General features: G+C 46.4%; 1 non-coding gene across 1 annotated transcript; it reads right to left on the reverse strand.

Moving 5' to 3' along the window:
- Positions 1–55,113: 55,113 nt before the first annotated feature.
- LOC134938754 (U5 spliceosomal RNA) lies at positions 55,114–55,231 on the reverse strand. The gene has a single exon (XR_010181242.1). It is a non-coding gene; the product is annotated as a U5 spliceosomal RNA (small nuclear RNA).
- Between the last annotated feature and the right edge of the window lie 88,948 nt (positions 55,232–144,179).

Here is a 144,179-nt window from a genome sequence, read left to right on the forward strand (position 1 = left end):
ACTAAGTTCGTCAGCAAGATGATGAAGCTGGAATTCAATGCAGGAACAAGGCAAAACCCACTGGACAGATGAACTGAGACCAGAGAGGAACCAGAGAGCAGAACACCGTATGGAGCAGCTATAACTGGCAAGGCCTCTTGGGATTGAGAGGCTTAAAAGAACAGGCTGGACCAATCAGCTGTGAGCACCAGACAGGCCCCCAGTAATTGATATATCATGCAGCTGCAGTGCAGTCTGAGCAGGCTGACAAGCTGAATAGTAGGTTTCAGGTAACCAGCTGTAATTACAGAATCCAGACACCTGTGGAGTCAGTTGCTGAATGCAGGAGCTGAGGCACTGGGAGACAACTATGCAGGAGTTAGCTGTGACCTGTAGTTCCACAAACTGAGGCAAAGGTAAATCATAACAATAACTAACAAAACATGAGTAACATGCTCAGGATTATAACACCGAGTACTATTGAATGATAGTAGTTCTGGAAAATGTGGTTATAGGTTCTGCAGGCTCAGAATCATAGTAGGCACTCATAACACTATTGACCAGAGGAAATATTATTAATTCTGTTTTGGAAAGTTTAAGGTAGCGAGCTGACAGACAAGATGAAATGGCACAAAGACAGATGGTGACTGATACTGACCTACTGATTTCTGACCTAAAGCCAACTATTGTCTTCTCTGTATAAAAAAAAATGTGTACACATAGCCATATATATTTGTGTTGTAAGACTTTCATTGTGGATCTTTGTAGGAACAAGCTGTTTGTTCTTTATAGTATGTTAATCAGAAATTGTTCTCCTTTTGGGTTACATAACAGGTCAGACTGATAATGGATCTATTTGTGGTCAACAAATAGATGTTTACCTTTGATCAAGTTAGACATCTGTGGACATCCAAAGTACGCAGAAGTAAAAGGTTGTTTGTCCTAAATTAGAATTCTATACAATAGATTTCACAATATTGCACCAGTGACTCCAATAACGTGTATAGAGATATGATCCCTTGACCACCGCCCAGAATTCTGGGTTAAATAGAAGGTCACGTAGGACTGATGTCCGCCTCCACTGAGACCTGAAATTGGCAATAAGGTTCCTTTGACTGATAAGACCTAGGCGCTACTCAGCGACAAGAGGCTCCCTAGTACCACACCTTATGCTAGGATTCTGATTATCCTGTATAACTGCCTTAAGGAACATGGATAAGTATATTTTAATTCTTGTCAATGATATTGTAAATAAATGATTGTTAAACTGTGTTAGTGTCCCCGACTCTCACTATACTTCCGATATAATAGTCCCACTGGGAACAGTGACTAATCCGGTGGTGTTGGGTAGATTTGCGTATCATCCGCATACAGATGACACTGAAAACTAAAAAAGCTGATATTTTTCCAAAAGGTGTGGTACAGATTGAGGAAAGGGACCTAAGATTGAGCCTCACGGTACTTCTACTGATAGCGAAGAGGATGTGGTTACAGAGAAACCAACACTGAAAGAGCGATTAGGTAGGATGATGAATAGGATAGGGCGGTGTCCTGGAGACTTGTAGTGTTCTATGAGAAGAGAGTGGTCAACAGTGTCAAATGCAGCAGAGAGATCTAGAAGAATAAGAAGTGAGCAATAGGCTTTAGACTTAGCAGTGACCAAATCATTCACTACTGATAGGGTATATTAACCTATTCAGGTCTGATTATGAACTCTCTTCAGTCATCAGTCAGAATGCTGTTCCCCTTTAGCAACCGGTTGGAGGTCAATGAATGATAAGATGACACAAATTTATGCGTAACCGAAGCAAATCATAAGTGACCCGCTCGGGGGCCGTCATGGCTTTATTATTTATAGCTTGAACACAAAGGGTTTATGCTTGCCAATACATTTTAGCCAATCAGAATACACCATGTATGTCTTGAATACATCGATTGTCATACAATGTTAGAAGTGGCAACTAGGACAGCCTTGAAAATGGTTATTATTTCGTTTATCAGTCTTTCGGACATAAACTCAAAAGATTTCTTTCTTTATTCTTCTCAATTAGCCTTGGATATATCTGGTGTTGCTTTGTCCGTCCTGGATACATTTCCAATACATTTAATGTTGCATTTGTCTTGAACAAGTCATGCCTTAAAACAAGATTATTCAGCAAATATAGTATTCTGACCAGCTCTGCACATTTTTCTTAAGGACATATCAACTCATTTTGTGAACACAGTAAATATCTTAATAAATGCGAAAAACGTGAATCAATATATATATATACTATACTGCGGAAGCTCCTACACTATCATTTCCCCTCTTTTTGATTCCACTTTTTCTCCCTAATATCTACCTACACTATCTAGGCCTGATCTATTCTCTTTCAGTAAACCAGTCCCCTGGACTTATAGTCCAAACCTTGGGGATTACCCCTAACAACAACCAAAGGATAAGCAACTTCATTCTTCTGGCTGGAGAGTCACTGTCAACTTCTTCAAGTGGGATGCATGTAATCAAGTATCACGACCTTTCACCTTAATCTAAGGTAGACATGGTTAGTAGCACTTGATATGGACCATCATATCTTGGTTCAAAGGTCTTTCTCACATGTCTCTTTAAATAGACCCAATCTCCTGGATTTAGCTTATGCGTAGCTGATCCTTTTGGGTCTGGAATGGAAGAAAACACTCGGCAATGGAGGTTAGTCAATTTTTTACAGACCTCCTGTACATAACCTGTAAAAATCATCATGATTATGTTGTAATTGTTGTGGATAATAACAACCTGTTCTTAGAGCTGACCCAAACAATATTTCATATGGAGTCAGTTTACTAGGTTTCATGGGTGTGGTCCTAATATTAAACAATACTATAGGTAGGCATTCTGGACAAGTTCTTTTGGTTTCTGTCATTTTCTGTAGTTTTAGCTTAAGGTCAAAGTTCAGATGTCCCCCCTCCCACTCGCCTGGGGCTGGTAAGGCACATGGAAGGCCTGCTGTACCCCCAAATCTTTCATTATATGCTGCATGACTTCTCCCGTGAAATGTGTACCTCTATCTGATTCTATAACCTCAGGTATCCCAAATCTACATACTACTTCTGCTATCAGTTTCTTTGCAGTGGTTTTTGCTGTGGCTTTGCTTACTGGCCAGGCTTCGGCCCAGTGACTAAACATGTCCGTTGCTACTAGTACATATTCATATGGACTGCTTTGTCGCCACTGTATATAGTCAATTTGTAGTCTTTCAAATGGGTAAGAGGCTTTGGGTATAGTTCCTAGAGGTGTCTTGGTTCTTTGTCCTGGATTGCTGATTCCACAGATCCAGCATCCTGCTACAAAGTTTGTTGCAGCTTTATTGAAGCCTGGAGCTATCCAATGCTCTTGTACTCTATTCACCGTGGCTTCCTTTGAATGGTGTACTTGTCCATGAGCTACTTGTAACATAGGTGGAAATAGAGCTGCTGGTAGACAGTACTTCAATTCTCTTGACTTCCAAAGTCCATGTTCATCTTCTTCTGCCTCCCAATCGTCTCCATTTCTCCTTTTCTCCTTGTGATGCTTGTTGTTGAATTTTGATCAGCTCCTGTTCACTAGGCATTTGCTTCACGTCTTGAGCTACTAAGACTTGCTCAAGTTCTTTTGATTGTAAGGCAATTCTCTTGGCTTCTGCATCTGCAAATGCATTTCCTTTAGCTTCCATGGTTTGGCTCTTAGTATGTGCTTGTACCTTGATTATTCCAATTCTTTTAGGTAGTTCCAATGCTCTGAAGAGTTCCATAATCAAACTGGCATGTTTGATGGGTTTTCCGTTTGCACTTTTGAAGTCCCTACTTTTCCATATAACAGCGTAATCTTGGGACTAGATGTTAGCTGTCATGTTTTCAGCATGTATGCAGGCTTTGGTCATTGCTATGAGTTCTGCTTCTTGTGCTGACATACTTGGTAGCAATGCTCCAGAGTCTATGACTTCAGTTTCAGTTGTTACTGCATATCCTGTCTTTGGGGATCCATTATCATAATATCTTGATCCATCGACGAACAGGTTCATGTCTGGATTGTCCAGTGGTGTATCTTGGACATTTAGGAAGAGGTAAAGTCTCTAATTCCATGAAGGCTAGGCAACTACTTCATATTTGGTAAGTCTGGCTGCAGAAAGATGCTTGCTATTTTCTTGACTTAATATTTCTGTTACAGCGTGAGGTACTTGTATACACAGTGTAATCAGGCAATCCCAATGCTGGGGCTGTTATTATGGTTTGCTTTAGTTGTCTTACTGCTTCTTCAATGGTGTCCCTGTTTTCTGCTGACGCCTCCTTTTTAATGTTCTTGGGGTTTTTGCTTGAGTTATTGCCTTTGTTCTTTTATCAGTAAGATGCCTTGTTCCTTGAGATATGCAGTGTCCTAAGAAGACAACTTTTTTCTGTACTAGCTGAAGCTTGTCTTTTGACACTCTGCAATCTTCTTCTGCCAAAAAGATGAGTAGTGATACTGTTTCCTTTTTGCACTTCTCTTCTGTCTGTGCAGCAATAAGCAGATCATCGACATATTGAACTAACTGGGTGTCTGTAAAGTGTGGTCTCCATTTCTGCAGGATTAATGCCATTGCCTCTGAGAAATCTGATGGACTAGTGGCTCCCCCTTGGGGTAATTGTGTCCCACCATATTGTTTACCTTCGTGAGTGAATATTAGAAACTTCTGGCTTTCCCATTCATCAGTAGATAATCTGATTTTCCCTCCTTTTGAATCTTGAGATTCAACACCTTTATTGATTAATGTTGGAAAAGGGTTGCTGCGTTGAGGGTAATACATCTTCTGATGGTTACTTGTCACATTTTGGCAGTGCTACTTCATACATGGTCAGCCTTGCCACTGACAGGTGTTTGGTTCTTGCTTGTTGAAGCTTCTCTGTACCTGCATGTGGACCCTGGATGATAAGTTCATGATTCAGCACTATGCCTGTGCTCTTGTCCTCTTCTAGGACTTCTGATTCATCACTGTGTCTGTGCTCTTATACTCTTCTAGGGCTGTTGCTGCTATCACTGCTCTGATGCCGGTAGGTGCTTTTTGATTACCGCTGTCAAGCTTGCTTAAGTTGTAGGCCACTGGTCTTCACCTCAGTCCATGATTTTGCATAAGGACTTCTATGTATGGCCTCCTTCTTTAATAGTCAGGTAGTTCTAGGGCTTGAGATGAGGCAACTGCTGTTTCCAACTGTTCAATAGCCTAATTCATCTGTTGCTGTATGTAGGATGCGGACCCTCCTCCCTTTCAGTGTTGTCATACAATGCTTGCATGTAGACTGGTGCTAGAGGTATCCGTGTTCTGTAGTGTCCTACTAGGCCCAGGAATGATCATCTGACTTGCTTGACACTAGTTGGCATCTTAGCTTGCAGTCTTAATCTTTTCCTTTTCACTTTTGTTAGATGTCTGGTACCTTGAGTGTCCTAGGAAGATTAACTCTTGCTTGACTAGCTGCAATTTCTCCTTCTGAGGCTCTGCAGTCTTGGTCTTTCAGAAACTTCACTAAGGACACTGCCCCTTCTTGGTGCTTCTTTTAGTAGTGGTGGCAATCAGCAGTTCATTCACATCCTGTATTTAGCTGTGTGTTTTGTGGATATATCACTTGGTGATATAGCCCCTCCACAGGGCTATTCCGGTCCAGTAGTATTGCTTCCTTTCTTCTACAACTGGTACTGCTGGAATGAGTCAATACTGAACTTCTGTTTTAACTTGCTTCTAAATGGCTTTTTGTTCTTTCCTTTGATAAGTTGCTGGAAAGTTAAACTTCTGCTGATGTGTACTGTATTCTCCTTGGATAAGCTTTAGTACATTGTGCTTCAGCAAAGTCACTGGACATGTACTCCAAGGTCAAGAATTGGGCTGGTATTGGTGACTGCATTTCTCTCATCTCCTGTCCCTTTAAGAATTTCTGATATCATCAGTTCTTGTGGTATCTCCCTCTGCTGTCTTCTGCGTGTGCCGGCTCCAGCATTCATTAGGCACAAACGTATTTCTCCAGTGGGCAAGGTGACTGTAATCATACCTTCTGCTGTTTCTTCTGGAGACATTATGTTCACTGGGGAGTACCTGAAGAAGCTTGTACTTCATATTGGCAGAAGAAGCATCATTCATTTGTTTTCTGGAACTTTTTCTGTCTTGTTCCTTATTATTTGCTTTAAACCCCGGAGCTTCTGTTGCTTTAAATCATGGCATTATCTCTGTAATCTTGCCAGGTAGTACTGACCACTTGTCAGATGTCTTTCTTTGTCCTTCTTAAAGCAGACTTCCTTTAGTCTCCAAACTTTCATGCAACCTTCATATTGTTTCTCAACTTTTCTTTTTCCAATCACCTCTCTTTATGATTCATTCATTATTCTTCATACTTTGTCCTTTCTTCACTTGCATATTCTTTCTCACTGCTGCTGGCATGTCATTTTCTTAGTCCAAGTCCACCCAGGCTGGTGTTTAACATAATGATGTTTATGCTGGGAGTTGTTGTTCCTCTTTGTCTTACTTTTCCTGTGAGAGATAGTCTTGTATAGCAGTTTGTATTTCAGGTTACTTCTTTGCTTTCTTGCAAGGGTAGGGCTTAACCTCCCAATCCAGTCGTTGCAATGGCTTGATCTGTAAGTAAACGTAGAGGAATCTGGTTGTGCATAAAAACAGCTCTTGAAACCCTTGGGTCTCCTGTGGGTTAAGTCACTTTTATCGAACTGCCAGTGGTGACTGAGTACACTGTTGCCGACACAGGAGTTGCACACTTTCATATTCTATCATCTTGTGTGTCGTATAGTGACTTTATCATAGTAAGTTCTGATGGACTCAGTCTTCTCCTGTTTCAAGTCTGGGGCTGCTGGTGCCCTGAGTGTCTGTGCATGACACCATCTCTTAAGTCTTGTCATGTACATCTTTCCACTTTCAAACGTTGTTCTATTTTCCTGTTCTTCTCTTTTCAATTTCACTGTTAGTGAGCTTGCAGATGATTCAATTCTGGTCATACTAGGGGTACCTGGGTGTGCATGCATGTCTGGGTATAGGGGTGGGGTATAGTGTGGAGGTGCTGTTGCTGGACTAGGTCTCAGTGGTCATTATTTCACTTGGTACCTCTTGCTGCTTTAAAATTGTTCGGCTTGCTCCCGAATCTATAATGCATTGATATTGGTGACCTGTTGGCAGTACAAGGGTCACTTGATCATTTTCTTGTTCAGATGGTGTTTTGGCAGGGAGGTACCTCGGGAAGCCACTTCTTCATGCTGTAGGTTTTTCTTGCTGGTTTTCACACCATTCTTTGTATTTCTTGCAATTCTTTTTAAAATGTCCTTCTCGCTTGCAGAAATAACATTTTCTGTTATCTTGCTTGGTTCCTTCTTTTGAATTTCTTTCGGTGGCCCCTTGTGTTGGGCTTCTGTTTTTCCACTTGCTTTGTTCCTGGACAACGTGAACTGTTACCTTCGGTATGGCATTCTTTTCTTTGGCTTTTCTTATTTTTTTATTTTCTCTTTCTTGTGCTACAGTGATCCAGATGGATGCTTGATCTCTACAATTATGCTTAATTATCCAACTCTTGTTACAGGAGGCAAATTTTTCCCATTTCTCTAAGTCTGGTGTCCCTTCTGACGGAAAACCTGCTCTTTTAAAAATTTTACTTATTCCTTTCAAAGCTTTCCTCCCCTCCGTGTTACTAACAATATCCACGGGTTTGTCGGGCCCTGACATCTTTACAGACCGCGCTCCCATGCCTGGGTGAACGTGCGCGGAACCCCTCCTGATGTGGTATTTTAGTAACTCCTTATGAGGGACTTAAAATCTCCTTTTAAAGCTTTGCTTCCCTCCTTGTTATTAACAATATCCACGGGTTTGAACCCCTCCTGATGTGGTATTTTAATAACTCCTTATGAGGGAATTAAAATCTCCTGTTAAAGAATCTCTAAAAGAGCTTCTTCAATCCGTCTGTGGACAAATGACTGGGGTTGTAGTGTTGCCCCTTCCTCCCTGTGTTGGTGGAGAATTTGTTAGCACTGCTCCCCAAGTGAGACCTGCATAATAGATTATTTCTTCTGGATCACTGAGATGCGTCCCTAATATTATTGTTAAGTTACTCCAAGGGTCTATCCCCCTGCCTATATGGACTCCTGCTTGTATCAGTATCCCTGTTGTAGTTTAATGCTTGTTTCTCTTCAGAAAGTAACAGCTAACACCGGGAATGCTTGGATGTGAGAAATACCTATCAGTGTGTGTAGGAGAATCTAGTTTCATTATTCAGCAGACAACCCGACTCCCCCCCACCTTTTCAAAAGCATATTGACAGAGTACATATAACAGTGCAAGGATACAAAAACAAAGATGACAGTAAATCCTATATCTGTTATCTGCGTGCACGGCAGCTGTTTGAGACTGCACGGCACATGGGTCTTAGACCTGGAATTATGTGGTTCCTAGGCCAATAGGTTATGATGTTAAATCAATCATTCTTAATGTAATGTTCCAACAATTCTCTTTTTAAAATGACACCCTTTTGTACAATAAAATTCATCATCATTTTCCACATAACCAAATGAGACTGCAGTGCTTGTAATTGCCAGCAATCTTGGTGCTACAGACCCTTTGTATTTTCTTAACACAACAACACAGGTACAAGATTTGCATATACCTCTTTGGTTATTTATCAATTCAAACTGGTTATCAGCATTAGAACATATCTTGGCCATGCGCCACCTTTATAAAACGGCTCTATTTTCTTAATAAACATGCATTAGTACTTGCACAATTTAAAAGTTTTCTGCATACTTGATTAATTCCCCCTGTGCACTTGTGACAAATTATCTGAAATTATTTACCCACAATTCAACAATATAACATAATTCAACAATATAACACAATTCAACAATATAACATACATGTATGGTACCTTAAAAAAAAATTTCTTCTGACTGACGCTGGGCTCTTTAAGATATCCTCTGACCTTCCCGACTGGACTCTCCCCTTGATTTACACAGGAAGCGCTGAGTTCAAGTGAGCAGGTAGAAATCTACACAATAAATCTCACTTACCGTTTTTTTTTGTTATCAGCGGTTCCTGAAAGATCAGAGGATTTATTGCCAGTGGAGGAGATGCTGGAATACCCCGGACGATGCTCCCAAATGATAGGGTATATTAACCTATTCAGGTCTGATTATGAACTCTCTTCAGTCATCAGTCAGAATGCTGTTCCCCTTTAGCAACCGGTTGGAGGTCAATGAATGATAAGATGACACAAATTTATGCGTAACCGAAGCAAATCATAAGTGACCCGCTCGGGGGCCGTCATGGCTTTATTATTTATAGCTTGAACACAAAGGGTTTATGCTTGCCAATACATTTTAGCCAATCAGAATACACCATGTATGTCTTGAATACATCGATTGTCATACAATGTTAGAAGTGGCAACTAGGACAGCCTTGAAAATGGTTATTATTTCGTTTATCAGTCTTTCGGACATAAACTCAAAAGATTTCTTTCTTTATTCTTCTCAATTAGCCTTGGATATATCTGGTGTTGCTTTGTCCGTCCTGGATACATTTCCAATACATTTAATGTTGCATTTGTCTTGTACAAGTCATGCCTTAAAACAAGATTATTCAGCAAATATAGTATTCTGACCAGCTCTGCACATTTTTCTTAAGGACATATCAACTCATTTTGTGAACACAGTAAATATCTTAATAAATGCGAAAAACGTGAATCAATATATATATATATATACTATACTGCGGAAGCTCCTACACTATCACTACCTAATACCCCTTTTCCACTAGCTCAAAAAACATGCACGGGGTGCGCATTTACCCATGTTTTTTGCTAGCAGAAATGACTCCCTCAGGAAAAACCCGGATCAAGTGACCCGGGAATCCTACCGGGTAAGGATACGGGAATGATCCGGGTAAGGTGTAGCGTAGTGTAAGGTGTAGTGTAAATGGAAGCCGGGTCGATGTGACACGGCTCCCGTTTAAACTGTATGGAAGGGCGGCGCTGGGAGATCATGTGATCTCCCAGCGCCGCCCCTGCCGTATCACCAGCAGCGTCACCAACCCGGCAATATGCCGGGATGGTGACTGCTGATGGGAAAGGGGCCGATGCGGGTTGCAGCCGGGTAGCACCCGTGTCAGGCTCCCGGCTGTGACCCGCATCGTAGATGGAAAAGGGGTATTAGTCTGTGGAGTGTTGGGAATGAAAGCCTGACTTATGTGGGCCCAATGAGGTGTGTGAGATGGGTGTGAGCAAATCTCTCAAGTAGCTTGGAGGGGCATGGGAGCTGAGAGACGGGACGGCAATTTGAGAAAGCATTAGGATCAGAATTGTGTTGATGTTTTTTTTAGAATAGTAGTAATCAGTGCATACTAATGGAAAGACAGAGAGAGAGAGATTACAGATTGGGTTGGGTTGAGCACAGGAGAGAACGCTATTGATATAAGTATATGTTATATGTTCTGTTCTATGATCTGTACATTCATATTTTAAGGGGATCCGGTCTCTAGGTCGACAGTAACTAGGTCGACACTATCTAGGTTGACCACTATTGGTCGACAGTAACTAGGTTGACAGGGTTTCTAGGTCGACAGGGTATCTAGGTCGACATGTTCTAGGTCGACAGGTCAAAAGGTTGACATGAGTTTTTCACTATTTTTATTTTTTTGAACCTTTTCATACTTAATGATCCACCTGGACAACAATCGGGAACAGTAACCTGTGCCGAGCGGAGCGAGGCACCTTGCCCGAAGCATGGCAAGTGAAGCGAGCCATGCAAGGGTACACGGTGCACTAATTGGGGTTCCCGGTCACTCTACGAAGAAAATGACACAAACCCCCCCATAAAAACCGCATGTCGACCTTTTGACCTGTCGACCTAGAGACCCTGTTGACATAGCATCCCTGTTGACCTAGTTACTGTCGACCAATAGTGGTCGACCTAGACACTGTCGACCTAGTTACTATCTACCTTCCATACCACACCCATTTTAAGTTGTGTAAACTATCCTACATTTATTCTATTGTTTTCCCTGATGTTTATTTGTAATGGGATGCTGTCAGCATTCTGGTGGTGTAGATACCGGCGGTCAGATCACCGACGCCGGAATCCTGACACCACTTGGAATCCCGGAGCCGGAACCCCCTGACCCCCGGCATCCCAAAGGTAAGTATTGGGCGAGGGGAGTGGAGCACTCGAAGAATAACACACTTACTACCTAGCACTGCCCGCTATCATGTAGACAGCGGCCAGCACTGTAGCTGTCAGATCTTGCATAGACGGCCGTCGGGGTGAGTGCAGACGGTGTGCCCACAGGCCAAATGCAGAGATCTATCCTATATAGATAGGCTCAGTAGGTAACTGTCTACAGGCAACATAAAATGGTAATTTTATTTATTCTAATAATTTCTCCTGATTTTTGGGGTGGTGTTTATTTTTTATCACCCAAAATTAACTAGCCACGTATAAATGGAAAAGAGGTTATTAGTCAGAGGTAATATAGGGGCAATTTAATTCAGTGGGATATTGAATAGCACCAGGAATGAGTGCCTGGAGCTATTCAATTGTCCGCATCGCATCCTAACTTAAGTCAGGAGATGCAGTCTATCGCTACTAAAGCCAGGGGTTTAGTTGTGGTAAACGCCATTCTCTGACTTAAGTACACATTGCAATTCTGTTAGGACGTAGCAAGCCCGCAGCTATCATCGCAGCACTAGTTTAGTTACTTTCTGCCCAGAAGAGTGCAAGCAGCAATCCTATAGTCACGGCTTTACAGTGCGGCTAATTGAATAGCTCTGGGCAATCATCCTGGCATTATTTAACATTGCAATCAATTGAATTCCCCCATAGTGAGGTGTACAAACACACATTTATTAGTTATTTATGTGGAACCTCACAATGCCTGGGGTAATGTTAAATCATAATTATTTTACTAACACGATATCTTGCAAAGAGGATTTTTGGGTAAACTGACAGCTTGTGAGCTGCGGAAGCAGCTGTTCCTGTAGGTTATTCCTGACGGAATCCTGACAGCAAGGAAGGAATCTTCTGTGGACTATGAATATATAGTGTATCATTTTACTCTCTATACATGTTCACCTCCATGTGTGTGTCTAAAGCAAATCTATATTTAATTCTGTTGAGTATAAAGTTTGGGATGTAATGTACTCCAATGGGAACTGCTGTGCACAGAGACCTTCATACCCCACAAACACAGACATATGGCCACCTATATGTTCCTACAACCTCTCACACGTGCTGACTCTCGTGGAAAATGTATTCACATTACATATATTCCTTAGTAAAAAAAAAATTAAAGATGTGTGGGATAAATTAGACCAAAAAAAATTGAGTGCAGATAAAATTTGTCATCACTCTACAGTGCGTTTCGCAGCAATTTTCTGGCTATCTGGTCCGAGCAACAAATGGATAAAGGCGGTTCTTCTGTATGACTTTGGTTTGTAATCCCCATATTCTTTGCTTTATGTCTCTGTCTGTGATGTATCGTACCAAATTCTGCATTCCAACTATTCTCCAGACTGCCACGCTAGGAACCAACTCATGGTCCTACCCCAGCCTCCCTAGGGTAGGACCTTGTGAACACCAATGGTACCTTAGACTTCACTCCTCTTATTGTTGGTAGTACTAATCTTAGCTGCTAGAATGAATCTTCATATTTGTTCTAGAATTGTGAGAAGATCATGAGATGTCTTGGCGACTTTGATAGAAATCAACTCAACCCAGTATCAAAAAGGCACCATCTGGATTCTGGTCTAAACAATTGACTCCAGCCCAGAGAAAATTAATGGTGGCATGTACTGCTTTTATAATAGAGCCCAAGGGGCAAAGGGGGTAATTCCAAGTTGATCGCAGCAGGATTTTTGTTAGCAATTGGGCAAAACCATGTGCACAGCAGGGGAGGCAGATATAACATGTGCAGATAGAGTTAGATTTGGGTGTGGTGTGTTCAGTCTGCAATCTAATTTGTAGTGTAAAAATAAAGCAGCCAGTATTTCCCCTGCACAGAAATAAAATAACCCACCCAAATCTAACTCTCTCTGCAAATGTTATATCTGCCTCCCCTGCAGTGCACATGGTTTTGCCCAATTGCTATCAAAAATCCTGCTGCGATCAACTTGGAATTACCCCCAAAATAATCTGTGTTTTTATAGTAAAGTTAGGGGTCTATTTACTAAGCCTTGAAGAGAGATAAAGTAGATGGAGATAAAGTGCCAGTCAATCAGCTCCTAACTGACGTGTTACAGGCTGGGTTGAACTATAATAGGAGCTGGTTGGTTAGTGCTTTATCTCTGTCCACTTTATCTCTCCAAAGCTTAGTAAATAGACCACTTAGATCTCATGAACAGAGCATTTTAGTTTTAGTCACACTTTTTCTGTTAATAGTAACGGTGCATGTGTACAATCCTATGTATAAACAGTTATCAATATAATAATTCTCTAAACAGTGGCGGACCCAGGTGCATAAATATAATTTTAGCCCCCCTCCTCCACCTCAACCCAAGTTCACATATGCCACACAGCAGTGGGTGACAGAGTAAAGCAGGGGGAGGCAGAGGTTGACATAGAGAGGCATAGGGTTACAGTGGAAGGTAGGGGGAGGCAGAGGGTGACAGCAGAAAATAGGGGTAGGCAGAGGGTGACAGGGGGAGGCAGTGGGTGACAGGGGCAGGTCCCTAAGGTAGAGGGTCCCATCCTGCTCTCTGCGCTGAGCCATTTATCTGACATAAAGAGGCATAGGGTGACAGTGGAAGGTAGGGGGAGGCAGAGGGTGACAGGGGGAGGCAGTGTGTGAGCACTGAGCCATTCATCTGACATTGCTCAAAATGGTCTTCAGGGGGAGTCAGGTGATAACTCATTGCTGGTCTCGGCAGCCGTGGGCCCCTTAGTAAACAAGGGCCCCGGTGCAAAGCACCTGCTGCACTAATGGTAGTTCCGCCTTTGTCTCCAAGGTCTGTCCCGTCTTCAGCATACACGTGCATGAGGGCCAGTCCAACAGCTACCACTGCTAAGAAGATGGGACAGACCTAGCAGGAGAAGAGGAGGATCTGCCCGGCTGCTCAGAGAAAGGTAAGTATGGGGGTGGGACGGAGTGTGTGCGTGTGTGGGGTTGATGGTCATGTGACAGAGTTGGGGATGGAGCTGAAAAGAGCAGCAGTCAAGTGGAGGTGGAGCAGCAGATTTAGATGGACAGGATGGGACAGAGCAGCGGGCGGAGCAGGAACCAGACAAAGGTGACCTGAGATATTGTGGGTTCCTTTACTACTGTTGTCAATCTAATTCTAAGACAGACAGTTTTCTTATTAATTGTATAAGCTGCTAAATAGAATTGCACTAAGAGCAGCAGTAATAGAACTTTTTCTGTTCCTGATTTTGACTCCGTTGAAATGTGGTGAATGGAGAGATCTTGGGTTATAAAGGTCTGATCTTCAGAGCTCAAGATTGTATTCATCAGGGTTGTGATAACATTAGTGAGTTTCTATTTGTTTCACACTTTTTGAATAGCTTTGTTGTACTATGCTGGAAAAGCTCTTACGCCTTTTGTTCTATTTAATTTCCAAAGGGTTCCAAAGTTGTGGGGGTTAGTTGAGATAGTGGTTTGGTGGTCTTATTGCTATGCGTCTGGTGCACACATTATTCTGTCTAGGTTATCTTTTTTATCTATTATGCTGGGTACACACTTGTAGATATATCTGCAGATCAATTGATCTACAGACGGACTGGGCAGTGTATTGTGCATACACACTGCCCGAACCGTCTGGACTGATGTCACAAACTGGGCGGGCATTTACATGCGCCCGCCCAGTTGTGCTGTCAACCACCGCCAGCGTCTGCAACAAGAGTGCGGGCGATTGGCTGACCCCCCCCCCCCCTCCGTATACACAGCACAATGCGCCACTATATCGTTAGATATATTGGCCGTCGGCAGTGCTGCAGGGCTGACGCAATATAACTGCGAACGACGGCGTTCCCAGACATATCGTTCGTACACACTGGCCGACGGACCCGCTATATATATATATATATATATCGGCCGTTCAGTAGGACGGCAATATATCGGCCGGTGTGTACACAACATTTGTGTGGTTTTGTTTAAAATGCTTGGTTTGATTGTCCCATTTTGTCTCCGGGTGTGGGTGTTGTTTCTTTTGTTTAGTTTGGTTCCAGATTCTGTAGTCTATTTCATAATCTCATATCTCTAAGAAACTTTCTCTGTTTTGTATTTAGGATAACCTCTTCTAATTATTTATAGTTTAATGTGAATAGCTTTGTTTTGTTTGTTTTTTTGTTTTTTTCGTTCTATTTAATTTAGAATCTCCTGGATAGAATGGATCTCTTTCTCTGTCTTTGATTATAACTCCTGGGGGTAAATTTACTAAAGCTTCTAAAAACGAAAAGTGTTGATGTTGCTCATAGCAGCCAATCAAATTCTATCATTTGTCTATTGTACCCTAGAAAATGATAGACTGGTTGCTATGGCCAACATCACCACTTTTAAATTTTCGAAGCTTAAGTAAATATACTCCTTTGTGTGTCAATGTCTATTTACCTATAGCATACCTCCCAACTTTTGGCTGTAAGGAAGTGGGACTCTCGCGCGGCGAAGCCGCTTGTCGATCCGAAAAGGGTGTGTGGCCTCACTCGAGTGGGCGTGGCCTCGTTCGAGTGGGTGTGACCTCGTCAAACGGCCCGTTTTTTTTTTTTTTTTTGGGGGGGGGCGTGCCCAGCGCTCCCCGAGCAGCTGGGCAGCCCCTGCTCCCCTCCTAGCTCTGAATACATGCCGTGCGCGTGCGCACAGCATGTATTCAGTGATCACCGGCTGCTTTGCAGAGCAGAGATGTGGGTGATCAAAGCCTCCCCCCAGCTGCCCCCCCACCCGCGGGACACCGCTGCCCGCGGGTGGGACAGCGGGACAGTTGGGAGGTATGCTATAGATTGTAAGCTTGCAAGCAGGGCCTTCCCACCTTTAGGTCTGTTTGTTATTACTCAGTTTTGTTCTGTTACTGTTGTTCCAATTGTAAAGCGCAACGGAATATGCTGCGCTATAGAAGAAACTGTTAATAAATAAATAAATCACTCTCATTAATTGAGGAGAGCAGCCGTCAAGCGCTTTGTTCTATTTCTCTAAGAAACGTATCTTCCGAAACACATGTAGTTTTTGTTCTTATTATTGTTCTTAAACCCCTGGGGAAGAAGTTCATTATGTGTATAAGGTAAGTGTCGCAGATTCCCACTGGTGTTTTGTTTCTAATTTTAGCGCTTTTTTATTTCTTAGAAAATTCTTTTTCAGTTTCATTCAACTCTTTTGGAGGGAGATTAATCAAACCTGCTGTAGAGGACATTGGAGCAGATGTATTAACCTGGAGAAGGCATAAGGAAGTGATAAACCAGTGATAAATGCAAGGTGATAAATGCACCAGCCAATCAGCTCCAATATGTAAATTAACAGTTATGAGCTGATTGGCTAGTGCGTTTATCACCTTGCATTTATCACTGGTTTATCACTTCCTTATGCCTTCTCCAGGTTAATACATCTGCCCCTGTGTGCCTAGGCACCCTGGGGTGCCTCAGGACACTAGCAGGGGCACTTTGGATTGATTGTCCAGGACCAGTTCAAACTATTTTTGGTCAAAGTAATAGACAAAACCAGTGCTTGTTGCTGCCAATTATAAAATATGAGGACAAACAGAAGCAAATATTGTCCCGCAACACACTAAAGAAACTGGATGACACATAAACATAATTTACTTATTGTTTTCTTAATTCTCAAAGAAACTTTTGGCCTAGGGGTGCCGTGAAAAAATTCTGATACCCTAGGTCGCCATGATTACAAAAAGTTTGGGAATCACTGATCTAGTACATTCTATAAAATGATAGCCTTAATTTGATTGGTTGCTGTGGGCAACACTTCCACTTGTGCTCTTTTAAAGCATTGATACATCTTCCTCTTAGGAAGAGATTTTTCAAAACTTGGAGAGGGACAAAGTGGAGAGAGATAAAGTACCAACCAATCAGCTCCTGCCATGTTATAGGTTGTGTTTGAGAAATGACAGGAGCTGATTGGTTGGTACCCATACCTTCCCACTGTCCCAATTTTCACCCGACGGTTCAGTTTTTTCGACAATGTCCCGTGGGGGAGTGGGGAGGGCAGTTGGGAGGCAGTTGGGAGGCCCCCTGTCACTCACTGCCCTGCTTAGCAGAGCAGCATGAATGTCCCTTCAGTGGCGGAAAAGGGGCATGGCTGGGCGATCTTGGCAATCCCCCAAAGACACGCCCCTTTTGATGAGGCTCCAAGCTTTGATAAGTCTCCCCCTTAGTAATATGGTTGCTGTTGAAACATAGCAAGATATTTTTTTGTCAGTGCCAAACTTGCGCTCTCTCACCCAGGGCGCTAAAATGTGTAGCCCTGGTGGCGTGGGAGGGATTCCGACCTCTCTAAATTAAGATACTAAAAGAAAGGTACAGTACACAATAATAATACTTGTTCTTGTGAAGAGAGTATTTCAGTTTCAGGTTTACTCTCTCTCTTGTTAAAAAGAACAGGTGCATTGTAAAAAAAGAAAACTTGTGTTCTTAAAAGAATTATACAAAGACAATGGGGGTGATTCCGAGTTGTGCGCTCGTTATTTTTTTTCTCGCTACGGAGCGATTAGTCGCAAACTGCGCATGCGCAGTGTTCACAGTGCGCCTGCGCCAAGTAAATCTGCACAAAAGTTTGGTATTTTACTCACGGCGTAACAAAGTTTTTTCTTCGTTCTGGTGATCGTAGTGTGATTGACAGGAAGTGGGTGTTTCTGGGCGGAAACTGCCCGTTTTATGGGAGTGTGCGGAAAAACGCTGGCGTTTCTGGGGAAAATGTGGGAGTGTCTGAAGAAACGGGGGAGTTGCTGGGCGAACGCTGGGTGTGTTTGTGACGTCAAACCAGGAACGAAACTGACTGAACTGATCGCTAATCGTGAGTAGGTCTGGAGCTACTCAGAAACTGCTAAGAAATTTCTATTCGCAATTCTGCTAATCTTTTGTTCGCAATTCTGCTAAGCTAAGATTCACTCCCAGAGGGCGGCGGCTTAGCGTGTGCAATGCTGCTAAAAGCAGCTAGCGAGCGAACAACTCAGAATGAGGGCCAATGTGTAACTCATGAGTGTCCCGGATTAAAGGGATAGTGTGGTAGACCTAAATGATGTTAGGATTATAATTCCTAGACAAACAATATTTATGATATTAGGTAATCACTAATATCAACATTATTAAAGGGTGAAATTAATTACTGGTTGTGTCCGGCTGCGTATATTACAGTACTGCCGACACTGCACCCCCTCTGGGGTGCGTGCCAAAACTTGTGTTGCGGATGGACGCCACTCCGTAATGGCAAATCGCCTCCATCTATCTCAGTTCAATTACCCCCATAGAATAAAGTCCTTGTCTATATATTGTCAGAGAAAAGTCATTATTGAATTGTAGGGTTATAGAGGCATATTCTGCCTTGATGGAAACTGATGCCATAATACATGTTGCTCTCTTGGATGGTCCTTGTGGTTGCGGCCAGGCAGATATGGAGTCACCAGCCTTGTTTCAGCTAAGGGACTGGACATATGGGGTTTTCTGGTGTGTATGGTCCTTTAAACATGCCGCTGTATGGGGAATGTTTGTTATAATGCATGTATGGCTAAAATGCTGCAGGTAGATAGCATTTTAACCATGTTGGAATCCCGACACTGGCTTTCTGATGTCTATAGAGTCCATGTCAACTGTAGACATCAAGACTGCATCCCATCCACTCATTATTTACATGGAGGACATTTCTCCTCATACACAATAGACCACTCATTTACATTTCAATAGAGTTACGCCTCAAACCATAGGCGTGCGCACGGGGGGTGCCTGGTGCGCACAGGCACCCCCTAATGTGCGGCACCCGCACACGCCACGCCAGCTGCAGCACAGTGAAGTGGCTGTGTGACTATCCCCCTCTGCTGCGGCGGCAGCAGGCAGGGCAGGAGGATATACAGCATGCTGAGCCATTGGCCAGCATAGGGCCAGCTCAGCTTATCTCAGCTGTGAGTTTCTGCGCTGAGGTTCCGTGCTCCTCCTCTCCCAGCCGGGCAGTTCCTGCTGATTTGGATGGAGTTTTCTAAAAGTGGGCGTGGCCACGGGGGTCCGCGATTAGGCCACACCCCCAACTTTCCCTGGGCCCGAAGATCTACAGTATGTGCACTAGCAGCCCTGCCTTCTCTTGCTGGTGCAGGTGGATCTCTGTCAGCAGCCATCCCATGGAGCCCGGTAAGAGGTGTGTGTGTAGGTGTGTGTGGGGCAAAAAGTACACCCGTGCCCGGCCCCGGGGTTCTGACCCCACCCCCTGTTTTATCTCTGCTATAGCGTACATGGGGGGTCATTCCGACCTGAATGCAACAGGCTACTTTTTGCACTGCTGCGATCAGGTAGTCGCCGCCTATGGGGGGGGGGGGGGTTGGAATCACTGTGCAGGGCTGCAAACGCTTGTGCAGTGAGCTGCACAAACAAAAGTTTTTGCCGTCTCTTCACAGCTCTGGACTTACTCACCCGCTGCGATCATCCAGGACGGAGCTGACGTCAGGATCCCTCCCTGGAAACGGTAGGGCACGCCTGCGTTCGGACGGACACTCCCTGAAAACGGTCAGTGGACGCCTCCAGCCGGTCTCTTCCTGTCAATCTTCTTGCGTTCGCCGCTGTGAACGCTTTCTTTGTTTTTCTCATCGCTGCCCGGCGACGGCCGTCGCCAGGCTGCGACACGTGCAGTTCTGACCCGTTAGCACGGCTGCGAAAAAGTGCAGCGTGCGAACGGGTCAGAATGACCCCCATGATCCATGAGGAGTAGTAGGAACACTATTCCTGGCTGGAACAGGTGTGACTAGAACCGCAGCATGACAGAAGAAGCACAAAGCAGCCGCAGGCACCCTCCCTACCCATGCGGAAACTGACACAGTGTGGTAAGTATCAGTGTATTTTTACTATATTTCCATTCTCATGAAATCTCTCTCTCTCTCTCTCTCTCTCTCTCTCTCTCCCTATCTTTCCCTCCCCCTCTCTCGTCTCCCTCTCGCCCTATCTTTTCCTCCTTCTCCCTCTCTACCTTTCCCTCTCTCTCCCTCCACCCCCACCCCCCCCTCTATATGTCTCTCTCCTCTCTCTCCCACTTACTCTCTCTCTCTATGAGGCCCATTTGTCATGGATTACATATTGAATGTGATCTGGGTGGGATTTTACCACCCAGGATCCTATTGCAATATGCGATGCACTGAGGCATTTCTGGCGGAAGGTTCTCGGGGAACCCAGCCGGATCTACTTTCCCCTGATCTGTAGCCCATAGGATACAATGGGCTATTGCAGTCAAATATTGCAGTAGCTGCGGGGAACAATATCGGGATACATTGTGCAGCATTGCATCCCCCATAGAAACCTATGGTTGATGCGGCTGCGGGCGGAAATGGAGGGATCGCAGCAGGTATCTCCGATACCTGCTGCAATCCCTTCTTTATACATACCAGGGAAACCTTATATTTGCGGCTAATTTCTGAAAGCGCGTGTTTTTCGGGGACATAGCCACAAATATTTTTTGATAAATGGGCCCCTCTGTCTCTCTCCTTCTCCGCATCTTACCCCCTCTCTTTCTGCCTCCTTTTCTCTGCCTATCTCCCCCCCCCCCCTCTTCTGGGGGGAATCTCTCTATCTCCCCCTTTCTCTCTCGGTGGTCGAGGTGCCACCTGACCTGCAGTCATTTACTTCTACCACTGTCTACTCCAGCGGGGTAAGGCTTCATGGTCGTGCTGGATGATGGGTGCTATGCTGGGTCAGAGGCGGAACTACAGATGTTGCCATGCTCATCCATCATTGCGGCATGGATGGTGTGACTAGTGTGCCTTAGTCTATGATGCACGCGTGTATATTCACGCACATGCCATAGGCTTCTATGGAGCAAATGCTGGCTGCAACTATTTGCAACACAGCGTTCAGTGCAGCTTGCTGCAATGCGTATACCCGTGGTTACGCACTGCGGCAAAGATGGGGCTGGCTACATCTGTAGTGGCGGTGCTAGAGGTACCAGCCAAAATCTGCCTAGGGCATCAAATTGATTAGGGCTGGCTCTGGGCATAATGTGAATTTGGCTTATACCGTGTGGCATAATATGAATTTCAACTCATATCGTGTGGCATAATGTGAATTTTGGCTCATACCATGTGTCATAATATGAATTTCGTCTCATACTCTGTGGCATAATGTGAATTTGGATCATACTCTGTGGCATAATGTGAATTTGGATCATACTCTGTGGCATAATGTGTATTTGGATCATACTGTGTGGTATAATGTGAATTTGGATCATACTCTGTGGCATAATGTGTATTTGGGTCATACTGTGTGGTATAATGTGAATTTGGATCATACTCTGTGGCATAATGTGTATTTGGATCATACTGTGTGGTATAATGTGAATTTGGATCATACTCTGTGGCATAATGTGTATTTGGGTCATACTGTGTGGTATAATGTGAATTTGGATCATACTCTGTGGCATAATGTGTATTTGGATCATACTGTGTGGCGTAATGGGAGTAAGGGGCACTACTGTCAGTAGCTTGTGAGCATGGAGACATGTATGACAAATGCTGGTGTCCTGCGGAGGAAGAGTGTGATGGCATAGAAAGAGGCAGATGTGGCTCTGATGGCATGTGTATATTTTAAACTGTACTTGTGTTACATTAAAACTCAAATGTTCAGCTATCTACATCTCCCATACTTTTCAGAATGTCTCACTCAAAATTAGGGTGTAGGTGCTTGGGGGTGCAAGGGGTGGGGAGGGAATGCATATGCACCTAGGCCCACCACTCTCTAGTTCCGTCACTGGGTCAGGGATAGGTTGGGGAAGTGTAAGCAGCGATAGGGTGCAGCTAGGACTCAGGGTTATGCCGTAGCAGACAGTCAGTACCGGCCGCTGTATTATATCTACGTTATTATTAGGAACTAACTAGGGAAAAATTAGATTAAGCCATGTGATTTTACTGAGAGAATGTAAAATAGTGCTAAACATGTCTCTGGGCAGTGATAGACATGCCCATAAGGCGGTGTTAGACACACCCCTCCTGCGGTGCACCCCCTAATAAAATAAGCTGCGCACGCCTATGCCTCAAACAATACAATATACATAGCTCTTGGCTATACTCAAGATGCAGAGTCTGGATGTTAATGACTTATATCCTGAAACTGGCTCCCAGATAACAATAGCCCTCGCTGCCTGTGATATGTGAGTTGGGTGTCGGGTGCTAAACACACAGAACTGTTTTTTCCACAATCGTGATTTGATCAAAGCAGAAGAACATTCCAGAGACATCAGCGTTTAGGGTCGGCTGAGCCTGCAGAAAATTCTGAAAACTCAGTTGTGCAAGTCCTGCCCAATAATGATATATCAGGGGCAAACGCAGGATTTCTAGAAGGGGGGTTTCAAATGCAATCCACAATCTCTCCCGCTCTGCGGAACATTGGAGCAAGTGCTGGTGTCTGGTGGGGCGGTAGTTGAACCTAGTACAGACCCAGAACATATATATATACACATTGGTCTTTTTATACACTGGATAGTGTATGGAATACAGTATTAAGAATTAACAGTATAGATGGTCCATAGTATAGGCTTTATAAAACATATTTAATATAAATAACATGTGTGATCAGGAACATGTTAAAAATCCATAACAAATTAATAAATACACAAATATAATAGAACCAGTAGTAGAGAGAACTGAATTTTCTAAGCACACATTCTCCCACCTCATGGTAAGGCGCCTGTCTCTTCTTCTTGGCAGATACTCTCTGGTCCAGTGCACTGATTGAGGACTCAAATCCACACACACAGCAAACTTTATAGAAGAAGCTGCTACCACTGGGCATGTGCAGCCAGAGCCGTAACTAGCCCTTTTGGTGCCCTGTGCCAGAGAGAAAAATGCACTCAAAAGCATGCACTCACCAGACTTGTCCATAATGAAAAAAGTGATCTTTAGTCTCTGGATTATGCACCCCAGTGGATGTGGTGGAGTAATTTGTGAGTGCAACTTCATGTACAAATATTATATATATATATATATATATATATATATATATATATATATATATATATATATATATATAAAAAGCAGGTAGGTCCGGCTCTCCCATTAAAATTACAAAAGCACTGGGTGCCCTCACATGGAATGAATACATACAGCGGGTTGGTGCGGCACTCCTAGCGGCTGTCACAAATAGGCAAAAGGGTCCTCCGTGTGGACAACGTTTCAAAGCAATTTAATATAGCTTTTTCGTCAGGTCATATACAGCAAACACAAGTGTACTCACCTAAATACCCAGCATGTGCGTCTCTCACCACGCGCTACCGGAACTCAGGCACCCGCCAGGCTCGTCGGCGCTCTGTGGTGACGTAATCAACCAGTGCCCATCACCATGGAAACCACTAAACAACAAGAATGCAACAAGAAACATAGTGCTACTTGCATACAGATGAGAATCGACACATATCCAGGCGGCCAGTGTTTGATACATATTTAACATTGTAAAATATCCATCTAGACAGATTGACATCCTGGAATAAAAAATAAACAGTAGTCATGCAGTACATGGCCACGTAAACGCTATATTGCACCAAAGAACTACATACAGGTTCCTATCATCCCTTACAAGATTAGTAGTTTACATGTCTATGTGGTTATTAGCTGTATAGGGACGCTATCATATGCGAGATAACTAAGTTTCATTAAGCCAAACAATATTAAAGACATACTTCACAATAATGCGTGCAGGCCTAACTGTTCGTTAAGACCCCTGGGGTGGAGGGTACCTAACCGGTGTATCCACCTGACTTCACATTCCAGTAGTTTTTGTCCCCGATCGCCTCCACGTATGAGGGGGGGTACATAATCTATCATACGATAGCGTAATGAAGTAAGTGAGTGCCGTGCTATCGCAAAATGCCGAGCGACCGGCTGGTCGCTAGAGCCCTTTGCGATAGCTGATTTTATTGCCGACCTGTGGGCTGCCATACGTTCTTTGAACATTCGTTCGGTCTTACCAATGTATGACAGCCCACACACATCTATAGACCACTGCAAGAAAGTGGATTTGGACACACATCCTCTTAATACCACATTCATGCACTTAACTTGAGAACTCGTTGTTATTCAGTTACAATGCCCTTTCAATGCAGTATTTCATTATACAGGTTGAGTATCCCATATCCAAATATTCCGAAATACGGACTTTTTTGAGTGAGAGTGAGATAGTGAAACCTTTGTTTTTTGAAGGCTCAATTTACACAAACTTTGTTTAATACACAAACTTATTAAAAATATTGTATTAAATGACCTTCAGGCTGTGTGTATAAGGTGTATATGAAACGTAAATGAATTGTGTGAATGTACACACACTTTGTTTAATGCACAAAGATATAAAAAATATTGGCTAAAACTACCTCCAGGCTGTGTGCATAAGGTGTATATGTAACATAAATGCATTCTGTGCTTAGATTTAGGTCCCATCACCACGATATCTCATTATGGTATGCAATTATTCCAAATACGGAAAAATCCCATATCCAAAATACCTCTGGTACCAAGCATTTGGATAAGGGATACTCAACCTGTACTGCCATACTAGGATTCAATCCTATAACCTGTTGAATTCTTATCAAACACCCTACTCATTGAGCTATTTGATCCTGCATAAAAACTATGAACACTATATGAAGCTACTAGTACTTTGTAAAAAAAAATGAATCAGCATTGCAATTAAGCAGATCTATGTAGTGTGCAGCCACACATCCAATCTCTTGCGGCCACACACTACATAGATCTGCTCAGCTGCAATGCTGATCATTTTTTCACAAAGTACAAGGTAAGCTTCAAATAGTTACAATTCTCTAGCTTAAACGTATCTACCTTTCTATGTAAGGGCAGATAGCTCACTGAATAGATTGTCTGACTGCAATGCCACAGGCAATGGGTTCGATTCCCAAGGTATGTCAGCATCTTGAAATGTAATAAAGGACAGTGTGACTGAATAACAAAGAAATCTCAAGTTAAGTTCATGAATGTTGTATAGGTATGAGCGACAGAAGGGGTCAGGGTAGTAAACAGGGGTGGTCAGGAGATGCTGGGCTTCAAAAAGGAGGGAAGCTGTACGTAAAAGCAATGAAAACAGATAAATGACACAGCAGCGCCCTCTACCCTGCAGCACTATGTGCGGTGCCCCCTCCGCACACACCTAGTTACAGCCCTGTGTGCAGCAGCTCTGCTCTGTCCCATAAACTGCATGTTATGGCAACATGTCTAATAATTGTATAATATATGCTACTGCTATTGTGGTCATAACTTGAGCCGCTAGCCAAGAGGAGGGGTGTTTCTGGGCAACCGGAACACCCCCTCCTCCTGCTTTTGCCTATGTATATATTTGTGATTGTGTATTTATATTGGTGACCAGTGGGTGACTTCAGACAGTTGTGGGATATCATTATGTTGGCAGAGTTTGTTAATTCAACTGCTTTATGGTAGGTCCCACCAATATGTCATTGTAATGTGTCTGTATAGTTCCCACACAGAGTCGTGTTTATTCGAGAACTATCTGTCAGATTTTAGATATTTGTTTGTTTTTACTTATTAGGAAATGCAAGATTATTTTTATTTTCTGTAAATAAATAAATAAAAACTTATACATACTTTTGACACTGTGGGTGACTTCCTTCTCATACAAACGCTACAATCCCCAGGTCCTTAGGAGACAGTCCTGTCCTGGTTGTCACCCCACTTATTAATCGCTCTTTCATGGTTCATGTATCTCCTTTTCCCTTATCAGTTACATTACCGCAATGTCCTAGATCCTGTGCTCTTCTCTATCTGTACCACATCTCTTGGAAAACTAATCAGCTCTTTCAGATTACAGTACATACTTACCTACTCTCCCAGAAGTTGCGGGAGACACCCGATATTTGGGGTAGCCCCCCAACCCCGGAAGAGCAGGCAGATCTCCCACATCCTGCCCTTACCCTAGTGAAGTGGGTAGGATGGGAGAGATACTTTCCATAGATTCCGGTATTGGCGGGTCTGTGGGGTGGGGGAGGGGCTAAAATGCCGCAAATCGCATTGATGATGTCACAGCCCAGCCCTGCCCCCCGAAATTCACTGCAGCATCTCCACTCCAGGCTTTTCCCAGAGAGAAGATATTAAAAGTAGGTAAGTATGTTACATTATCATGTGTACATGGATGATACCCAGATTTGCCCATCCTCTTCAGATCTCTCACCCTCTCTGTTGGTCTGTGTTACTGATTGTCTTTCTGCCATTTCATCTTGGATCTTGTTTTGCCACCTCACAATCAGTCTTTCAAAAACAAAGTTAATAACATTCCCACCTGTCAACAGTATTTACCATCCTAACGTCTCCATCTCTGTGGGCAACACAACAGTAATCCGTACTTCCCAAGCTCACTGTCTAGGTGTCATCATTGACTCTGAGCTGTCTTCTGCTCCCTACATTCAATCTGTATTCAAATCATGTTCTTCTAAGAAACATTTCCAGGTTACGCCTGTATCCCACACAGGACACTGCAAAAACTCTTGCACTCATCATCTTCTACATTGACTATTGTAATAAAGTCCTTACTGGTCTTCCTTTAAGCTGGTACACGCTGCATGATGTGTGTACCCAGCGAGATCGATGGCGATGTGTATAAGCTGCTAAATAGGTAATCACTAATGTCAACAGTAATAGAGGGTGAATTCACTTACTGGTAATGCCCGGCTGCGTACATATATACAGTACTGCAGACACTGCACCCCCTATGCGGTGAGTGCAAAAACTTGTGTTGTGGATGGACGCTGTCCATAATGGCATATCACCTCCATCTATCTCAATTCAATTACCCCCATAGATTAAAGTCCTTGTCTATGTATTGTCAGAGAAAAGTCATAATTGAATTGTAGGGTTATAGAGGCATATTCTGCTTTGATGGAAACTGGTGCCATAATACATGTTGTTCTCTTGGATGGTCCTTGTGGTTGCGGCCAGGTAGATATGAAGTCACCAGCCTTGTTTCAGCAAACGGGCCGGATATATGGGGTTTTCTGATGTGTATGGTCCTTTAAACATGCCACTGTATGGGGAATGTTTGTAATAATGTATGTATGGCTAAAATGCTGTAGGTAGGTAACATATTAACCATGCTGGAATCCCGACACTGGATTTCTGATGTCTATAGAGTCCATGTCAACTGTAGACATTGAGACTGCATCCCATCCACTCATTATTTACATGGAGGACATTTCTCCTCATACACAATAGACCACTCATTTACATTTCAATAGAGTTACGCCTCAAACAATACAATATACATAGCTCTTGGCTACACTCAAGATGCAGAGTCTGGATGTTAATGACTTATATCCTGAAACTGGCTCGCAGATAACAATAGCCCTCGCTGCCTTTGATATCTGAGTTGGGTGTCAGGTGCTAACACACAGAACTGGTTTTTCCACAATCGTGATTTGATCAAAGCAGAAGAACATTCCAGAGACATCGGCGTTTAGGGTCGGCTGAGCCTGCAGAAGTTTTTGAAAACTCAGTTGCGCAAGTCCTGCCCAATAATGATATATCAGGGGCAAACGCAGGATTTCTAGAAGGGGGGTTTCAAATACAATCCACAATCTCTCCTGCTCTGCGGAACATTGGAGCAAGTGCTGGTGTCTGGTGGGGCGGAAGAAGAACCTAGTACAGACCCAGAACATATATATATATACACATTGGTCTTTTTATACACTGGATAGTGTATGGAATACAGTATTAAGAATTAACAGTATAGATGGTCCATAGTATAGGCTTTATAAAACGTATTTAATATAAATAACATATGCGATCAGCAAAATGTTAAACATTCCATAATAAATAAATACACAAATATAATAGAAACAAGTAGTAGACAGAACTGTATTTTCTTAGCACACTTTCTCCCACCTTATGGTAAGTCTCCTGTCTCTTCTTCCTTGCAGCTACTCTCTGGTCCAGTGCACTGATTGAGGACTCAAATCCACACCCACTGCAAATTTGATAGAAGAAGCTGCTACCACCAGGCATGTGCAGCAGCTCCGCTCTGTCCCATAAACGGCATGTTATGGCAGCATGTCTAATAATTGTATAATATATGCTACTGCTATTGTGGTCATAACTTGAGCCGCTGGGCAAAAGGAGGGGTGTTTCTGGGCAACTGGAAACCCCCCTTGCCTATGTATATATTTGTGATTGTGTATTTATATTGGTGACCAGTATGTGACTTCAAACAGTTGTGGGATACCATTATGTTGGCAGAGTTTGTTAATTCAACTGCTTTATGGTAGGTCCCACCAATATGTCATTGTAATGTGTCTGTATATTTCCCACACAGATTCGTGTTTATTCAAGAACTTTCTATCAGATTTTAGATGTTTGTTTGTTTTTACTTATTAGGAAATGCAAGATTATTCTTTTTTCTGTAAATAAATAAATAAAAACTTATACATACATTTGACACTGTGGGTGACTTCCTTCTCATACAAACGCTACAATCCCCAGGTCCTTAGGAGACAGTCCTGTCCTGGTTGTCACCCCACTTATTAATCGCACTTTCATGGTTCATGTATCTCCTCTTTCCTTATCAGTTACATTAGCGCAATGTCCTAGATCCTGTGCTCTTCTCTATCTGTACCACGTCTCTTGGAAAACTAATCAGCTCTTTCGGATTACAGTGTCATCTGTACATGGATGATACCCAGATTTGCCCATCCTCTTCAGATCTCTCACCCTCTGAGCTGGACCGTGTCACTGATTGTCTTTCTGCCATTTCATCTTGGATCTCGTTTTACCACCTCATACTCAGACTTTCAAAGTTAATAACATTCCCACCTGTCTACAGTATTTACCAACCTAACGTCTCCATCTCTGTAGGCGACACAACAGTAATCCCTACTTCCCAAGCTAACTGCCTTGGTGTCATCACTGACTCTGAGCTGTCTTCTGCTCCCTACATTCAATCTGTATTCAAATCATGTTCTTCTAAGAAACATTTCCAGGTTACGTCTGTATCCCACACAGGACTCAATTATCTCCTGCATTGACTATTTTTTTCCCCAAAAAATGTTTTCCTTTTATTGAAGCATATCATCATACACTAAATGTACACTTCCATGTGAATATGAATTTTACACACATCATGAACAATTGTCCATTGTACATTGAACACAATTTCAGCACATATTTCACAATGGTGCTATCTTTGATAACACACACATCTAAGTGAGTTTAGTCAACAAGGTGTAGAATAAAATAAAGTGAACCCCGAACCCATGCCCGCACAACCCTCCCTCTCATCGAGCAATGTTCCCGCTCCTCTGTCAAGATTAGCCCCAAACCCAGACTATTCATTATCGAAAAATATAAAGAGGTCCTGCTCATAAACACGTGTTTCGTACCACATTGTGGGGCAGATGTATTAACCTGGAGAAGGCATAAGGAAGTGATAAACCAGTGATATGTGCAAGGTGATAAACGCACCAGCCAATCAGTTCCAATATGTAGATTAACAGCTAGGAGCTGATTGGCTGGTGTGTTTATCACCTTGCACATATCACTGGTTTATCACTTCCTTATGCCTTCTCCAGGTTAATACATCTGCCCCTGTGTTCCTAAAGCATTTCCACACTCGTTCTGTTAATGGCCGGGGCAGGGTGTCTATATAACTCTCCCATGTTTCACATCTGAAGAATACACTTCTTTGCTGCTGCAGATATTATCAACAACTTTCTCACTCCTTGTGCTATTCGTGTTCCCTCAGGTGTAATACCAAATATAGCCCACTCAGGGGTAAATAGTTAACCAGATGACAAATAACGTAATTCCACACCTGAATCCAGAACCTCCTCACTATTGGACATCCCCACAAACAGTACAGCAATTCCGCCCTCTGAGAACCACACCTTGAACACAAATGGTCCACTATCATTCCCATTAAATATCTATGATGAGGTGACAGGTATGTTCTATGTAATATATTCAAGAATAGCTCAATGTAAGCCGCCGCAGGAACCAATTTGACAGAACGTTCAAATGTTTTCGGTAGTTTCTCGGTACTCAAAGATATGAACTGGTCTCTCCACTGCGCCACCCCTGACTTGTGAGAGAACGGTACATGGAGGAACTTAATGCACCGAGATTGCTTTGGAAGGAGGACTCTCTGTCCTCAATAAATCATCTAATGGGTTGTCATAGTCCCTCAGTGTTAGCACCCTGGAAAGACCAGCCGCATAGTGTTGAGCTTGGAAATATACTAGGGAAAAGAGCCTCCACATTGACTATTTTAATAGAGTCCTTACTGGTCTTCTTTTTAGCTGGGTACACACTGCATGATGTGTGTACCCAGCGATATCGAGGACGATGGGACCCAGCAGGGGGCCGGCATCGACAAGTGCGTTCGGCAGCATGGCCCTCGCTAGCGATGTTTTCCGTTGGCCCTGTATGCACGCATCGTCAGTGACAGAGGGGGTCATTCCGAGTTGATCGTAGCTGTGCTAAATTCAGCACAGCTACGATCATTCACACTGACATGCGGGGGGACGCCCAGCACAGGGCTAGCCCACCCCGCATGTCAGTGCCCCCCCCCCCCCCGCAGAAGTACAAAGGCATTGCACAGTGACAATGCCTTTGCTCTTCAAGAGTAGCTCCTGACCAGCGCAGCTTTAGCGTGCTGGCCGGGAGCTACTCATTGCTCCCCGGCCTGCAGCGGCTGCGTGTGACGTCACACAGCCACCGCCGCTGCCCGCCCCCCCCCCCCCCCCCAACCGTCCGGCCACGCCTGCGTTGGCCGGACCACTCCCCCTTAACGGCGGCTTAACGCCGCTGTCCAGCCCCCTTCCATCCAGCGACCGCCTCTGCCACAGAGGCGATGGCTAGGCAACGACGGCTGCAATGCACCGGCGCATGCGCAGTTCCGACCCGATCGCTGCAACAAACTGCAGTGAGCGATCGGGTCGGAATGAACCCCAGAGTGCGCTGTGTACACACTTGATGATTTCAACGATGTGTCGTTCCAATCTGTCGCAATCGGGCACATCATTCACCCCTAGAACATATTCTGAATGCAGTAGCTAGGATGGGGATCCGGTCTGAAGATCGACAGTGTCTAGGTCGACAATGTTTAGGTCGACCACTATAGGTCGACAGTCACTAGGTCGACATGGATGGAAGGTCGACAGGGTTTCTAGGTCGACAGGTCTAAAGATTGACATGAGTTTTTCACATTTTTTTTCTTTTTTTGAATTTTTTCATACTTAACGATCCACGTGGACTACGATTGGAACGGTAAAGTGTGCCGAGCGAAGCGGTAGCGGAGCGAAGGCACCATGCCCAAAGCATGGCGAGCGAAGCGAGCCATGCGAGGGGACGCGGTGCACTAATTTGGGATCCCAGTCACTCTACGAAGAAAACGACACCAAAAAAAAATCCTCATGTCGACCTTTAGACCTGTCGACCTAGCACATGTCGACCTAGAAACCCTGTCGACCTTCCATCCATGTCGACCTAGTGACTGTCGACCTATAGTGGTCGACCTAAACATTGTCGACCTAGACACTGTCGATTTGATGAACCACACCCGCTAGGATGATCTGCCTTGTAAAAAGCTCTTCTGCTGCTCAGTTCTGACAATCCTTACATTTGTTACCTGTATTTTACCAAATCTACAATAAACTGTAAGGGTTGTGTCTGTACATAGCTATTATTATTATTATTATTATTATTATTATTATTATAAATATACTTCTAGGTACTGTTTATGAACTTTGGAGACAAAATATTTTTATTTTTCAGAATTTTTGCCTGTCTGTTTGTCTTTCTGTTCCGTCATCACACAAAATCTTCTGGATGAATTTGGATCGTGTTTTCAACTTTTCACTATTGTATAGCTTTAGTGACCTAGAAAGAAACTGATGTATATATGATATCGATGTGACAGCAGGGAGAGGAGCAATAAAGGAAAAACCAGATGCTTGACACTCGGCGCACTGAAAGATGGTGTTCCGATCATGCATCTGCGGAACTTGACTCCGCCCAACTTATAGTTACTGCTCTGCACAGGAACCTAATTAAGGCAGAGAATCTAACAGAATGTGGCGCAGGTGAGACTGTTTATACCATGTATACCCCTTATCCCCAACAATTGTACTTTTCAATTTAAGCGCATGCAGTTTCCTGTTTTTAATTCTGCTATGGCGCTTGTGGCCGGAGAGACCCCCAGCCACGAGGGAAATGGCCGTCGCAGCACTGAAGGGGTTAATCCCTAGTGCCCGGCGCCATTTTAACCAGACAATGGGCGCCTGGCGCCATATTTAAAAAATGTATTGGGCGCTAGGCGCCGTGTTTTATTAAAATGTTGAAGATGTACTTTTTATTGTGTGCCGTGGTCCCGGACCCCTCCGGAGACCACGGCAGGGAGGACAGCCCCCCGGCGCGCTCAGCAGTGTGTGCGCGCCGGGGGAGAGAAGGCAGCCGCTGACCGCCGGAGTCCGGGAGCTCCGCTCCCGGCAGCGGTCGGTGAAGCCCCGGGCGCACTGGAGTGTGCGCGCCGGGGAGAAGGGTGAGCGCTGCGGCTGGGAGCTCGGCTCCCGCTGCAGTGTTCTCTGTGAGAGCCGCCGCTGGGGGCCGGGAGCTCTGCTCCCGGCGCCTCAGCCCAGCACGGGTGGCCAGCCGCAGCAGCCGGGACGGACGTCCCGGGCTGCTAGCCGGCGAGGGGGGTGCGCCGCAGCCCGGCTCCCCGCCGGACGCTGCAGCGAGGCCACAAATCAGCGCCGCTCATGGGGGACCGGGCTAGCCAGCTCCCTAGCGGTGTGGGGGAAATTAGGTTGGCGAGCAGGCTGATGAGCGCTGGGGTCCGGGAGCTACGCTCCCGGCACCTCAGCGCTGCAACAGAGCCAGAGTCACGGCGGCCGGGACAAGTGTCCCGGGCCGCCGGGCTTCAGTACAGGGGGGTGCGCCGCTGCGTGCGGCGGGGCCACAAAAGTAGTGCCACACTGGGGGGACAGGGAGAGCCAGCTCCCTGGACCCCAGTGGCAGGCAGACAGGCTGGAGGGTGGGGGAAGCCAGCCCCATACCTCCAGCACGCAGAGAGCCCTAGCAGCCAGGCTGCAGGGCTAGTACACAGTATTCCACAAACCAGACAGTGTATATTTAAATGTAGAAAGTACAGTGTGTTGTAAGGCACTGCAGTGCCTAGGTATGTGGAGCCTGTGCAGGCTCAGAGTGTATTTAAATGTCTAACATGTACAGTGTGATTTAAATGGGATGTATTTAAAGGTAAATTGCACTTACTTGATTGTGTGTCCCAGGAGGGAGGAATCCATGGCTGTGCAGGCTGATGGATTCTCCCAGACCTTTTCCCCAAAAACGGAATGCTTTCCCATCCAGCCTCACATTTCCAAGGGGCACAGGGAGAAAGAGAAGCAGCTCAGCTATGAAACAAGCTGAGTGGTTTCTTGGAGCTCCATGGAGATCAGCCGTAGTGGACTAGAGACCTGGACCGGGGAGCCAGGCTGCCCAGCTCTGGAGCCCGAATCCAGGCTGCAGGCAGTGAGCTGGGTCCCGGGCAGGTTTCTGGAGGTCAGATTTAGGAGGGAAAACTTCCCCCAGCCAGACTGAACGGCACCGGGGAGTATCCTGACTCTCCAAGATGGGAGCATCTTCCAACCCGGGTGCTCTTGGCCAGCAACCGCACCGCAGCGTCCCTGCAACTGATCAGAGATCATCGGTGCCACGACTGGAGAAGAAGTGCTACGGCTGTGGGAAAATCGGACATCTGAGGATGAACTGTCCTGCATCCCAAGCACCCCAGACTCGTGCCCCAAATCCGAGTGCTGGAGCCCGGATCGCTTGTTTGACGAGAGGAGATGAGCCTACAGAGACTGTTCCCCCTCCAGTCAGACCGATGGAGTGTGGCGAGAGACAGGTGCACTCTGCGGAGAGAGTCACCTGCATGGCCAAACAGCCCCTACACAACATGTGGAGGCACCTGCAGCCAGTCCACGTGGGACCCCTGCAGGGAGAAGGCCTAAGAGACTCTGGGGCCTCAATCACTGTGGTGAGCCCCCACCTTATAGATCCTGCTGCAGTATTGCAGGGTCGCACTGCCACGGTCACCCTGGCAGAAGGAACAGAAAAAGCGGTTCCCATGGCAAGAGTCTACCTGGACTGGGGAGCTGGACCAGAGTTGCGAGAAGTTGCCGTCATGGATGGTCTCCCAACTGATGTGGTCCTAGGAAATGATCTGGGTGGTGGGATCGTCACTATGTTTGTTGGCGCCATTCCCCGGAGTCAAGTTCCAAAACCACCGTTGACATCAGCTACTCCAGCACAGCCCAGCCCAGAGGAAAAGACTACAGCTGCTAGACAACTGCCAGCACAGCCAACCACAGCATCAACCAGCCCAGAGGAAAAGATTACAGCGGCTAGATCAGTACATCGACCCCGCATGCCTTTTGCCTCTGGTATGCCTACGTCCCCTAGCAACGCAGAGGATGTCGGTTCCAGCTCGTGTGATCCTGTGGGGGTGCCCAATGATGCTCCTGACCCAAGTAGTTTGCCAACTCCGGCGGTGAGTATGAGAAACCACACTGATTTTTCCATGACTGACCCCTACCAGACTGACCCTAGTAGTCCCCACCTAGATCCCCCTGTAGAGTGTCCCAATTTAGGAGGGATTGAGGGCCACAGGCAGGAGTTTAGGGAGGCTCAACTCTCTGACCCATCCCCGAAAGGCATGAGGCGCCACTCTGGCAGCGGCCTTGACAGGGTTGGGGCGGGGAGTTTGACCTGGCGGGAAGGGTTAAGGTACAGGGTAGCCAGGAAAGTGGGAGGGGATAGACCAGATAGGGAATGTGTCCAACTGGTCCCCTCAGGGAACGTTCCTGCGCAACGGGTGTCGGTTGCCAGCAAAACCCCTTTGGACAGTAACCCGGAGACAGACCGTACCCTGAAGTGCCTGACACAGAGCTTACCCTGGTCTGGAATGTCGGATGACGCCCAGACCACATGTAAGGCTGGTGCCATGCATTGGCAGCCGGGGCACTCCAGCGGTTGTGTTGTCTCTGGGCCTCTGCCCATAGGAGAACCCTTGCAGCAAGTTGCTGTGGACATAGCAGGTCCCTTGCCTGTGCACAGTAGATCGGGGAAGACACGCAGCCTCCCTGTAGTGGATGCCACACAGGATCCAGTGGTGGTCTGGCCGCCATCACTGTGGCACAGGTAGCGGACGAGGAGGGAAGAGTAGGCCTAGGTGACAGGGTAGGTTTCCCGAGTCATAGGTCGACAGAAGAGGATTGGAGGGCAGGTCTGACAGTTAGGGCAGACCGTTGCCAGATAGGTATGACGGAGGTGCAGTGCCTGGGGCACCATGTGAGAGGAGACAGGGGTAGGCCCAACCCAGAGGGGGTGGAGGCAACCAGAGGCTGTCCCCGACCCACATCACCCAGACCGGTACTGACCTTAGAACCTGTAAGGCCCTACGGACATGTTGTCATTGACTTTAGTCCTGTAGTGAACCCCTTGACAGAGATGGCTAGGAAGGGCATTCCCAAGTCAGTGTACTTTGCACCCGCTTGCGAGTTGGCATTCCAGTCATTGAAGGAGGCTCGGGTACCTGCTCCAGTGCTGATGGCGCACATTCTTGACCAGGACTGTGTGTTACGAACCATTGCGCCACTGCACGGACTGGGAGCAGTACCGAGCCAGAAAGAGCCATATGGGCAGGAGCACCCTGTGGCCTGGTTGAGCAGTATACTGCTATTGTGGGAGGTGGGGTATGCCACAGTTGGGACACCGTGGGTGGCACTTGTTTGTAACCGGCCCCCCACCGTGGTGACTTACCACCTACCTGTTAGGTGGCTGCAACCTACCTTGGGGGAATTGGACAGACTTTTGTGGTGGAGCCTTGAACTTGGACTTCAGGTGGACTATTTGAACATTGTGCACCCACGAAGAGAGGCCCACTACACTATGGATGAACTGTCTAGGCCAGAGCCTACACCCCCCAGGTAGCGTCCCCTTCACCCCAACGGACTGCGGGACCAGGACCCAAATCGTTGGGACATGGGTCCCTGGTTGACCCGCTTGAATGGGGGGGGGGGAGTGTGGCCGGAGAGACCCCCAGCCACGAGGGAAATGGCCGTCGCAGCACTGAAGGGGTTAATCCCTAGTGCCCGGGGCCATTTTAACCAGACAATGGGCGCCTGGCGCCATATTTAAAAAATGTGTTGAGCGCTAGGCGCCGTGTTTTATTAAAATGTTGAAGATGTACTTTTTATTGTGTGCCGTGGTCCCGGACCCCTCCGGAGACCACGGCAGGGAGGACAGCCCCCGGCGCGCTCAGCAGTGTGTGCGCGCCGGGGGAAAGAAGGCAGCCGTTGACTGCCGGAGTCCGGGAGCTCCGCTCCCGGCAGCGGTCGGTGAAGCCCCGGGCGCACTGGAGTGTGCGCGCCGGGGAGAAGGGTGAGCGCTGCGGCTGGGAGCTCGGCTCCCGCTGCAGTGTTCTCTGTGAGAGCCGCCGCTGGGGGCCGGGAGCTCTGCTCCCGGCGCCTCAGCCCAGCACGGGTGGCCAGCCGCAGCAGCCGGGACGGACGTCCCGGGCTGCTAGCCGGCGAGGGGGGTGCGCCGCAGCCCGGCTCCCCGCCGGACGCTGCAGCGAGGCCACAAGTCAGCGCCGCTCATGGGGGACCGGGCTAGCCAGCTCCCTAGCGGTGTGGGGGAAATTAGGTTGGCGAGCAGGCTGATGAGCGCTGGGGTCCGGGAGCTACGCTCCCGGCACCTCAGCGCTGCAACAGAGCCAGAGTCACGGCGGCCGGGACAAGTGTCCCGGGCCGCCGGGCTTCAGTACAGGGGGGTGCGCCGCTGCGTGCGGCGGGGCCACAAAAGTAGTGCCACACTGGGGGACAGGGAGAGCCAGCTCCCTGGACCCCAGTGGCAGGCAGACAGGCTGGAGGGTGGGGGAAGCCAGCCCCATACCTCCAGCACGCAGAGAGCCCTAGCAGCCAGGCTGCAGGGCTAGTACACAGTATTCCACAAACCAGACAGTGTATGTTTAAATGTAGAAAGTACAGTGTGTTGTAAGGCACTGCAGTGCCTAGGTATGTGGAGCCTGTGCAGGCTCAGAGTGTATTTAAATGTCTAACATGTACAGTGTGATTTAAATGGGATGTATTTAAAGGTAAATTGCACTTACTTGATTGTGTGTCCCAGGAGGGAGGAATCCATGGCTGTGCAGGCTGATGGATTCTCCCAGACCTTTTCCCCAAAAACGGAATGCTTTCCCATCCAGCCTCACATTTCCAAGGGGCACAGGGAGAAAGAGAAGCAGCTCAGCTATGAAACAAGCTGAGTGGTTTCTTGGAGCTCCATGGAGATCAGCCGTAGTGGACTAGAGACCTGGACCGGGGAGCCAGGCTGCCCAGCTCTGGAGCCCGAATCCAGGCTGCAGGCAGTGAGCTGGGTCCCGGGCAGGTTTCTGGAGGTCAGATTTAGGAGGGAAAACTTCCCCCAGCCAGACTGAACGGCACCGGGGAGTATCCTGACTCTCCAAGATGGGAGAGTCAAAGGAGACCAACCACTCCCCACTGTCCATAGGGAACAATGTTAGCTGTGCATGAGACCAGAGCATGCACAGCTCATGGGTAAACATTGATTGGTTGTGCACCACAGGGCGGGCTTACCCCCTGTGGTAAGGGGTCTTGGAGAGGGATAAAAGAAGGGCAGCTGGCCCATAGGAGTGTGGATTGTAACATCTTCTTCTGCTGAAAACATCTGATTGTATGCTGTTGCCCCAAGCAATAGGGAGGAGCCTTTTTAAAGGTTATTTGAGCAATAAACATCTTTGCCTCAAGAAGACTGCTTCATCTTGTGACCTACAGGGTTAGGCCAAACCTAGCCCCGTTCTCCGGCTGTCCAGGGAAGCACCTGACGTCTCCAAGCTCCGCCTTCCGCCAGCTACCGGTAGAGGCCTAGCAAGTGGCTAGTGGGGATTCGTCAGCACCACACAGCTGTGGTAAGGCAGTGCGTCGGCACAAACAGAGCAGAACCGTGGTTCCAAACGCCACGGCAGGTTAGGAGTTTGGTGGTGGCAGCGAGAACCCGCCCACAGCGCAGTGGGGGGAGTCAGTAACAGGCAGTTACTGACGGTAAGCGGGAATCCCCTATGTGGTCAGGCCTCGTGCGGCTTGACCTTCCAATCTGTGCGCAGTCAACGGGACGCGAAAGCGGCGAGTGCTTTCGTACGGTACCGTCCTGTCACAGCGCTCAACAAGTCACAGGGGCAAACACTCAGGACTGCAGGCGTAGATCTCAGGAACAGATCTGCTTCTACCGTGGGCAGCTTTACATGGCTTGCTCATGAGTTAGTAACACCAAGTATTTTTGTGTTACTCCTTGAAGGAAAAACTGCAAATATTGGAGGTTATTCAGGTTTGTTAAAAACACCCAAAAGTTAGCAATTGAGTTGATCGCAGCAGCAAATTTGTTAGCAGTTGGGCAAAACCATGTGCACTGCAGGGGGACAGATGTAACATGTGCAGAGAGAGTTAGATTTGGGTGGGTTATATTGTTACTGTGCAGGGCAAATACTGGCTGCTTTATTTTTACACTGCAATTTAGATTTCAGTTTGAACACACCCCACCCAAATCTAACTCTCTCTGCACATGTTATATCTGCCACCCCTGCAGTGCATATGCTTTTGCCCATTGCTAACTTTTTTGGTTTGCTAAAAAACCTGAATAAATGTTGTGATCAATGTGTACAATATAAAATATACATCAAAATATTAGACGCACCACTGTCTTTGTAAAGTTCGCATTTGCATTGCGCACGCGCTAGCAAAAATAGCAACTAAAAATGCCTACACTTTGTAATTGCAATGCAACCACTGTTTGACTGACAGGAAGCCGACGTTAAGCAATAACAGACATCAGCGCGAGCGAAGGTACAATATAAAACTCTTCTACTTACATAAAAGGCTATCAGCTAAAATACACCAACATAAATTTCTTCTCTTATCTCAAAATATTTCTCAGCACGACCTATCCGCTCTGCACAAGATCTGCGTCTCTCATACACACTCATTACTGGCTCCCATTCACGATTACTGGATTTATTTTGCGCTGCACCCACCCTGTGGAATGCTCTCCCTCGCACAGTAAGACTCTCCTCTAGACTCCAAACCTTTAAGTATTCCCTAAAAACTCATCACATCTGGAAGCTTATCAAATTCAAAAACCAACCACATAACCTCCATAAGATATTTTACCCAATTACATACCCTAGTCTATATGGTTCACACATACCTTGGCTTCTCTGCTGTGCCAAGGTGCACCATGTCTTATTAGCATAAGCCTTTCATCTATTGTTCTCATCTGCAATACAATACAGAGAGAACAATACAGCAGGGGATTAAGTCATTACAGCAGGGGATTAAGGGGGTCATTCTGAGTCGATAGCTTGCTAGCAACTTTTTGCAGCGCTGCGATCAGATAGTCGCTGCCTATAGGGGAGTGTATTTTAGCTTTGCAAGTGTGCGACCGCATCTGCAGCCGAGCGGTACAAAAACAGTTTGTGCAGTTTCTGAGTAGCTATGAACTTACTCAGCCTCTGCGATCACTTCAGTCTGTCCGGACCCAGAATTGACGTCAGACACCCGCCCTGCAAACGCTTGGACACACCTGCATTTTTCCAACCACTCCCAGAAAACGGTCAGTTGACACCCACAAACGCCTTCATCCTGTCAATCTCCTTGCGATCAGCTGTGCGAATGTATTCTTTGTTAAATCCATCGCCCAGCAATGATCCACTTTGTACCCGTATGATGCGCCTGCGCATTGCGGTGCGTACGCATGCACAGTTTTGCCGAGTTTTGACTTGATCGCAGCGCTGCAAAAAGTTGCTAGCGAGCGATCGGGTCGGAATGACCCCCAAAGTCCGACTGCCCTCTCTCAGTTAATCCTATTACAGACAAAGATAAAGAGGGCTCCATCTGTAATTTTACAGATTTTCTCTTTCTAACACATCCCACTGTCCCCAGGCCAACTGTGTGACTGGATTATGTAGCCCACCAGGAACCAGTGGAATATGGCTGGATCAATGCACTTATCCATGCATATCAATGCCTTTTTCCTTGTGTATCAGTGCCTATTTCCCTATATATTCCAAGTTAGCGAGCAGGGCCCTCTTATCTCTACTGTTTTGTGCACAATTGTTTGTACACAAACGTGTTTGCCCCTAACCAAGTATCTGCTCGGCAAAGTTGTAACACCGAGACCCCCCGGGCAGCCGCCCAGGATGAGCCCACCTTTCTAGTAGAATGGGCATTCAGAGCCTCTGTTTTCCGTATCCGAGCTGTTCTTGCAATATAAATTTTCAAAGCTCTGACCACATCCAGAGACTTTGACGCAGTGAAGGTGTCAGTAGCCACTGGCACCACAATAGGTTGGTTTATATGGAAAGAAGAAACCACCTTCGGAAGAAATTGCTGACGAGTTCTTAACTCAGCCCTATCTTCATGGAAGATCAAGTAAGGACTCTTGTGAGACAAGGCCCCTAACTCAGACACCCTCCTTGCGGATGCCAAGGCCAACAGCATGACCACTTTCCAAGTGAGAAACTTCAACTCTATGTCCTGTAGAGGTTCAAACCAATCCGATTGAAGGAACTGCAACATCACATTAAGATCCCATGGTGCCACTGGAGGCACAAATGGAGGTTGGATGTGCAGAACCCCTTTCACGAACGTCTGAACTTCTGGAAGGGAGGCCAATTGTTTCTGAAAGAAAACAGACAAGGCCGAACTCTGGACCTTGATTGAACCCAATCTTAGGCCGCATCCACACCTGCCTGCAGAAAATGGAGAAAACGTCCTGACTGAAACTCTTCCGTAGGAGCCTTCTTGGATTCACACCAAGACACATATTTTCTCAAAATACGGTGGTAATGTTTAGACGTTACACCATTACTGGCTTGAATCAGAGTGGGAATGACTTCTTTGGGAATACCCTTTCGGGCTAGGATCCGGCGCTCAACAGCCATGCCATCAAACGTAGCCGCGGTAAGTCTTGATACACGCACGGCCCCTGCTGCAGCAGGTCCTCGCGAAGAGTAAGAGGCCGAGGATCTTCTATGAGCAACTCCTGAAGATCTGGATACCAAGCTCTCCTTGGCCAGTCTGGGACTTGAGCACTTTTGGAATTCGTGGAAGTGGAGGAAAGACATACACCGACCGAAACACCGACTGGGTCACCAGTGTATCCACTGCTATTGCTTGAGGGTCTCTCAACCTAGAACAACATCTCTGAAGCTTCTTGTTGAGACGAGATGCCATCATGTCTACTTGAGGAACTCCCAAAAGACCTGACACCTCTGCGAAGACTTCTTGGTGGAGGCCCCATTCTCCTGGATGGAGATCGTGTCTGCTGAGGAAGTCTGCTTCCCAGTTGTCCACTCCCAGAATGAAAATTGCCGGCAGAGCTCTTGCAAGTCTTTCTGCCCAGAGGAGGATCTTTGTCAGCTCTGCCATCGCCGTTTTGCTTTTCGTTCCGCCCTGATGGTTTATGTACGCGACTGCTGTTACATTGTCTGACTGGATCTGTACGGGTTGATCTTGAAGAAGATGCCCCGCTTGTAGAAGGCCGTTGTAAATGGCTCTCAACTCCAAAACATTTATGTGAAGACAGGTTTCCTGACTTGACCATCTTCCTTGGAAGCTTTCTCCCTGTGTGACTGCACCCCAGCCTCGGAGACTTGCATCCGTGGTTACTAGGACCCAGTCCTGAATCCCGAACCTGCGTCCCTCTAGTAGGTGAGAACTGTGTAGCCACCACAGGAGCGAAATTCTGTCTTTGGATGACAGGATTATCTTCCGGTGCACGTGTAGGTGGGATCCGGACCACTTGTCCAACAGGTCCCACTGGAATACTCTGGCATGGAATCGGCCAAACTGAATGGCCTCGTAGGCCGCTACCATCTTCTCCAGCAACCGAATGCATTGATGAATCGACACTCTTGTTGGTTTCAGAATTTGTTTGACCATTCTCTGGATTTCCAGAGCCTTTTCTACTGGAAGAAATACCCTCTGTACTTCTGTGTCCAGTATCATCCCCAGAAAGGACAATCTTGTCGTCGGTTCCAATTGTAACTTTGGAAAACTTATGATCCAACCGTGATGTTGAAGTACTGTCATGGAGAGTGCCATGTTCTGCACCAACTTTTCCCTGGATCTCGCTTTTATCGGGAGATCTTCCAGGTCAGGAATTATATTGACTCCTTGTTGTCGAAGGAGAACCATCATCTCCTGCCATCACCTTGGTGAAAACCCTCGGTGCCGTGGAAGGCCTGAACGGCAACATCTGAAATTGGTAATGACGATTCTGTATTGCAAATCTCAGATAAGCTTGATGTGGAGGATAAATGTGAACATGTAAGTAGGCATTTTTTTATGTCTACTGACACCATGAAGTTCCCCTCCTCCAGACTGGAAACCACTGCCCTCAGGGATTCTATCTTTAACTAGAACCTTTGCAGGTAGAGATTCAGAGTATACAGGTTTAGAATCGGTATGACCGAGCCGTCCGGCTTCGGAACCACGAATAGGGTTGCAATAAACCCTTCTCCTTGTTGTAACAAGGGAACCAGGACAAAAACTTGATCCTGACACAATTTTTGCATTGCTGCTGCCACCACTTCCCTGTCTGGGATAGAAGCTGGTAAGGTCGATTTGAAAATACGGCCTGGGGAAATGTCTTGAAACTCCAGTTTGTACCCGTGGGACTCTATTTGTATGACCCATGGGTCTAGGCCAGATTGAACCCAGAACTGACTGAAGAGTTTCAGACGTGCCCCCACCTGAGCGGACTCCCGCAAGGGAGCCCCAGCGTCATGCTGAAGATTTGGCAGGAGCAGAGGTTGATTTCTGCTCTTGTGATCCTGCAGACTCTTTGGACTTTATTTTCTTTTCCCCTTTCTTTACCCACAAAGAAAGGGGAACCTTTACACTTTTTTGTAATTTTTGGGCCGAAATGACTGCATCTGAGAGTGATGTGTCTTTTTCGCCGGCACAGGAGCAATAGGCAAGAATGTCGACTTACCTGCGGTAGCCGCAGACACTAAAGCATCCAGCCCATCTCCAAATAAGGACTCACCTTAATACGGGAGAGCCTCCATACTCCTTTTGGAATCTGCGTCAGCCTTTCATTGGCGAATCCACAACGCCCTCCGTGCTGATATTGCCATGGTAGCGGCTCTTGATCCCAAGAAATCAATATATTTCATGGTTTCTAGCATGTACGCAGTAGCGTCTATGATATGACTTAACGTTAGGAGTATCTCGTCTCTATCTATTGTGTCAATGTCTAATGACAAGTTTTCTGACCACTTTTCAATAGCACTACTCACCCACTCACAGGTGTTATGAGCCACGGCTGTGGCTCATTCCTGTTTTGCATTTTGGTTATGTATTTTATGTTATACTTCTGTTTATGTTCCCCGTGGGTGTCATGGGGTGCTCGGAGCTCACCCTTAAGGAGAGGATACTGTCATGAACCACAGGTAGTGGTTCATTCCTATTTTATGTTTTTAGTTCTCTTGCAGGCCAGGATTTCCCTTTGCTCTGGTTTAGAAGATTATTGTTTTTCTGTCAGTGGTGAGTCTGTGTAATTGCAGCCTGTTTCCATGTGGTTGGCCTCACCTGTCTGCTAAGTGCATCTTGTCAGTTTGGAGTCATGCAACAGGGCAGCTGCACGACATAATTAATTAGGCCTCTCTGTTATATGCTGGCTCAGTGCAATTCACAGACGCTGGTGATATTTCCTGGGTTCCAGAGTTCTTGAGTTCTGAGCTAGTCCCTGCCAATGCCTGAGCTCCTGTCTAGCAGTGTCTGTCTAGCTGCTTCCGGTGTCGGTTCCTGTGTCGATTCCTGTGTCAGTTCCTGTGTCTGATTCCGTGTCCTGCCGTGAAGCATTGCTGTCCAGAAGTCCTGTGGCTTTGCCTGTGCCTGGTCGAGTTTCTGGCTTCTTGGTGTCCACCGGTCTGTCGTTTGGGATTCTGCCTGTCCTCCAGTTCTGAGAGTCTGTGTCGGCAGCATTGGGGGTTCCTGTCCGTTTGCCAGTATTTGTACCGGTTCCGTGAGTAGCGGCTTTGCCGCGTCCGTCGGCCTAGGCCGCTGTATTCCTTTGTTATATTTAGTTACTGGTGTTTTGCAGAGGGTTCTGCTTATGCTGTCACCGCCGGTACACAAATGTATTGTGTCGGCGTGTGGACAGCATTTCCTTTGGTTGTTCTTTTCCTTTGGCGGCAAGCCGCACATACATTTAGTTTTAGGGTAGTCAGTAGCCCCTGGCTTTTGGTTGTTTCAGTTAGAGGTCCCCTTGTTATTACCCTGTCTCAGTTCACGCTTTGTCTCCCTTTAAGACCTGCGGGGGCATCGGAGTTGGGCAGACCTAATCCGCCCTTCAAACGCGGCTTCCATGGGCCCAAGAAACCATAGTCTTGCAGGCGTGAACTGACCACACGGGTAAAACAACGGAGGTAGGGTGCTAGGGGCTATTTCCACACCACAACTTGTTTCAGCGTCACGTTCTGGTGCTCAGGACTCACTACGCAACATCTCCCTTGTTCTGAGCTCCAGGAACCTAACATTATCACCTGCCATACAACAAAAAAGAAACAAAGCTAAATAGTAGTTTTTTCTTTTTTGGTCCAGTGTCTAGTCCAGAATCCAGTCCGGTGTTTAGAATCCAGTCCGGTGTTTAGAATCCAGTCTGGTGTTTAGAATCCAGTCCGGTGTTTAAAAATCGTGTCTAGTCTTGTCTTGTCTAGTTTAAAAATCGTGTCTAGTCTTGTCTTGTATAGTTTTGAAATCCTCCTATGCCTACTATGCAAGCCCTGCAAGCATCTCTCTCAGCCCTGAACTCTGCTTTCAGTGCTTTGAAACCTGAGCGACTGGAAGTTTTGCAGCAATCCTTAAAGCAACTGCAAAACCTTCTGACTAAAATTTTGCTTATCTTGCCAGAAGTTATTGAGAGTTCATCTACCTCTAAAGAGACTCTTGCTCACAATATGGTGACAAGAGAATCCTCAGGTTTAATTAGAGAGAAAAAGTTTGAAAGTTTTCTGCGGCCCAGGCTCTCAGAAGAGGAGCGTCTGCGTCACAGAAACACAATATGCCTATATTGTGGGGGTTTAGGCCACTATTTGCAGACCTGTAAGTTGCGCAAGCCAAAGTGTGGCGACAAGTCCTGCCCTCTGGCCAAGTTTAGTCAGGACACAAGACCTACTCCTGTCTCTACTGTGGCAGAGGTACTTGTCACACAACCCACACTTAAAAGCACTCTGTCCTATAATTGGGGTCCTTGGGCTAGGGAGCCCCATTATAGATTCAGGAACCAAAGGAGAATGTTTCTCTCCTCTCTTGAGGTTCCTGTTGAAGCAGAGTTGCAAGCCCCTGGAGTGGTGCCCGATGCCCAGGGTCCTGGAGTGGTGCCCGATGCCCAGGTTCCTGGAGTGGTGCCCGATGCCCAGGTTCCTGGAGTGGTGCCCGATGCCCAGGTTCCTGGAATGGTGCCTGATGCCCTGGTTCCTGGAGTGGTGCCCGATGCCCAGGTTCCTGGAGTGGTGCCCGATGCCCAGGTTCCTGGAGCGGTGCCCGGCCCAGAGTCCTGGAGTGGTACCCGAAGCCCAGAGTCCTGCAGCGGTACCCGATGCTCTAGGTTAAAGAGGGACATCGAATATTATAGCTCAGGTGTCAAAACCAGAAGGGGTCTCAGAAGCTGTTACCCCAGGTAGAGACTTGAAAAGCGCAACTCCAGAGAAGGTGTCTAAAACCATAGTTCTAGAAGGGAACTCAAGAAGCAAAACCCCAGAAGGGATCTTTGAAGTAATATCCCCAAGTGGGGTCTCGAGAGACAAAGCCCCAAAGAAGGGTCTAGAAGTTGCTTCCCCAGGAAAGGACTCAAGAGGCATAGCGTTAGTGGAGGTTCTGAAGATTATAGCTTCAGCAAAAGTCCCGGAAGTCTTAGTCCCGGGAGAAGTTTCGATAATTATCGACTCAGAGAGGGAGGCCGACGGCTCGGTCCCAGTGAGGGAGGCCGACGGCTCGGTCCCAGTGAGGGAGGCAGACGGCTCGGTCCCAGTGAGGGAGGCCGACGGCTCGGTCCCAGTGAGGGAGGCCGACGGCTCGGTCCCAGTGAGGGAGGCCGGCGGCTCGGTCCCAGTGAGGGAGGCCAACGGCCCGGTCCCAATAAAAGAATCCGAGGTGCTGACCCCAGCGGGGTTCCCGAAGGCCACTGCCCCAGCGGGGTTCCTGAAGGCCACTGCCCCGGGTGGGGTTCAGAAAGTCACTGCCCTGGGTGGGGTTCAGAAAGTCACTGCCCCGGGTGGGGTTCAGAAAGTCACTACCTCAGGTGGGGTTCCGAGGGCCACTGCCCCAGCGGGGTTCCCGAAGGCCACTGCCCCGGGTGGGGTTCAGAAAGTCACTGCCCCGGGTGGGGTTCAGAAAGTCAGTGCCCCGGGTGGGGTTCAGAAAGTCACTGCCCCGGGTGGGGTTCAGAAAATCACTGCCCCGGGTGGGGTTCAGAAAGTCTCAGCCTCGAGTAAGGTCAATAGTGACCAGGTCCTAGCAAAGCACTCTAGTCAGTCAGATGGGAAGGAAGCAGATCCTGACTCTGTTGATATCTCAACATCTATAATCTTTGATGGGGACTTAGTCCAGTTTCTGGCGCTTTACAAACACTATTACACCATTTTGTTGTCTAGACCATTTCTGGGCATCATTTCAGAGAACCTTGTGCTCTATCTGATATATTCTTTTAGAGGAGAGCCTTTTGAATGGGCGACCAGCCTAATGAAAGCTGAAGATCCCATTCTTCAGGATCCCCCAGCATTCAGTGATGCAGTTATTAAAAGATATGGTTCCAAAGAAATTGGTTCAGGTTCCTCTAAGTCACCCGTCTTGTCTGCTGAGAGTCCACCAAATACTGTAAACTCGGCACAAGAGTCTCAGCCCGTTGTTTTGACTGCAGGATGTGCTTTTCTGTCTTCTTCTTATAGTAGTACTTTGCCTGAAAGTTTTGCTCCCAAGGTTAAGAAACCAATCTCTGATTTGAACCCAGCCTTGCTGGGAGGTACCATCAGTTCAGACAATGTTTGGGGAATTACCTTGGTCAGACCTCAAGAGCTTTGTAAAAAGAAGAAGAAGAAAAAGAAATAATTATTGACTCTTGCCTTGATATAAAAAATAAAAAAAAAAAGATTTATTTTTCCTTGTCTTGTGTCCAGTGGCCACCGTCAAGGGGGGGGGGGGGGCACCATTACAAGCTGTTGCCACAGCTTGTTTCTGTTAGACCAGTGTGTCAGGTTTTTTTTTGTATCCTTTGTTTTGGAAAGTCTGAATTTTGGGGTCCTTTGACCCCTCCTCAAGGGGGGGTAATGTTATGGGCCACGGCTGTGGCTCATTCCTGTTTTGCATTTTCGTTATGTATTTTATGTTATACTTCTGTTTATGTTCCCCGTAGGTGTCATGGGGTGCTCGGAGCTCACCCTTAAGGAGAGGATACTGTCATGAACCACAGGTAGTGGTTCATTCCTATTTTATGTTTTTAGTTCTCTTGCAGGCCAGGATTTCCCTTTGCTCTGGTTTAGAAGATTATTGTTTTTCTGTCAGTGGTGAGTCTGTGTAATTGCAGCCTGTTTCCATGTGGTTGGCCTCACCTGTCTGCTAATTGCATCTTGTCAGTTTGGAGTCATGCAACAGGGCAGCTGCATGACATAATTAATTAGGCCTCTCTTAATTAGCATTGGGGGTTCCTGTCCGTTTGCCAGTATTTGTACCGGTTCCGTGAGTAGCGGCTTTGCCGCGTCCGTCGGCCTAGGCCGCTGTATTCCTTTGTTATATTTAGTTGCTGGTGTTTTGCAGAGGGTTCTGCTTATGCTGTCACCGCTGGTACATAAAAGTATTGTGTCGGCGTGTGGACAGCATTTCCTTTGGTTGTTCTTTTCCTTTAGCGGCAAGCCGCACATACATTTAGTTTTAGGGTAGTCAGTAGCCCCTGGCTTTGGTTGTTTCAGTTAGAGGTCCCCTTGTTATTACCCTGTCTCAGTTCACGCTTTGTCTCCCTTTAAGACCTGCGGGGGCATCGGAGTTGGGCAGACCTAATCCGCCCTTCAAACGCGGCTGCCATGGGCCCAAGAAACCATAGTCTTGCAGGCGTGTACTGACCACACGGGTAAAACAACGGAGGTAGGGTGCTAGGGGCTATTTCCACACCACACCTTGTTTCAGCGTCACGTTCTGGTGCTCAGGACTCACTACGCAACATCTCCCTTGTTCTGAGCACCAGGAACCTAACAACAGGCAATGGTAGGCCTAAGTAGTGTCCCATTGGCCACATCAATAGATTACAACGTAGACTCCAATTTGCGGTCTGCTGGCTCCTTAAGTGAAGCCGTCCCAGGCGCATGGAGATAACACCTTTTTCCTTTAACCGTGACTGGGCACTGTCTAAAATGGGGGGTGACTCCTACCTTTTCCTGTCCTCTGCATGGAAAAAGCTAATCTGCCTGACTTCTTTTGGGAATCTGAAATTTATTTTCGGGTTAAACCAGACTCCCTCCAAGAGACTGCAGCTCATGAGGTGGAGGGAAAGTTACATTACTTATTTACTAAAGTAAGCCTGCTCCTGTGGTAAAGGAGGGGGCCCCGTAACTTCTAATACCTCCTTTATAGCTAAAACATGTTTTGAATGTTTTTCACTAACTTAAGGACCTATTCCCCTGGAATCACTAGTGTCGACACAGGAATCATCATCCGTGTCGGTATCAGTTCATACTACTTGTGCAAAAGTTTATGTGACCCAGAGGGGTCCCCTGTGGATGAAAGGCAGAACTATTAAAAATCACATCTTCAACAGATTATTTTCAGTTTTCTGCATGAGACTCAGACTTATCCAATCTCTTACTGATATGATTGACACTATCACGTAAATCTTTCACCCAGTCAGGCTCTTGGTGTCACATTACAACTCTGTGTCCCTAACATAGCTCCCACAGAGGGAGAGCTCCCTGCCTCAGACATGTCACACATGTGCACAATCACAGCACAGACACTCCAGGGCTTATAGGGGACAGACCCACAGCATCCTCTAGGATGTATGAGAAATACAGTTTTAAAATCAACATTGCATTTATTTAAGGAAATAAAGTTATCCAACACCTATGTCACCCATGTGAGAAATGAACTGCTCCCCTAAACTTAATAACTGGTTACACCACATTTAGCAGCTAAAACTGCAACCAAACCTTTTGATAAATGGAGATCAGTCTTTCACGTCGCTGGAGGAATTAAGGGGGTAATTCAGAGTTGATAACAGCAGCAAATTTGTTAGCAGTTGGGCAAAACCATGTGCACTGCAGGGGGGGGCAGATATAACATGTGCAGAGAGTTAGATTTCGGTGGGGTGTGTTCAGTGTAAAAATAAAGCAACCAGTATTTACCCTGCACAGAAACAATATAACCCACCCAAATCTAACTCTCTCTGCACATGTTACAACTGACCCCCCTTACTGCAGTGCAAGTGGTTTTGCCCAACTGCCAACAAATTTGCTGCTGCGATCAACTCTGAATGACCCCCATAGTTGGCTGTTCGGAACAATATCATTCTGAGGTATGGTCAGCTTTATATATACCAAATCCCTAAATATATCTGATGCGTATGCAAGCAATATTTATTAATTTTAATTACAATTCATGAGTTACACAAACCCCCAATGATACGATCGCATGCTGGGGACCGCACATCGCAGGGCAAGGCTGCCCAGCATGCTAACCGCCACCCCACCCCCTCCCTCTTGATCATGCTGAAATTGCGGTCGCATCGCAATTAAAATTTCAGCATGATCGCTAAAAATGGCGTAGCCCCATGTCGGCGCAGCCTTGATGTGCTCGAAGGAGGCCCGCCGCCATTTTAGTGATCGCAGCAGCTGCATGTGACGTCACATAGCTGATCCATCTCCCGTGTATATGGCGCGCCCCTGCAACGCTCCATCTTGGAAACGGATCATTGCCGCCTTCCGCCCCACATAGGCGATCGCATTTTCACCACAGGGCACCGCAGAAAATGCATGCGTAGGACAGTATCATGCGTAGGACATGCATGTGCCCGCATCCTCATCGTTGTTTCTGCGGTTGGATCGCACATTGCAATCCAACCTGAATCAGACCCTAAGGCACAATATTATTTCCAGGCTGAGGTTAGTGTCATCTCTCGTCGGGATCCGGTCTGAAGGTCGACACTGTCTAGGCCGACAATGTTTAGGTCGACCACTATAGGTCGACAGTCACTAGGTCGGTAGTGATGGAAGGTCGACAGGGTTTCTAGGTCGCATGTGCTAGGTCGACAGGTCAAAAGGTCGACATGACATACTTAACGATACACGTGGACTACGATTGGAACGGTAATCTGCCCGAAGCATGGCGAGCAAACACAGTGCACTAATTGGGGTTCCCGGTCACTGTACGAAGAAAATGACACCCCAAAAAAAAACTAATGTCGACCTTTTGACCTGTCGACCTACCACATGTCGACCTAGAAACCCTGTCGACCTCCCATCACTGTCGACCTAGTGACTGTCGACCAATAGTGGTTGACCTAAACATTGTCGACCTAGATACTGTCGATTTGATGATCCACACCCCTCTCGTCAGGGGACTCTCCTCCTGCACATATTCCTCTCCCTATGACCTTTGACGCCTCCTCTCCTTCTAAACTCCTGACTCTTATATCTGCTCGTACACATGTGACTCTATCACTCACTGACACTTTCAAAAGTTAAAACAGAAATTTTTATACTGTTTCTTTCTTTTTTTTTTTTTGTAATGACCACCCACACACATCCAGAACACAAGTACTCTCTTTTTTTTACAGGTCGCATTGAAAGCATAAAGTGAATTTGTTCTCATGTGTAATCTTCTGAATTTTCCAAAAGCAGCATGTCCTTGAGACTAGCATTGTATAGACACATTATCAACCAGCCGCAATTCTCGTGTAAAGATGCTTAAACTAAACTGTTTACAAAAATGCAATTTCCCAAGTCTATAACACCTGCCTTCAAGCAGAACCACATCCAGTTATACAAGAGAGTGTGTTAAACACATTTTACTAAAACAAATACTCATCTCATTGAAAAATGACCCATACAAGTACAGTATCTTTATGGTGCACCTGTACAATATTGCAGACCGGGTTGGGTATAAAATCCCGGCAGTTGAGATCCCGATGGCCCCAATCCTGACACTTACCAGTAAGTATTTTCCCCTACCCCTAATCCTATCCCTAACACTAACCCAAACCTCCCACAGCATAACCCTAACCTACCCCTCCCGCAGCCTAATCCTAACTGCTCCCTCCCTCAGCCTAACCCTAACCTACCCCTCCCGCAGCCTAATCCTAACCTACCCCTCCCGCAGCCTAATCCTAACCTACCCCTCCCGCAGCCTAATCCTAACCTACCCCTCCCGCAGCCTAATCCTAACTGCTCCCTCCCTCAGCCTAACCCTAACCTACCCCTCCCGCAGCCTAATCCTAACCTACCCCTCCCGCAGCCTAATCCTAACCTACCCCTCCCGCTGCCTAATCCTAACTGCTCCCTCCCTCAGCCTAACCCTAACCTACCCCTCCCGCAGCCTAATCCTAACCTACCCCTCCCGCAGCCTAATCCTAACCTACCCCTCCCGCAGCCTAATCCTAACCTACCCCTCCCGCAGCCTAATCCTAACCTACCCCTCCCGCAGCCTAATCCTAACCTACCCCTCCCGCAGCCTAATCCTAACCTACCCCTCCCGCTGCCTAATCCTAACTGCTCCCTCCCTCAGCCTAACCCTAACCTACCCCTCCCGCAGCCTAATCCTAACCTACCCCTCCCGCAGCCTAATCCTAACCTACCCCTCCCGCAGCCTAATCCTAACCTACCCCTCCCGCAGCCTAATCCTAACTGCTCCCTCCCTCAGCCTAACCCTAACCTACCCCTCCCGCAGCCTAATCCTAACCTACCCCTCCCGCAGCCTAATCCTAACCTACCCCTCCCGCAGCCTAATCCTAACCTACCCCTCCCGCAGCCTAATCCTAACTGCTCCCTCCCGCAGCCTAATCCTAACCTACCCCTCCCGCAGCCTAATCCTAACCTACCCCTCCCGCAGCCTAATCCTAACCTACCCCTCCCGCAGCCTAATCCTAACTGCTCCCTCCCTCAGACTAACCCTAACCTACCCCTCCCGCAGCCTAATCCTAACTGCTCCCTCCCTCAGCCTAACCCTAACAATCCATGACACTGCCAGGTCTCAGCTGTCCAAAGGGGGTAGTACAAGGTATTAACTCTGCAGGGTGCCCAAACTTTTGCAGACGCCATTTTTTGTTTTCTGTTCTTTTGAAAGTGTAAATGATGGAAATAAAATCAAACTTTTTTTTACATGTTATAAGAATGTCTAATCTGTAATTTGATGCCTTTTGGAGATTTATCCATCTTTCCTTGGCTTCTTTTTGCACATTAAAATGAATTTTTGCCTGGGGTGCCCAAACTTTTGATCCCCACTGTATATATTAGCTGAACCTCTCACTTAAAGGGGTGAATTCAAATGTTTGAAAAGTTGGCTGGGTGTCTGTTTTTTCCTGTCTATGAGATAGGAAAAAACAGACACCCAACTGACTTTTCAAACAATTGAATCTCCCCCATAGTGTCAGGTTATTGGTTTACTTGGGAAATGATCCTGTAGTACCTCATTTATACAGGGTCATATATGCTGTTAATCCACCTCTCACTACTGGTGTCCGGTGTCTGACTCCACCATATATGTTGTTTCAATGAGCATTTCTACGGTTGTAATGACAAGAAATAGGGTTATGTGCACATAAACACCTGTATAATATATGAATATCGGAACTTTTGAATACTGGCTCAATAGATAATTTCTCTATCCGAGAGAACTTGATATTGATTTCATTGTATGCGCTGTTTGATAGGTGCATAAACAGTGTGAGTTGCTAGATGTTAGTTATTAGTCTATAGACATTACTGCAACACTCAGGATATAATTGATAATTATTTATTAGGCACGATATACCGATTTCTGGTATCCTGTTGTAGATTAGTCATGAGGTCACTGTGTACAAAAGAGCTTATGTCTATTATGGAAACCATCTAATTCAGTTCCCTGCAGATTAATCCATAGCTCTGTATGTATGTATTGTCCGTGGACACTCTAACATGAGTACCAGCATATATGTGCTGACATTAATCCCTATTCGGGATCTAATTGTATGATGCTCAATCAGATGGTCAATCTAATAGTGAGAGACCGTCCTGTGTACGGGTTCCTTATAATCACACTAATGTGGACGCGCGTATGGACGCGCCTACGCTGTTAGTCCCTTTACTAGGAGTGTAAAGGAACCCTGCTATATTCAAATTGTACAAAGCAAATGTGTATGCAAATCGTCTATATTAGAGCCGCATAGACATTACACTAAATTGCCTTCAATGGAACTCATCCGAACACCGGCAGAGGTACGTGGTGTCACAACTGAGGGCCTGAGCTGACGGGAGGCAGCCTCAGTTGTAGGGGCTGAGATGTACCGGAACCTGGGAGGTTGTATCAGACCCCTAGACATGTAAGTAACATGAAGAAGAACCGCCCGAAGGCGTGACCACGACAACTTGAATAAAAGTCAATGATGTTTATTTATGACAAACTCCATGCATCACAGTAGCAGTAAAAGAAACATAAAAGTCAGCAAAGAATAAATACAGTTCCTGGGTACTACAGGATGGCAGGAGCCACAGGGCACTGGTAGTGTGAGATAGTTCTTATAATCTTCTAGATGGAAAGTCCTTACCAGGCCCGACTGTAGCAATGGAGATAACCCAGGATTGTACCAGCTGGTGTTCCAGGAAAAGCTGGGCTGCTGAAGATAAAACGGCTGCTGTGGATACTGGCTGGAATCAGACTGTTGTTGGCACGGAGTGGATACTGGCTGGAACCAGTTAAATAATAAATGAACTTGGGAGCGATGAAATATGAGCTGAAGTTAGGAGTTTGAGAGCGGTGAAATTATAATACCGGTGGAGAGTGGTAAACTGTAGAAAGGACACCGGCCCTTTAAGAGAAGCTGTACTCTGCTGGAAGCTGGGCTGGAAGCAGGTAATGTTGTAGCTGGAAACGGATGAATCCAAAATGGATCGGAGAGTCAGGCTACACCGCAGGTAGAATGCTGGTGCGGGTCTCTATGGTGGAAGTCTTGAGACAGGAGCTGGAACCTGGAAGACAATCACAGGAGAGAGACAAACAGGAACTAGGTTTGACAACCAAAGCACTGACGCCTTCCTTGCTCAGGCACAGTGTATTTATACCTGCAGCAAGGAAGGGATTGGCTAGGCAATTATGCAGATTATCAATACTGAGAACAGATTGGTGGAAATGATCAGCTGACAGAATCCAAGATGGCTGCGCCCATGCAGACACTTGGAGGGAAGTTTGGTTTGTAATCCATGTGGTAATGAAAACAGTAATGGCGGCGCCGGCCACCGGAGACAGGAGGCGCCAAGCTGACAGGTGCACATCCAACCACGCGGACACAGCGGAGGCCGCGGCTGACGTAATCGCCACTCAGACACTCTGCATGCAGAAGCTCAGGGACGGCGGCGGAGGCCGCGGGAGACGCCATGCCAGGTGTAATATGGCGTTTACTGTGACAGCGTCTCAGAGTGACAGGAGAGGATACAGGAATGTAAACATCAGGATAACAGATGGGATCCGGTCCTGGAGCGCTGAGCCAGCCTTAGGAGGCATCTGATGGGTAAGAAATGGCGTCCAGATACCCGGATCGTGACACGTGGATATAAATGATCTTGGGACCACGGTCTAATGCAGCTGATTGGCAATCGGATAATCCGAGCTGATGTATCACAGAGATTTATATGTTGTAACTACTGTGTAGAATATAAGGATCTCTTCATAACTGACACTTTCTGTAAACCGTGGTCCTGTCAAGCGGTAACACAACTCAGTTTTGCTCCTCTCCACGGAAATCTTTAGTAAAAGGCGAAAGATTTGTTCATTCTGAAGAGCAATCAGAGCATATATTATACAGGTGTTTATGTGCACATAACCCTATTTCTTGTCATTACAACCGTAGAAATGCTCATTGAAACAACATATATGGTGGAGTCAGACACCGGACACCAGTAGTGAGAGGTGGAATAACAGCATATCTGACCCTGTATAAATGAGGTACTACAGGATCATTTCCCAAGTATACCAATAACCTGACACTATAAGTGAGAGGTTGAATCGGGTGGTCTTCAGGTTGCCGACTATCGGGATCCCAGCGCACAGTATACCGGCGCCGGAATCCCGACAGCCGGCATACCGACAGTTGTTCTCCTTCGTGAGGGTCCATGACCCCCCTGGAGGGAGAATAAATAGTGTGGCGCGCGTATAGCGTGCCACCGTGCCCGTAGCGTGGCGAGCACAGTGAGCCCGCAAGGGGCTCATTTGCGCTCGCCGCGCTGTCGGTATGCCGGCGGTCGGGCTTCCGGCGCCGGCATGCTGGTCGCCGGGAGCCCGGCCGCCGGCAAACCATACCACACCCGTTGAATCATCATGTACTGAACAGCTGATACTAGTAACCTGACACTATATCAATATCAATACTAAGAGAGATTGCAACTTAATATAAAGTAACTGTTACTTACATTAAGACAGTCACTTATCTAGGACAGACACTAGACAGACGCTCAGTTTTAACCAATTTATGTTTATTGTACTTTTTCTTTTTTGTCTATAGTTGACAGTGTTGTCGTATTCACACATATTTGTTATTTGTGAGTTTTATATTTTGCATACCACTTTATTAGCAGGACACATTAAAGTATAATGTGTCATCTATTTTATACATAACAATTAAAAGTAAAATTTTATATTCTTATTGCACCGAAGACAGATCCTTTTCTCTTCTCTTTTTTCTTTCCCCTCTACCCCAGAGCATGAAACCCCTGGCAACAAGCATGACACCCAGCCCTTGAAACCCCTGGCAATGAGCAGGTAATTTAAAAGTAATTAGAAGCTTTATTGTATCACAGGCATTGCGGTGTGTGGCATAATATGGTGCAGGAGGCATTACTGTGTGGTGGAAGTTATTTTTTTTTCCCTGTGGTGGCCAAGGTCTGTTGGTGCAGGGTGAAAAAGTGGGGTGTAAGGTAGTCTTTTCCTGTGAGGCCACACCCATTTAGCACCGCACCGATTTTAGCAAGGCCACACACCCTCGATGGGAGCGCACACGCAAAATTGTATTTTTTATATCTATCAATCTCGCACTGGGAGTCCAATTGTCTAGAAACAGCCCTGTGAATGGTCATGACACACTTGCGTTTTTCCCGACCACTCCCCGTTCCCGCCTCAAAAACGGTGTCTTCCTGTCACTCACTAATTCCTCGGTGTGACCGCCATCACAATCCACTCGCTGCTACGACTCAGACACATGCACACTAAGAAAACATCGATCGATGTGCGTACAATAGACGATTTGGCGACCGCACCTGAATGAGCCTCACTGTGAGTGTGTTAGCTTTGTACAATACATAGGCTCAAAGGTAACAAGGTTTGATTTGATGGTCCCGGTGCGAATCCGGCGTTATAACCGCTGCATTTAAAGCAGCAATTAGTTTTAAGGCAAAATCAACCTGGTTTTGCATTAAACTAAATTAACGCTTTAAATCTGAAGGCTGTGTTGTCGAATTGTGCTGGGACCAGCAAATCGCAGGCTATTATATGTGGCACCTAGAGTCTGCGTTACTGATATTCACCATAGTCTAATTTTTGTGTGCATCTCTAAATCTGGCCTTCGGCCCTCCAGCTGTTGTTGAACTACACGTCCCAGCATGCTCTACAACAGTTTTAGCATGGCCGAATAGCAAAACTGTAGCAAGGCATGCTGGTATGTGTAGTTCAACAACAGCTTGAAGGCCGAAGGTTCCCCATCCCTGAGCTATAGAAACACAACAGCATAAGCTATTGCATCAATAGGGGCAGGGGTGTTTATCTGCTAAGCCCAGGGACGCCATGCATTTGGAGGATAGGAAATGTGTGTCTAACCTGCTTGATTGACTTCAGTGCATTTCTCCCCTGCCATTTGGCACAGTTGTGTGCATCTCTAAATCTGAACAAAAACCTAAACCTAAACCTGAACAAAAAATGCCCAAAGGAGACATGGGACAGGAGACAACATACACACACGGATAACACATGAAACACAATTATGCTCACCGGATGTGACCTCGGTTTCCTGCCAGACAACTGGCTCTTCTTCTTCCTTCACTCCTGTAATAGAATACAATGAGGCATCCAATGGATGTGGCACTGCTTTCGCGATACAATGGAGAGACACTATGCAGAGGTTAAGACATAGGGGGTCATTCCGAGTTGTTCGCTCGTTATTTTTTTCTCGCAACGGAGCGATTAGTCGCTAATGCGCATGCGCAATGTCCGCAGTGCGACTGCGCCAAGTAAATTTGCTATGCAGTTAGGTATTTTACTCACGGCATTACGAGGTTTTTTCTTTGTTCTGGTGATCGTAATGTGATTGACAGGAAGTGGGTGTTTCTGGGCGGAAACTGGCCGTTTTATGGGTGTGTGTGAAAAAACGCTACCGTTTCTGGGGAAAACACGGGAGTGGCTGGAGAAACGGAGGAGTGTCTGGGCGAACGCTGGGTGTGTTTGTGACGTCAAACCAGGAACGACAAGCACTGAACTGATCGCAGATGCCGAGTAAGTCTGGAGCTACTCAGAAACTGCTAAGAAGTGTCTATTCGCAATTTTGAGAATCTTTCGTTCGCAATTTTGATAAGCTAAGATTCACTCCCAGTAGGCGGCGGCTTAGCGTGTGCAAAGCTGCTAAAAGCAGCTTGCGAGCGAACAACTCGGAATGACCCCCATAATGCGGTTATACTGTTTCAACCTTATGACACTCCCCAGCGCGTAACTTCCAACAGCCTACCTTTCATGAGGGCCTGGCTGTGGGGAAACTCAGAACTAACGCCGAAATAAGAGATACCACGGCCTAGTGCTGGCTTACCCAACCTGCAGCCTAGCTCTGGATTAAGAGATACCACGGCCTAGCGCCGACTTACCAATCTTGTCGTCCACACAATAGCTTTGGGCTTACCACCCACTGTGCCCCGGCCTAATGTTGCCTATCTGGAGGACTTTGCTGCTGGGCCTGTTGCCCACCTACCTGAACTCATCCAAATGCTTTGGGCCTATTGCCTGCCTACCTGCGCCTCTACAATATTGTTGGCCCTAATGCCCACTGTGCCCCGGCCTATTGCTGCCGTTGGGGACCAAAGATTCTATCCCTGGGCCTAGTGCCCGCCTAGTGTGCAATTCTATTGGGCCTAATTTCCACGCTGCTCCCCGGGCCTAATGCCCACCTATGGTGCAAGTTCTACTGGGCCTAATGCTCCCTTATATCCCCCCGTGCCTAGTGCCCCCTAATGCTTCCCAGGCCTAGTGCTCGAACCCTGGTGGTCTAGGGTGGGACCGTCTGGACTTACCCATCCTAAGGGCTGTGGCTGGTCCAAGCCTGGTCTGGCCCCACCCACCGTGTGGTCTTCACAGGAGGCGGGATGGCTCCCACCACCTCTGGGCTTCCTGGAGCCTTCACCTGGGCAGCGGTGGCCAGTGAAAGCTCTTTTCCGTTGCACACCGCTGTCCCAGGGCTTATGACATCTTCACCAACATACGTCGACTCCTTGATCTTCACCTGGCGAGCGGCAGCGTGTAACAGCTCTTTCATAACTGCCGCCGCCCTCCAGGACTTCCAGCATCTTCCCCGGCGTCTTCTATATTCAATCTTTGGAAGCTCTTCACTGCTCCCTCCTGGCTGATGAACTGAGCTCTCATGCCAGGCACTGGCTAATTTAAGCCAGTGCCATGGGGTGGGGTGTTGCCATATAGACAATGACATAACAATATCATTTAGTAGGTACCAGAATTAGAGCAAATTATTTGAATTAAAATATGATATATGACCCAATGTGATTTTAACCAGTTAAGAGTGTATATATATAAATATATATATATATATATATATATATATATATATTCGTAAGGTATAACTTAAATAGGTTTGAATGTATTAGTCTTATGTTTTGAGAATTTAGTAGCATGTATATATTTGTGTTTTACTGCAAGATTATGGATCATTATGTAAGAGACAGGTTTTCACTCTGTAAGCCATATAGCCAGAAAACACCATACATTGAACATCACACAAATGTACCCCTCCATAACAGTCTATTCTGTCTAATTCACCAAACACCCCCTATATGATATGAATCCCACATTTCACGATAAGTCTCGGGCTTGCCTAATGCAATAGAGGGCATTTTTACCTTCTGTGCCACTTTTCATATCTGCATTAATCAAAGGATCAGTGTCTGGTCTGTGCTATACCAAGTACAATTTAAAGTAAGCACATTATGCCTGACTAAATCATAAAGTTTGTATGCATGGCATATGATATGTAGGTATATGTATACTGTATACCTGATTCACAGCAAATAAATAATTAGAACTTGGTAGATAAAGTCAATAGGTCACCTCGCTTAGACCTCATAATATGCAAACAGATACTGGTATGCACAGGGTGTGTTGGAATTCATAGTTAAGACCACAATCAAAGCTCAAAATGCCTTAGGCAATTATAAAACTAGCTGGTCAATTGTCCAGGTATAGGTCAAATCATGGGTCATAAAACAGTAGATTAAATTAACTACTACAAAAGGAGATCACATTTATTGATAAACATGGTCTGAACCACTTCAGGCAAAATTTGTCAACACATCAGAACTTTGGATGAAAAGACATTCTGAATTTTACAATACTCTTTTTGCTTGAGGCAGAGTGGGCCTAGTTGGGCATGTCACGTTCTATGGCACCATGCCTGCTTGAGCAGAACAATCCAGCTTGGAGCAGAGCATGTTTTATGACACCTTGGAATGTAAATGGAAAACCTATAATTATCTATTCCATTGGAAACTATGGGAATATGCTAGATTAAATTGGTGAAATATGGGATAAAAGGGGCAGACCTGATAGCTAGAGAGTTAGAAGGAGAGAAAGAAGGAACGACCCCCTGCGGGAACAGGATCCTAAGACGGTAGCTATGACTTTTGCCCTCACATATTCTTGCAAGTGTACAGTATGTGTATTAATTGTTTAAGTTTGTAAAACTGTTGTGTTTTATGTATGTACCATGGTTAAGGAAGTATAGATAAATTATAAGATTTATTATCATTGAGTGTCTCGTATCTCGTATTTTGTATCACCTATAATAAATGTACTAGACAAAATAGAGCTGGTAAGTCTTGAATTCATTTTCAGAATCACGAAAGTTATACATGAAATCTGCATATATTATATAAGGTTCTGCAAGTTGGGACAATTGACTTGTAGTCATAAAGTATAGAACTTATATGTTTAATGAGCCAGGATTATATATCTCTGTAAAGTATATTTAAACTTTGCCTGGAAATATTTCCTGGACAGTAAAGATATAGCTTCTTAAATTTGAGCCAATCACATGTATATGAATAGGAACGTGCACGCATAACATATTGTGTGATTGGACCATTACTAACATCACCCTTTTGTTATGAGCCCACCTATTTGTAAGCCTATTATAATATATATATATATATATATATATATATATATATTGCAGATATAAAATACGTAAACCATATATCAATATTCAACATATGATATAATAAATATACGTTATATAAGATTCCATAAATCTACAGGGGCTATGACATGGCGAACAGGCATTGGCTTGCTGCTGCTGTTCCGTATTGGCCGCCAGCCCGTGAGCCGTGATTAGCTCACAGTTGGCGCCAAATTCAAAATGCAGGTCCGCCGCCATTACCCACATGGTGTGGCAGTGGCGATTCACCATGGGCCTCCACGGTCGCTGCCGAACTCTGCAGCCAGTTGGGCAAGTGGGGATCGGACCAGACACAGTCCAGGTCCCCAGCGCTGCCTGGTGCCACTGCCGGATCCTGCCTCATAGGATAGCGCCAGGATCCCTCTGGATCCCGGCCCTTACCAGGCAAGGAGGAACATGGCACACAGTAGCAGGGCCAGTGAGTGTGCTAGTACCCTGTCCCTTGCTACATTACTGTGGTGCAGATTACAGACCACACTGCTTGGCAAGGTTTGCAGACTGGGAATTACTTGCAGAGGAACAGGTGTGTCAGAAACACTTATTGACAGGCCAGGTGAACAGATTTCCTGTAGCTGGTATTACTGCAATGCAGATGATAGATGTCAATGTTCATACCTCCCAACATGACCCTCTCCAGGAGGGACACAATGCTCTGCTCCTGGGCTTCCCTCTTAATGTATGATTGTCTTCACCTGTGCTGAAACACCTTTCTTATCCATTAACCTGTTCAAAACAGGTGTCAGCAATCATACATTAACAGAAAAGTCCAGAAGCAGAGCATTGTGTCCCTCCTGGAGAGGGTCATGTTGGGAGGTATGAATGTTTGACCAGATTTTCAGACTAGGAATGATTTGCATATGACAGGATCACTCACTAACAGGCCAGGTGAGCAGATGTCCTGTGATTAGAAGGGAGCCAGAAGGTACTCAGAATAGAAGACAGAGGGACAAAGGCTCCCGCTGCAACTGAAAACTATAACTGGGAGTGAATACTGGAGCTTACTGCAATTTAACAGCCAGCCTCCTTGATTGCAAACACAATTACAGCTGAGCTGCACACACACAGAGCTTGATTGCAGGCTGAGTGTAGCTGAATGCCTCCACAATACGGACAGCATCACTGCTGCCTAGCAACAGCCAGAACTAGCAGTTTGGACATTCTGGCAGCAGCCAGTAACAGGGAGAAGGTCTCCGTTTGTGATAGGGCTATGTGGGAGCTTCTGTGAGGAGCACCTGTCAGTGTATTGTATGAACACTGTATGATGTATAATGGTCTGCAGCCCCCCTGACAAGTCCAGAGTTAGTTTGTTTCTACACTACATACAGTATTTCACATTTAAAATGGAATATTATATTATACTCTGGGAAATGGAATTAACTCCTCAAAGACTGGCAACAGCGTTTTATCCTTGTATATCAAGGACAAGACGGCTCTCCACTGACTTTTTTCAGCAAAAGAAGAATACGTTTAATGTATAATGACTATTTGTTCAATAACAAAAAAGTTTCAATGACGTGTTCTTCAAATAAGACATATACAGAGAACCAGTAATATACTTCAGAATGGCCAATTGCATGCACACAAAGCTTCAGTCCTAAAGTCTTGGGTCCAAGCCCAGGGCTCTCACGTTCACAGTTTGTAATACACTAACAACTTGAACACTTAAACGCAAACATTAGAATTTACACAAAATAACAATTAAACTGAAAGGTTCTAATTATCATTTGCCTTAGGAAACATTTCTCCAACTTGCATGTCATGTCACAACTGTTATCTTTTCCAGGAGTGGGACGTTACCTGCAAGTACTGTAGCAAGAGCTTTGAGACTGCAGTATAGGGGTCATTCCTAGTTGATCGCTCGCTAGCTGTTTTTTGCAGCGCTGCGATCAGATAGTTGCCGCCTATAGGGGAGTTTATTTTCGCTTTGCAAGTGTGCGACCGATTGTGCCACCGAGCGGGACAGAAAAGTTTTGTGCAGTTTCTGAATTGCCCAGAACTTACTCAGCCGCTGCGATCACTTCAGCCTGTTCGGGCCTGGAATTTACATCACACACCCACCCTGCAAACGCTTGGACATGCCTGTGTTTTTCCAAACACTCCCAGAAAACAGTCAGTTGCCACCCACAAACCCCTTCTTCCTGTCAATCTCCTTGCGATCGGCTGTGCGAATGGATTCTTTCTTAAATCCATCGCACAGCAATGATCCGTTTTGTACCCGTACGACGCGCCTATGCATTGCGGTGCATACGCATGCACAGTTTTGACCTGATCGCACCGCAGCGAAAAAAACCTAGCGTGCGATCAGGTCGGAACGATCCCTCTCTCTGTTGTCTCTCAGCCCTGACATTTTCCTTAAGAAATGTTCTTTATACTTGTCCAAAATCAGAAAGCAATCCTCTGCTGCTAGAAGATGATGCCCTGCAACAGCTCAAGAGACAGCATGAACAGTACGTAAAATAGCAGCCTAAAGGTGCATACACATGGAACAATAAAACAGACAATGTGGGCGTTCCCGATCGAACGGAACGACCAATCATTTACATGGTTCCGTCGTCGTTTGTCGCCGCCGGCATCTGCAAGTGTGTATGCACTCGCTGATGCCGACCCCGCTGCCGGGACCAGTCGCAGACGATGTTCAATCATCACGTGTGTACCCAGCTTTTACACAGATACCTGATTCCTCCACATAAACATACCTTACCTTCTTTGTAGGAATACCAATACATATATTCTACTGCTTATTTCAGAATACACTTTTCTGAGATTTGGGAAAATGTTGGCTTCTGCCACAAAGGATTCGATATTTCAGCTCAGCACATCAAGTAATATAGCAGCACGTAACCACAAATATAATCAACATCATTATATCTAACATAGGTAACAGTAGCGGATCTTGCCACGGGCAAGCAGGACTTTTGCCCGGGGTGCCGCCTTCCGGAGGGCGCTGGCACCATCCGGAGGGCGCCGCACCATGGCAAGATCCGCCACTGCTGTGCCCTCCGCTGCCCGCTGTGACCCCCGGCTGTGAGCTGTGTCCCCTGTGAAGGGAACTAGATGCTACGCGTCTAGTTTCCCTTCGTGGAGAGGACCTTTTGCTGTGCGGTGCGCGATGACGTCATCGCGCACCGCTGAGCATTTAAGCGGCGCTACTACTATACAGGGGGCGTAACTGACCACGCCCCCTGTATTAAGCCACGCCCCCATTTCCTGCCCGGGGCACAGAGGGCCCTCGAACCGGCCCTGATAGGTAATTGTAGCTATATATATCCGATCACAGGACTGCAAAAATCCCTGCCCAGCGATCAGGTCTGAATTACCCCCTTAGTCCCACGGTAACAGGACTTTGTCCTAACATAAGATCACTTGGAAGCTTTGTCACCCATGTTTGCTGCTCTGCAATGCAGTGAAGCATGAATAGTGATCCACAGGTAGAGTGCAAGTATTATGAAAGAGAATGGAAGAGGTTGGCTATGCCGCATTCATACATTCAGAACCCCCCTCTAGGAATCCTGGGTTGCTTCTGTTGATGTGGAATGCAAAGATCACTGGTTACACATAAGCAGGGTTCATCCAGGAACACAAAGGGGCATATTTGATTGAAAGCGAATTTAAATTTTTTCCCGTGGCACAAGGTTTTACCTACGGCCACATGGTTTTTCCTATTCAATTGGCTGCGAGAAATTCAGTCGCCTTAATTTCAGTAGGAAAGTTGGGAAAAAGATCTATTTTAAGGTACAAATATCACAACATGGGAGGGTCACTCCGACTCGTACGCACGCAGCGGTTCTTCGCCGCGGTGCAAATGGGTCAGAACTGTGGCTGTGCAGCGCCCGCATTGCGCACGTGCGTCATTGCACAGCGACAGCAGTCGCCGGGCAACGACGCCAGGACCGAAGAAAGCGATCGCAAGCCCGAAGAAAGCGATCACAAGAAGATTGACAGCGGGAAGGAGGATCGGGGCATCTACTCACCGTTTCCCGGGCGTGGTGCGGCGAATGCAGGCGTGTCCAGGCGTTTGGAGGGCGGATGTCTGACGTCACAGCTGGGACCTTCATCGCTGGATCCGTCGCACAGGGTAAGTAGGTGCAGGGCTGGTCTTGTTCATAGATGACCTTTTTTTGATTTGGACGAGCTAGTTGAGCTAATTACATACTGTATATTAATTCTTTAAATCATCCGGTAAAATTTACGTTCCAATATAGCCAAACAGAAATAAACTATTTGGATGTAATGGTTAAGATTAAAGATAACACCATTTCGACTGAAATCTTTCATAAAAAGACAGATCGAAATACTTTGTTACACCATAGCAGCTGTCATCCACCTCCATTAAAGAAAGCCCTACCTAAATCTCAGATGCTCAGAACGGCTAGAATTACCAGTGATGTGAATTTGTTAGAGCCTGCCTTAGATCTTGTTTCCGATAAGTGTGCTAGACGGGGATATCCACCGTCGGTGCTTGAAGAAGCCAAACAACAGGTATTAAAAAATCCTAGACATAGTTTGTTGGACTCAAGAAGAAAGGAAAAGAAACAAAATAGGATTCCATTAGTTTCTGAATTCACAAGGGCTAGCCAGGTTTTGCTGCATGCAACTAAGGCATTGTGGCCTATTGTATCTGGAGAAAGTGATTTAGCGGTATTTAAGAATAAGAATATAATGCCGTGTTATAAAAGGGGAAGAAATTTACGTGACTTGCTAGTTAAAACCCATATCACATATACTCCTGATAACCCCAATACTTAATTTTTGTTACAGAAGAAGAATATGGGATGTTATAAATGCGCATCTTGCACGACATGTAGCTTTATGGAGCCAGGCCCTTATTTTAAACATCCATACACGGGCTGCAAGTTTAAGATCAATCATGTTTTAAACTGTACAACACAATATGTGGTATACATCATAATGTGCCCCTGTGGGCTGTATTACGTTGCACAGACCACTCGTACTTTTAGCGAGAGGATGGCTTTGCACCACTCGGCCATTAAGTTAGCATTGGAAAACAAAGATTCTGACGCCATTTGAAGGAGGCTCAGCATAGTCTGGCCTCCTTGAGATATAAAATTATTGATCATATCCTTAGTGATATTCGTGGTGGTGACCGCAAAAAGTGACTTAGCCAATGTGACTCAAAATGGATTCATATTTTAGATACAATTTCCCCCAGGGGGCTTGAAAAAAATTCCAGGAATATTTTCTAATAATCCCTGCTTGTTGTAATTAATTTAATGAATTTAGCAGTATGCAGTTCTGGTGAGGCTGTTTTGGGAGATATAATTTATGAATTTGTGAGAATATATAATTAAATTTAGATCTTACGGAAACTATGACTATAGATCAACTCTTTGAACTCCAGTTTTTAATTTTTTTCATCTTTCTGTAATACGCACATGCACTTTTGATTAGCACTTTAGCATATGCACTTTTCATATATGATATATTCTTTATTAGTAAGATCACGTTGATAACATGTATATTGTGTTCCTTATATGCAGCTCTGTGTAGCGATCGCGATGCTGTCTCCATAGTAACCGAAGTAGGCAGGTTGGTGCGTCCTTAGTGACCGACGGACAGGATGTACGTCAGTACGGGAACCCCTCCCACCATCGGCCAGGCGGGAGCAGCTGGCGTCCGTGCACCGGGCTGTGTACATCCTATAAAGGTATGACTTACATGGTTGTTTGTATGTTTCCTGCACTTTCACTGGTATGTGCGTCCTGAAGAAAAGGCCTGCGAGCCTTGTGACGTTGACGCCTTTGGAAATTATGATGTATCCTTAATACACAAGTTTTTGCTTATGGATTTTGGGAGTGCCGCCTCATTCTTACAGATGGGAGATGGGACATTGGTAACTATATATATATATATATATATATATATATATATATATATATATATATAAGTCTGTAAAAGCCGGCACTTCTTCTCTGCTGTGACAATGTGCGTCAGTGCCCACCAGTTTTCCATGCTCCTGCTTGAAGTTGGAACCAACATATGTGTCATGAGGCGGCACTCAGACATCTAAATGACACTAAGGATCCCCTTTGGTGGGTCAACGTTTCAGAGTCCTTTACTTTAACTCTTTCGTCAGGATACAGGTGAGGTAACAACAATGAGTTTATATAGGTAACAACATAAAAAACTCCACCCCCTGCCCCTAAGGGCCGGATGTGGTGAGTGACAAATGTGTACTTGTATTATATTGATTGCATGTGTCCAATAAAACAGCACCAAATCTCATTGTATACATTTAAGTGATAAAAAATGCCCTGTATAATATTATGGTGCAAGTCATAACAATAAAGTTCATTATTCAGCAGTGCTTATCTGTGTTTTCTTAGTGTAAAACAAACCTTAAACTCATCACAGTGATAGAGTGATTACATAATAACACTTAAAAAAAACTCTGCATGGATTAAGGCAAAGTACCTCCAAGAATAAACACTGTATTTAAATAACGTTACCATGTAGCTATAGGTAACTGCAATAGTAACATCATATATTTAATTCTTAATGTAACTAAATTGCAAAGATGTCTCTAAGTATTGCCTGATAAATATTATCCAAATTGATAAAAGGGTAATATGACACAATAGTTTTAGAACCTAATGGGTAACAGAGACTTTATATTGCAGATCAATAAAATCTGACAAATGTATAGACCTTAATAAATATGAAAAAAAAAATCATATATGGACTATCTGAAAAAGTATCTCCTTGTAAACACAGTTGTCTAAAAAGGATTACCACGACACCAACAAAAGCTCAATGTGTTTTAAAACTAAGCACTATTATGATGTTGCTACGGGATACGACGCGCCTTTTTCCATCTCAAGTAAAGCAATTCAAACCCAATTGCTCGTTTAGACTGAACAGGGTCAGCGTCTGCAACCTGAAAATCCATTTGGATTCCAAGCATAACAGAGCTTTACCCCGTTCCCCTCCTCTCTTCATGGGAGGCACATGCGATCACGCAATATTTCAGCATGGCTATACTGTGACCTACTGTTAAAAAATGCTTGGCGACTGGTTGGTCACTATGAGGCAGATTTATTAAGCTCGGTGAAGTGATAAATTGGAAGGTGATTACGCACCAGCCAGTCAGCTCCTGTCATTTTTCAAACCCAGCTTGTAACATGGAAGTTAGGATCTGATTGGCTGGTCCTTTATCACCTTCCACTTTATCACTTCACCGAGCTTAATTAATCTGCCCCTATGTTTTTTGCGGAGAGCATTTTTTATAGCACTTTTGTGATTGGCAATTCTCTCCTTAACCACTTAACTGATGATTTTTCCCATCAAAAGTGTTAACAACATTGTTTTTTAAAATGTATTTTATTTAATAAAAGTTGAAAAAGTTTTTTTTTTTTTTAAATTAAACATTATATTATGCACATCTGCAGAACGGATCTCCTCGTCAAAAACGGGGAGACAGAGAGGGATGACGCAGTTGCATGAAATCTGACCATGCCAGTTTAGTGACGGTTTCTGTTTTCAAAAATCCACAGACAGGATTTATTCCAAGCACTCTTAACGATCCCAGCTGTGCTTTCAAAGCAGCGGACCAGCTAAACAGCAAGAAACCATTTGTATGCAGAAAAAAAATAATAAATCACAGCGCCGTTCTTAATCAGCCTCATATGTGAACAATGTTCATATATAAACACTCTTATTCATGTGTCCTTGTTCCGAATCCATAAATGATCCCAGCTATGCTTTTTAAAAAAAAACTGGCAATCTATTTGGCTAGAAGCCGTAAGTATAGAAAAATGTCATTTATAATTCAAACTTCCGTTAAAAGCAACAAAAGTCACAAACATGTAACCACCATCTCTGTATCCTTATTCCACAAAAGAAACAGTTCTATCGCGTGTTCGTGACGTCTAAACAGGAACTGAACAGCCTGAAGTGATGATCGCAAGCGCTGAGTAGGTATTGAGCTTCTCTAAAACTGCACAAAAAAAAATTGCCGCCGCTCTGCAATCCTTTCGTTCGCACTTCAGCTAAGCTAAAATACACTCCCAGTGGGCGGCGGCATAGCGTTTGCACGGCTGCTAAAAACTGCTAGCGAGTGATCAACTCGGAATGACTACCTAGGTTCACTAATAATCCTGCATGCTCGCAGGAACTGAGAGTAAGGAAGTCCCTGTTTAAGCGCAGTGGGATGGAAACTCTTGTTATGTAGGAGATTTACATTTCTTTATGTACCTACAATCTGGCCATTTTGCACACTGGTTACCACCCGCGATGTCCCTTGATACTGATATTGACCCCCTTACTCCTCTTTTGCATTCAAATTTGGGTCTTGGTTATAGTATACGTAACTTATAGTCTATTCTTGTGGACTCTGGGAAGGGAACTTTACAACATAAACTTTGTTCACGCTGGTTGCAGGATATGCCTGATTTCTCGGCTATGTCGGACCTTATGTCCACGTTACCTTCCACACTTAACCATTTAAAATCAGCAGCCTTACAGGAAACACAACTCAAGTTCTTAAATAGAGCCTACATCTCTCCGAAACAGCATTCCTATTTTAACCTCGCCTCTAGTCTCCAAACCTTTAAATGTTCCCTGAAAACTCACCTCTTCAGACAAGCCTATCAAATTCCAGACCCACCCACATAACCTTCAGTGCTTCCCTATCTAATTACATCCTCTGTAAATATATTCATAACATCACATATCTTGTCTTTCTTTAGTCTCACACCCTCCTGACACTTGGATAACTTTGTGGGGTATCATCATACAACCCATTAAGAACCTAGCAATCTGGTGGACTATTATGCAATAGGTAGCATCTATCCTTGTGTATCTATGCCTATTTCCCTATAGATTGTAAGCTTGCGAGCAGGGCCTTCCTACCTCTGTCTGTCTGTTTTTACCCAGTTTTGTTCTATTACTGTTGTTCTAATTGTAAAGCGCAAAGGAATATGCTGCGCTATATAAGAAACTGTTAATAAATAAATAAAATAAACCTGACCTCTTCAGGTCGTTGTTTTAAATGCGGGATGGCTGACGCCACATACTATCAGAATTTTTGGGGCTGTAGGAAAATAAGGACTTTTTGGGCTAAGTTGATGAACTATGTTAATGTTGTCTTCTCACTCCACGTTCACAAACTCCCGGCCGCCTGCCTACTTTACTGCTTCTCAGATTGGGAGTTAGGTCCACACAAAACGAGGATTATACCTGCTCTAACTGTTATACTTACTACTGCCAAGAAGTTAATTCTTACCCATTGGTTGCATAGGCATGCTCCATCTATTGCAGAATTGAAAGCATCTCTACTAAATAATATCTTTTATGAAAGACAAGCTATAGTGCCTGACATAGAGTCGTGGGCTTCTAGATTTTATAGGAAATGGGATACTGTGTTATACAGAATTATGATGACTCCACTTAACTCAGGATTCAAAATAAATTTAGTCTACTAATTGGTTTCTGCTTAGACAGGTTACTTGATGTTTTATATCCAATGTTATAAGTACAATGTGGCCTTATATGTTTTGACTGTGTCACTCCATTCACCTCTTATGGAGGATCAGTACTCCTCTCAGGACTAGTGATGCATACTCTTTGTCTTGGTTTTGTGTATCCCCTTTCCTCTTCCCTTCTGTCTCTTCCCCCCCCCCCCCCTACCCCCCCTTTTCTTCTATTTTGCAAACTATATTGTTACAACTTTTGTCTAACATACCTCTTTCAGAAAATAGAAAATCACTATTGAAGGACGGGTTACCTTTATATATTTCTCTACTGTTGGTTGATCTACTGATGTTCCGAGCTCATGTTTTCCGACATGATAGTATATGGCAGATTCTTTTTCTCTTTAGGTTCTCTCACGTTCTCATACTGTAATTATTATGTCCAATTATGCACAGTACGCTCTTTAGTTAAATGAGGCCACGTATACTTCATGAGTGCCATGTATTGCTTTATTCTCATTTATTCTCATTTATGTAGCACAATATATTTCATTCAACTGTCAAGACGGTTTTGTACAAAGCAGCCTCCATCATATCTTTGTGTGCGTTATATTTTCAACCAATGATATCTCTATGTTCACATGTGCCTTTTCTTCAATAAAAGAAAGTGTTAAAAAAAAAAGAAAAAATTCAATATATGATGTTACTATTGCAGTTACCTTTATAGCTACATGGTAACGTTATTTAAATACAGTGTTTATTCTTGGAGGTGCTTTGCCTTAATCCAGAGGTGGCCAACCAGTCTGAGTCAAAGAGCCAGAAAAGATCTGTAGTCAAGGGTAAGAGCCAGTATCATGCGCGCGCCGAAGGCACGCTAAAAATGGGGGCGTGGCCTAGTTTTTACAAAGCCACACCCCATTTTGTGCGCACACCTTTCGTTATGACGTTTGTAGGAGTATGACCTTCTGTCATAACTCCATTTTTAGTCATGTTGTACAGTGCCAAATACATATAATGCCCCAGTACAGTGCCACATACATATACAAATTTCAAAAAATGGGTGCCTCCACATTCCCAGAAACATATGTCCCCACAGTGCCACATACACATATGTCCCCACAGCGCCAGATACATATATGCCTCACAGTGCCAGATACACATTTCCCCCCAGTGCCAGATATGCCCCCAGTGCCAGATATATTTGTCCCCAAAGTGCCAGCTATGCCCCCAATGCAGTGTCCCCACAGTGCCAGATATGCCCCCAGTGCCAGATATACTTGTCCCCACAGTGCCAGCTATGCCCCTAGTGCCAGATATACATGTCCCCACAGTGCCAGCTATGCACCCAATGCCAGTGTCCCCACAGTGCCAGATATGTCCCCCAAGTGCCAGATATATATGTCCCCACAGTGCCAGCAATGCCCTCAGTGCCAGTGTCCCCACAGTGCCAGATATGCCCCCCAGTGCCAGATATACATGACTCCCCAGTGCCAGTAATGCCCCCAGTGCCAGCTATACATGACTCCCCAGTGCCAGCAATGCCCCCAGTGCCAGCTATACATGACTCCCCAGTGCCAGCAATGCCCCCAGTGCCAGCTATACATGACTCCCCAGTGCCAGCAATGCCCTCAGTGCCAGTGTCCCCACAGTGCCAGATATGCCCCCCAGTGCCAGATATACATGACTCCCCAGTGCCAGTAATGCCCCCAGTGCCAGCTATACATGACTCCCCAGTGCCAGCAATGCCCCCAGTGCCAGCTATACATGACTCCCCAGTGCCAGCAATGCCCCCAGTGCCAGCTATACATGACTCCCCAGTGCCAGCAATGCCCCCAGTGCCAGCTATACATGACTCCCCAGTGCCAGCAATGCCCCCAGTGCAAGCTATACATGACGACGACCTCCCCCCTTCCCCCCCTTCCCCCGTGCTGCTCACCGTGTGGCTGCTGTCTGTGAGGGGAGGAGAGCGCAGCGTGCGCCTCTCCTACCCCTCACTCTCCGGCGGCTGTGTCTCTCTTCTAGGTGCCTGTCCGTGAGCCAATCAAAGCTCGCAGTCTGGCAGCCTTAGCTGCCGGTCCGCGAGCTCTGATTGGCTCACGGACCAGCGCCGGAGAGAGAGGGGCAGGAGAGGCGCATGCTGCGCTCTCCTCCCCTCACAGACAGCAGCAGCACGGGAGTAGGGGAGGCCAGGGCAGCGGTGGCCAGGAGCCGGCCGAGCCGCTTTCGGCGGATGAAAGAGCCGCATGCAGCTCGAGAGCCGCGGGTTGGCCACCCCTGCCTTAATCCATGCATAGTTTTTTTAAAGTGTTATTATGTAATCACTTTATCACTGCGATGATTATAAGGTTTGTTTTACACTAAGAAAACACAGATATGCACTGCTGAATAATGAGCTTTATTGTTATGACTTGCACCATAATATTATACAGGGCATTTTTTTATCACTTAAATGTATACAATGAGCTTTGGTGCTGTTTTATTGGACACATGCAATCAATATAACACAAGTACACATTTGTCAGTCACCACATCCGGCCCTTAGGGGCAGTGGGTGGAGTTTTTGATGTTGTTACCTATATAAACTCACTGTTGTTACTAGAGATGAGCGCCTGAAATTTTTCGGGTTTTGTGTTTTGGTTTTGGGTTCGGTTCCGCGGCCGTGTTTTGGGTTCGAACGCGTTTTGGCAAAACCTCACCGAATTTTTTTTGTCGGATTCGGGTGTGTTTTGGATTCGGGTGTTTTTTTCAAAAAACACTAAAAAACAGCTTAAATCATAGAATTTGGGGGTCATTTTGATCCCAAAGTATTATTAACCTCAAAAACCATAATTTACACTCATTTTCAGTCTATTCTGAATACCTCACACCTCACAATATTATTTTTAGTCCTAAAATTTGCACCGAGGTCGCTGTGTGAGTAAGATAAGCGACCCTAGTGGCCGACACAAACACCGGGCACATCTAGGAGTGGCACTGCAGTGTCACGCAGGATGGCCCTTCCAAAAAACCCTCCCCAAACAGCACATGACGCAAAGAAAAAAAGAGGCGCAATGAGGTAGCTGTGTGAGTAAGATTAGCGACCCTAGTGGCCGACACAAACACCGGGCCCATCTAGGAGTGGCACTGCAGTGTCACGCAGGATGGCCCTTCCAAAAAACCCTCCCCAAACAGCACATGACGCAAAGAAAAAAAGAGGCGCAATGAGGTAGCTGACTGTGTGAGTAAGATTAGCGACCCTAGTGGCCGACACAAACACCGGGCACATCTAGGAGTGGCACTGCAGTGTCACGCAGGATGTCCCTTCCAAAAAACCCTCCCCAAACAGCACATGACGCAAAGAAAAAAAGAGGCGCAATGAGGTAGCTGTGTGAGTAAGATTAGCGACCCTAGTGGCCGACACAAACACCGGGCCCATCTAGGAGTGGCACTGCAGTGTCACGCAGGGTGTCCCTTCCAAAAAACCCACCCCAATCAGCACATGATGCAAAGAAAAAGAAAAGAAAAAAGAGGTGCAAGATGGAATTATCCTTGGGCCCTCCCACCCACCCTTATGTTGTATAAACAAAACAGGACATGCACACTTTAACCAACCCATCATTTCAGTGACAGGGTCTGCCACACGACTGTGACTGATATGACGGGTTGGTTTGGACCCCCCCCAAAAAAGAAGCAATTAATCTCTCCTTGCACAAACTGGCTCTACAGAGGCAAGATGTCCACCTCATCTTCACCCTCCGATATATCACCGTGTACATCCCCCTCCTCACAGATTATCAATTCGTCCCCACTGGAATCCACCATCTCAGCTCCCTGTGTACTTTGTGGAGGCAATTGCTGCTGGTCAATGTCTCCGCGGAGGAATTGATTATAATTCATTTTAATGAACATCATCTTCTCCACATTTTCTGGATGTAACCTCGTACGCCGATTGCTGACAAGGTGAGCGGCGGCACTAAACACTCTTTCGGAGTACACACTTGTGGGAGGGCAACTTAGGTAGAATAAAGCCAGTTTGTGCAAGGGCCTCCAAATTGCCTCTTTTTCCTGCCAGTATAAGTACGGACTGTGTGACGTGCCTACTTGGATGCGGTCACTCATATAATCCTCCACCATTCTATCAATGTTGAGAGAATCATATGCAGTGACAGTAGACGACATGTCCGTAATCGTTGTCAGGTCCTTCAGTCCGGACCAGATGTCAGCATCAGCAGTCGCTCCAGACTGCCCTGCATCACCGCCAGCGGGTGGGCTCGGAATTCTGAGCCTTTTCCTCGCACCCCCAGTTGCGGGAGAATGTGAAGGAGGAGATGTTGACAGGTCGCGTTCCGCTTGACTTGACAATTTTGTCACCAGCAGGTCTTTCAACCCCAGCAGACCTGTGTCTGCCGGAAAGAGAGATCCAAGGTAGGCTTTAAATCTAGGATCGAGCACGGTGGCCAAAATGTAGTGCTCTGATTTCAACAGATTGACCACCCGTGAATCCTTGTTAAGCGAATTAAGGGCTGCATCCACAAGTCCCACATGCCTAGCGGAATCGCTCCGTGTTAGCTCCTCCTTCAATGCCTCCAGCTTCTTCTGCAAAAGCCTGATGAGGGGAATGACCTGACTCAGGCTGGCAGTGTCTGAACTGACTTCACGTGTGGCAAGTTCAAAGGGCATCAGAACCTTGCACAACGTTGAAATCATTCTCCACTGCACTTGAGACAGGTGCATTCCACCTACTATATCGTGCTCAATTGTATAGGCTTGAATGGCCTTTTGCTGCTCCTCCAACCTCTGAAGCATATAGAGGGTTGAATTCCACCTCGTTACCACTTCTTGCTTCAGATGATGGCAGGGCAGGTTCAGTAGTTTTTGGTGGTGCTCCAGTTTTCTGTACGTGGTGCCTGTACGCCGAAAGTGTCCCGCAATTCTTCTGGCCACCGACAGCATCTCTTGCACGCCCCTGTCGTTTTTTAAAAAATTCTGCACCACCAAATTCAAGGTATGTGCAAAACATGGGACGTGCTGGAATTGGCCCAGATTTAATGCACACACAATATTGCTGGCGTTGTCCGATGCCACAAATCCACAGGAGAGTCCAATTGGGGTAAGCCATTCCGCGATGATCTTCCTCAGTTGCCGTAAGAGGTTTTCAGCTGTGTGCGTATTCTGGAAAGCGGTGATACAAAGCGTAGCCTGCCTAGGAAAGAGTTGGCGTTTGCGAGATGCTGCTACTGGTGCCGCCGCTGCTGTTCTTGCGGCGGGAGTCCATACATCTACCCAGTGGGCTGTCACAGTCATATAGTCCTGACCCTGCCCTGCTCCACTTGTCCACATGTCCGTGGTTAAGTGGACATTGGGTACAGCTGCATTTTTTAGGACACTGGTGACTCTTTTTCTGAGGTCTGTGTACATTTTCGGTATCGCCTGCCTAGAGAAATGGAACCTAGATGGTATTTGGTACCGGGGACACAGTACCTCCAACAAGTCTCTAGTTGGCTCTGCAGTAATGATGGATACCGGAACCACGTTTCTCACCACCCAGGATGCCAAGGCCTCAGTTATCCGCTTTGCAGTAGGATGACTGCTGTGATATTTCATCTTCCTCGCAAAGGACTGTTGAACAGTCAATTGCTTACTGGAAGTAGTACAAGTGGGCTTACGACTTCCCCTCTGGGATGACCATCGACTCCCAGCGGCAACAACAGCAGCGCCAGCAGCAGTAGGCGTTACACGCAAGGATGCATCGGAGGAATCCCAGGCAGGAGAGGACTCGTCAGACTTGCCAGTGACATGGCCTGCAGGACTATTGGCATTCCTGGGGAAGGAGGAAATTGACACTGAGGGAGTTGGTGGGGTGGTTTGCGTGAGCTTGGTTACAAGAGGAAGGGATTTACTGGTCAGTGGACTGCTTCCGCTGTCACCCAAAGTTTTTGAACTTGTCACTGACTTATTATGAATGCGCTGCAGGTGACGTATAAGGGAGGATGTTCTGAGGTGGTTAACGTCCTTACCCCTACTTGTTACAGCTTGACAAAGGGAACACACGGCTTGACACCTGTTGTCCGCATTTCTGGTGAAATACCTCCACACCGAAGAGCTGATTTTTTTGGTATTTTCACCTGGCATGTCAACGGCCATATTCCTCCCACGGACAACAGGTGTCTCCCCGGGTGCCTGACTTAAACAAACCACCTCACCATCAGAATCCTCCTGGTCAATTTCCTCCCCAGCGCCAGCAACACCCATATCCTCCTCATCCTGGTGTACTTCAACACTGACATCTTCAATCTGACTATCAGGAACTGGACTGCGGGTGCTCCTTCCAGCACTTGCAGGGGGCATGCAAATAGTGGAAGGCGCATGCTCTTCACGTCCAGTGTTGGGAAGGTCAGGCATCGCAAACGACACAATTGGACTCTCCTTGTGGATTTGGGATTTCAAAGAACGCACAGTTCTTTGCGGTGCTTTTGCCAGCTTGAGTCTTTTCAGTTTTCTAGCGAGAGGCTGAGTGCTTCCATCCTCATGTGAAGCTGAACCACTAGCCATGAACATAGGCCAGGGCCTCAGCCGTTCCTTGCCACTCCGTGTGGTAAATGGCATATTGGCAAGTTTACGCTTCTCCTCCGACAATTTTATTTTAGGTTTTGGAGTCCTTTTTTTTCTGATATTTGGTGTTTTGGATTTGACATGCTCTGTACTATGACATTGGGCATCGGCCTTGGCAGACGACGTTGCTGGCATTTCATCGTCTCGGCCATGACTAGTGGCAGCAGCTTCAGCACGAGGTGGAAGTGGATCTTGATCTTTCCCTAATTTTGGAACCTCAACTTTTTTGTTCTCCATATTTTATAGGCAGAACTAAAAGGCACCTCAGGTAAACAATGGAGATGGATGGATTGGATACTAGTATACAATTATGGACGGACTGCCACGGTTAGGTGGTATAAAAAAACCACGGTTAGGTGGTATATATTATAATAATAATACAATTATGGATGGACGGACTGCCTGCCGACTGCCGACACAGAGGTAGCCACAGCCGTGAACTACCGCACTGTACACTGGTTGATAAAGAGATAGTAGTATACTCGTAACAATTAGGATGACACTATGACGGTATAAAGAATGAAAAAAAAACCACGGTTAGGTGGTAGGTATATAATAATAAATAATACAATTCTGGTCGGACGGACTGCCTGCCGTGTGCCGACACAGAGGTAGCCACAGCCGTGAACTACCGCACTGTACACTGGTTGATAAAGAGATAGTAGTATACTCGTAACAATTAGGATGACACTATGACGGTATAAAGAATGAAAAAAAAAACCACGGTTAGGTGGTAGGTATATAATAATAAATAATACAATTCTGGTCGGACGGACTGCCTGCCGTGTGCCGACACAGAGGTAGCCACAGCCGTGAACTACCGCACTGTACACTGGTTGATAAAGAGATAGTAGTATACTCGTAACAATTAGGATGACACTATGACGGTATAAAGAATGAAAAAAAAACCACGGTTAGGTGGTAGGTATATAATAATAAATAATACAATTCTGGTCGGACGGACTGCCTGCCGTGTGCCGACACAGAGGTAGCCACAGCCGTGAACTACCGCACTGTACACTGGTTGATAAAGAGATAGTAGTATACTCGTAACAATTAGGATGACACTATGACGGTATAAAGAATGAAAAAAAAACCACGGTTAGGTGGTAGGTATATAATAATAAATAATACAATTCTGGTCGGACGGACTGCCTGCCGTGTGCCGACACAGAGGTAGCCACAGCCGTGAACTACCGCACTGTACACTGGTTGATAAAGAGATAGTAGTATACTCGTAACAATTAGGATGACACTATGACGGTATAAAGAATGAAAAAAAAAACCACGGTTAGGTGGTAGGTATATAATAATAAATAATACAATTCTGGTCGGACGGACTGCCTGCCGTGTGCCGACACAGAGGTAGCCACAGCCGTGAACTACCGCACTGTACACTGGTTGATAAAGAGATAGTAGTATACTCGTAACAATTAGGATGACACTATGACGGTATAAAGAATGAAAAAAAAACCACGGTTAGGTGGTAGGTATATAATAATAAATAATACAATTCTGGTCGGACGGACTGCCTGCCGTGTGCCGACACAGAGGTAGCCACAGCCGTGAACTACCGCACTGTACACTGGTTGATAAAGAGATAGTAGTATACTCGTAACAATTAGGATGACACTATGACGGTATAAAGAATGAAAAAAAAACCACGGTTAGGTGGTAGGTATATAATAATAAATAATACAATTCTGGTCGGACGGACTGCCTGCCGTGTGCCGACACAGAGGTAGCCACAGCCGTGAACTACCGCACTGTACACTGGTTGATAAAGAGATAGTAGTATACTCGTAACAATTAGGATGACACTATGACGGTATAAAGAATGAAAAAAAAACCACGGTTAGGTGGTAGGTATATAATAATAAATAATACAATTCTGGTCGGACGGACTGCCTGCCGTGTGCCGACACAGAGGTAGCCACAGCCGTGAACTACCGCACTGTACACTGGTTGATAAAGAGATAGTAGTATACTCGTAACAATTAGGATGACACTATGACGGTATAAAGAATGAAAAAAAAACCACGGTTAGGTGGTAGGTATATAATAATAAATAATACAATTCTGGTCGGACGGACTGCCTGCCGTGTGCCGACACAGAGGTAGCCACAGCCGTGAACTACCGCACTGTACACTGGTTGATAAAGAGATAGTAGTATACTCGTAACAATTAGGATGACACTATGACGGTATAAAGAATGAAAAAAAAACCACGGTTAGGTGGTAGGTATATAATAATAAATAATACAATTCTGGTCGGACGGACTGCCTGCCGTGTGCCGACACAGAGGTAGCCACAGCCGTGAACTACCGCACTGTACTGTGTCTGCTGCTAATATAGACTGGTTGATATTTAAAGAGATATTAGTAGTATACAACAATACTATACTGGTGGTCAGGCACTGGTCACCACTCCTGCAGCAAAAGTGTGCACTGTTAATTAATATAATTGTACTCCTGGCTCCTGCTAACAACCTGCAGTGCTCCCCAGTCTCCCCCACAATTAATTATAAGCTTTTAATTTATACATTGATGACTGTGCAGCACACTGGGCTGAGCTGAGTGCACACAGACTGAGTCACACTGTGTGACTGACTGTGCTGTGTATCGTTTTTTTTTTCAGGCAGAGAACGGATATAGCAGAGAGAAGTGAACGGATATATTATATTAAATAAAAGTTAACTAGCAACTGCACTGGTCACTGACTGTGGTAAACTAACTCTGTCTGCGACTCTGCACAATCTCTCTCTCTCTATCTAATCTATCTCTATTCTAATGGAGAGGACGCCAGACACGTCCTCTCCCTATCAATCTCAATGCACGAGTGAAAATGGCGGCGACGCGCGGCTCCTTATATAGAATCCGAGTCTCGCGATAGAATCCGAGCCTCGCGAGAATCCGACAGCGTCATGATGACGTTCGGGCGCGCTCGGGTTAACCGAGCAAGGCGGGAAGATCCGAGTCGCTCGGACCCGTGAAAAAAAACATGAAGTTCGGGCGGGTTCGGATTCCGAGGAACCGAACCCGCTCATCTCTAGTTGTTACCTCACCTGTATCCTGACGATAGAGTTGAAGTAAAGGACTCTGAAACGTTGACTCACCAAAGGGGATCCTTAGTGTCATTTATTTAGACGCCTGAGTGCCGCCTCACGACACACACACACACACACACACACACACACACACACACACACACATATATATATATATATATTTCCAAATTAAGGGAGCACTCACCAGTCTTCCAATAGATCAAAGCAATTTATTCAGACCATCAGCATACAGTTTATGTCGACGTTTCGGTCACAATTCTGACCAAATATATTGGAGTGAGATTTCTCCCTCATTGGAAGTCACCCCAGCACTTTCTTCATAAACAAACGTGAGTGTGGACCCTCTATATTTATATGTTCTGCTACATCTTCTCTGGAGCTGAGCACCTGCGGCAGTTGAGTTTGGAAAAGTGGAGTGCCTGTCTTTTTCCTATACACATACCTTATTTTGGAGTGATTCCGGGATAACGTTTGGACGTGAGCACCCCCCTCTATTATATACTTCTCTCCATACTGCTCTCAAGGCTACATACGATTAAGTTGTTACCGCTGTCTCTATACCCCATTTGTAGGGGACACAAGGGGAGACAGCTGATGGTTTTAATAAGCACTTGCATCACGCCGGAAAGCTTACGATGGATCAAACCAGAAGCTTACCTGATGACATGTCTTATGGACGATTAATGATTCCTCCAGGAGAAAGATTACACTTCTCAGAAGATGAGAGCATGGCAGTTCTTTTCTCAGAGAGATTGCTTGAATCGGGGGGAGCTCCAACTTTAGAGGAGACATATGACACTCTGTTCAAAATGAAGAAAAAAGAAATAGAATTTCTCATGCATGGCGTAACACTCTCTGAGTATTATAGAGAGAAGAAAATTCCAAGAGGATTTCGTGTGAAGAACATGCCGACGATAGGCAGATTTAATCACGAATTTTGTAGAAGATGGGTTGCTGTCTTAAATAATTGCTCATTTGATCTAATGACATTGGTCATTGAGGAGTCAGCAAGAGAACTAAAAATCATCAGAGAAAAAATTGGGGACTTTGAACGCTTACACACAGAAAATCTACGGAAGGATGATACCACCAAGTGGTTGGAAAAGCTGGAACAACAAGTTACTAAGTTCAAATCTGAGCTAGTAACCTTTAAGAAAAATAAATTTGAGAAAGTCAATAGAGACTATTCTGAATATAATGTCTATCCGTGGTTGTCAGGCACTAAGAGTCAAAGAAATAAACCATATAGGGCACGCAGACCCTTCCAAAGAACCAATAGGGATGAAGCAACGACTAGCGACTCTAATTCTTCTGCTGGAGATTCAGGAAGAACAAGAGGACCCAATGAAAATGTCCGCGGTAAACCCCCTTTAGGGGTCAAAACCCGCGCGGGTCGCGGAAAAAGCACAGACCGATCAGAAGGGGTGGACAGTGCAACAGAAAAAGAAAAGAAGAGTCGTGGACGTCCCAAGAAAACAACTTAGTATTTAATTTAACAGATAAAGTCCTTACTACTTCAGAACTGAAAGTGCTTAACAGAGGATTGACATTTGTCCCGACAAATAGGTTCAAAGGATTCGAATGGAAGGTGGACCAAGCCTATCTCAATAGACAACTCAAGTTGAGGGAATTCTTTAAAAATGAACCTAGAACATCCGCATTAGGGGACGAAGCAACCAACAAATTCAAAATTAAATCGAAATTTGAACCTTTCTCAAATAACATTTCCATTTCCAGCTTTATGAAAGTCCTTGACACCCAAGTCATGAGTGAATCTGAAAAAAACAACAAGATTTTCCCTAATTTAGGAAAAGATGAATATTCAGCTTTACAATCTCTACGAAAGGATGACAATATCATGATCTTGCCGGCCGACAAGGGAGGCGGCATTGTGGTGTGGGGCATTGAAGATTACAAAAAGGAGGTCTATACACAATTGGCTGATCAAATGATATATAAAAAATTAACGCATGACCCGACTCCAATATATAAAAAGGAACTTGAGTTGGTCATTAAAAAAGCTGTACAAGACAATATCATCACACAGGAGACGGCAGAATTTCTGACTATTCCACAACCACGTGTACCACTCCTGTACTGTCTCCCGAAGATCCATAAGAATATGGTGAATCCTCCGGGGAGACCGATTATTTTGGCAAAAGAATCCCTATACAGCAATATATCCAAATATTTGGATTACCATCTACAGCCTTGTGTAAAAGCGGAACAAACATATCTACAGGACACGACATCCTTGCTCATCAAACTGGGAGACCTGGGAGAAATTCCTCCAAATACATGGCTCTGCTCATTGGACATTACAAGTCTATATACCAGTATTCCGCATCAAGAGGGGATACAGGCTACGATAGATTTGATTAAAGATAATGTCAAATATTTGGGTCCTCCGGTTGAATTATTTAGTAAACTTTTGGAACTTACACTTATCAGAAATGTTTTCATCTTTAATGGACGGTTCTATGTACAACTAACAGGCTGTGCTATGGGGTCCCCTGTGGCCCCGGCATTTGCGAATGCGTACATGTTTTCAGTAGAAAGAAAAATGTTCCAGTTATCAACTATGGCCTCGAAAATCTCGTTTTATACGAGATATATAGACGACGTGCTCCTGTTTTGGACAGGTGAACAGGAAGAATTCACTCAGTTCATGGAAAATATTAATCTTCAGGACAGTCCCATTAAATTTACTTATGAGATGAGCCAAACATCTATTCATTATCTAGATGTATTAATCTCAGTGCATAACAACAAATTAGCTACTGCGATATACACGAAACCGACGGACCGTAATACACTTTTGGCTGCCCAGAGCCATCATCCTCCGGCTCTAAAAAGAGGCTTACCCTATTCACAATTCTTGAGGGTAAAAAGAATCACTAGTGATCCTATGGAATGTGAACTAAAAATGGATGAAATGGAGAAAAAATTTAAGGCTAGAGGCTATTCCTCCAACACATTAGCCAAAGCCAGGGATCGTGTTACTGCATTAAGTCGAGAGGAAACACTCAGTAGGAAATCTCCTATCAAAAAAGAAGATAGATTACAACTACAACAAAGTTTCCAGTGCCTTTGTAGCTCAAACATCCCCAAAACATCATCGATCCACCTCCGTGTTTCACAGTAGGAATGGTGTACCTTTCATCATAGGCCTTGTTGACTCCTCTCCAAATGTAACGTTTATGGTCGTGGCCAAAAAGTTCAATTTTGGTCTAATCACTCCAAATGACTTTGTTCCAGAAGTTTTGAGACTTGTCTCTGTGCTGTTTGGAATATTGTAAGCGGGATGCTTTGTGGCATTTGAGTAGTAATGGCTTTCTTCTGGCGACTCGACCATGCAGCCCATTTTTCTTCAAATGCCTCCTTATTGTGCATCTTGAAACAACCACACCACTTTTTTTCAGAGTCCTGTATTTCAGCTGAAGTTATTTGTGGATTTTTCTTTGCATCCCAAACAATTTTCCTGGCAGTTGTGGCTGAAATTTTTGTTGGTCTACCTGACCGTGATTTTGGTTTCCACAGAATCCCTCATTTTCCACTTCTTAATTAGAGTTTGAACACTGCTGATTGGCATTCTCAATTGCTTGGATATCTTTTTATATCCCTTTCCTGTTTTATACAGTTCAATTACCTTTTCCTGCAGATCCTTTGACAATTCTTTTGCTTTCCCCATGACTCAGAATCCAGACACGTCAGTGCAGCACTGGATGAAAGATGCAAGGGTCTTAGTCCAGAAACTCACTGACCTTTTATACACACACACTGATTACAAGCAAACAGATCACAGGTGAGGATGGTTACCTTTAGTAGCCATTCAAACCTGTTTGTGTCAACTTGTGTGCATATTATCAGGCCAAAATCTCCAGGGTATGTAAACTTTTGATCAGGGTCATTTGGGTAGTTTCTGTTGTCATTATGATTTAAAAAGAGTAAACACAGTTGTTTGACAATAAATGGTATCACCCAACCACTAACCATGAGTGAAAGAAAAGTTTGTGAGTTATCATTCATATTCTCTGACAAATGGCCAGAAAATCACAAATTCTGCTAGGGTATGTAAACTTATAAGCACAACTGTATATATATATATATTGTAACACTGTAGGGGTGCAAGGTGCCTTTTCCTGGGGAATATGGCAGCACGCAGCAGCTGAGGAACAACACAAGTCCAGTTTCTGGTACAACTGACCCCGGCCAGTTTTATTGAAACAGAAAATAAAACAAACCCCAAAATAAAAATACCTTGCCTGTCCGGCACTAACTAAACATAAGATGTTCCTAACTGTCACTAAACAAAACACAGAGTTCTTCAGTACATACTGTATAGCTTACTTGCATCAGAAAGCGTGTCTCTCACACACAGATTCTGCAGCCTTCCCAGGCAGTCTGCCCATACTAATCAGGTTAGAAGCACTATATCACTCTTACACAGCTGAAACCCTGATTAGCCCTCTGTGAGGCCAAAGACCCGAACTGGGCCCAATGTCTAGAACTCGCCTTATCTCTCTCTCAGAGCCTTTACCCAGCTTTTACAGCAAACTGAAAAGGTTCAGACAAAACAAAAAGCATTTTTCCTAGAAGTTAACATTTTCTAAAACATGTAAGACAAGAACCTGGGACAAATATACCTGCCCTCAAACACTATCCCAGTGTTCTTGTCACATATCCCCCTCCCCTGTTTCGACCTAGGGGCCGGAACACTTGTAGCCCCCAAACAGAAGATGCGAGACAATGCATCTGCGTTGGCCAATTGTGTTCCCGGTCTATGTTCGACAGTAAACTTAAAGTCCTGCAACGCTAGAAACCATCTAGTTACACGAGCATTCTTGCCTCTATTTACATACATCCATTTTAAAGGGGCATGGTCTGTCACTAGTCTGAATTGTCTACCCAAGAGGTAATATCTCAAGGTATCTAGTGCCCACTTAATGGCCAAAGCCTCCTTTTCCACAATGGCATACCTTTTTTCATGCTCATTGAGTTTCCTACTCAAATAAATGATAGGGTGTTCGTCCCCATCTCTGGTTTGGGACAGCACAGCACCTATCCCTACCTCTGAGGCATCTGTCTGTACCACAAATTCTTTTGAAAAATCTGGTGTTATCAACACCGGTTGTGAACACAAAGCCACTTTTAACGCTTGGAACGCCTTTTCTGCATCAGGGTTCCATTTCACCACATTTGACTGCTTCCCTTTGGTAAGGTCTGACAACGGCACCGCTGTGGTCGCAAAATTAGGAATAAACCGTCTATAGTACCCAGTAATTCCCAAAAAAGCCCTTACCTGTTTTTTATTCACTGGACGAGGCCAGTTTTGAATAGCATCAACTTTATTCAATTGGGGCCTAATCAGACCTCTGCCTATGGTGAAGCCCAAGTATTTGACCTCCTCCATTGCGAGGCAGCACTTCTTTGGGTTAGCAGTTAACCCTGCCTCTCTGATTGAGTCCAGTACTGCTTGTACTTTAACCAAATGTGACCCCCAGTCTGTACTGTGAATTACCACATCATCCAAATAGGCAGCTGCATATTTTCTATGGGGCCTCAAAATTTTATCCATCGCCCGTTGAAAGGTTGCTGGAGCCCCATGCAACCCAAAGGGTAACATCTTATACTGGTACAGCCCCTCCGGAACCGAAAAGGCTGTTTTTTCTTTGGCGCTATCAGATAAAGGTATTTGCCAGTAACCTTTGGTCAGGTCCAATGTGGTGAGAAACCTGGCTGTTCCCAGCCTTTCTACAAGCTCATCCACACGGGGCATGGGGTATGCGTCAAACTTGGACACCTCATTTAACTTACGAAAGTCATTACAGAAGCGTATGCTACCGTCGGGCTTCGGGATGAGCACTATGGGACTGGACCACTCACTGTTAGACTCCTCTATGACTCCAAGTTCTAACATGGTTTTAACTTCCTTAGAAATAGCTTCTCGCTGAGCTTCAGGAATCCTATATGGCTTTAAATGAACCCTGACCCCTGGTTCTGTGACAATGTCATGTTTTATTATGGTCGTTCGGCCAGGCAGCTCTGAAAATACCTCCCTATTTTGGATGAGAAATTCTTTAACCTGATTGTTCTGATCAGCTGATAATGTCTCTGACACCTTCACTGCGGGAAGCAACCGGGGTGAAGACACCGAAGGGCAAGGCTCCGCTGACAGAGACAACCTATCTTTCCAGGGTTTGATTAAGTTAACATGGTAGATCTGTTCGGGTTTTCTCTTTCCCGGCTGGTATACTTTGTAATTAACCTCATTCACTTTTTCCCTAATCTCAAATGGACCCTGCCATTTAGCTAGGAATTTGCTTTCCACAGTGGGTACCAAAACAAGAACTCTATCTCCAGGAGCAAATTCCCGTATCTTGGCACTCCGGTTATAGACCCTCTGTTGAGCACTTTGGGCCTGTTCCATGTGCTCTCTGACAACAGGTACCACGGCTGCAATCCTATCCTGCATTTGTGTTACATGCTCAATAACGCTTCTATAAGGAGTGGGCTATCCTTCCCACGTCTCTTTGGCAACATCCAACAGCCCTCTGGGGTGTCTACCATACAACAAATCAAATGGAGAAAACCCCGTAGAGGACTGAGGAACTTCTCTGATGGCCATTAACAAGTAGGGCAACAAACAATCCCAGTTTTTCCCATCTCTCTCAACAACCTTTTTTAACATACTTTTTAATGTTTTATTAAACCTTTCCACCAACCCGTCAGTTTGGGGATGGTAGATGGACGTCCTGAGGTGAGTGACCTTAAATAACTTGCACAATTCTTTCATGATCCTTGACATAAATGGAGTACCTTGGTCAGTCAAAATTTCTTTTGGTATTCCCACTCTACTAAATACCTGCACCAGCTCCCTAGCTATCGCCTTGGTTGTGATAGTGCGTAAAGGGACAGCCTCAGGATATCGAGTGGCATAGTCCATAATTACCAGGATATACTGATGGCCCCGAGCAGACTTTAACAAGGGCCCCACGAGATCCATGGCTATTCTGTCAAACGGGACCTCTATAATAGGCATGGGAACTAGTGGGCTCCTGAAATGGGGTCTAGGGGCATGATACTGGCATTCAGGACAGGAAGAACAATATTCAGACACTTCTTTATAAACCCCTGGCCAAAAGAACCTTTGTAAAACTCTTTCAGTGGTTTTTTCTGCCCCTAAATGTCCTGCGGTAACGTGACTATGAGCTAAATCTAGTACCGTTCTCCGATAAGGCTGGGGAACTACCAGCTGTTCCACCACATCCTCACCCCTTTTGACAATGTGGTACAAGAGCTCATTACAGATGGCCATGTGGGGATACGTAACCCTGTCACCTGGTACCACAGGTTCCCCATTAACAATCTTAACATTCTCTCTAGCCTTTATTAAGGTAGGATCCTTTAACTGTTCAGACGCAAACAGATCCTTCTTTACCTCCAGGTCAGGCACGCTTTCAGTTCTAACTACTATGTCTCTGTTCCCGGCAAGAGGGTCCTCACTGGACTCCCCATCTGTCACTTCCCCAGCCAAACTAGCAAAAGGCAAAGGGCCAGAAAGTTCCGAAGACCCACGTACATCCAAAAAATCACCGGTATTATCAACTGGCTTTTTACTTCTCACATCTGTTGATAACCGTGATTCCCACAGTTTCCAAAAATGAGGAAAATCCCTCCCTATTATGGCCTCATGCACCAAGGTAGGGACCAGTCCCACTTTAACCATTGCTGACCCACAACAAGTTTCTATATTCACCTCAGCAGTGGCATAATATTGGGTATCCCCATGTATGCAAGTTACCCCAATAGGTATTTGCTGGACCTTTAAGGGGTTCACTAACCCAGCTTTCACGAGGGTAACTAAACTTCCTGAATCTAGCAAGGCCTCTACCCGGTTACCTTCTAAGAACACATCACACATTTGTTTTTCCAGCTCAGGTGAAGGTACCACAGTACAGGCTAACCTAGCAAAGAAAGACATTCTGCGACATTCAAAGGCAGCATCACATTGCATGGGTTCTTGCGTGACTGGGCAATTGGCAATAACATGACCTGGCATACCACACCTAAAACATTTAACCACACGATTATCAACCCATTTGGGCAGCATAGACCGTTCTAGCCCCATTGGCCTGTTTCCAGGGCCAGTGTTTACAGTCTCTCCAGCCTTGCGTTCTCTTAACCGCCCAGGAACGTTTTCCCACGGAACAGTCTTACCAGTCTTTACTGAAGGGCGCTGTCGAGGATCTATGGGTTGCTGGGTGGTCATCAGTAGTTCCTCTGCTGCCAAATACCTCTCTACCATGTCCACTAATTGGTCAGCAGTACCCGGGTTTCCATGGCTCACCCACTTGCGCAGGACCATGGGCAAAGATCTCAAGTAGCGGTCCATGACGACTCTTTCCACCATCTGGGGACCAGTTAATGTCTCTGGCTGCAGCCATTTTTTTGTTAGCTGAATAAGGTCGTGCATCTGGGAGCGCGGAGGCTTCTCCATGGCGTACAGCCAACGGTGCACCCGTTGCGCTCGTACTGACAGCGTGACTCCCAGGCGGGTCAGGATCTCAGTCTTTAGTTTATCATAGTCCCGAGCCTCAGCAGGGCTTAAATCAAAGTAAGCTTTTTGGGGCTCACCTGACAGGAAAGGTGCCAGCAGACTGGCCCACTGTGCTTTCGGCCAGTTCTCACGCTCGGCAGTCCTTTCAAACGTGGTCAGATAGGCCTCCACATCATCAGCCTCTGTCATTTTCTGCAGGAAGTGACTGGCTCGTATAGAACTAGAGCTGGTTGGAGCACTGACGGCCACATCTCCAACCCGAGCTGCAAGTCTCTGCACCACTTCTGCTAAGGCCTCTCTATCCTGACGCTGTAGTCTCCAATTTTCCTCCATTGCCACCTGCTGCTGTCGGTTGGCCTCCTGCTGAGCCGCTGTAGCTTGCAGCAAGGCTTTAAGCAGATCCTCCATGTCAACAGATTTTTCAGGTGGCTTTGCAGCTGCTTTCACCCAGGACATATATCAAACCCTCAGGGGTGAGTCTCAGTAACTTCACACTGGGCTGTATCTGCATAAACCACCGTTTTCTGCAGGCCTCACAAAGCTGCTGCTTTCACTTATGCGCAGAACGGCCTGCTCGCATTCTCCACCAAGTTGTAACACTGTAGGGGTGCAAGGTGCCTTTTCCTGGGGAATATGGCAGCACGCAGCAGCTGAGGAACAACACAAGTCCAGTTTCTGGTACAACTGACCCCGGCCAGTTTTATTGAAACAGAAAATAAAACAAACCCCAAAATAAAAATACCTTGCCTGTCCGGCACTAACTAAACATAAGATGTTCCTAACTGTCACTAAACAAAACACAGAGTTCTTCAGTACATACTGTATAGCTTACTTGCATCAGAAAGCGTGTCTCTCACACACAGATTCTGCAGCCTTCCCAGGCAGTCTGCCCATACTAATCAGGTTAGAAGCACTATATCACTCTTACACAGCTGAAACCCTGATTAGCCCTCTGTGAGGCCAAAGACCCGAACTGGGCCCAATGTCTAGAACTCGCCTTATCTCTCTCTCAGAGCCTTTACCCAGCTTTTACAGCAAACTGAAAAGGTTCAGACAAAACAAAAAGCATTTTTCCTAGAAGTTAACATTTTCTAAAACATGTAAGACAAGAACCTGGGACAAATATACCTGCCCTCAAACACTATCCCAGTGTTCTTGTCACAATATATATATATATATATACAGGTTGACTATCCCATATCCAAATATTCAGAAATACGGAATATTCCGAAATACGGACTTTTTTGAGTGAGTGAGATAGTGAAACCTTTGTTTTTTGATGGCTCAATGTACACAAACTTTGTTTAATACACGAAGTTATTAAAAATATTGTATTAAATGACCTTCAGGCTGTGTGTATAAGGTGTATATGAAACATAAATGAATTTTGTGAATGTACACACACTTTGTTTAATGCACAAAGTTATAAAAAATATTGGCTAAAATTACCTTCAGGCTGTGTGTATAAGGTGTATATGTAACATAAATGCATTCTGTGCTTAGATTTAGGTCCCATCACCATGATGAAAAAGATAGGTTGGTGGAGTACCTCTCCAATGCGCGGTAAAGGCTGCCTTCACTATGTATACCAAATATGGGTGTTCCCACTCCCAATGTACAACAGGATGCAAGAAAGATAGATATACACTGTATGGGGCGCCAAAATGACAACGCATAACACTACAATATATGCATAGATAAACAGTTAATGAATGTATATAGATGCATACTGTCACGATCCGGGTATCTGGACGCCATTTCTTACCCATCAGATGCCTCCTAAGGCTGGCTCAGCGCTCCAGGACCGGATCCCATCTGTTATCCTAATGTTCACATTCCTGCATCCTCTCCTGTCTCTCTGAGACGCTGTCACAGTAACGCCTTATTACATCTGGCATGGCGTCTCCCGCGGCCTCCGCCGCCGTCCCTGAGCTTCTGCATGCAGAGTGTCAGAGTGGCGATTACGTCAGCCGCGGCCTCCGCTGTGTCCGCGTGGTTGGATGTGCACTTGTCAGCCTGGCGTCTCCTGTCTCCAGTGGCCGGCGCCGCCATTACTGTTTTCATTACCACATGGATTACAAACCAAACTTCCCTCCAAATGTCTGCATGGGCGCAGCCATCTTGGATTCTGTCAGCTGATCATTTCCTCCAATCTGTTGTCAGTATTGTTAATCTGCATAATTGCCTAGCCAATCCCTTCCTTGCTGCAGGTATAAATACACTGTGCCTGAGCAAGGAAGGCGTCAGTGCTTTGGTTGTCAAACCTAGTTCCTGTTTGTCTCTCTCCTGTGATGGTCTTCCAGGTTCCAGCTCCTGTCTCAAGACTTCCACCATAGAGACCCGCACCAGCATTCCACCTGCGGTGTAGCCTGACTCTCCAATCCATTGTGGATTCATCTGTTTCCAGCTACAACATTACCTGCTTCCAGCTCAGCTTCCAGCAGAGTACAGCTTCCCTTAAAGGGCCGGTGTCCTTTCTACACTTTACCACTCTCCACCGGTATTATTATTTCTCCGCTCTCAAGTTCTACATTTCAGTTCATATTTCATCGCTCCCAAGTTCATTTATTATTTAACTGGTTCCAGCCAGTATCCACTCCGTGCTAACAACAGTCTGGTTCCAGACAGTATCCACAGCAGCTGTTTTACCTTCAGCAACCCAGCTTTTCCTGGAACACCAGCTGGCACAATCCTGGGTTATCTCCATTGCTACAGTCGGGCCTGGTAAGGACTTTCCATCTAGAAGATCATAAGAACTATCTCACACTACCAGTGCCCTGTGGCTCCTGCCATCCTGTAGTACCCAGGAACTGTATTTATTATTTGCTGACTTTTAAGTTTTCTTTTACTGCTGCTGTGTTGCGGAGTTGTCATAATAAACATCATTGACTTTTATCTAAGTTGTCGTGGTCACGCCTTCGGGCAGTTATTATTCATGTTACTTACATGTCCAGGGGTCTGATACAACCTCCCAGGTTCCGGTACATCTCAGCCCCTACAACTGAGGCTGCCTCCCGTCAGCTCAGGCCCTCAGTTGTGACAGTAAGCACTGACCTAATGAATCCAGCCGGAGACCAGGATCAAGCGGCCAGGCCGATGCAAGAACTGGCAGCCCGACTAGAACATCAGGAGGCTGCACAGGGCCACATCATCCGCTGTCTCCAGGATCTCTCTATTCGGCTGGATGGGATTCAGACAACTCTCCGTGGATCAGGCGCATCTGGTGCGTCAACCACAGTGACTCCAGCTATAACCCCACCCACCTTACCCATTTCTGCTCCACATCTTCATCTTCCAACGCCAGCAAAATTTGACGGATCTCCAAGATTCTGCAGGGGATTTCTCAACCAGTGTGAGATTCAGTTTGAGCTACAACCTGGCAATTTTCCCAGTGACCGTACAAAAATTGCCTACATCATCTCTCTTCTCAGTGGCTCCGCCCTTGACTGGGCATCACCGTTATGGGAGAGGTCCGACACCCTGCTATCTTCTTACACTGCATTCGTGTCAACATTCAGGCGCATCTACGACGAGCCAGGCCGGGTAACCTCAGCTTCATCCGAGATTCTCCGTTTACGCCAGGGGTCACGTACTGTAGGACAATATCTGATACAGTTCCAGATCCTGGCATCCGAACTGGCATGGAACGACGAGGCCCTGTATGCTGCATTCTGGCATGGCTTATCTGAGCTTATTAAAGATGAGTTAGCTACCAGAGACTTACCTTCTAAGTTAGATGAGCTAATCTCACTGTGCACGAAAGTTGATTTACGTTTCAGAGAGAGAGCAACTGAGCGTGGAAGATCATCTGCTCCAAAATCTTCTGCTCCTCCTCCTCGTCAACTGTCACCATCTAAAGATGAGCCCATGCAAATTGGCCGTTCCCGTTTAACTCCTGCTGAGCGCCGAAGACGTCTCTCTGAGTCTCTTTGTCTTTACTGTGCAGCTCCGTCTCACACCATCAATGCCTGTCCCGAACGTCCGGGAAAACTCCAAACCCTAGCTCGCCCAGGAGAGGGCCGGCTAGGAGTAATGATCTCCTCTCCATCTCCTCATGATTGTAATCTCCCAGTCTCGCTTCAAGTTGCTCAACGTTATCGGAACGTCATTGCTCTCCTTGATTCCGGAGCAGCTGGGAACTTTATTACTGAAGCCTATGTTAAACGGTGGTCCCTACCCACCGAGAGACTTCCTTCCTCCTTTTCCTTAACTGCCGTGGATGGCAGTAAAATTTTTGATACTGTTATTGCTCTAAGGACTCTACCAGTTCGTCTGAGAGTGGGAGTTCTTCATTCCGAACTTATTTCACTTTTAGTGATTCCAAGAGCCACACATCCTGTGGTCCTGGGCCTTCCATGGCTCCGTCTTCACAATCCTACAATTGATTGGACGACTACGCAAATCCTGGCATGGGGTTCCTCCTGTGCAGAGACATGTTTGTTTAAAGTATTGCCTGTCTGTTCTTCCTCCCCCAGGTCGTCTGATGTTCCACCTCCTCCATATCAAGATTTCACGGATGTGTTCAGTAAAGCTTCTGCTGATATCCTTCCTCCTCATAGAGAATGGGACTGCCCGATTGATCTCGTTCCAGGGAAGGTTCCACCTCGAGGCCGAACTTATCCGTTGTCTCTGCCTGAGACGCATTCTATGGAGGAATACATTAAAGAGAACCTAGCAAAGGGGTTCATTCGACCTTCTTCTTCCCCAGCCGGCGCAGGCTTCTTTTTTGTAAAAAAGAAAGATGGTGGTCTGCGGCCGTGCATCGACTACAGAGGTTTGAACGACATTACCATCAAGAACCGTTATCCTTTACCCCTGATTACTGAGCTCTTTGACAGAGTTAGCGGAGCTACCATCTTTACAAAGCTGGACTTGCGAGGTGCATACAATCTCATCCGGATCCGTGAGGGTGACGAGTGGAAGACCGCCTTTAACACCCGTGACGGACATTATGAGTACCTCGTCATGCCCTTCGGATTGAGCAATGCTCCAGCTGTCTTCCAGCATTTTGTCAATGAGATTTTCAGAGACATTCTATACCGTCATGTCGTGGTCTATCTAGACGATATCCTCATTTTTGCCAACGATTTAGAGGAACATCGTTTTTGGGTTAAAGAGGTTCTGTCCCGTCTCCGTGTCAATCATCTCTATTGCAAATTAGAAAAATGCGTCTTTGAAGTCAAGTCCATTCCGTTTCTAGGGTACATTGTGTCCGGTTCCGGACTAGAGATGGATCCTGAGAAACTACAAGCAATTCAGAATTGGCCGGTACCCTTAACCCTCAAAGGGGTCCAGAGGTTCTTAGGGTTCGCCAATTATTACCGAAAGTTTATACGAGACTTTTCCACCATTGTGGCGCCTATTACTGCTTTCACCAAGAAGGGTGCTAACCCGTCCAAGTGGTCTGAAGAAGCCATGCAAGCTTTTCATCTTTTAAAACAGAGGTTCATCTCTGCGCCTGTCCTGAAACAGCCTGACATCGACTCTCCTTTCATCCTAGAGGTGGATGCCTCCTCCGTTGGAGTAGGAGCGGTGTTATCTCAGAGGGCTAAAGATGGCCATTTACATCCTTGCAGTTTCTTCTCCCGGAAGTTCTCCCCAGCTGAGCGCAACTATGCCATTGGCGACCAGGAGTTGCTAGCCATCAAGCTCGCTCTAGAAGAGTGGAGGTATCTGTTGGAGGGAGCTTCTCATTTAATCACCATACTTACAGACCACAAGAACCTTTTATACCTGAAGGGCGCACAATGTCTCAACCCTCGTCAGGCCAGATGGGCACTTTTCTTTTCCAGGTTCGACTTTAAACTCCAGTTCTGTCCGGGCTCTCAGAATCGCAAGGCCGATGCCCTTTCCCGCTCATGGGAGCAAGAAAATGAGTCAGAGTCTTCAGACAAGCATCCTATTATAAATCCGTTGGCATTCTCCACGGTAGGGATGGACTCTACGCCCCCATCAGGGAAAAGTTTTGTGAAGCCGATGCTAAGGAAAAAGCTCATGCATTGGGCCCATGCTTCCCGTTTTGCCGGACATACAGGTATCCAAAAAACCCTGGAGTTTATCTCTAGGTCCTATTGGTGGCCAACTCTGAAAAAGGACGTCTTGGAGTTTATTGCATCTTGCCCAAAGTGTGCCCAACATAAAGTATCCCGCCAGTCGCCTGCGGGGCAACTGGTTCCACTATCCGTTCCCCGTCGACCATGGACCCACTTGTCGATGGATTTCATTACAGACTTACCCATGTGCAACAAGTTCAATACCATCTGGGTGGTAGTTGACCGGTTCACCAAGATGGCACACTTCATTCCTCTCACCGGTCTTCCGTCAGCTTCCAAGTTGGCTCAAGTATTCATACAAGAGATCTTTCGACTCCACGGTCTTCCTGAAGAAATTATCTCAGATCGAGGAGTTCAATTCACAGCCAAATTCTGGCGAAGTTTATGTCAAGTCCTCCAAGTCAAGCTAAAGTTTTCCACGGCTTACCATCCTCAGACCAATGGTCAAACCGAGAGGGTGAATCAGGACTTGGAGGCCTTCCTCCGCATCTATGTGTCCTCCTCTCAAGATGACTGGGTTCAATTACTTCCCTGGGCCGAGTTCTGTCATAACAACCAGTATCATTCTTCATCTGCTTCAACACCATTCTTCACTAACTTTGGATTCCACCCTAAAGTTCCTGAGTTCCAACCGCTTCCAGCAACTTCTGTTCCCGCAGTGGATATCACCTTGCATCAGTTTGCCAATATCTGGAAGAGCGTACGATCAGCTCTGCTCAAGGCATCGTTCAGGTACAAGAAGTTTGCGGATAAGAAGCGTCGAGCAGTTCCTGCTCTCAAGGTGGGTGATCGGGTATGGTTATCCACGAAGAATTTGAGGTTAAGAGTTCCCAGTATGAAGTTTGCACCTCGCTATATCGGTCCTTTCAAGATTGAACAAGTCATCAATCCTGTTGCTTACAGACTCCAGTTGCCTCCCTTCTTAAAAATACCCAGGACATTCCATGTTTCCCTGTTGAAACCGCTGATCTTGAATCGGTTTCATTCCTCACTTCCTCCAACTCCGAAAGTCCAAACTCAACGAGGCGTTAAGTATGAAGTGGCCAAGATCCTGGACTCACGTCACCGTTACGGTCAACTACAATATCTTATTGACTGGAAGGGTTATGGTCCTGAGGAACGTTCATGGACCAATGCTTCTGATGTCCATGCTCCTGCCTTGGTCCGGAGATTCCATTCCAAGTTTCCTCAAAAGCCAAAGAAGTGTCCTGGGGCCACTCCTAAAGGGGGGGTGCTGTCACGATCCGGGTATCTGGACGCCATTTCTTACCCATCAGATGCCTCCTAAGGCTGGCTCAGCGCTCCAGGACCGGATCCCATCTGTTATCCTAATGTTCACATTCCTGCATCCTCTCCTGTCTCTCTGAGACGCTGTCACAGTAACGCCTTATTACATCTGGCATGGCGTCTCCCGCGGCCTCCGCCGCCGTCCCTGAGCTTCTGCATGCAGAGTGTCAGAGTGGCGATTACGTCAGCCGCGGCCTCCGCTGTGTCCGCGTGGTTGGATGTGCACTTGTCAGCCTGGCGTCTCCTGTCTCCAGTGGCCGGCGCCGCCATTACTGTTTTCATTACCACATGGATTACAAACCAAACTTCCCTCCAAATGTCTGCATGGGCGCAGCCATCTTGGATTCTGTCAGCTGATCATTTCCTCCAATCTGTTGTCAGTATTGTTAATCTGCATAATTGCCTAGCCAATCCCTTCCTTGCTGCAGGTATAAATACACTGTGCCTGAGCAAGGAAGGCGTCAGTGCTTTGGTTGTCAAACCTAGTTCCTGTTTGTCTCTCTCCTGTGATTGTCTTCCAGGTTCCAGCTCCTGTCTCAAGACTTCCACCATAGAGACCCGCACCAGCATTCCACCTGCGGTGTAGCCTGACTCTCCAATCCATTGTGGATTCATCTGTTTCCAGCTACAACATTACCTGCTTCCAGCTCAGCTTCCAGCAGAGTACAGCTTCCCTTAAAGGGCCGGTGTCCTTTCTACACTTTACCACTCTCCACCGGTATTATTATTTCTCCGCTCTCAAGTTCTACATTTCAGTTCATATTTCATCGCTCCCAAGTTCATTTATTATTTAACTGGTTCCAGCCAGTATCCACTCCGTGCTAACAACAGTCTGGTTCCAGCCAGTATCCACAGCAGCTGTTTTACCTTCAGCAACCCAGCTTTTCCTGGAACACCAGCTGGCACAATCCTGGGTTATCTCCATTGCTACAGTCGGGCCTGGTAAGGACTTTCCATCTAGAAGATCATAAGAACTATCTCACACTACCAGTGCCCTGTGGCTCCTGCCATCCTGTAGTACCCAGGAACTGTATTTATTATTTGCTGACTTTTACGTTTTCTTTTACTGCTGCTGTGTTGCGGAGTTGTCATAATAAACATCATTGACTTTTATCTAAGTTGTCGTGGTCACGCCTTCGGGCAGTTATTATTCATGTTACTTACATGTCCAGGGGTCTGATACAACCTCCCAGGTTCCGGTACATCTCAGCCCCTACAACTGAGGCTGCCTCCCGTCAGCTCAGGCCCTCAGTTGTGACACATACATCCCTTAGCAATTCTTGGATTCAGGCGTATATGAGGTTCTCTGAATTCCTCGAATACAGAAGGATTTTCACAGCAGGGCCTCAATCACCGATATCATATGAAAAGAAAGATATGGAGCATCTCGTGTAACACAGTTTTAATCCTTCACAATAAGCTTCATAAAAGTTAATAAAAACAGAATCCAAATAAAATCTTCCATAAAATTAACATGGAGCACATGCAGCATATATGATGATCCCCAGGCTGTGTGTAAAAGTGAAGAATTACCGGATGTTCTGAGGATAAAGATATCCTTTTTCAAGGGCCTAGAGAGGCCTGAAACGCGTCGGCGCAGCTGGGGTGTCTCTTTGCTGGTTGTGAAAGGAGGTTTGCCGGAGGATCCAGGACGCTATTTCCCAGGAGGCTACCTGGTATTAAGACCTTGCTTATCATGTTATTCGTTGTCATTTTGGCGCCCCATACAGTGTATATCTATCTTTCTTGCATCCCATCACCATGATATCTCATTATGGTATGCAATTACAGGTTGAGTATCCCTTATCCAAAATGCTTGGGACCAGAGATATTTTGGATATTGGATTTTTCCGTATCTCCTATATAATAGCCCTATTCTGTGACCTTGTGATTCATTTGCTAACGCTGGGCGGAGTCACAACACTGGGCGGAGTTAGTCAAATGAGTCACAGAGATCTGGCCAAATCTACAGGAGACTAGGAGCAGAAGCAGATAGCATGGGCATTGGGCATGTCACAGGCAGGGGTGCAGACCTCCCAGCTTTCTGCAGGAGCTTTATCCAGGCAGAAGGAGGGAAACACACTCGGCGAAAAGGGGGCGTGGCTTCACGGGAGGGTCCCCGTTTTCGTCAGTGAGGGGGCATGCCCAGCGCTCTGTGAGCTGCTGGCATGCTCCCAGGGGCTGATTATGAGTCCGGGGGGCCCAGGGCACTTGAGACAGTGGAGCCCTATCTCATCGTTGTGCCTGCTGGGGGTTGGGGGCGTGGCCTAATCGCGCCCCGCGCGGCCACGCCCCCTTATGCAAATTCCGATTTTAATTTTTATTTTTTAAATGGGATTTTGGCCCCTCAGCTAGGGCTAAATCCAGAGGAGGTGGTCGCTCCCCCCTACACACCCGCACAGGCAGAAGAAAGCAGGGAGACTGCTGCCTCCCTGCAACACCACAGACCTGCCAATATGCAGCAGCGTGTGCTGACTGTAGCACAATGCTGCCGCTGTTGCTGGCAGGACGGAGAGGGGGGGGCTTCTGAGCTGGGACAGAGCTACTCCAGCCGGGGGGCCCCCTAAAACTGTGGGGCCAACGGTACGTATCCCCTGCCCCCCCCCACCTTAATCCGGCTCTGCTGCTGGAACCCCCCCATTAATCCGTACCCCCTGATGCTCCCTCTCCCTCTGTCTCCACTATTCACCGCTGCTCTGCTAAGCAGAACAACGAGTACAGGAGCTTTCCAACTGCCCCCCACCCCCACCGCCGGACACTGCGACCCGCGGGTGGGACAGCGGGACAGACCCCAAAAAATGGGACTGTCCCACGAAAATCGGGACATTTGGGAGGTATGGGGGTGTGTGAGGGGTACGTCATACAGACAGACGGGCACCGGCTCACTGTGTGCTTGACCCCCCACATCGGCATACTCAGCAGGGTCTCTCTGGTGCAGAGGAGCGTCACTTTCTGGCAAACTCCACGCTTCTTAGCTGCAGTTTAGTGGGGCACCTGCCGCTGTGCAGGTTCCATACTGCCTCTGTTATCTCCAGCCCCGGCAACCCCACCGCTAGCTGCAGCGCTGCCACCTGCAGTGGAGTGCGCCCAGCTCATTCACACACTTTAGCTGGCGGGTAGCGCTGCAGAAATCCGAGCTGCTTGCAGGCTCTGACCCACTCCTCCCTCCAGCCGCAGCGTCTCCTGGGAGCTAACCAGTCACTCCCAGTCTCCCCTTACCACAGTGCCCGGAAGCCGTGAGGTCCGCGCCACGTGCATGCTATGACCCCCTCCTCCCTCCAGCCGCAGCATCTCCTGGGGGCTAACCAGTCATTTCCAGTCTCACCTTACCACAGTGCCCGGCAGCTGTGCGAGGTCTGCGGTGTGTGACTGAGGAGGGGGGGAGGGATGCGGACGGGCAGAGGAAGCAGGACTCCAGCCTGAGAGAGTCAGCCATGCCAAGTCTCCAGCAGCAGCAGATCCCAACAGGTTGGAGTGGAACAGCAGCAGCCAGCAGCAGTGACTCCGGTAAGACACATCTGTCTGTCACCACTGTTTTGTCCCTAATACCAATCTCTCCCGTGCCCTGTGTTCTGTCATGTCCCTGTCACCCCTGGCCTTGCCCTGCCACCCTTATCCTGGCCCTTTCACCCTTATCCTGGCCCTGTCACCCTTATGCTGGCCCTGTTACCCCTATCCTGGCCCTGTCACCCCTGTGCTTGCCCTGTCAACCCTATACTGGCCCCGTCACCCCTGTCCTGGTCATGCCGCCCCTACCCTGGGCCTGTCACCCCTATCCTGTCCCTATCATTTCTGTCCTGGCCCTGTCACCCCTGTCCTGGCCCCGTCACCCCTGTCCTGGCCCCCGTCACCCCTGTCCTGGCACCGTCACCCCTGTTCTGACCCTGTCACCCCTGTCCTGGCCCCGTCAACCCTGTACTGACCCTGTCACCCCTGTCCTGGCCCTGTTACTGCATACCCTCCAACTACCTTTTATGGCATGTACAGTACCCACAGCGCCTCCAGACCTCTCCCCAATGCACCACACCTCTGCACCTTCCCCTCCACCACATGCGGCACTCCACCCCTCCCCCACATGCTGTGCCTCCAGACCCCCTACACCACCCGTGGCTCCCACTCCTCCACCCCTTCACCACCCACAGCACCTCCAGGCCCCTTCCACCATTCACCCCCCTTATATGTCTCCCCCCACACCTGCCCCCCTCCACCCGCAGCATCTGCAGACACCCTCCTCCATCAGCGGTCCCCCCCTCACCCACCCCTCCCCCACCAATGGCACCCCCGCACCTGCCCCTCCACCACCTGCAGCACCTCTGGACCTCCTTTCCCATCCGCCGCAACACCCGTACCTGCCCCTACCCTACCCATGGTGCCTGCGGTCCCCTACCCCACCCCCGGCACTCCCGTCCCTTCCCATCCCACAGCACCTCCGGAACCCTTCACCCATCCACAACATCCCCACACCTGCCCCTCTCCCACCCGTGGCACCCCTGCCCCTCCCCCACCTGCAGTGCCTCCACCCCTCCCCCATCTGCATCCCCCACTCCTCTGCCCCTCCCCCACGCGCAGCACCTCCCGAACCTTCCCCATCCGGGCCCCACCCCCACTTCTGCCTCCCCTCCACCCGCAGCATCTACAGACACCATCCGCAGTCCCCCCCGCACCCGCTACATTCTGTACATCGTGCCCTGCAGGTGCTGTTCACGCCGTCGCAAGGGGCTGCGCCTCCTTCACCATCGCACGCCCTTTCATTGTGCAATATTTAACCACTAACAAAGGAATGCAGGTAATACTCTATATAATACAAATATTAAACCCCAGAAAGGCATGCAAGGGTTAAGGGGGCGACGGTGTGAAGAGCGCACGTAGGGCGCGATGAAGCACCTAGTTTTGGAATAATTGCATACCATAATGAGATATCAAGGTGATGGGACCCAAGTCTAAGCACAGAATGCATTTATGTTACATAAACACCTTATACACACAGCCTGAAGGTCATTTTATCCAATATTTTTAATAACTTTGTGCATTAAACAAAGTGTGTGTACATTCACACAATTCATTTATGTTTCATATACACCTTATACACACAGCCTGAAGGTCATTTTAACCAATATTTTTAATAACTTTGTGTTTTAAGCAAAGTTTGAGTACATTGAGCCACAGAAAACAAAGATTTCACTATGTCACTCTCACTCAAAAAAGTCCGTATTTCGGAATATTCCGTATTTCGGAATATTTGGATATGGGATACTCAACCTGTATTCCAAAATACGGAAAAATCCCATATCCAAAATACCTCTGGTCCCAAGCATTTTGGATAAGGGATACTCAACCTGTGTGTGTGTGTGTGTGTGTGTGTGTGTGTGTGTGTGTGTGTGTGTGTGTGTGTGTGTGTGTGTGTATATATATATATATATATATAAATTTACCACAGTTATTAAATGCGCATAGGATATTTCTCTCAGTTCAATTCAAATAATCAGTCCTTTTTTATCGATGCAAATGCTGCCAGTTCCTGAAAAGCCGATCCGCCGGCTAAGTACATGTAAAGAAACAGATAAAAGGAAGGCGCACATATGAGCAAAGTTTGAAATCTTTACTAATAAAAGAGTAAAAGCTCACATACATCGAAGTAAAATAATACCAGCTCCCTTCTCCAAAACCCCACAGAAAACGTCTCCGGATCGCACCCAGCAGTGTTTCAGACAGGGGAACTTTTAGCGGTTCACATTCAGCTGTGCTTCCATCCAAGCACTCAGTCACAGTGGATGCGGCTGCTCGTTCAGCACTTGGTGTAGGCGTCCCGACCGGTTTCGTCACAATAGACTTATGTCCTAATGCTGGATCCTGTTCTGAATAAAGTACTTCCCGATAAGCCTAAAGTAATATTTAAGAGAACAAAAACACTCAAGGCAGCCCTGGCCCCCAGTAATCTACAAAATGAGGATGATAATAACTGGTTAAGAGATCTGAACGGATGTGCACCTTGTAGCCATTGCAAAATATGTAAATATATGAGCAAAGACAGAAAGATGATTTGGAATAGGGAACGGACAGAATCATGGAAAATAAAAGGCTTTGCTAATTGTGTAACTACCCATGTGATATATCAGCTGGAATGTAAATGTGGGGTCAGTTATATAGGTAGAACAAAAAGAATGTTAAAAACCAGAATCCTTGAACATATGAGGAGTATAAATAACAAAATGACTAATCATAGTGTGCCCCGTCATTTCGTGGAATGTGGAGGTGGTAATTTAAACAATTTTTCTTTTAAACCTATAGAACATGTTGTTTTAGATGATAGAGGTGGTGACCTCTTAAAGAAGTTAGGAAGAAGGGAAGCATACTGGATCCACAAACTGAAAACATTGAGCCCAAATGGGCTTAATGAGACCTTTGACATTGTTCCTTTTTTGCACTAATGGAGTGCTGTGTCAGATTGTGTTTGGTCTGTGTCCCCGGAGGGGGCGCTAGTGGGTCAGTGGAGGTAGGAGGAAAGAAACGAGGAGGTTGAATAACGTTTCTGCGCATAAGCGCAAAGGTATTTTATTAAGCAGATGATTTTAACAGTATTGAAGCAGAAATAATAATAACAGATGAAAAGTCAATTGCTCAGTATGATAACTGAAAAGTCTATGGCAGTAAATGGCAGATGAACTTGAGAAATAATATCCAGTAATATATAAGCAACAGAATGAATGTTAATGAAATGGTTCTGGCTTGGAAACCAGTGCAGGGTTTTAAAACAGGAAACTTTAGGCAGTAATGGAAATGGCAAACCTTAGCATAAGCAGGAGTCCGACTCACAGTGCAGGTGATGAGGCACTGGCAGCAGCAAGCTGTGTCACAGGTGGAGGAATGAACACACCTGGAGTCAGTCTTCAACTGCAGGCTGAAGCACACAAGGTGGTGATGAGTGTGAAGCCTTATGCAGGTTGCAGGTATTGCTGAGCCTTGAAGTTCCACGGAAGAAATGCAGAATGACCAGGAGTATAAGTTCTAGCAGAGAACCAGGAACTCAGGAGAAGACAGGAACCGATCCTTTCATGTAGGTAGTCAGAATGACACAAAGTCCAGGATGCCTGTGAGGTGAAACTGTAGCCTCCTATATACCCCATGGTGTGCAGGGATTGGATGGAGGAAAGGAAAGTGGGTGCGGCCTCGCACCGGATTGGCCGCAGCATACTAGCTTGTTTGGAGACTGTCATGGCGGCGCCCACGCCGCGGCCTAGCGGGGACGCGGCGCGCACACGCCTGCTGGCTCAGGAGTACCCCCAGGATCCAGATGATGTCCCATGGCAGGGGCATAGGTGACAGGTGACCGCAGGGAGCCAGGACGGAGTCCGCAGCGGCGGACGGATGCCAGCCTGGTAAGTCGATTCCTGACAGTACCCCCTCCTTTAGGGGTGGACACCGAACACCCACGTGGTTTGGAGGGATGAGTGCTGTGGAAGACACGGACCAACCTAGGAGCATGGACATCAGATGAATTCACCCAGCTTCTCTCCTCTGGGCCATAACCGAACCAATCGACCAGGTACTGGAGACGTCCATACCGGCAACGAGAGTCCAGAATCTTGCTGATCTCAAATTCCACGCCCCGCTGAGTTCGAACCTTGGGACCTGCTGGAAGAGTATTCTGAAAGCGGTTTAGGACTAGAGGTCTGAGGAGAGAAATGTGAAAGGCATTAGGAATACGAAGTGAAGGTGGTAATTTCAACTTGTAAGCCACTGGGTTGATGACACTCTCAATAGGGTAAGGACCAATGAAGCGTGGTGCGAACTTCATGGATGGAACCCTGAGACGAAGGTTGCGGGTTGATAACCAAACCCTGTCCCCCGGTTTCAAATGGGGAACCGCACGTCTCTTACGGTCAGCATAGATCTTGTATCGACTGGAGGCTTTTTTGAGGGAAACGTGAATTCTTTTCCAAATGGAGGAAAACTGGGTCAGAGTAGTAGTGGCAGCAGGAACATCCATGTGAGGGAGTTCTTGGAATTCAGGTACTCGGGGATGTTGCCCATAGACTGCAAAGAATGGTGTTGTGTCTGTAGCAGTATGGTAGCGAAAGTTATGGGCAAACTCGGCCCATGGGAGCAGATTAAACCAATCATCCTGGGAGGATGTCACATATAGCCGTAGGAAAGTCTCAAGTTCCTGATTGACTCTCTCTGTCTGCCCATTCGTCTGAGGATGGTATGAAGACGAGAATTTCAATTTTATCTGCATGGCAGAACAGAGGGCCCTCCAAAACCTCGCTACAAACTGTACCCCCCGATCAGATATTATTTCGGAGGGTAAACCGTGTAAACGGAAGATCTCCTGTAGGAAGATCTGGGCAAGTTTCGGGGCAGAAGGGAGACCCTGGAGAGGAACGAAATGAGCCATTTTGGAAAATCTGTCCACTACAACCCAAATAGTGTTATGTCCCTGAGAAGGTGGAAGATCAGTGATAAAGTCCATTGATAGGTGAGACCAAGGACGACTAGGGACTGATAAGGGTTGTAACTGACCTGCTGGAGACTGACGAGGAGTCTTGTGCTGCACACATTTAGGACAGGATGCCACGAAATCCTGGATGTCCACTTTCATCTTTGGCCACCAATATGAGGCAGAAAGGAACTTGAATGTCTTCAGGACACCAGGATGACCAGTGAACTTGGATTGGTGGGCCCAAGCTAGCAACTTGGGACGGAGTTCTGGGGAAACAAAAGTCTTACCCGGAGGTGGAGCTGGAGAGACTTGAGAGGTAGCGAAAACCACGGGACTCAGGATGGAATGTGGCACAGAGTCAGATGTTCCCTCGTCTGATTCCATGGACCGGGATAATGCGTCGGCTTTCACATTCTGTGAACCTGGGCGGAAATGAAGCCTGAAATTAAAACGTGAGAAAAACATAGCCCACCTGGACTGGCGAGGGTTAAGGCACTGAGCTGCTTTTAGGTATAGCAGGTTCTTATGATCCGTAAAGATGTTAAACGGATGTTTGGCCCCTTCTAGGAGATATCTCCATTCCTCGAGAGCCAGTTTGATTGCCAGTAACTCTTGATCTCCCACGGAGTAGTTAGCTTCTGCAGGAAGAAACTTGCGAGAATAGAATCCACAAGGGTGGACTTTCCCATCAGATCCCTTCTGGGAGAGAACAGCTCCAACCCCAACATTAGAGGCATCTACCTCCAACTCGAACGGCCTGTTGACATCTGGCTGAGACAGCACTGGAGCAGACATAAAGGCTAGCTTGATCTTCCGGAAGGCTGCCAAGGCTTCTTCTGACCAGTTGGAATGATCTGCCCCTTTCCGAGTCAGGTTGGTAATAGGAGCGATGAGAGTGGAGAATCCTCGAATAAATTTTCTATAATAGTTGGCAAAACCCAGGAACCGCTGGATAGACTTGAGGGAGTTTGGAATGGACCAATTGGCAATGGCTTCCAATTTTGCCGGGTCCATCTGAAGATCCGATCCAGAAATTATATACCCCAGGAAGGGTATAGAGGGAACTTCGAAGGTGCATTTGGATAATTTCCCGTAGAGACGGTTCTCACGAAGACGTCGGAGAACTTCACAGACTTGTAGGCGATGGGATGGAAGGTCTTGAGAAAAGATAAGAATATCATCTAAGTAAACAACGAGGTACTTATACAGGACATCACGAAAAATTTCGTTCACGAAGTGTTGGAATACCGCTGGAGCATTACTCAACCCAAATGGCATTACCAGGTATTCATAATGGCCGTCTCGAGTGTTGAAGGCTGTCTTCCACTCGTCACCACTCCGGATTCTGATGAGATTATAGGCACCGCGGAGATCTAACTTGGTGAAGATGCGAGCCCCCTTAACTCTATCAAACAGTTCGGTAATGAGTGGTAAAGGATAACTATTCTTGACGGTAATGTCGTTGAGACCCCGATAGTCAATGCATGGACGCAGTCCTCCATCCTTCTTTTTGACAAAGAAGAAACCTGCACCAGCGGGTGATGATGACGGGCGGATGAATCCTTTCTGAAGATTCTCTTTAATGTAGTTACTCATCGCCTCTGTTTCAGGAACAGACAAAGGATAGGTGCGCCCCCTGGGTGGCTTCTTGCCAGGAAGGAGATCAATGGGACAATCCCATTCCCTATGGGGCGGCAGGATATCAGCAGCCTTTTCGCAGAAGACGTCTGCGAAGTCTTGATAAACTGCTGGGAGACTTAGCTGTGACTTCACTTCGGTAGACTTAATAGGAAACACTTGGGCTAAGCAGGAATGATGACAGTGGGAACCCCATGAGGTAAGCTGCAACGTTGTCCAGTCGAACTGTGGGTTATGTAGCTGGAGCCAAGGCATGCCCAAGACAATCTCCTGGGTGGCTTGAGGAATGACCAGGAACTTGATAATTTCTGAATGGAGAAATCCAACTCCCAGAACCACTGGGGTAGTTTGATGTGAAATGTTCCCTTTGGAGATTCTACTACCATCCACAGCAGTGATGTATACAGGACAAGAAAGTTCACAGGTAGACAGGCAAAATTTGTTTACCGCAGCTTGGGTGATAAAATTTCCTGCAGCACCGCAGTCCACTAATGCTGACGCAGACTGGAGCCCAACGGAAGTTTCTAGCGTCACTGGAATAATGAGATCTTGTGGAGAAGGAGCTTGACTGAATGATCCTAACTTGACTCCTCCCTTACAAGTCAGGATCTGGCGTTTCCCGAACGCATCGTGCAGGAGTTAATTTGATGACCCGCAGCAGCACAGTATAGGCAAAGCCTCTCTCGTATTCTTCTTGCCCGTTCCTCAGGGGTTAGGCGGGACCTATTTACCTGCATAGGCTCGTCAGAAGAAGAAGGAGGCTGGAACTGTACAGGAGGTATGGACCTTACTCTGCGAGGCTCACTCCGAGCGCGTTCAATATTGCGTTCGCGGATGCGAGAGTCCAGCTTTATACACAGGGAGATCAAGTCAGACAGTTGAACGGGAATGTCACGGGTTGCCAGTTCGTCTTTGATCCGATCCGAAAGTCCGTGCCAGAAAGTTGCTACCAGAGCTTGGTTGTTCCATTGGACCTCTGCAGCCAACGTCTGGAACTGGATGACATATTGTCCCATGCTTCGGTTACCTTGACGAATTTGGATCAGGTCTGCCGAAGCTGATGTTGCACGACCAGGCTCGTCAAAGATCCGTCTAAAGGTTGACACGAAGTCAGAGTAGTTATTGATCAGAGGGTCAGCACGTTCCCACAGAGGAGACACCCAACTCAGAGCAGATCCAGAGAGCAAGGAAATGATGTAGGCAACCTTGGACCTTGGCGTAGGAAAGTTATGTGGCAATAACTCAAATTGTATTTCACACTGATTGAGAAACCCGCGACATAATTTAGGACTGCCATCATATTTGCTCGGCACGGGCAGGTGCAGACGTGATATTGGAGCTGATGCAGCCAACACAGAAGAATTTACAGCACTGGCAGGTGCTGAAGTAACAGGTACAGTAGGTGAGAGCACACTGGGCAGAGATTGCTGCAGTGTATCCAGTCGGGAGGACATCCCTTGTAGAAAGTGAAGCATCTGCTGCTGCGCAACCTCTTGACCATCCAGACGAGAGACCAGATTTTGCAAGGCCTCTGACCCCACACTCCGTCCACCATCCGAGTCCATCGATCCTGGACTTACTGTCAGATTGTGTTTGGTCTGTGTCCCCGGAGGGGGCGCTAGTGGGTCAGTGGAGGTAGGAGGAAAGAAACGAGGAGGTTGAATAACGTTTCTGCGCATAAGCGCAAAGGTATTTTATTAAGCAGATGATTTTAACAGTATTGAAGCAGAAATAATAATAACAGATGAAAAGTCAATTGCTCAGTATGATAACTGAAAAGTCTATGGCAGTAAATGGCAGATGAACTTGAGAAATAATATCCAGTAATATATAAGCAACAGAATGAATGTTAATGAAATGGTTCTGGCTTGGAAACCAGTGCAGGGTTTTAAAACAGGAAACTTTAGGCAGTAATGGAAATGGCAAACCTTAGCATAAGCAGGAGTCCGACTCACAGTGCAGGTGATGAGGCACTGGCAGCAGCAAGCTGTGTCACAGGTGGAGGAATGAACACACCTGGAGTCAGTCTTCAACTGCAGGCTGAAGCACACAAGGTGGTGATGAGTGTGAAGCCTTATGCAGGTTGCAGGTATTGCTGAGCCTTGAAGTTCCACGGAAGAAATGCAGAATGACCAGGAGTATAAGTTCTAGCAGAGAACCAGGAACTCAGGAGAAGACAGGAACCGATCCTTTCATGTAGGTAGTCAGAATGACACAAAGTCCAGGATGCCTGTGAGGTGAAACTGTAGCCTCCTATATACCCCATGGTGTGCAGGGATTGGATGGAGGAAAGGAAAGTGGGTGCGGCCTCGCACCGGATTGGCCGCAGCATACTAGCTTGTTTGGAGACTGTCATGGCGGCGCCCACGCCGCGGCCTAGCGGGGACGCGGCGCGCACACGCCTGCTGGCTCAGGAGTACCCCCAGGATCCAGATGATGTCCCATGGCAGGGGCATAGGTGACAGGTGACCGCAGGGAGCCAGGACGGAGTCCGCAGCGGCGGACGGATGCCAGCCTGGTAAGTCGATTCCTGACATGCTGATGATCATGCACACTGATGTTATTTTGTTGGTTGGGTGTTTCACCCCTTAATGACATCGATAGGGTGCATGGTGAGACGCATAAAATGGTACAATATTCAATGTCTAGCTATATTCATCTTTACTTTTAATAATAAATTTTGTGGTTATACATACATGTATGGTTTCTATTATATGTACACCTTGGCACTTATATGTTAATAATGTTTCCTCTTACTGTGTGTTGTAGAAGTACACTATTGGTATCATATATAAAAAATTAATCAGTAATTAAGTGGAGAAATATACCTTTTTGATAATATAAAAAAACTGTTACTAAAAAAACTGTGACTATATCGATTTGTCTGATATCTGTATAATGGTACATTTATGTCTTTGGTTTTTTATATTTAGAATTCTATTAAAAATTTTGTTTTTAAAAATGTGTTATAGCCGAGGATAAAACCAAAAACTGACAGACGCAAAATAAAATGCCTCGATATCTAATAAGTTAATAACAAATGGTTAAAAAGAGCACTCCAAATGGACTATTTGTATATCTGTAAAGCTACAAATAGCTGGTGATTTTATGTGAAGACTGTGAACAGCTGGTCTAGTTAATTAAGGGTGATGAAATATATTGTTCTCTGATGGGCTATGGATTATCCTCGGTTCTTAGAAATATGAATTGTTATTAAATTTATTTGTTTTAATGATGGTTACTGAATGCATAAAGAAACAAGTGTATTAGAATGTGATATTGATTAGTTTATTGAAAGATCTAATTGATATGGATGTGCTATAAATATTACACGGAAATTCCGTTTGGCCACACGCCCCCTGACGAAGTCTATTGTGACGAAACCGGTCGGGACGCCTACACCAAGTGCTGAACGAGCAGCCGCATGCACTGTGACTGAGTGCTTGGATGGAAGCACAGCTGAATGTGAACCGCTAAAAGTTCCCCTGTCTGAAACACTGCTGGGTGCGATCCGGAGACGTTTTCTGTGGGGTTTTGGAGAAGGGAGCTGGTATTATTTTACTTCGATGTACGTGAGCTTTTACTCTTTTATTAGTAAAGATTTCAAACTGCTCATATGTGCGCCTTCCTTTTTTCTATTTATATATCTATATATATATATATATAAATTAGAGATGAGCGGGTTTGGTTTTACTTGGAATTACTCGGATCTCAAAACGGCATCTTACTGGCTCACGGATGTCATGTGTTTTGGATAGCCAATAAGAAAATCCAGATAAAACCGAATTGGCGTTAATTCTGGGGCTAAATCCAAACCCGCTCATCTTTGACCGGCACTGACATGCGGGCGGTATAGCCCTGTGCTGGGCGTCCCCCCGCATGTCAGTGTGAATGATCGTAGCTCTGCTAAATTTAGCACTGCTACGATCAATTCGGAATGACCCCCTAAGTCTTATATACAACGGTTTGATTCTCTTTTCACAAGATTTATTTGGTCAGGGAAGAAGTCTAGAGTCTCCCGCCACACTCTGCGATTGCCAAGGGTGGAGGTTGGCTTTGGGATGCCAGACATCCCTGCTTTTTCGAATGCTGCTATGTAGCGCTACATTGCAGACTGGTTTTCTGGTGTTTCGGTATACACCCTCCCTGATATAGAAGAACACCTTTTTCACCCCTTTTCTCCAGCTGCCTTACTCCATACACCTACCTTACTGATTCCTTCGCATTTAAAGTCTAGTGTTCTCTTCTGCGACACTTATAGAACATGGAAATCCATTAATAAACGTCTACACAGGAACTTCATTAACTCCCCCTACACTACCTTTTGGGGTAATCCCCAATTTAGTCCTGGTCTTGAAAACCATACTTACCTTACATTGAAGGAAAAGGGCATTTCATCTATTTGAAATATCTTTGACCCTGGCGGTGTAATATACCCCTTCTCTACCTTTATTAATAAATATAAATTACTAAATTGCCATTTCTTAATGTACCTGCAATCTTGTCATTTGGCACACTCATTACCATCCGCAATGTTCCTTAACACTACCATTGACCCCCTTACTCCTCTTTCTCTTACGTCCTAGAGGATGCTGGGGACTCCGTAAGGACCATGGGGTATAGATGGGCTCCGCAGGAGACATGGGCACTATAAAGAACTTTTAGTATGGGTGTGCACTGGCTCCTCCCTCTATGCCCCTCCTCCAGACCTCAGTTAGATCTTGTGCCCAGAGGAGACTGGGTGCATTACAGGGAGCTCTCCTGAGTTTTCTGTTTAAAAGAATTTTGTTAGGTTTTTTATTTTCAGGGAGCTCTGCTGGCAACAGGCTCCCTGCATCGTGGGACTGAGGAGAGAGAAGCAGACCTACTTAAGTGATAGGCTCTGCTTCTTAGGCTACTGGACACCATTAGATCCAGAGGGAGTCGGAACACAGGTCTCACCCTGGAGTTCGTCCCGGAGCCGCGCCGCCGTCCTCCTCGCAGAGCCGGAAGATAGAAGCCGGGTGAGTATGAGAAGAAAAGAAGACTTCAAGGCGGCAGAAGACTTCAGATCTTCCTGAGGTAAGCGCGCAGCGGTAACGCTGCGCGCCATTGCTCCCACACAACACACACAGGCACAGATGGGTGCAGGGCGCAGGGGGGGGCGCCCTGGGCAGCAATAAACCTCATTACTGGCATAATAGTCTATATTAGGCTGCGGAGGCAGCAAATAGATGATCCCCCACCATTTTCTGTTAATTGAAGCGGGACCGAAGCCCGCCGCTGGAGGGGGCGGAGCTTAATCCCTCAGCACTAACCAGCGCCATTTTCTCCACAGAAGCTGCAGAGAACGCTGGCTCCCCGGACTCTCCCCTGCTGAACGAGCTCAGAGGGCTGAAAAAAGAGGAGGGGGGCACATTACAGGCACAGTGAGTGGGAAAATCAGTGTCATTTCATATACAAGCGCTATCTGGGTTTATTCCAGTGTCAGTTTGGCACTGGGTGTGTGCTGGCATACTCTCTCTCTCTGTCTCTCCAAAGGGCCTGTTTGGGGAATTGTCCCCTTATAGTTATATCCCTGTGTGTGTGGGGTGTCGGTACGTGCGTGTCGGCATGTCTGAAGTGGAAGGCTCGTCCAAGGAGGAGGTGGAGCAGAAGAGTGGTGTGTCCCCGTCGGTAGTGCCGACTCAGGAATGGATGGATATGTGGCATATGTTGAATGCAAGTGTAGCAGCATTACATAAGATACTGGACAAAGCAGAGTCCAGGGAGGCATCAGGGGGTCGATCCACGGATTGGACCGACTCACAGGGCCCGTCGGGGTCTCAAAAGCGCCCCTTGTCACAAATTGTGGACACGGATACCGACACGGACTCTGATTCCAGTGTCGACTATGATGAAGCTAGATTGCACCCTAGGGTGACAAAAAGTATTCAGTGTATGATTATTGCAATAAAGGATGTTTTGCATATCACTGATGAACCCTCTGTTCCCGACACGAGGGTACACATGTTTAAGGGAAAGAAGCAGATAATAAACTTTCCCCCATCTCATGAACTTAACGAGTTATTTGAAAAAGCTTGGGAATCTCCAGATAAGAGACTGCAGATTCCTAAAAGGGTTCTTATGGCGTACCCTTTTCCTACACAGGACAGGGCACGTTGGGAATCCTCTCCTACAGTGGACAAGGCTTTAACACGCCTGCCCAAGAAGGTGGCGCTGCCATCTCCAGACACAGCGGCCCTCAAGGATCCTGCGGACCGCAGGCAGGAGACTACATTAAAGTCTATTTATACTCATACTGGTACCTTGCTCAGACCGGCAATTGCGTCGGCATGGGTATGTAGCGCAGTTGCAGCTTGGACAGATACCCTGTCAGTTGACCTTGATACCCTAGATAGGGATACTATTTTGTTAACTTTTGTCCATATTAAAGACGCAGTCTTATATATGAAAGACGCTCAAAGAGACATTGGATTGTTTGGTTCCAGAGCCAATGCCATGGCTATTTCAGCGAGATGATCCTTATGGACCCGCCAATGGACGGGTGATGCGGATTCAAAAAAGCATATGGAGGTTTTACCCTATAAGGGTGACGTGTTGTTTGGGGATGGGCTCGCGGACCTGGTTTCCACAGCTACCGCGGGTAAATCTACCTTTTTACCTTTTGTACCCCAACAGCAAAAGAAGCCTCCACAGTATCAGATGCAGTCCTTTCGGTCACATAAGTCCAGAAGAGGTCGGGGCTTCTCTTTCCTCGCCAGAGGTAAGGGTAGAGGTAAGAGAACACCTGCTTCGGCTAGTTCCTTTTTTCTGTTTCTATATATATATATATATATATATATATATATATATATATATATACATACATATATATAAATTAGAGATGAGCGGGTTTGGTTTTACTTGGATTTACTCGGATCTCAAAACGGCATCTTATTGACTCACAGATGTCATGTGTTTTGGATAGCCAATAAGAAAATCCAGATAAAACCGAATTGGCGTTAATTCTGGGGCTAAATCCAAACCCGCTCATCTCTGACCGGCACTGACATGCGGGCGGTATAGCCCTGTGCTGGGCGTCCCCCCGCATGTCAGTGTGAATGATCGTAGCTCTGCTAAATTTAGCACAGCTACGATCAATTCGGAATGACCCCCTAAGTCTGATATACAACGGTTTGATTCTCTTTTCACAAGATTTATTTGGTCAGGGAAGAAGTCTAGAGTCTCCCGCCACACTCTGCGATTGCCAAGGGTGGAGGTTGGCTTTGGGATGCCAGACATCCCTGCTTTTTCGAATGCTGCTATGTAGCGCTACATTGCAGACTGATTTTCTGGTGTTTCGGTATACACCCTCCCTGATATAGAAGCACACCTTTTTCACCCCTTTTCTCCAGCTGCCTTACTCCATACACCTACCTTACTGATTCCTTCGCATTTAAAGTCTAGTGTACTCTTCTGCGACACTTATAGAACATGGAAATCCATTGATAAACGTCTACACAGGAACTTCATTAACTCCCCCTACACTACCTTTTGGGGTAATCCCCAATTTAGTCCTGGTCTTGAAAACCATACTTACCTTACATTGAAGGAAAAGGGCATTTCATCTATTTGAAATATCTTTGACCCTGGCGGTGTAATATACCCCTTCTCTACCTTTATTAATAAATATAAATTACTAAATTGCCATTTCTTAATGTACCTGCAATCTTGTCATTTGGCACACTCATTACCATCCGCAATGTTCCTTAACACTACCATTGACCCCCTTACTCCTCTTTCTCTTACGTCCTAGAGGATGCTGGGGACTCCGTAAGGACCATGGGGTATAGATGGGCTCCGCAGGAGACATGGGCACTATAAAGAACTTTTAGTATGGGTGTGCACTGGCTCCTCTCTCTATGCCCCTCCTCCAGACCTCAGTTAGATCTTGTGCCCAGAGGAGACTGGGTGCATTACAGGGAGCTCTCCTGAATTTTCTGTTTAAAAGAATTTTGTTAGGTTTTTTTATTTTCAGGGAGCTCTGCTGGCAACAGGCAACAGGCTCCCTGCATCGTGGGACTGAGGAGAGAGAAGCAGACCTACTTAAGTGATAGGCTCTGCTTCTTAGGCTACTGGACACCATTAGATCCAGAGGGAGTCGGAACACAGGTCTCACCCTGGAGTTCGTCCCGGAGCCGCGCCGCCTTCCTCCTCGCAGAGCCGGAAGATAGAAGCCGGGTGAGTATGAGAAGAAAAGAAGACTTCAAGGCGGCAGAAGACTTCAGATCTTCCTGAGGTAAGCGTGCATTTCATATACAAGCGCTATCTGGGTTTATTCCAGTGTCAGTTTGGCGCTGGGTGTGTGCTGGCATACTCTCTCTCTCTGTCTCTCCAAAGGGCCTGTTTGGGGAATTGTCCCCTTATAGTTATATCCCTGTGTGTGTGGGGTGTCGGTACGTGCGTGTCGGCATGTCTGAAGTGGAAGGCTCGTCCAAGGAGGAGGTGGAGCAGATGAGTGGTGTGTCCCCGTCGGTAGTGCCGACTCAGGAATGGATGGATATGTGGCATATGTTGAATGCAAGTGTAGCAGCATTACATAAGATACTGGACAAAGCAGAGTCCAGGGAGGCATCAGGGGGTCAATCCACGGATTGGACCGACTCACAGGGCCCGTCGGGGTCTCAAAAGCGCCCCTTGTCACAAATTGTGGACACGGATACCGACACGGACTCTGATTCCAGTGTCGACTATGATGAAGCTAGATTGCACCCTAGGGTGACAAAAAGTATTCAGTGTATGATTATTGCAATAAAGGATGTTTTGCATATCACTGATGAACCCTCTGCTCCCGACACGAGGGTACACATGTTTAAGGGAAAGAAGCAGATAATAAACTTTCCCCCATCTCATGAACTTAACGAGTTATTTGAAAAAGCTTGGGAATCTCCAGATAAGAGACTGCAGATTCCTAAAAGGGTTCTTATGGCGTACCCTTTTCCTACACAGGACAGGGCACGTTGGGAATCCTCTCCTACAGTGGACAAGGCTTTAACACGCCTGCCCAAGAAGGTGGCGCTGCCATCTCCAGACACAGCGGCCCTCAAGGATCCTGCGGACCGCAGGCAGGAGACTACATTAAAGTCTATTTATACTCATACTGGTGCTTTGCTCAGACCGGCAATTGCGTCGGCATGGGTATGTAGCGCAGTTGCAGCTTGGACAGATACCCTGTCAGCTGACCTTGATACCCTAGATAGGGATACTATTTTGTTAACTTTTGTCCATATTAAAGACGCAGTCTTATATATGAAAGACGCTCAAAGAGACATTGGATTGTTGGGTTCCAGAGCCAATGCCATGGCTATTTCAGCGAGATGATCCTTATGGACCCGCCAATGGACGGGTGATGCGGATTCAAAAAAGCATATGGAGGTTTTACCCTATAAGGGTGACGTTTTGTTTGGGGATGGGCTCGCGGACCTGGTTTCCACAGCTACCGCGGGTAAATCTACCTTTTTACCTTTTGTACCCCAACAGCAAAAGAAGCCTCCACAGTATCAGATGCAGTCCTTTAGGTCACATAAGTCCAGAAGAGGTCGGGGCTCCTCCTTCCTCGCCAGAGGTAAGGGTAGAGGTAAGAGAACACCTGCTTCGGCTAGTTCCTTTTTTCTGTTTCTATATATATATATATATATATATATATATACATATACCAGGAAGATGAGCCGCACTCACAGACTAATAAATGGTATAAACCTCCGGCGTTAGACCAATAAGTCACATAGCCTGGAACAGTTTCCAACGTTTCATGTCTTTATGACATTTTTTCAAGGATACAAACATACAATGAAAAATGTTACACTTTTAAACACTCACCCGAGTTCGTGCGCTGGCTGCCGTCCCGCTCCGGAGACGTCCGTTGCCTAGAGACGGGACGTCAGCGCTAGTCGCATGTTAATGACGTCATCACGCCTCTTCACGGAGCGGGACGGCAGCCAGCGCACGAACTCGGGTGAGTGTTTAAAAGTGTAACATTTTTCATTGTATGTTTGTATCCTTGAAAAAATGTCATAAAGACATGAAACGTTGGAAACTGTTCCAGGCTATGTGACTTATTGGTCTAACGCCGGAGGTTTATACCATTTATTAGTCTGTGAGTGCGGCTCATCTTCCTGGTATTTGTTCATCACACAGAGCGGGCACCATAGCAGCTGTTTGAGGTATTGGAGTGCCGGACAATTACCTGGATTATATATATATACATACATATATATAAATTAGAGATGAGCGGGTTTGGTTTTACTTGGATTTACTCGGATCTCAAAACGGCATCTTATTGGCTCACGGATGTCATGTGTTTTGGATAGCCAATAAGAAAATCCAGATAAAACCGAATTGGCGTTAATTCTGGGGCTAAATCCAAACCCGCTCATCTCTGACCGGCACTGACATGCGGGCGGTATAGCCCTGTGCTGGGCGTCCCCCCGCATGTCAGTGTGAATGATCGTAGCTCTGCTAAATTTAGCACAGCTACGATCAATTCGGAATGACCCCCTAAGTCTGATATACAACGGTTTGATTCTCTTTTCACAAGATTTATTTGGTCAGGGAAGAAGTCTAGAGTCTCCCGCCACACTCTGCGATTGCCAAGGGTGGAGGTTGGCTTTGGGATGCCAGACATCCCTGCTTTTTCGAATGCTGCTATGTAGCGCTACATTGCAGACTGGTTTTCTGGTGTTTCGGTATACACCCTCCCTGATATAGAAGAACACCTTTTTCACTCCTTTTCTCCAGCTGCCTTACTCCATACACCTACCTTACTGATTCCTTCGCATTTAAAGTCTAGTGTTCTCTTCTGCGACACTTATAGAACATGGAAATCCATTATTAAACGTCTACACAGGAACTTCATTAACTCCCCCTACACTACCTTTTGGGGTAATCCCCAATTTAGTCCTGGTCTTGAAAACCATACTTACCTTACATTGAAGGAAAAGGGCATTTCATCTATTTGAAATATCTTTGACCCTGGCGGTGTAATATACCCCTTCTCTACCTTTATTAATAAATATAAATTACTAAATTGCCATTTCTTAATGTACCTGCAATCTTGTCATTTGGCACACTCATTACCATCCGCAATGTTCCTTAACACTACCATTGACCCCCTTACTCATCTTTCTCTTACATCCTAGAGGATGCTGGGGACTCCGTAAGGACCATGGGGTATAGATGGGCTCCGCAGGAGACATGGGCACTATAAAGAACTTTTAGTATGGGTGTGCACTGGCTCCTCTCTCTATGCCCCTCCTCCAGACCTCAGTTATATCTTGTGCCCAGAGGAGACTGGGTGCATTACAGGGAGCTCTCCTGAGTTTTCTGTTTAAAAGAATTTTGTTAGGTTTTTTATTTTCAGGGAGCTCTGCTGGCAACAGGCTCCCTGCATCGTGGGACTGAGGAGAGAGAAGCAGACCTACTTAAGTGATAGGCTCTGCTTCTTAGGCTACTGGACACCATTAGATCCAGAGGGAGTCGGAACACAGGTCTCACCCTGGAGTTCGTCCCGGAGCCGCGCCGCCGTCCTCCTCGCAGAGCCGGAAGATAGAAGCCGGGTGAGTATGAGAAGAAAAGAAGACTTCAAGGCGGCAGAAGACTTCAGATCATCCTGAGGTAAGCGCGCAGCGGTAACGCTGCGCGCCATTGCTCCCACACAACACACACAGGCACAGATGGGTGCAGGGCGCAGGGGGGGGGGGGGGCGCCCTGGGCAGCAATAAACCTCATTACTGGTATAATAGTATATATTAGGCTGCGGAGGCAGCAAATAGATGATCCCCCGCCATTTTTAATTGAAGCGGGACGGAAGCCCGCCACTGGAGGGGGCGGAGGTTGATCCCTCAGCACTAACCAGCGCCATTTTCTCCACAGAAGCTGCAGAGAACGCTGGCTCCCCGGACTCTCCCCTGCTGAACGAGCTCAGAGGGCTGAAAAAAGAGGAGGGGGGCACATTACAGGCACAGTGAGTGGGAAAATCAGTGTCATTTCATATACAAGCGCTATCTGGGTTTATTCCAGTGTCAGTTTGGCGCTGGGTGTGTGCTGGCATACTCTCTCTCTCTCTGTCTCTCCAAAGTGCCTGGTTGGGGAATTGTCCCCTTATAGATATATCCCTGTGTGTGTGGGGTGTCGGTACGTGCGTGTCGGCATGTCTGAAGTGGAAGGCTCGTCCAAAGAGGAGGTGGAGCAGATGAGTGGTGTGTCCCCGTCGGTAGTGCCGACTCAGGAATGGATGGATATGTGGCATATGTTGAATGCAAGTGTAGCATCATTACATAAGAGACTGGACAAAGCAGAGTCCAGGGAGGCATCAGGGGGTCAATCCACGGATTGGACCGACTCACAGGGCCCGTCGGGGTCTCAAAAGCGCCCCTTGTCACAAATTGTGGACACGGATACCGACACGGACTCTGATTCCAGTGTCGACTATGATGAAGCTAGATTGCACCCTAGGGTGACAAAAAGTATTCAGTGTATGATTATTGCAATAAAGGATGTTTTGCATATCACTGATGAAGATGAACCCTCTGTTCCCGACACGAGGGTACACATGTTTAAGGGAAAGAAGCAGATAATAAACTTTCCCCCATCTCATGAACTTAACGAGTTATTTGAAAAAGCTTGGGAATCTCCAGATAAGAGACTGCAGATTCCTAAAAGGGTTCTTATGGCGTACCCTTTTCCTACACAGGACAGGGCACGTTGGGAATCCTCTCCTACAGTGGACAAGGCTTTAACACGCCTGCCCAAGAAGGTGGCGCTGCCATCTCCAGACACAGTGGCCCTCAAGGATCCTGCGGACCGCAGGCAGGAGACTACATTAAAGTCTATTTATACTCATACTGGTACCTTGCTCAGACCGGCAATTGCGTCGGCATGGGTATGTAGCGCAGTTGCAGCTTGGACAGATACCCTGTCAGCTGACCTTGATACCCTAGATAGGGATACTATTTTGTTAACTTTTGTCCATATTAAAGACGCAGTCTTATATATGAAAGACGCTCAAAGAGACATTGGATTGTTGGGTTCTAGAGCCAATGCCATGGCTATTTCAGCGAGATGATCTTTATGGACCCGCCAATGGACGGGTGATGCGGATTCAAAAAAGCATATGGAGGTTTTACCCTATAAGGGTGACGTGTTGTTTGGGGATGGGCTTGCGGACCTGGTTTCCACAGCTACCGCGGGTAAATCTACCTTTTTACCTTTTGTACCCCAACAGCAAAAGAAGCCTCCACAGTATCAGATGCAGTCCTTTCGGTCGCATAAGTCCAGAAGAGGTTGTGGCTCCTCTTTCCTCGCCAGAGGTAAGGGTAGAGGTAAGAGAACACCTGCTTCGGCTAGTTCCCAGGAGCAGAAGTCCTCCCCGACTTCCGCTAAGTCCACCGCATGATGCTGGGGCTCCCCTACGGGAGTCCGCACCGGTGGGGGCACGCCTTCGACTCTTCAGCCAAGTCTGGGTTCAGTCAGACGTGGATCCTTGGGCGAGGGAAATTGTTTCCCAAGGCTACAAGCTGGAATTCAAGGAGGTGCCCCCGCGCCGGTTTTTCAAGTCGGCCTTACCAGCTTCTTCCCCAGAGAGGGAAGTAGTATTAGCTGCAATTCAAACGCTGTGTCAACAGCAAGTGATTGTCAGGGTACCCATGAACCACCAGGGAAAAGGATATTATTCGACCCTGTTTGTGGTCCCGAAGCCAGATGGCTGTACTTTAAATGGTTCAAATTCAAGATGGAATCGCTCCGAGCTGTAATATCCAGCCTGGAAGGGGGGATTTTATGGTGTCGCTGGACATAAAGGATGCTTACCTTCATGTCCCCATATATCCCTCTCATCAGGAGTACCTGAGATTCGCTGTACAGGATTGTCATTACCAGTTTCAGACGTTGCCGTTTGGGCTTTCCATGGCCCCGAGGATTTTCACCAAGGTAATGGCGGAAATGACGGTGATCCTGCGAAGGCAGGGTGTCACAATTATCCCATACTTGGACGATCTCCTAATAAAGGCAAGATCAAGAGATCAATTGCTGAAGAACGTGTCGCTCTCCCTGAGGGTGCTCCAACAGCACGGTTGGATTCTCAATCTGCCAAAGTCGCAATTGGTTCCAACGACTCGACTATCGTTCCTAGGCATGATACTGGACACGGAACGAAAGAAGGTTTTTCTCTCGTCGGAAAAAGCCCAGGACCTCCAGAACATGGTCAGAGACCTGCTAAAGCCAAAAAGAGTGTCCGTTCATCAATGCACTCGAGTTCTGGGAAAAATGGTGGCCTCATACGAGGCCATTCCTTTCGGCAGATTTCATGCAAGGACATTTCAGTGTGACCTTCTGGACCAGTGGTCCGGGTCCTATCTACAGATACATCAGAAAATAACACTGTCCCCCAGGGCCAGGGTGTCTCTCCTATGGTGGCTGCAAAGTGCTCACCTTCTAGAGGGTCGCAGGTTCGACATTCAAGACTGGGTTCTGGTAACCACGGATGCGAGCCTCCGAGGATGGGGAGCAGTCACCCAAGGAAGAAATTTTCAGGGACTATGGTCAAACCAGGAGTCCTGTCTGCACATCAACGTGCTGGAATTAAGGGCCATATACAACGACCTTCGACAAGCGGAGAGTCTTCTTCGCAACCTACCGGTTCTGATTCAATCAGACAATGTCACAGCCGTGGCACATGTGAACCGCCAAGGCGGGACAAGGAGCAGAGTCGCAATGGCGGAAGCCACCAGGATTCTTCGCTGGGCGGAAAATCACGTAAGCGCTCTGTCAGCTGTCTTCATTCCGGGAGTAGACAACTGGGAAGCGGACTTCCTCAGCAGACACGATCTCCATCCAGGAGAGTGGGGACTTCATCAAGAAGTCTTTGCAGAGATAACGGGTCTCTGGGGAATTCCTCAAGTAGACATGATGGTGTCACGCCTCAACAAAAAGCTTCGGAGGTACTGTGTCAGGTCTCGGGACCCTCAGGCAGTAGCAGTAGACGCCCTGGTGACACCATGGGTGTTTCAGTCGGTCTATGTGTTTCCTCCTTTTCCTCTCATCGCAAAGATTTTGAGGATAATAAGACAGAAAAGAGTACAGTCAATACTCATTGTTCCAGACAGGCCTCGAAGGGCCTGGTACTCAGATCTTCAGGAAATGCTCAAAGAAGATCCTTGGCCCCTTCCTCTCAGGGAGGACCTGTTGCAGCAGGGGCCCTGCGTATTCCAAGACTTACCGCGGTTGCGTTTGACGGCATGGCGGTTGAATGCCGAATCCTAGCTGAGAGAGGTATTCCAGAGGAGGTCATACCTACTCTGATAAAGGCTAGGAAGGAGGTGACGGCGAAACATTATCACCGTATCTGGCGGAAATCTGTATCTTGGTGTGAAACCAAGAATGCTCCTATGGAAGATTTCCATCTGGGTCGTTTTCTCCACTTCCTACAGACAGGAGTGGATATGGGCCTGAAGTTGGGCTCTGTTAAGGTACAGATTTCGGCCCTATCTATATTCTTTCAGAAGGAATTGGCCTCTCTACCAGAAGTCCAGACTTTTGTAAAGGGAGTGCTGCACATCCAGCCTCCTTTTGTGCCCCCAGTGGCACCATGGGACCTTAACGTAGTGTTACGGTTCCTTAAATCTCACTGGTTTGAACCCCTTCAAACGGTTGAATTAAAATTTCTCACCTTGAAGGTGGTCATGTTATTGGCCTTGGCATCTGCAAGGCGTGTATCAGAATTGGCGGCCTTGTCTCACAAGAGCCCCTACTTGATTTTTCATGTGGATAGAGCGGAATTGAGGACTCGTCCTCAATTTCTACCTTAGGTGGTGTCTTCATTTCATATGAACCAACCTATCGTGGTGCCTGTGGCTACGAGTGACTTGGAGGACTCCAAGTCCTTGGATGTGGTCAGGGCCTTAAAAATTTATGTAGCCAGAACGGCTAGGGTTAGGAAAACAGAGGCTCTGTTTATCCTGTATGCAGCCAACAAGATTGGCGCGCCTACTTCAAAGCAGACTATTGCTCGCTGGATCTGTAACACGATTCAGCAGGCTTATTCTATGGCTGGATTGCCGTTACCAAATTCGGTAAAGGCCCATTCCACTAGGAAGGTGGGCTCTTCTTGGGCGGCTGCCCGAGGCGTCTCGGCATTACAGCTTTGCCGAGCAGCTACTTGGTCGAGTTCAAACACTTTTGCTAAATTCTACAAGTTTGATACCCTGGCTGACGAGGACCTCGCATTTGCTCAGTCGGTGCTGCAGAGTCATCCGCACTCTCCCGCCCGATTAGGAGCTTTGGTATAAACCCCATGGTCCTTACGGAGTCCCCAGCATCCTCTAGGACGTAAGAGAAAATATGATTTTAAACCTACCGGTAAATCTTTTTCTCCTAGTCCGTAGAGGATGCTTGGCGCCTGTCCCAGTGCGGACTACATCTGCAAGACTTGTATATAGTTGTTGCTTACATAAGGGTTATGTTACAGTTGGAATCGGTCTTTGACTGATACTGTTCTTTGTTCATACTGTTAGCTGGTTACGTGTATTCCAGGTTATATGGTATGATTGGTGTGGGCTGGTATGAATCTTGCCCTTAGATTAACAAAATCCTTTCCTCATATTGTCCATCTCCTCTGGGCACAGTTCTCTAACTGAGGTCTGGAGGAGGGGCATAGAGGGAGGAGCCAGTGCACACCTAAAAGTCCTTTATAGTGCCCATGTCTCCTGCGGAGCCCGTCTATACCCCATGGTCCTTACGGAGTCCCCAGCATCCTCTACGGACTAGGAGAAAAAGATTTACCGGTAGGTTTAAAATCTTATTTGTGCATTCAAATTTGGGTCTTGGTTATAGGATACGTAACTTGTTGTCGCAATCCAGGTAATTCTTTATCAGTATTTACCTTCCAAAGGCCTCCTGAGACTGTCCCAGCGTTCCAAGCCTGGATTCCATCTGCACTGTCTGCAGGGGCGGATTGGGAACAAAAAGCGGCCCTGGAAAAATTTGTACTAGTGGCCCCACTTGGGCAGCACCAGAGGTGTAAGGTCTAGCCATGGGCCATGGCAACAGTGCCCTCCCCCCAAGACTTTCCAGATAGTGGGGATGTCCAGCATCAAGGGGAAGTTAAAAGGAAATAAAATTAAATATTATGAGCACATTATATGATACACCTTTAGAATTTAGGAAACTATATAATTCTTTAGAAAGATATACAGTATTTTCTTGCTTATTACACCAACCGTATCCCAATCACTATTCACTCAATCTTATATGTCAGCCAAGCAGGCAGACAGAGCATACAATAGATCAGGCCTGGCCAACCTGTGGCTCTCCAGCTGTTGCAAAACTACAAGTCCCATAATGCCTTGCCACAGTTTTGCTATTAGGGAATGCTAAAACTGTGGCAGGTCACGCTGGGATGTGTAGTTTCACAACATCTAGAGAGACACAGGTTGGCCAAGCCTGCAATAGATCATCTGCAATCACAGGCTAAGTGGCAAAGTAAGTTTCATATATGCAAACTGTTTGGCATCTTATTCATTATGTTTCTAAATAGGATCACATGTCCTCAAACAAAACAGGCCCCGCGGGTGCGTCGGCCCACCGGGAACCATCCCTGTAGGCCCTATGGCCAATCCGCCTCTGACTGTCTGCGTGCAGCACGCTGCATCTCATTGTCTCAAGTCTCTTTACTGTGATTCTGGCAGCTTCATGGTTAAAACTCACATGCAAGTTACAGTCTTTCCCTCCAAGTTCAAACATGGGCGCAGCCATGTTTGTTTTCATCACATGTTACCTTGCAGCCTATCAGCTGCACTCTGCTCTCAGTCTGATTACCCAGCAGCTGCACTCTGGACTCTGGTTAATTGCCCAGCCAATACCTGCTTCCCAGCAGGTATAAATATCCTGTTCCTGGGCTGGGAAGTTGTCAGTGCTTCAATTGTCATCCCAGTGAAACCAGTATCTTCCTATTGTGGTCGTTCCTGCCTGCAAACTCCACTAGAGACTCGCACCAGTTCCACTCTCCATGGTGCAGCCTGACTCTGCAGTGTCTCATCATTGCACCTTGCATCTGGCAGATTACCATAACACCGGCTTCCAGCATTCCAGCTTCCAGCAGTGCTCTGTTCCGGGTGGTCTTATGTATGCCGACTGACGGGATCCTGGCGCACAGTATACCGGCGCCGGCATATCGACACTTATTCTCCCTCGTGGGGGTCCACGACCCCCCTGGAGGGAGAATAAAATAGTGTAACGCGCGTAGCGCGCCACCGTGCCCGTAGCGTGGCAAGCGCAGCGAGCCCGCAAGGGGCTCATTTGCGCTCGCCACACTGTCGGTAAGCCGGCGGTCGGGTTCCCGGCGCCGGTATGCTGGTCGCCGGGAGCTCTACCGCCGGCATATCGTAGTGAACCCCTCTGTTCCTGTATTCCGGTAATCTGTGCTCTCAAGCATCTCCTGTATATGCTCTCAAGCATCTCCTGTATCTGCGCTCACAAGCACCTCCTGTATATGCTCTCAAGCATCTCCTGTATCTGCGCTCACAAGCACCTCCTGTATATGCTTCTAAGCATCACCTGTTTAACTCCTCGCTCTCAAGCTACAGTTGCATTCCAGCATTATTTACACAGTTCTTCAGTGCATTGGTGTGGTAAAGGACTCACCATCTCCAGGTCCTTTAAGACTGTTCTATTGTACCACACCTAGAGACTTCCTATGTGCATCTCCGAGAGCTGTGACTTGTCATCCTGTTACCATACTGCTAACTGTCGCTATCATTTCTGAGCTGAGTTCATTTAATAATAAGAATTTACTTACCGATAATTCTATTTCTCGGAGTCCGTAGTGGATGCTGGGGTTCCTGAAAGGACCATTGGGGATAGCGGCTCCGCAGGAGACAGGGCACAAAAGTAAAGCTTTCCGATCAGGTGGTGTGCACTGGCTCCTCCCCCTATGACCCTCCTCCAAGCCAGTTAGGTACTGTGCCCGGACGAGCGTACACAATAAGGGAGGAATTTTGAATCCCGGGTAAGACTCATACCAGCCACACCAATCACACCGTACAACTTGTGATCTAAACCCAGTTAACAGTATGATAACAGCGGAGCCTCTGAAAAGATGGCTCACAACAATAATAACCCGATTTTTGTAACTATGTACAATTATTGCAGATAATCCGCACTTGGGATGGGCGCCCAGCATCCACTACGGACTCCGAGAAATAGAATTATCGGTAAGTAAATTCTTATTTTCTCTATCGTCCTAGTGGATGCTGGGGTTCCTGAAAGGACCATGGGGATTATACCAAAGCTCCCAAACGGGCGGGAGAGTGCGGATGACTCTGCAGCACCGAATGAGAGAACTCCAGGTCCTCCTTAGCCAGGGTATCAAATTTGTAGAATTTAGCAAACGTGTTTGCCCCTGACCAAGTAGCTGCTCGACAAAGTTGTAAAGCCGAGACCCCTCGGGCAGCCGCCCAAGATGAGCCCACCTTCCTTGTGGAATGGGCATTTACATATTTTGGCTGTGGCAGGCCTGCCACAGAATGTGCAAGCTGAATTGTATTACACATCCAACTAGCAATAGTCTGCTTAGAAGCAAGAGCACCCAGTTTGTTGGGTGCATACAGGATAACAGCAAGTCAGTTTTCCTGACTCCAGCCGTCCTGAACATATTTTCAGGGCCCTGACAACATCTAGCAACTTGGAGTCCTCCAAGTCCCTAGTAGGTGCAAGGCACCACAATAAGCTGGTTCAGGTGAAACACTGACACCACCTTAGGGAGAGAACTGGGGACGAGTCCGCAGCTCTGCCCTGTCCGAATGGACAAACAGATATGGGCTTTTTTGAGAAAAAACCACCAATTTGACACTCGCCTGGTCCAGGCCAGGGCCAAGAGCATGGTCACTTTTCATGTGAGATGCTTCAAATCCACAGATTTGACTGGTTTTAAACCAATGTGATTTGAGGAATCCCAGAACTACGTTGAGATCCCACAGTGCCACTGGAGGCACAAAAGGGGGTTGTATATGCAATACTCCCTTGACAAACTTCTGGACTTCAGGAACTGAAGCCAATTCTTTCTGGAAGAAAATCGACAGGGCCGAAATTTGAACCTTAATGGACCCCAATTTGAGGCCCATAGACACTCCTGTTTGCAGGAAATGCAGGAAACGACCGAGTTGAAATTTCTTTGTGGGGCCTTCCTGGCCTCACACCACGCAACATATTTTCGCCACATGTGGTGATAATGTTGTGCGGTCACCTCCTTTCTGGCTTTGACCAGGGTAGGAATGACCTCTTCCGGAATGCCTTTTTCCCTTAGGATCCGGCTTTCCACCGCCATGCCGACAAACGCAGCTGCGGTAAGTCTTGGAACAGACATGGTACTTGCTGAAGCAAGTCCCTTCTTAGCGGCAGAGGCCATAAGACCTCTGTAAGCATCTCTTGAAGTTCCGGGTACCAAGTCCTTCTTGGCCAATCCGGAGCCATGAGTATAGTTCTTACTCCTCTACGTCTTATAATTCTCAGCACCTTAGGTATGAGAAGCAGAGGAGGGAACACATACACCGACTGGTACACCCACGGTGTTACCAGAACGTCCACAGCTATTGCCTGAGGGTCTCTTGACCTGGCGCAATACCTGTCCCGTTTTTTTTTTGTTCAGACGGGACGCCATCATGTCCACCTTTGGTATTTCCCAACGGTTTACAATCATGTGGAAAAAACTTCCCGATGAAGTTTCCACTCTCCCGGGTGGAGGTCGTGCCTGCTGAGGAAGTCTGCTTCCCAGTTTCCATTCCCGGGATGAAACACTGCTGACAGTGCTATCACATGATTTTCCGCCCAGCGAAAAGTCCTTGCAGTTTTTGCCATTGCCCTCCTGCTTCTTGTGTCGCCCTGTCTGTTTACGTGGGCGACTGCCGTGATGTTTTTCCCACTGGATCAATACCGGCTGACCTTGAAGCAGAGGTCTTGCTAAGCTTAGAGCATTATAAATTTACCCTTAGCTCCAGTATATTTATGTGGAGAAAAGTCTCCAGACTTGATCACACTCCCTGGAAATTTTTTCCTTGTGTGACTGCTCCCCAGCCTCTCGGGCTGGGCTCCGTGGTCACCAGCATCCAATCCTGAATGCCGAATCTGCGGCCCTCTAGAAGATGAGCACTCTATAACCACCACAGGAGAGACACCCTTGTCCTTGGATATAGGGTTATCCGCTGATGCATCTGAAGATGCGATCCGGACCATTTGTCCAGCAGATCCCACTGAAAAGTTCTTGCGTGAAATCTGCCGAATGGAATTGCTTCGTAGGAAGCCACCATTTTTACCAGGACCCTTGTGCAATGATGCACTGTTTTTAGGAGGTTCCTGACTAGCTCGGATAACTCCCTGGCTTTCTCTTCCGGGAGAAACACCTTTTTCTGGACTGTGTCCAGAATCATCCCTAGGCACAGCAGACGTGTCGTCGGGATCAGCTGCGATTTTGGAATATTTAGAATCCACCCGTGCTGTTGTAGCAGTATCCGAGATAGTGCTACTCCGACCTCCAACTGTTCCCTGGACTATGCCCTTATCAGGAGATCGTCCAAGTAAGGGATAATTAAGACGCCTTTTCTTCGAAGAAGAATCATCATTTCGGCCATTACCTTGGTAAAGACCCGGGGTGCCGTGGACAATCCAAACGGCAGCGTCTGAAACTGATAGTGACAGTTCTGCACCACGAACCTGAGGTACCCTTAGTGAGAAGGGCAAATTTGGGACATAGAGGTAAGCATCCCTGATGTCCCGGGACACTATATAGTCCCCTTCTTCCTGGTTCGTTATCACTGCTCTGAGTGACTCCATCTTGATTTGAACCTTTGTAAGTGTTCAAAAAAATTTTTAGAATAAGTCTCACCTAGCCTTCTGGCTTCAGTACCACAATATAGTGTGGAATAATACCCCTTTTCTTGTAGTAGGAGGGGTAATTTAATTATCACCTGCTGGGAATACAGCTTGTGAATTTTTTCCCATACTGCCTCCTTGTCGGAGGGAGACCTTGGTAAAGCAGACTTCAGGAGCCTGCGAAGGGGAAACGTCTCGACATTCCAATCTGTACCCCTGGGATACTACTTGTAGGATCCAGGGGTCCTGTACGGTCTCAGCGCCATGCTGAGAACTTGTCAGAAGCGGTGGAACGCTTCTGTTCCTGGGAATGGGCTGCCTGCTGCAGTCTTCTTCCCTTTCCTCTACCCCTGGGCAGATATGATCTTATAGGGACGAAAGGACTGAGGCTGAAAAGACGGTGTCTTTTTCTGCAGAGATGTGACTTAGGGTAAAAACGGCGGATTTTCCAGCAGTTGCCGTGGCCACCAGGTCCGATGGACCGACCCCAAATAACTCCTCTTCCTTTATACGGCAATACACCTTTGTGCCGTTTGGAATCTGCATCACCTGACCACTGTCGTGTCCATAACATCTTCTGGCAGATATGGACATCGCATTTACTCTTCATGCCAGAGTGCAAATATCCCTCTGTGCATCTCGCATATATAGAAATGCATCCTTTAAATGCTCTATAGTCAATAAAATACTGTCCCTGTCAAGGGTATCAATATTTTTAGTCAGGGAATCCGACCAAGCCACCCCAGCTCTGCACATCCAGGCTGAGGCGATCGCTGGTCGCAGTATAACACCAGTATGTGTGTATATACTTTTTATGATATTTTCCAGCCTCCTGTCAGCTGGTCCTTGAGGACGGCCCTATCTATAGACGGTACCGCCACTTGTTTTGATAAGCGTGTGAGCGCCTTATCCACCCTAAGGGGTGTTTCCCAACGCGCCCTAACTTCTGGCGGGAAAGGGTATACCGCCCATAATTTTCTATCGGGGGGAACCCACACATCATCACACACTTTATTTAATTTATCTGATTCAGGAAAAACTATGGTAGTTTTTTCACATCCCACATAATACCCTCTTTTGTGGTACTTGTAGTATCAGAAATATGTAACACCTCCTTCATTGCCTTTAACGTGTGGCCCTAATAAGGAATACGTTTGTTTATTCACCGTCGACACTGGATTCAGTGTCCCTGTCTGTGTCTGTGTCGACCGACTAAAGTAAACGGGCGTTTTAAAACCCCTGACGGTGTTTTTGAGACGTCTGGACCGGTACTAATTGTTTGCCGGCCGTCTCATGTCGTCAACCGACCTTGCAGCGTGTTGACATTATCACGTAATTCCCTAAATAAGCCATCCATTCCGGTGTCGACTCCCTAGAGAGTGACATCACCATTACAGGCAATTGCTCCGCCTCCTCACCAACATCGTCCTCATACATGTCGACACACACGTACCGACACACAGCACACACACAGGGAATGCTCTGATAGAGGACAGGACCCACTAGCCCTTTGGAGAGACAGAGGGAGAGTTTACCAGCACACACCAAAAACGCTATAATTATATAGGGACAACCTTATATAAGTGTTTTCCCTTATAGCATCTTTTTTATATATTTCTAACGCCAAATTAGTGCCCCCCCTCTCTGTTTTAACCCTGTTTCTGTAGTGCAGTGCAGGGGAGAGCCTGGGAGCCTTCCCTCCAGCCTTTCTGTGAGGGAAAATGGCGCTGTGTGCTGAGGAGATAGGCCCCACCCCTTTTTCGGCGGCCTCATCTCCCGCTCTTAACGGATTCTGGCAGGGGTTAAATATCTCCATATAGCCTCCGGAGGCTATATGTGAGGTATTTTTAGCCAAAATAGGTATTCATTTGCCTCCCAGGGCGCCCCCCTCCCAGCGCCCTGCACCCTCAGTGACTGCCGTGTGAAGTGTGCTGAGAGGAAAATGGCGCACAGCTGCAGTGCTGTGCGCTACCTTTAGAAGACTGAGGAGTCTTCTGCCGCCGATTCTGGACCTCTTCTTACTTCAGCATCTGCAAGGGGGCCGGCGGCAAGGCTCCGGTGACCATCCAGGCTGTACCTGTGATCGTCCCTCTGGAGCTGATGTCCAGTAGTCAAGAAGCCAATCCATCCTGCACGCAGGTGAGGTCACTTCTTCTCCCCTAAGTCCCTCGTTGCAGTGATCCTGTTGCCAGCAGGACTCACTGTAAAATAAAAAACCTAAGCTAAACTTTTCTAAGCAGCTCTTTAGGAGAGCCACCTAGATTGCACCCTTCTCGGCCGGGCACAAAAATCTAACTGGCTTGGAGGAGGGTCATAGGGGGAGGAGCCAGTGCACACCACCTGATCGGAAAGCTTTACTTTTGTGCCCTGTCTCCTGCGGAGCCGCTATCCCCCATGGTCCTTTCAGGAACCCCAGCATCCACTAGGACGATAGAGAAAAACCTGTTGAACATATCCTCTGTTGTCGTGGTCACGCCTTCGGGCTTTAGGTACTGCAGGTTCACGAATGTCCAGGAGTCCAATCTGGCCTCTCACATTTAAGTATACCTCAGCCCCTACAACTGAGGCTTCCAGTAGTCAGCACCAGCCCTCAGTTGTGACACTTGCACTCTATTCTTGTGGACTCTGGGAAGGGAACTTTACAACATAAACTTTGTTCACGCTGGTTGCAGAATATGCCTGATTTCCCGGCTATGTCGGACCTTATGTCCACGTTACCTTCTACACTTAAGCATTTAAAATCAGCAGCCTTACAGGAAACACAACTCAAGTTCTTAAATAGAGCCTACATCTCCCCGAAACAGCATTCCTATTTTAACCTGACCTCTTCAGGTCGTTGTTTTAAATGCGGGATGGCTGACGCCACATACTATCAGAATTTTTGGGGCTGTAGGAAAATAAGGACTTTTTGGGATAAGTTGATGAACTATGTTAATGTTGTCTTCTCACTCCACGTTCACAAACTCCCGGCTGCCTGCCTACTTTACTGCTTCTCAGGTTGGGAGTTAGGTCCACACAAAACGAGGGTTATACCTGCTCTAACTGTTATACTTACTACTGCCGAGAAGTTAATTCTTACCCATTGGTTGCATAGGCACGCTCCATCTATTGCAGAATTGGAAGCATCTCTACTAAATAATGGTGGTCATTCCGAGTTGTTCGCTTGCTAGCTGCTTTTAGCAGCTTTGCACACGCTAAGCCGCCGCCTACTGGGAGTGAATCTTAGCTTATCAAAATTGCGAACGAAAGATTAGCAGAATTGCGAATAGACACTTCTTAGCAGTTTCTGAGTAGCTTCAAACTTACTCGGCATCTGCGATCAGTTCAGTGCTTGTCGTTCCTGGTTTGACATCATAAACACACCCAGCGTTCGCCCAGACACTCCTCCGTTTCTCCAGCCACCCCCGCTTTTTTCCAAGAAACGGTAGCGTTTTTTCACACACTCCCATAAAACGGCCAGTTTCCGCCCAGAAACACCCACTTCCTGTCAATCACACTACGATCACCAAAACGAAGAAAAAACCTCGTAATGCCGTGAGTAAAATACCTAACTGCATAGCAAATTTACTTAGCGCAGTCGCAGTCCGAACATTGCGCATGCGCAGTTAGCGGAAAATCGCTGCGATGCGAAGAAAAATACCGAGCGAACAACTCGGAATGACCCCCAATATCTTTTATGAAAGACAAGCTATAGTGCCTGACGTAGAGTCTGGGGCTCCTAGATGTTATAGGAAATGGGATACTGTTATACAGAGTTATGATGACTCCACTCAACTCAGGATCCAAAATTTTTTGAGTCTAATACTTGGTTTCTGCTTAGACAGGTTACTTGATGTTTTATATCCAATGTTATAAGTACAATGTGGCCTTATATGTTTTGACTGGGTTCACTACGATATGCCGGCGGCCGGGCTCCCGGCGACCAGCATACCGGCGCCGGGAGCCCGACCGCCGGCTTACTGACAGTGTGGCGAGCGCAATTGAGCCCCTTGCGGGCTCGCTGCGCTCGCCACGCTACGGCACGGTGGCGCGCTACGCCCGCCACACTATTTTATTCTCCCTCCAGGGGGGTCGTGGACCCCCACGAGGGAGAATAAGTGTCGGTATGACGGCTGTCGGGCTCCCGGCGCCGGTATACTGGTCGCCGGGAGCCCGACCGCCGGCATACTGAAGACCACCCGTTTTGACTGTGTCACTCCATTCACCTCTTATGTAGGATCAGTACTCCTCTCAGGACTAGTGATGCATACTCTTTGTCTTGGTTTTGTGTATCCCCCTTCCTCTTCCCTTCTGTGTCCCCCCCCCCCCCGCCCCCTTTTCTTCTATTTTGCAAACTATATTGTTACAATTTTTGTCTAACATACCTCTTTCATAAAATAGAAAATCACTATTGAAGGACGGGTTACCTTTATATAATTCTCTACTGTTGGTTGATCTACTGATGTTCCGAGCTCATGTTTTCCGACATGATAGTATATGGCAGATTCTTTTTCTCTTTAGGTTCTCTCACGTTCTCATACTGTAATTATTATGTCCAATTATGTAGAGTACGTTCCCTACTTAAATGAGGCCACGTATACTTCATGAGTGCCATGTATTGCTTTATTCTCATTTATTCTCATTTATGTAGCACAATATATTTCATTCAACTGTCATGACGGTTTTGTACAAAGCAGCCCCCATCATATCTTTGTGTGCATTATATTTTCAACCAATGATATCTGCAAGTTCACATGTGCCTTTTCTTCAATAAAAGAAAGTTAAAATTAAATATATGATGTTACTATTGCAGTTACCTATAGCTACATGGTAACGTTATTTAAATACAGTGTTTATTCTTGGAGGTGCTTTACCTTAATCCATGCAGAGTTTTTTTAAAGTGTTATTATGTAATCACTTTATCACTGCGATGATTATAAGGTTTGTTTTACACTAAGAAAACACAGATATGCACTGCTGAATAATGAGCTTTATTGTTATGACTTGCACCATAATATTATACAGGGCATTTTTTATCATTTAAATGTATACAATGAGATTTGGTGCTGTTTTATTGGACACATGCAATCAATATAACAAGTACACATTTGTCACTCACCACATCCGGACCTTAGGGGCAGTGGGTGGAGTTTTTGATGTTGTTACCTATATAAACTCACTGTTGTTACCTCACCTGTATCCTGACGAAAGAGTTGAAGTAAAGGACTCTGAAACGTTGACTCACCAAAGGGGATCCTTAGTGTCATTTATTTAGACGCCTGAGTGCCGCCTCACGACACACACATATATATATATATATATATATATATATCCCAAATGGGACTGGCACTCTCCTGACTGGCGTTCCAGTACCTCGGTGCCCTCTGTGGTAGTAGCAATGTAGATATCCAAGAAAAAACAGCGGCACTCGAGGATTTAGGTGAAGCAATCAAATTGTATTCAAGAAGATGATTACATAAAAGCCAACGTTTCGGGGCTTACATGCCCCTTTGTCAAGGTGTGTGACTGTGAAAAGTGCAAAAGCTTACCTTATATCCCCGTGAGGTTCGGGCGCAGTGCAGGCGTGTGGATGAAGCTGCCGGACTTCCGGTCGCGGCTCTGTGACGTGTGACGTGGTGCGCCTGTTGCCGTGGTAACCGGAACGCTGGAGACGCCAGCCGCGAATGGGCAGTGACCGGGTAAAGGTGCGCGTGTCCATGGCAACAGGAGCACTGCAGTGCTGAGTGCAGTAAAGGGTGTATCCGTGAGCATCCTGCTGGAATGAAATAAAAATTTGTGCAAAAGTGCGTTGTGCTCGCTACCTGGGTGCATGGGAACCATCACTACACCCTGGGGCACGGTGCGATCCGGGAGCCAAGGGATAAGTGGATGTGTCACAACCTGGTGGGAGCCAGACCATGGTGGTGGTAAAAATGACACTATATGGCAAATGGATAAGCCTGCTTGAGGGCTTCACACAGCTTGGCTGTGAGTAACTTCTCAGACTTTGCCCGGTCCAATAATAGCTCCAATTCGTGTTGGTATTCGGCCGTGGGGTCGTATGTCAATGCTTCGTAAGTCTCCGGGTCGGCCAGTTGTCCCTCAATTTCTTTGATGTAGTCGGAGAGGTTAAGAATGACTAAACCCCCTCCCTTATCCGCTGGTCGGAAAATTACATCCCGGTATGCTCCCAGTTGCTTGAGGGCCACTTGCTCCGCCCTGGACAGATTCCGGTGTATAGTGGGTGTCGCTGCTGTATACTTGGCGACTGAATCGTCCAGTAATCTGGTAAATGTTTGTATAGATGAGTTGGATGAAAGGGGATCGAACATTGATTTATGTCGGGTCTGGTAGAATTTCTCACAGAAGGAGGCTTCTAAGGGATCTTGGAGGTTGGAGTTCTGAAAGTATTCCTGCAATCTCAGCTTCCTTGAGAAGCGATGTAGGTCGATTTGCCACTGGAATTTATTAAATGGGTTGGTGGGTACGAAGGAGAGACCCTTCTCCAGAACTCTCAGTTCTATATCAGAGAAGGATCTGCTGGAAAGGTTGAAGATTAGGGATTCTTTTTGACTGCTCGCGCTTTTAATTCACGAACATTGCTTGCCCCTGCGGGTGGGCGCCCTCTTCTGCCTTGTTCTGCCGGGGTAACCGCTGGTGTCCCTAAAGGGACCGGTTGTGCCCTGGCTGACCCATCCGAGTCCAGAAAGACGCTTTCGCTGTCACTGTTTGAAGTACCGGCAGTAAAAGATTTTTGCTCCCGCCGTCTTCTCCAGCCTTGTCGGCCCCTGGCATTATAGGTGGTATTTTGTCCTCCCTCGCCTCCCATCAGCCATCTATATACTTTATTTAGGTCATAGTCTTCTCTGACTATTTGTTGTTTGTTGCGCTTAAATTTGATTAAGTCTCTCCTGTAGTCTTCGCATTGTTTTTGCAGCTTATTGAGCCAATCCTGGTTGCCATCTGCTTGCAAGACCCTTACAGCCCCTATTAGACACTGACTTCGCCGTCAGTCATTACACTGATCATAAGTTGGGCCAGGTCATACTTTTCACCAGTGCCTCATCTGCACTGGGAGTCAGGCTCATTACAGCTGAGACTTCAATCCACACCGTAATGGCTTATCCATTTGCCATATAGTGTCATTTTTACCACCACCATGGTCTGGCTCCCACCAGGTTGTGACACATCCACTTATCCCTTGGCTCCCGGATCGCACCGTGCCCCAGGGTGTAGTGATGGTTCCCATGCACCCAGGTAGCGAGCACAACGCACTTTTGCACAAATTTTTATTTCATTCCAGCAGGATGCTCACGGATACACCCTTTACTGCACTCAGCACTGCAGTGCTCCTGTTGCCATGGACACGCGCACCTTTACCCGGTCACTGCCCATTCGCGGCTGGCGTCTCCAGCGTTCCGGTTACCACGGCAACAGGCGCACCACGTCACACGTCACAGAGCCGCGACCGGAAGTCCGGCAGCTTCATCCACACGCCTGCACTGCGCCCGAACCTCACGGGGATATAAGGTAAGCTTTTGCACTTTTCACAGTCACACACCTTGACAAAGGGGCATGTAAGCCCCGAAACGTTGGCTTTTATGTAATCATCTTCTTGAATACAATTTGATTGCTTCACCTAAATCCTCGAGTGCCGCTGTTTTTTCTTGGATATCTATATATATATATATATATGTATGTATGTATGTATGTATGTGTATATATATATATATATATATATATAAATAAAATGTGTGCGGCACTCAGGCTGACAAGGAGGAAATCACCACTGTCCAAACTTCAACGTTTCAATTTTACTAAGAAAATTGTCATCAGGAAAATATACAATACAAAATCGTGCTTACCTTATACCCTTCACCAAAGTGCTGTGTGTGGCGCCCGTTCGCCTGCTGCGGCGCAGTGTGATGACGTCATCGCGTATAGCGCGATGCACGTCAGTGAGAGACCCGTCACCATGGTAACCCGGTGTAGCTCTCCTGTGTGTAAACATACAAAGCATAGAGGCATATGGAGAGGATCCTCAACCATGGAAAAGTGCAATCATGATTGGTATATTGAGGGCCACACATAGATATGAGGTGCCCCATAGTAGTGGCCTCCTGACTGGAAAAAAAGGAATACTAGGGCCGCTGCTTGGGATCTATGGAGGACTACACAATCAGGAATAGGGGCTGGGAATATACTTAGTACACATACTAAATCACATAAAGCAATCGGCTGGCACTTAATGTAATGGACAGCTTACTCAAAAATAGATAGATAAGTAACTTATCTATCTATCTACACACAGGAGAGCTACACCGGGTTACCATATATTTGTTGTCTAATTTTCTAATGTTATATATATTCGTTGTCTCATTTTCTAATGTTCAGTTTCTTTCTTTTTTTTATCTCTGCGTGTCTTATTTCTCATTTTTGTTTGTGTCCTTGGAAAAAGTCTGGTGAGGCTGAAACATTGGGATAAGACCGGATACATTTCACTGTTTGATGTCTGGAGAATGCTGGTTTTGTTCTATTATATATTCTATAGATCGATAGGAGAACACATGTGGAAATTTTTGTTTAGAAAAACAAATTGTCAGTCTTTCTCAATAAGAATTAAATAAAATGTATGTTCTTCTCATATAACAAAAAATACTTAGGTTTAAGAAATATTTGATTTAGTAGTAAGGTTATTGTTAATGATTAACACATGGTGGAATGTTGAAGATTGAATCACATATTTCTATATTGCTTATTGAATATGTGTTTTAATGGGTTGGGTATGGGTGACCGGCAGTTGGGATATCGCTGGTCACCGTACCGACCCCAATACGGTTTCTCAGTTTATGTGCTTTCAGGCAACTCATCATAGGGGTCGATTCAATTCACTGACAGTTGAATAGCGCTGGGAGTTAGCTCTCGTCGCTATTCAATTCAGCTCAAGTTAAGTCGGCGAAGGCCCGTTCTTGCGGACTTAACAGGTTGAATTGTTGGGAGAACGGGCATTCTCCGACTTAACTCCCCGCCGCGATGCTGATTCCCGACAGAATCAGTCTCGCGCCGGCCGCCCTTTTGTCTGATTTCTTCTCTTATCCCCCAGGGGTGAGAGAAGAATTCCCGATAATTGAGGGTCACTTGTCGCTGTATTGAATAGCGCCGGGAGCTAATTCCCGGCGCTATTCCACTGTCAGTGAATTGAATTGACCCCATACTGTTAAAAGAATCTGCATTTCACGTAACATTCATGAACTTTGATTGCCAAGTTGGCAGGAATCACGCCATGGAAATGAATAGGTCTTCAGTAATGTTCTAAATGTTCTCGGACACAGTGACATCTGTCATCCCAAGATGTGCTTATCTTTATGAAAACCCATTCATGTCAACCATTGCTTGGTACCTATGCTATCTGTTGGAGCATGGCCTCATCAGCTCCTTGTTGGATAAACAGAAGTGAAACGAGACCTAAGATATTTCTGTATAGCAAATATTAGGACATTACGCCACCCAGAGCCGGCTCTAACCAATATGATGCCCTAGGCAAGATTTTGGCTGGTGCCCCCTAGCACCACCGCTAGTTCTGCAGGACATGCCTGGCCCGAGTCAGCTGGCAGCTCTGCTAATGTTGGAGCGCCTTTTGTTTATGAACATGCGTCTTATTTGCATTACTATGTGGCTAGGATGCACAAACAGCTTTTGCTGATTAAAATTATATGCAGCATGCCTATATTCTGTGTGCGACTGCGGCTGTATCTGCATATGAAATGCTACATTACAGTGATTTCCAGGAATACACTGCAACGTAGCATTTTGTATGCAGATACAGCCTCAGTTACACACAGAATATAGGCATGCCGCATATCATTTTAATCAGCATAAGCTGCTGGTGCCCCTAAGCATACCAAATGCCCTAGGCATTTGCCTAGTTTGCCTATGACTAGGGCCGGCTCTGATGCCACCAGAAGGGGGAACAAAGTTATTCAAGTTATTTTATGGCCTCCGTGAAACTTCCCCTTCACTACCCAATTAGCAAATGACCTCCTTCTCTGATAATTATGTACGCCTTGTGTGTAAATGATTTATGAATTAATTTATGATGACTATTTTAAATTAAGCACACATATATATATATATATATATATATATATATATACCATACAAATCTGAGCCTAAAGGGCCGTATTCATGGCACGATATGGGGAGAGATGTGTGCTGAGCGGTTCGCTCAGCACACATCTCTATCCCGCTCAGCACAGAGCGATGTGTGCTGAGCGTGCAGGGGGAGACGGGGGGGGGGCGCTTATTTCACCCAGCGGGTGAAGTGACCGACCTGCTAGAAGTCTGGTGAGACTGAAACATTGGGATAAGACCGGATACATTTCACTGTTTGATGTCTGGAGAATGCTGGTTTCGTTCTATTATATATTCTATAGTTCGATAGGAGAACCCATGTGGAAATTTTTGTTTAGAAAAACAAATTGTCAGTCTTTCTCAATAAGAATTAAATAAAATGTATGTTCTTCTCATATAACAAAAAATACTTAGGTTTAAGAAATATTTGATTTAGTAGTAAGGTTATTGTTAATGATTAACACATGGTGGAATGTTGAAGATTGAATCACATATTTCTATATTGCTTATTGAATATGTGTTTTAATGGGTTTGGTATGGGTGACCGGCAGTTGGGATATCGCCGGACACCGTAACGACCCCAATATGGTATTCACAGCACACATCTCTCCCCCCGCTCAGCACAGCGTGATCTGTGCTGAGCGTGTGGGGGGAGATGGGGGGGGAGCGCTCATTTCAACCAGCGGGTGAAGTGAGCGACCTGCTAGATTGGCCTGCATGCAGGCCAATCTAACACCAGCGATAGCGATGCGCGGGGCTGCGCATCGCTATCGCTGTAGGGGGTACACACGGAGAAATCATGCTTAAAATCTAAGCAATCTAGTCAGATTGATTAGATTTTAAGCAGCGATCACTCCGTGAGAACCCCCCTTGAGGGCAGAGAGCTCATTGTTGAATTCTTGCTAGATACGTGCTGTATCTTTGAATCAATTAATCTGCTTATCATAACGAGGGACTGAAGAGAAATTTCTTTATCAACACATATGAAAAGCTATAGGGCACCTGTAACACCTTGTTCAGAACATCTAATTCTGTGGTCAAAGATCCATTGAATGTGTGACAGAATATCAATGTAAGTGTATCTTTTTTGCTTCTCATGAAACAAGGGAGTACTGTAGCTCTGACGTGTGATGTGAAAGAAACCTTTATGTACACATTTCACTACATTCATATATGTGCTATGTATTTTGGCTTGACGACGGGTTTAAGAATTACAAGCTGTGTATTTATTGAACTTTTGAAGGTGTAATGGAGTGTAGAAGGAGAATGGATTTCTGGGTGGGAGCTTGGCTTACCATGGAGCAGGCTGCATGGTGTTAGGTTTCCTGACATTCTGTGACCTGCAATCTGTTTGAGGGGTTTTTGTTTTAAGCCCTTGGGCATAGTCCATCTGCCTGCTCTATCACTCCTGCCTACCTCTCTGGCGGCTTTGGGGCTTATTCACACATTTGCGCAAATATGTGTAACGAAGATCTCTGAATTCTATTATCATGTGGAATTTATATCTGGTTACGGTTATCATTCAGGGTGCTGGGGGAAACAAATGCGTTTTTTTCTTGCTTAGAAATACCCCTCCCTTTCGAGCACCTGAATGATATCACTAAGCTAATTGAGCATCTACCAATATATATGTTTGTTGTGAGAGGCAGAGAGGTTCCTGCATTAGGAGGAGGTGCAGGCCCTGACATGCCACATGGAGCATTATGGGGTTGCTCCAAGGTAGGTAGCTCTTAGCTTAGACATATTGTAGTAAGGAGCCATTATCATGTGGCTCCTTGCTGGTTAATCTTAGACCCAGAATGGGGTAATGGAGGTGTGAGGTGTGGTGCCTCTGGACTGGCTGAGATGGATGGTCTTAGTGTGGCATACCTTTACATTCTATTAACACTTTTCACCTATTAATTTTTTAACACTATTTCTCTATTTTAATTACATTTCATGTTTGTATCACCCTCTCTATAGCTTCGGCTTCCTAAATACTAATTTCTTAACACTATAGTTTTTTTACTGATATGCTATGCTGGGCTTTCTGGCTTATGCTGGTGTTTTGGGGTGCCACACCCTGCACCTAGATATAGCGCTAGGGACCCCAAATATACAGAGACGCCTTGATGCGTCTTTGGGGCTTATTCACACATTTGCGCAAATATGTGTAACGAAGATCTCTGAATTCTATTATCATGTGGAATTTATATCTGGTTACGGTTATCATTCAGGGTGCTGGGGGAAACAAATGCCTTTTTTTCTTACCTATATAAACTCACTGTTGTTACCTCACCTGTATCCTGACGAAAGAGTTGAAGTAAAGGACTCTGAAACGTTGACTCACCAAAGTGGATCCTTAGTGTCATTTATTTAGACGCCTGAGTGCCGCCTCACGACACACGCGCACACACACACATATATATATATATATATATATATATATATATATATATACAACAGCAGTCAGGCGGCACTCACGGCGAGAAGAAAGACACACAGACACCTTGCGGAGCTGTCAACGTTTCAATGCATACAATACATTTTCGTCAGGACAACAAGACATAAGAAACCAACATACCTAAATAGTCTTCTCCGTCTGTGCATGGCGCCGTTCGCCCGCCGCGTCCCGCTCAGCCAAATGACGTCATCCGCAGGCGTCGGCGTCCGGCGTCATGACAACCAGACAAGATTCACCTTACATCTAGTACAAAAAAAAGAAAAATTACATACACACAGTGATCATGTAGAAAAATCTAAAAGCACCATACAGAATCAACTATCTCCGCAAGTCTGTGTACAGTAAATCTATAGCTACTAGAAAATTGCTATATAGAATAAACTTCAATGACTTATATAATAAATACATAATACCAATTCCGCAATAGGAGCACTTCTCCTTGTTGCAGAGTTGGTCCAACAATCCAGCAAGAGATTTCGGCAGGTATATGTACCAAGACAAGTATGACAAAATATAACAAAAAATCGTGAATGAATATGAATTAATAAACAGTAAAAAACATATGGAGAACATCCAAACTCCACACCCAACAAAAAAAATTCAAAAATGAAAAAGAGAAAAAGCCACAAGGTTATGACTGTAGAACACAGGTATCAGATAAACCCAAATGAATCAGGTAAAATAGACCAACCCATGGTGTATCAAATGAAACAGGCTAACCCATGGTGTTCATTTAAACCCCGAGGGGATAACGTATCTAATAAGTGAATCCACTTCGCTTCCCTTTTTAACAAAAGCAGACCTCTATCCCCACCCCGTTTAAGGGGCGGTATGTGGTCTATAATACGATAACGCAATTGTGCCAAGGAGTGGCGTGCTTCAATGAAGTGGCGGGGTACCGGCTGGTCACTTTTACCTGTATTTAAAGCTGCCCTGATGTAGGACCTATGGGCTGCCATTCGCTCTTTGAAGGCACATTCCGTCTTCCCTATATAGTGAAGACCACAAGGGCAGCTAAGTAAATACACCACAAATCTAGTGGTGCATGTCACCCGATGTAAAATCTTGAATTTCTTCCCGGAATAGGGATGATGGAAGCTATCCCCCGCAATCATATGGCTGCAGGTTGTGCAGCCTAAACATTTGAAACAACCCAAACGGGCGGGGTTAAGGAAACCTACATCCCTAACATTACTCAATGATGGAAACTGTATGTCTGTTTTCATAACCAGGTCTCTAATGTTCCTTCCCCTTTTGTAGGCTGGCATAATTCTGGTTTTATTGAGGCTCCTAAGCTGTTTGTCTGATCTAACTATAGGCCATAAGGATTTACTGAGCTTATTGACCTGATTAGTGATTACTTTGGCTGTGAAACTTGTTGACCCAGATCAAGCGATTCTCAGTTTTCTTCACAGCAGGGGTTAGTGCCACAGATCTAGGAATCTTAAGCACCTTAGTCTTAGTTGCCAGGAGATCCTCAAGGGGGTAGCCTCTCCGGTGGAACTTAGTTACCATAGAATCTAATATGTTCTCTACCTGGCTCTCATCATTGATAATTCTGCGCACCCGCAGCATCTGTGAATAGGGAAGGCCCTTTTTAAGAGAAACAGGGTGATGACTCGAAGCCAACAGCATGTTATTCCTGTCGGTCGGCTTCACATAGAGCCCAGTGTTAACCTTTCCATCACTGATGGTATTGCGTACATCCAAAAAGTTGACACTATTAGGGTCAATGGTATGGGTAAGCTTTACAGGAGAGTCCGAAGAGTTATGATCTATAATCAAAGACTCAAGATCCTCACGTGGCCCTCCCCATAAGACCAATAGATCGTCAATATATCGTACATATAGTACAATCTGTCTGCTGATTCGTGGGCATTTAAAAAACAAGGACTCCTCCACCGCAAACATGTAACTGTACGCAAATGAAGGGGCCACATTGCTGCCCATGGCACATATGTATGTGTATATATATATATATATATATATATATATATATAATGCGGGCGGTGTGCGGCACTCAGGCTGACAAGGAGGAAATCACCACTGTCCAAACTTCAATGTTTCAATTTTACTAAGAAAATTGTCATCAGGAAAATATACAATACAAAATCGTGCTTACCTTATACCCTTCACCAAAGTGCTGTGTGTGGCGCCCGTTCGGCGGGGACCCGTTCGCCTGCTGCGGCGCAGTGTGATGACGTCATCGCGTATAGCGCGATGCACGTCAGTGAGAGACCTGTCACCATGGTAACCCGGTGTAGCTCTCCTGTGTGTAAACATACAAAGCATAGAGGCATATGGAGAGGATCCTCAACCATGGAAAAGTGCAATCATGATTGGTATATTGAGGGCCACACATAGATATGAGGTGCCCCAAAGTAGTGGCCTCCTGACTGGAAAAAAGGAATACTAGGGCCGCTGCTTGGGATCTATGGAGGACTACACAATCAGGAATAGGGGCTAGGAATATATTTAGAACACATACTAAATCACATAAAGCAATCGGCTGGCACTTAATGTAATGGACAGCTTACTCAAAAATAGATAGATAAGTACTTATCTATCTATCTACACACAGGAGAGCTACACCGGGTTACCATATATTTGTTGTCTAATTTTCTAATGTTATATATATTCGTTGTCTAATTTTCTAATGTTCAGTTTCTTTCTTTTTTTTATCTCTGCGTGTCTTATTTCTCATTTTTGTTTGTGTCCTTGGAAAAAGTCTGGTGAGGCTGAAACATTGGGATAAGACCGGATACATTTCATTGTTTGATGTCTGGAGAATGCTGGTTTCGTTCTATTATATATTCTATAGTTCGATAGGAGAACCCATGTGGAAATTTTTGTTTAGAAAAACAAATTGTCAGTCTTTCTCAATAAGAATTAAATAAAATGTATGTTCTTCTCATATAACAAAAAATACTTAGGTTTAAGAAATATTTGATTTAGTAGTAAGGTTATTGTTAATGATTAACACATGGTGGAATGTTGAAGATTGAATCACATATTTCTATATTGCTTATTGAATATGTGTTTTAATGGGTTTGGTATGGGTGACCGGCAGTTGGGATATCGCCGGTCACCGTAACGACCCCAATATGGTATTCACGGCGCGATATGGGGAGAGATGTGAAGGAGAATGGATTTCTGGGTGGGAGCTTGGCTTACCATGGAGCAGGCTGCATGGTGTTAGGTTTCCTGACATTCTGTGACCTGCAATCTGTTTGAGGGGTTTTTGTTTTAAGCCCTTGGGCATAGTCCATCTGCCTGCTCTATCACTCCTGCCTACCTCTCTGGTTGCTGGAAATGCTCAGTAATGCAACTGACATAGGGGGTCATTCCAAGTTGATCGCACGTAGCAACTTTTTGCTGCTTGTGCGATCAACTAGACGCCGCCTACAGGGGAGTGTAATTTAGCATAGCAGTACTGCGATCGCTTGTGCAGCCCTGCTATGCTAAAAAAGTTTCATGCAAAACAAGATCAGGGTCAGACTTACTTACCCTGTGTGACGGATCCAGCGACGAAGGTCCCGGGAATGATCTCAGGCATCCGCCCTCCAAACGCCTGGACACGCCTGCGTTCGGATCTCCACGCCCAGAAAACGGTGAGTAGACGCCCCGGAATGCCTCCCCGCTGTCAATCTTCTTGAGATCGCTCTAGCGATCACTTTCTTCTTTATTCTGGCCACTGCCCAGCGACGGCCGTCGCCAGGCAACGACGTGCGTGCGCATTGTGACCGCCGCACATGCGCAGTTCCGACCCGTTTGCACCGCAGCGAAGAACCGCTGCGTGCGAACGG

This window comes from Pseudophryne corroboree, chromosome 6 (assembly GCF_028390025.1).
Source record: "Pseudophryne corroboree isolate aPseCor3 chromosome 6, aPseCor3.hap2, whole genome shotgun sequence".
Taxonomy (NCBI): domain Eukaryota; kingdom Metazoa; phylum Chordata; class Amphibia; order Anura; family Myobatrachidae; genus Pseudophryne; species Pseudophryne corroboree.